Source organism: Lissotriton helveticus, chromosome 7 (assembly GCF_964261635.1).
Source record: "Lissotriton helveticus chromosome 7, aLisHel1.1, whole genome shotgun sequence".
In the NCBI taxonomy this organism is placed as follows: Eukaryota; Metazoa; Chordata; class Amphibia; order Caudata; family Salamandridae; genus Lissotriton; species Lissotriton helveticus.
Window position 1 is genome coordinate 883,646,931 of NC_136068.1, and position 144,179 is coordinate 883,791,109.

Consider the following 144,179-nt stretch of genomic DNA (forward strand, 5'->3'; position numbering starts at 1 on the left):
GAACAGTGGGATATATCCTCTGTGGTTCGTAAGGAGGCGGGGGTACAGTATCCAACAACTCCTCTACAAAAGCATCAATTTCCTCTTTGGCCAGATAAGACTTGTCAACATGCAACCGAAATCTTCTATCTTCACATTCAAACCCTAACCCTGACTCCTGATTTTTTCTATCATACACTACAGCCTTCTGTGTCAATGTTTGTATTTTTCCTTTCGGTGTGTCTCTTTTCTTTTTCAATCGTCTCTGTCTGGCCTCCTTCTGCCAAGTCCGAAGGGAATCAAACATTGACTGTCTACTTTGTCTTTTAAATAACTGTTCCTGTAAAAACCCAATTATTTGTTCATCAAACCTGCCTGTCAAAGGCCGCTGCAACTTGCCATTGTCCCTCGTATATTTGTGCCATAATGTACTAAAACAATAGGGTCAAGACCATGTTTTGCATACATATCAAAATTAGGACTGCCTTCAGGAGGCGCAGGTTGAGCCACTTCCAATCAAGCATCTGCAGAACAACAACAACAACACAAATTCCAAAACTTGGTGAGACCAGGCATTTAGAAAGAAAAACGAAATCGTTAACTTTTACCTTGCAACGTATTTGCAAATACTTTTTATCAAGACAGTCCTTCAACTGTACCACACTCAAACAGTCCCATATCCACAAAGAACCAAAAGAAACTCACCTGATATCAGTAATACAACAAACCAGTTCTCCACTGCAACTCTTCAGACCAAACAGTCAGATCCAAGGGTTTCGCCATTCAGGACTCCAGTTGTGATGACCACTGGGCGAGGCACCGTCCATAGGGACAGAAGGAGCAGCTAGGAGCAACAAATACTCTTCTTGCAGTCCAACCCGATGATGTCCTCGTCCTCCCCCCTGTCTGCGGAAAGGAGATGGATCAATCACCCAAAGAAGTCCCTGTTGGGGCGCCAAGTGAAGGAAGTGACCCGTTTAGGGCCACCCGTGTCACTAATGACAGACTCTCAGCCTTCCGTGCCAAATGAAGAATCAGTCAGACAGTAGGGAATACAAACCAATACCTATTTATTATTATACACTCTGCCCAGTTGCTAGGAGTGCTGCAGAGAGGACTGGAATCGACAAGCATAAAGATACTTTATGTACATTCCGTAACAGGGCTAGGTGCAACTAAAGAGTGCAATACAGAAAAAATGGTTTCAGCACTTCTATCATACACAAAGTATCGCAGTCCAAGGTCGTTCCATGCAGAGCCTGCCACCAGACAAGGGGTCGAAGGCCTCTATCTAGTGCGAAAGCTATGTGCTAATATGAACGGTATGCTTATCACTAAAAACAGGACACAGAGGAGAAATCGAAACTTGCAGAATTGCATTTGTCAGAATTGAACTGGATCAGTTTTAAAAACAACCTAAAATAGTGCCCACATAGAAAATGTTGCAGCAAATGCTAACTTACATAGAGCACTGAGTAACAAAAACGGTTTCTATTCTATCAATATTCCAATCAGGTCCCATTTATCCTACCCTTTTTGTGTACCTAGTTTGCCTAATTGAGTAGGGTCCCACAAGGATGTGGCCTTCATTATCCTACCCTTCCAGCTCAGTGCACTCAGGGTTTTATGCCAGAGGCCAAGTGTAACCACCGTAGGTATTGGGAAGATTTGCAACGCTCCTTTCCATAGATAGCTCGGAGATAGCTGATATGGTTGCATGTTCAATTTATCTAGTTGATTGGCGGGTTCCCCATCCAGTGAGGTTTTCCCACTGGGTGATGGTAATAAGCGGTGTTGTCCAATAATCAAGGTTGGGCAGAGCTTGCGGAGTTGCACCAAGCGGAATTCCACAGAGTTGCATAACAACTCAGTGGAATTCTGCAGAGTTCCGCTCCGCCACAGATATATACACTACAGTCCACTGTGCTGCCTGATCTTGCAACAACAAAAGAGTATTTTCTTACACCGGGCTAATTCTTGATAGAATACGAAATACGGCCTCTGACTCACTTGATCATCCTTTAATTCTGTGTAGGTGTATGCTATGACTGGAGTTGTGCAGCAATAATTCCGCCAGATTAAATCAAATGTGGCGACTGGAGAGTGTTGAGAGTAAGACACATAGCACTCGTGCCGGCCCATTTCCTGGTCTTCTTGGTTTGGCTGTGTAAGTGACATGATCAGTGAGTGACAAAGAAGGAGTTGCGAGGGACCGAGGAGACAGAATGGACTGTCTGACCCCTTTCTGATGTAGAAAAGGCAGGCAGATCTTGCGACTGGGTTTTGGGTTAGGAATATGAACGAATACACAAGGCCTGTGAAACCCTTCGCCTGTTTGAATCGATCACAGAGATGAGCTATCACTGTAGAAGAGTGAGGCATGCGGCTGGAAACAAGACGGGATGGGCAAAAGAGTAGTGGTGATCACATGGTTAAGTCATAGAAGTCGCGCACAATGGAGTCAGGAAGGAGGCAGGGCCTCAGAGGAGGTGTTGGCTTGCGTTGCAGGTCCCAGGAGACGTGTCTTTGATCTGCGTAAAATGCAAAGAGTAAGAGTTGTAATTATGCAACCATAAACGTGCAACATAACCAAGGCCCTCACTAACTACTGGTGGAAATTATTGCAGCATTTCTGAGTATTTAACCCTAAAGGTACATTTACCATGCACATACTACTATATAGATTGTAGGAAATAGCAATTTCCTCTGCTTCAGCGCTCAGCAGTTTACATCAGTCACTGGCTAGTTGTCGCCACATGGTAACTGTTGTTAAGCCCTATGCCTCACAGAACGCCCAGTTTAGAAAAGTGGCATGTTAAACATGACATGACGGCTCAGGCAGAATCCCTCATAGCTGTGTAGGGGAATGGGCGATGGCAGCCTGTGCATCTCCTGCGTGCATGTTTATGAGAGGGAGTTATTGTCCAGAGGTGGGTACAAAGATATCAAGAACCTAAATGGGCAATGTACATGGGAAATGACAGGAAAGAAACTGAGATTGAGATAGAAATTGATACAACAGATAAAATAGTTAAAGTATACAGAGAGAGCAAGCCATAGTGACACAAAGCATCAGAGCGGGTCATCATGACACTCAGAGGCAGAGGGTTTAATAGCCATGAAAACTCACACGGTAAGAGACAAGGGCTGAAACTGGCTGGAGAGACGAGGCACTCAGAGAGAGAGAGAGAGTTGCGGTCACATTAAGGGACAGTGAATGCAGAGAGACAGGTAACTGTAAGAAAGGTGGCACAGAAAGAGACAGGACAACACAGAGAAATGGAAAGGCTCGGAGTGATGGTTAGGCAATGTTACATTTACCGACATGCATGCTACGAGACACGCAGGTTCTCAAAAAATATACAGCAACATTGAAAGAAAGAGGCAGAGTTGGTCATTGTGATGCTGTAAGGAAGAAACACAGCAGTATGATATCTAGAGGTGGGTGTTGTATATAATATCTATGGTCAATATCTCTATGATCCCTGTTTCTCTATGTACTCTCTACATTCCAGAACATGTATCACTCTGACTCTACACTCCATGTTCTATTAGAGTCCGTTGGAGTTTGGTCATCAGGCGTTGGGTCACTCTCTGCTGTTCTCCTGAATAAACCAGCTTCACAAGTCAAGATGTGTCTGGAGCTTATTTATGACATTGTGGTGACGATTGACTGCTGACCAGACAAAGTGGAGGTCGGAACAGGACCCATCGCAGAGGAACCCATCTGAAAGTGTGTATTTTGCATAAGTCTACTCGAGAGTATCAAGAAGTAGCGAAGAAACGTGAAGTAATACAAAGATTTAAAGAGAATTCGTACCTATAAGTTGTTTCAACCGTGAGTAGAGTGTGCGGCTCTAAAACGCATCCTAGCAATGCAGCGAGATTCTATGTAGAGGGCAAAGACATCATCTTAGGTAGCCTCTCTCTGAATCTAGAAACGAGTTGCTCGGAAGTGACGCATCACGTGATACGCGCGGCGTCTACGTGCGTTGCAAACCTCGTTTTCGCAAGTGGCCATTAAGGAAATCTTTTCTGCAGTGATTCACGGACAACGAGTGCTACCATCGCCTTGGAAACAGACAACGATTCTGTTTGCGATTAGCATTTTTTGAAAATGTGTAAGACAAAAAACAGACAGAAAGTTGCAGTGGTTGAAGAATACACTGATATCTGTAAAAATGAAAGAGACAAACTATTAGTGGTTGACGATGTTGACATAGTTAACAAGGAGGATAGAAGACAAAACAGACCACAGGCCATCTTTGGAATTGATGGACGAGAAGTGTCACTCATGGTCGATACAGGATCAAGTACACTATCATTCCCCAGTCCATGTTCAACATGTTTTGGAATGATAATGTTTTCATGAAAAGTGACATTTCGCCTAGGGGTTTCCAAGGAGAAACTATTGATATTGTGGGCTGTTTTGTTTTAGAAATTGTGTTAAAAAATAGGTCTACTTCTGGTAAAATATACTTATCAATTAATGGCCCTCCCATTTTGGGTTGGGTGCACCAATATGATTTATATATTGTTATTAACCCAAGGGCACCTGATCAGATTATGGTTGTTGAGGATGATTCAGTTGACACCATGTTAAGTGAGTTCAATTCTGTGTTAAAAAATTAATTGGGGGCACTGAAGGGCTATTCTCACGTCATCAAACTAAAAAAAAAATGTTTACCAGTTTAAAACATAAATTGAGAAGATTTCCACTCTCCATTAGAAATGAGGTAAACTCTTTGTTAGATGAGATGCTTCAGAGTGGAGTCATCGAACAAGGAGAGGCGTCCTCATGGGTGTCTCCGGTCGTGATTTCGAAGAAATCGGACGGAAAGTTGAGATTCTGTGTCGATTTAAGATCTTTGAAAAAGTGTGTCATTGCAGACATATTTCTGTTCCCTAACATTGGTGAATTGATGTCCACTGTTAAGGGTGCAAAATTCTTCTCGAAGTTGGATCTCAAGAGTGCGTACCACCAAATTAGGTTACTTGATAGTTGTAAGCATCTCACGGCATTCCTCACTACAGAAGGAATTTTTCAGTTCACACGCCTTCCGTTTGGATTAATTTCAGCAGCCATTGTATTACAGCATATGGTTACTGAGATTTTTGGTTTTTGGTGATTCTGTAGCTGATCATAACCGCGTACTCAGAGTTCTGCACAGAATTTGGGATACTGGCCTCACCTTACGTAAGGAGAAGTGCTAATTTCTAGTGCAGCATATCGAGTATCTTGGCCATGAGATCTCAATTTCTGGGGTCAAACCAAAAAAAGATCTATTAGAGGCAATATGCTCTGCCCCATGTCCGATTGACAAGGACCAGCTTACGTCATTCATGGGATTAATAGCGTATTACTCTAAATTTTTAAAAAAAATTCTCTGAGAAGACAATGCATTTAAGAGCCCTACTTAAAAAAGGTTCAAAGTTTGTGTGGGGTTTACATCAAGATTCAAGTTTTATGCAGATAAAAAGAGACATATGCGAAGCTAATGTGCTTGCACGTTTTGATACTAAACGTATTTCAGTTTTGATGGTAGATGCGAGCGCAACCGGATTAGGTGCAGTACTTCGACAGAAACACAGCGAGGGAGAACGTCCTACTGCTTTTGCCTCACGAACCTTATCTTTGTATGAACAGAATTATTCTGTAATCAAGAAGGAGACATTAGCGGCTGCCTGGGGTACACACTACTTTCGAACATATCTTTGGGGAACTAAGTTCATCCTTAAAACAGATCACAAACCTTTAATTCGCATTCTCTCTCCTGGTGGTGCAATTAAGGGTTCACTGAGATTAGCGAGGTTGGCAGCAAAATTTCAGTATTACCATTTCGAGGTTTTACATGTGCAGGGTTGGCGGAATTTTCAGGCCGACTGCCTATCTAGACTCTCGATTGCTGATGATAAGCTCACTGAAGATTCTTTTCATTTGAATGTTAAAGATGAGAGTGTTGCATGGATACATGATGTTTTGTTGGTTAGCAAGGGATCTTTTTCACAAGATGAATGGGTCAAAGCGATGCAAAATGATTATACTTTACAGGAAGTCATACGTATGGTCAAACAAGGTCCAAGAAGGGAAAGTTGTTTGCTGTTCATTCTTTTCTCAAGGTTCTAGATGAGTTATCTACTTGCAGCGATAACATTCTTATGCGTAATGATAAGATTGTTCCACCATCAGAGCTTAAACTAAGCTAATTAGCATTGCACATGAAGGACATCTTGGGCAAACCCTAACTTAACAGAGGTTAAAAGCAAATTTTTGGTGGCCTGGGATAGATTCTCAGGTTTCATTGTGGATTGAGAATTGTAAAACTTGCAAAGAGGGGAAAAAGAGATTGAAAGTTGCTATGGGATCATCAATGGGTGAATTAGACTCTCCAGAGGTTCCTTGGCAAACTATTTGCTCAGATTTTATTGGGCCTATGGAAGAACTGGCTTTGCATCAACGCTTTGCCATTGTTTGTATTGGTGTTTTAAGTAAATGGTTGTGTGTTGAATTTGTAAGAGACATTACCACTGAGAGCACAAATACATTTTTAAAATCTCTTTTTCAGGAGGAAGGCTATCCTAACGTTGTCATTACAGATAATGGAACGCAATTGGTTTCACAAAGTATGAGTTCATTCCTTTCTGATTGTGGTGTGTCACATCATCGCACCTCTTTATATAATCCCAGGGAAATGGTCTCTGTGAGAGGGTCAATAGACTTACCGCACTACTATTCATGGTTGTAGGGAGCTCATGCGGGGTAGAGTTCCAAGTACAAAACGTATTCCTTCTTGGTTGAAAGATTTGATAATCAAAGGTGTTCCATTGAATTCCCAAAACGTAGGAAGAGACAAAATCTCTAAAATGTCTAAAGGTGACTATTTAAAGGTGAAACCAGGTAGGATTGCAAAAGGGCTATCCACATTTAGGGGACCTTATTGTGTCAGAGAAGTTTTTCCACATTATGTTGTTCTTACCAATGGTGAGAAATGGAATATTAAAAGAGTCGCTTTGTATCAAAAGAAGGGGTCACCTTGTTCTGACAGTGTTTTGTTGTATCCTTCTGATGTGTTTTGTAACAGTAGGAATAGTGGTTATATGTTCTCTTCTACAGAAGATTCTATTTCATTTTCGTCTCCTGTTAACAGAAGTTGTGATGGTGGAGGTGATGCTACTGATTCTTGCTGTTCTAATGTTCCGAGTGCCATCTCTCATTCTTCTGTTTCTCAAAAGTCTTCTTTTGATGTTAATGCCAGAATTGCAAGGGATCGTAAACCACCAGCTTCTCCTAATGATTATTGCTGCAATTAATTTGTTATGCATTTCTTTCTTAGTTGTTTACCTGAATAATATGTATTTTTTCCTAAATTTGTAAAGGAGGAAGATGCGTTGTAAATATTATATATGGTCAGTATCTCTATGATCCCCGTTTCTCTATGATACTCCCTACATTCCAGAACATGTATCACTCTGACTCCACACTCCATGTTCTATTAGAGTCAGTTGGAGTTTGGTCAGCAGACGTTGGGTCACTCTCTGCTGTTCTCCTGAATAAACCAGCTTCACAAGTCAAGATGTGTCTGGAGCGTATTTACGACAGTGGGCCGGCTGCGAGCGTCAGTTAACTCTGCTACACAGGAGGCAGGGTTTTTGTTCCCAAACTCCACATTCCAAGCGGACCCCGGGGTAAAAAACACTTTGCACACTCCACCATCGGAACGGAATACTCTGTCCACCCCTACCAATAATACTTTTATATATCAGGTAAACCAATCTCGCAATCATACCAGCTCCTCATCAGTTTTTGTAATGCTATTCTGGCAGGGCCGCAATCCCACAGCGGGGCATGAATTTCACTTTCAATCATCTGAAAGTAGTTAGGCAAGATGGGGTATTCCGTATTCTGGAGTGCATAGAGAAAACTAGGGAATACCATCATTCTGAATAAGGCCGCCTTCCACAGTAATGACAGTGGTCCTCCAATGCGGAACATCACTATGGAGTAGGGAAAATGGTGGATTCAAATTGTGAGGGTGGAAGGCATTTGGTTTACTATTAATATAGGTCCTCAGATAGTGGAATCAATCGGTGGCAATACAAACTGAACAGTCAGTGGGCAGTTAGTGCGGGACCGTTAGGACCAATTTAGTCCCCAGATCTGGTGTCACACGTAACCCAGTGGTACAAAAGGGGGTGGTGATGGACGGAGCATCTGAACCAATCAAACACTCACACCCAGTCAAAAGATCTGGGTTTAATCCATCACCGTTCTTTAGCCCACTCTGCCCCCCCAGTTCAGACATGGCCATATGCAAATCAGTCTGACCCTGTGCCTCATGGGAACAGTCCAGCCCGAACTGCCAAGCCATGCATTCCCTGGACCGGACACAAGCTTCCTAGGACCGGTTTCTGGCATTTCAGCCATCTTCAGCCAGGCTTGCTTGAATCCAGTGGCAAAGAGAGCAAGGGACTCACGTCTGAGCATACCCTGCTAACTTATGGCGAACAAAGCGGTACAAAACGGGGTGGTGATGGACGGAGCATCTGAACCAATCAAACACTCACACCCAGTCAAAAGATCTGGGTTTAATCCATCACCGTTCTTTAGCCCACTCTGCCCCCCCAGTTCAGACATGGCCATATGCAAATCAGTCTGACCCTGTGCCTCATGGGAACAGTCCAGCCCGAACTGCCAAGCCATGCCTTCCCTGGACCGGACACAAGCTTCCTAGGACCGGTTTCTGGCATTTCAGCCGTCTTCCCCCCATAGTTTGAGTACCCATCGGCTAGCTCTCTCCCTTCTATATAGTCAGGCTAGGAGACTCCTAGCCCTATCTCCCGCCTAATAAAGCCAGTGTTGTGTTGCATGATGGTGAGCCCTAACTGGCTCTGTTACAGTGTCTTTTTTATTCCATTTGTTTCATGTCTAGGGCGTGACTCACATCCCTTTCTGCAGCGCTAATGAGTTTTCAACTGTAGTATCTCCAGCTTTAGTGTCTCTAGATGAACTAATGTATTCTTAGTATGCCCGGCTATTTAGGACGAGAAAGCAAAAGACACACAATTCATATGGCTGGGTCTAAACTGGAATGGCATGGTGAGCAAAAAAAACGATGGATTTAGGCCCAGATCTCTGTACTGGGATGAATGTATGACATTGTTCTGCATTCTGTCCATCAACTATTGTTTTTGCATTTGTCACCCTGAGTGGGACGGGTATACTCAGATGTGAGTCCCGTGCTCTCATGCCACTGGAATCAACCTATCCTGGCTGAAGAGGGGTGAAACCCCGAAACCGGTCCTAGGATGCTTCTTTGCAGTCCAGGGAGCACCTGGCTTGGCAGTTCGGGCTGGACTGTTCCCATGAGGCACAGGGTCAAGACTGATTTGCATATGGCTGGGTCCAAACTGGAATGGCATGGTGAGCAAATAAAATGTGGATTTAGGCCCAGATCTCTGTACTGGGGTAAATGTATGACATTGTTCTCCATTCTGTTCATCAACTGTTGATTTGCTGCTATTAGGGACAGCCCATATCTCCGTCCAACTACTTTATAGGCATCCTATCGGGATTGCGCCGAGTCAACAGACTCTATATTTTTATCAAAATAGTGCTTGATGGCATCCAGCAGCCCCTTACGAATATTTTGAAGTTTCTGGTACCAGGGATTGAGTAGAAGTCACTGAGGTCAATCTCGAGTAGGCAAGCCATAGACCACCCATACTGGAGAATGGTCAGAGATGCCCTTAGCAAGGTGTCAAAGTTCCCTGAATCGGAGCGTTTCAAAGGCCTGTCACAGATAAGAAACGCTATCAAAACGAAATCCTACAAAACAATAAACTACTGGCCGGCAGCAATTCATACCGGACAACGTCGGGACAGGCTGCTAGTATATATATATATATATATTTTTTTTTTTTTTAACAAATCTTTTTTATCTGATTTTAATTATCTATGTATTTCTTAGCTTGAATAGAGTGTTATTTTTCATATTGTGACTGCATGGCGGGTCATGGAGCTTAGTTTTATCGCGACATAGACTACTGTTGACACAGCTCTTAATAGTTTTACAACCCATTTTTAACTATTACATCACTGTTTAGGAATATTAATTAATTTGAATCTTGATGATTTGTAGCTACTGATCATTGGTACGCTTATTATCCTGCTTCCTTTTACTGTATGTATTTGCACTTTTATGGTCATCAAGACCAAAATAAAGTTTAAATGATGATGCTAAGAAGTTTCATCATATAATAGAAATATTCCTGAAACAAGAAACTCATCAACAAAAACTCAATTCAAACCCCCTCTCTGCCTATCTGCATGATGGACCTAAAACTGCCCCCCAAGATTGCAGAGCACCTTTGGTTCTAACTAAACACAACTTTAAGAGGTTGTAGCAGTCATCAATTGAGCACCCATCTGCTCCACACTCCTTGAAATGAAAAAAGGAAAAAAAAAGTGTTACCAAAGTTGTACGCCAACCATTTATTGTTCTCCCATCTCCTGTCATACCAATTGCGTGGGTGCAGACCCAATTGTGAATATTCATGAAGACAGGGCTTTGATGTACAGTACCAGTGACCGTTACTGACCTCGGTCTTTGAACTTTAGGTTGAAAAGAAGATATTAAGGGGCAGATTTACTACTTCTGGCGCATCTCTGCTAATCAGCAGGGATGTGCCAGAAGAGTTGCGATGCATCTGCCTAACCGTGTGTCACCACTGATGCACCACATTTACAATGCGGCGCACTGTGGCACATGGATGGGTAGATGCGTGTTGCATCCCCCGTCGGAAAGGTGGCGCATTGCTGGAGTTGCGACGCAGCTCGAGCAAGGCTCGGGGGTACCCTATCTCTAACATGCTGTGTCAATCCTTACGCCTGCTTCAAGCAGGCGCAGGCTTTTGACGCAGCATGGCCTTAAAAGTGACTGAGTGAAATCTTGTAGATTTCACTCAGCCACTTTTAGGAGGCGTTCCTGCACCGGAACGCCCCCCCCCGCGCCGGAACGCCTTCTTGTGGCGCAGGGCTTTACAATGTGACGCATCTCCCAGATGCGTCATGTTGTAAATACCCCGCAGCATGGCGCTGGCTTTGCGCCGTCGTGGCCTCACAAAAGTGACACAACTGCGGCGTAAAAGAGGCGCAAGGGGTTTGAAAATCTGCCCCTGAATGTTTTCAAGGGAAGCTAATAGACTTCAAGAAGAGGTCTGCCATTATCATTGTTCTCCTGACTTTTGTGCATTATCTGTGATCCTGAAATTTTATCATTAGTTCCCTGGTTTTGATCATTGTTCAGCTCAGTCAACTACTCTCCATCCATCAAACCTATCCCAGACCACATTGAATGTGGTACAATTCCAGGGGGCATATTATCAAAGGCAGTATCACCGCTTTAGCGGCACTTTTTGCCGCTGAAGCGGCGATATTCGTATTGCCCTATTAACAAGGTGCCGCTAACATGCATCTGCGCATGTTAGCAGCCGATTTTGTGATGCATCTTAGGACAGTGATAGATATCGCTAATGAGATGCAAAGTAGGCGTTCCTTCTTAAGACAACATGTGAAATGCTCGCAAAACCAACATTGCTGTATCAACAAGGTTGCCCCAAGGTTGCTGTATCAACAAGGTTGAAGCAATAACAAAACGCGTGCTAAGCTCCCATTATTGCATGATTCCAATGCCTGAAAAAAATCTGACTTGGCAGTATTGCCTATGGGAGGTGGTTTGTGTGGTTAGGTACACAGTCCCCTATTAACAAGCATTTCATTAGAGCTGTGAAATCATCGCAGGATTTCACAAGCTAATGATGATTATCGCAGTCTATCGCTGGATTGCACTTCGCCTGTAGACAAAGCGTTGCTAATACTCCACAAACAAGGCGATGTAATTCAGCAATAGAGGGCGATAATGAAAAACACGCTAAACGCATTTTGTGAAATTTATCACAGTTAGTAGATAATATGCCCCCAGGTCTTTACGTCTGCTACCACTCACAGCTTCACAGGGAAGATCATTGAATATGTTATGTCACGATATTGAAGGGCCCTCTTGATCTCAAGGAAAGTGCAGCTCAGCTTCTGGACTGGCAGTATTAAGCCCAGGAAAAAGGTAATCGTGAAGTATTCATGCTAGATTGAAGGATCAGTGTGCACAGTCTGCAGTATGACCTCTCAGTCTCGATAATTGAAGATGAGTGCATTTATTGGGCGCCGAGGTGCCCCTGGTTTCGGGTGGCACACCAGGACATGGTGAGCTCGCTCAATTGAGAAGTAGTTCGAAAGGTCCCTAGGTTGTAGTTGTTTAGGATAGAATCTTCAACAAAGAGGTAAACAGCAGGCCACTCCGAGCTTTCCGGGACCCCTATTATATGGATATTGTTTCTTTACTAGTCACCTTTGCTGTACTCTAATGTAGCTTCCAAAGCAGACGTGTTCGCTTGCAGGTCTTTGACTTGGCCCTTCAGTGCCTTTGTTTCTGCCGTGAGAGTGGCTAGGGAGTCCTCTACTTCTTTTACTCTAGTGCCCACATTTCGAATGACTGCTTGTATCAGTGCTATTTTGCTGGATGCCGTATCTATTTTGTTCTCTAGGGTGCTTTGCACACAAGGAGTGCTGTCATTATGTTTGTCAGAGGCTTGAGCGGCCGGTGCTTGTGAGATACCAGTGCCTGGCATTGTTGCAGCATACCTTGGTAGTTTTATACTTAACCAGTTTGGTCTGATGGGCATAGCGGGCACCCCTCCCGCCCGTCATGTCAACTAGGTTTCTTTTGTGGTAGGTGGCCACTATACAAGGACCTTAATAGGAAAGTAGAGCTGAGGAAAACAATGGGGGGAAGGGCCTCAGTACTCAAAGCCACCTGCCAGGGACAAAAGATTAACCCCTGTGACCACTCGGGTTTCCGTCAGCCAATCTGCACGTCCTTACTGGGCACCAAAGCTGTGGCCTCTCAGTAGCAGCAAGACAATCTCTCCCTAGGCGCGATATGGCTTTATTTCCTTAACTAGAAGGCCTGGTAGGCTGTGTTGGTTGGAACAGGAGAGATTGAGAGGAGAGGAGTTAGGCTTCTGGAGGCCCCAGGTTGCTTCACTGAATGATGGTTGCGCACCTAGGATGGCAACAATTAGTAGCAGGTCGTTAGCCCTCTGGTGTCAGCTCACTCTGTCAAGAGGGCTCAAATTTGGTATGCTGGCTTCAGAAGCAAAGAGCACACAGCTGCTTCCAGTGATTAGAGTCAACTAGCAGTAGGACGATACAGCGGGGGCCCCATGCTGTGATAGACTAACTATGTTCATTATTCTTCACAGATGTGAGAGATGTGCAGGCAGCCAAAACATCCAGACAAAAGGACAACAATTTATTTTGCCATTTTTGGGGCTCCTGAAGCAGCATATTGCAGCCACTGACTTTTATTTTAATGTTTTACTGATATAAATTAATGTATTTCAAATATATTTAGCTATTGGTTTCCTGTGAACAGCTTAGTTTGTTTTAGGGATATTCTTATGGACATACTTTTGTCCAAGGACTCACCTTTAAATGTTTGACACACTTAACTTCACCCTTTTTCTAAGGTGGTAAAGATGTTTTCTATTATGGTGAAGGTAATGGCAAATGCCTGTATAAAGACCTCCTTCACGCTATTTATCTGGTCACTGGTCTAATAAAACATAATGTCAATTACTTAATCAGCAGGCTGATAATCGTGAAATCTTCAGCTACTTATTTAGCTGAGACAAAATAAAGGAGATTATGTAATATTGGTTGTCAAACTGATAACTAGTAAAGATTTAATACTATTTGAGTATTGGTCAGATAATAGGCACTTCTTTGAAAATATGTTCACCTGAGGATGGCGCCCGTTTAAATTCCTGCATTTTCTGTCACAAATATATAGGGTGAACCAGTTTGGTAACATAAAGTTTGAAATAAAAGGTATCTTGAAGAGTTAATGTGCTCTAGTCATAATTAGCTACAATGGATCATATTTACAAGGGGATTGCACCACCGGAACATCACTTTTACAGATGTTCCAGTGGCGCAGTGCCCAGCACCATATTTACAAAGTGGCATTAAGCCACTGTTTGTGGGTTAATGCCGCTTGGTAAATATGGTACACTTTCAGTCAGGTATCTGCGTGGAGAGGGCTTGCATTGTGTTTTGATTTGAACTCTCCACCGCAACACCCATTGCTTTTTGACGCTGCTGCAGGTTTACAAGGAAGTGTAAATCTGAGCCAGCATCAAAAACTAACGCCATGCAATAGCAGGCATTAGAATGGTGCAACGAGGAAGAATACTTTTCATTTCTCCACGTTTTTGCTTTTTCCATGTGTGCAGTCCGCTGCCTTCATGTCACTTTCTTGCGCGTTATTACCCCTTGTCACAAATTCACGCGCTCGTTAAGTAATTGTTTCTGCATGCGTACCCGCATTTGTTTCATTATTTCTGCCTCGATATTTGAAGTTTGTTTATTTAAGGGGTTCACAGACACGTATAAGCCCATTGATTATACCGGTTTCTTCGAATTTTATCCACTGGCACCATCACACGTTGGCATCTCTGGATATACACTTGCACAGCCTCCAGTTGAATTTCACTCTGTACTCACGTCACACCTGACTATTATCTGGCACTTACCCAACACTATACTGCATGACCATTTTCTTTTATGCAACTCACCACTATATGCCGGACGCAGCACTTATCTTATGATCTTATAGATTACTATTGACCTTTTGCTTATTATTCTCTCAATTCTTTTTTAATTTGGACTGCTGCTATAAGTCCATTTTCATATTTAATATGTCTTACAGCCCTGATGAGTCACAGGTTTTGCCCTGTTGATGAAACACGTGTCGGCTGGCATTTGTAGAATAAGAAAAAGAAATAAAAACCAATATTTAACATCAAAGACTATTTTCACTTCATCAATGACGTCCATGTTCCTCTTTGTCTAAAAACACTCTATTACTAATACTGTTTTTATCAAACGTGTGCACAGTACCTGCTGTTGTTAACATCAGAACCTGGGCTGCTATGGGAATTCACAAGGACCTATTATCAAGCCCATTATTGCCGCTTTAGCTGCAATTTCCTGCCGATAAAGCGGCGATAATTTTGTCGCCTGTTCTTGATAATATGGCCCGTTGTGTCACGTTTTCATCATGCGAAGTGGTACATACGTGACACAAGGCTCTGAGTCAGATTTATAAAGCCACTTAAAGCCACATTGCGTGGCTTTAATTGGCCTCATAAATCTTGAGTAGGGCAACACAGTGCAAATCGCTGTGTCGCCTTAATCTGCACAAGGGAGGCGTCCCATGGATGTTGCGGTGGGTGTTTCCATGCAACATCCATGGGTTTTAATGCATACCCAGATTTACAAGGACTTTTAAATTTGGGAATGCGACAAAACCGTGCGCTTCCTAAGGACAGGCGTAACAAGAAGAAATATCCTTATGTCTCTCCATTTTTCCTCTTTCTCTGTGTGCTACACTCTGCAGCACACATAGAACGAGGAAAATGTCTCCATGGGCTGTTCTTGTGTCCTTGTGGAGGAAGGAACCCCTCTCTGCACAAAAACAATCTTTCCTACAACACAGGTACCCTTGCACCACCATTCAAAGGTGTCTGCATTGGTGCTAGGCTGCCGAAATGGGGTTAGTGCAGAGGGAAAGGACAGGAATGCACCATATTGGATAAATACAGTGAAATCCTGCCCTTTGTCTTTGATGTAGGGCAGAGCAGCAAGATGTCTTGCTGAGCTGCCCTATGCCAAACACCCATAAATGAGGCCCTTCATTTCTATGAAAGACAATCAGCACATTTAGGGGCATATTTATGAGAGCTTGGCATCATGCTTGCCCTACGCAAGATTGTACATGCATGACACAAAACTCAAATTCATATTTATTAAGCCACGCAAAGCCACTTTGCGTGACTTTGAATGCACCAGCGGCGGGCGCAGGAAAGCGAGGTAGGGTGGAGGGATGTCGATAGACGACAGAATCGGACTTATTAATTTATTTATTTTTGCCTATTCTGTCATTTGTCTACATTCCCCCAGCCAACCCCCCCCCACAACTCCCCTCCACCACCCCTCCCCGTGCTTACCTGCACCGGCTGCTGCTGTTTGAATGGCTTCAACAATTATGAAGCAATGCAACACATCGCAAATCGCTGTATTGCATTAGTCTGCATTGCATTACTCTGGGCAAGTATAGCTTGAAAGGGAGCCTTATTTACGGGGCAGTATTAATCCACGTTAAGTGGCTTTACGCTGCCTTGTAAGCAAAGCCCGTGGATCACTGACATAACCTCGACAGACCGAATATCGACTGGACAAAATATCGATGACAAATTATCGACTACAAAATTATCGATTGCCTATACTTAAACAACAAACCACAAAAATATCGAAACCACAATATCGACTAAAAAAAATAACGACTACAACAATATCGACTAACAACATTATCGATTTCTAAAACATCGATTATCACATATATAAATGAAAAACAGTCAAAATATCGAATACAAAAATATAGATACCAAATTGATCGATTTTTTACAATTCGGAATTACTACATCCTTGAATAAATCACTTTATTATCTTAAAATTTAGTCATACGATTCATAATTATTCAGAAATTGTTTATATAAATCTATAAAATATACAATATATTTTCCTAACATTTATAACCCAAAATAAATACAAACATACATTTTATAATACATAAACAATGTTCCGAACAACTAAACATTTCTTACTGCAAATTATATATATTCCTCCACTTTACAAATATAAAGATAACATTACCTATACTAAATAAGGCCTTACACATTCAATAAACGTTAATTGGCGTCACCCATATAAGGAAAGTAATTAGCATGACAGGTAAAAAAATTCAAATCCACAAATAAAAACAGACTATCAATTTAAACAACCAATCCTATTTCTGAAACAATTAGACTAATACTGTATAAACAAGATTACAGCAAACTAAAAATGCAGCCTAAATCTCCTAACTAAAGGAAGACGAAACTCTGCAGGATATCTGAAAGAAAACTTATTGACTTCAACATAAAGACAGCTACACCTATCTAAAGTAAGTACAACTACATTATTAGCCATCGAAAATGTAACTCTCAAACTTCACACCTATATTTAAAAGCCAAATACCTAAAATATATGTGTTTTTATTTACTATTTATCCTACAGACAAAAAGAAAATACAGAAGACCTACACAACACCTGGACATCAAAAGTTAAATATAAATAAGTAAGTATATAATTAAAATGTAAATTCGACATTTAATAGATAGGTAACTAAATAGAAACTAGCTAAAAACCTCTAGCTAAATATCATAAATAGTAATAAAATATTTGTACACATTTTCTCAACTTCCACAGGCACAAAAATATATACACAGAAAATAACAGTTTGAAGAACATCAACACCTGAAAAGAACTACTTGAAATCATCAAAAGAATTACAGGTAAATCAAAAATGTATTAAACTGTATTATTAGAATACAACATTATTTTATCAAAAAATGTAATGACATTCTCTTTTAATTACCTCCTAGCACTACAATACAATCATGACTGAAGGAGCTAAATTCATTTATTCACAAAAAGGGAAAATGCTTCTTTGTTACATGGGATATGTCTACACTCAAGAGAAACAAAAAGATTTGAAAGTGTTTTGGAAGTGTACGAAATATTATGCCAACAAATGTTATGGTAGAGCTATAACTCAGGAAACTACTGTTACTTATACTAAGGAACATAATCACCCACCCAATGTAACAGAAATAGATATTAAACAAATGCTAGATTCCCTTAAAGAAGCTAGTACTAGAACTGATCAACCAACAACTGCTATTCTGAAACACCATTTAAGTGTACTTCCCCAACATGCTTCTAGCCAATTACCATCTATTGAATCTCTTAAAAGAACTGTAGCTAGACAAAAAAGAGCAACATGCACTACTCCTCCCACACCAAAAACTTTTGAAGAAGTGCAAATTCCCCCTGAACTCTCTGTAACTCACAATAAAGATAATTTTCTACTCTATGACAACAAATCTAAAGATAAAAGAATTTTACTGTTTGCCACAGCAAACAACATAACTAAACTTACCCAATGCCAAACTTGGATGATGGACGGTACTTTTTCTGTATGCCCCAAACCTTTTTATCAATTATACACTATCCATGGTCATTTCCAAAATGCAAATATTCCATTCCTTTATGCCCTTCTACCAAACAAACAGCAAGCTACCTATCAAGAAATACTAACTGAAGTCAATCAACATACTCACAACTATTTTCCACAAAAAATTATCATTGACTTTGAAAAAGCAATGATAAACAGCATCCTTAAAACATACCCACACACAGCAATACAAGGTTGCTATTATCATTTTAATCAATGTATCTGGCGACATCTACAAAAATCTACCTTGAGTATCCAATACGCCACTGATAGCACATTTGCTTATCAAATAAAAAAACTCATCGCCCTAGCCTATGTTCCACTGACAGATGTAACTGAGCACTATAACTTATTAATAGACAGCCCCTACTATAAAAGAAACGAAGAAAGACTAAGCCCTATGCTTGACTACTTCGAAGACACATGGGTAGGAAGGCTACACAGATCAGGCCATAGAAGACAACCCAAATACCAAATAGCTTGGTGGAATGTCTACCTTAGCACACTAAATAAGGAAGCAAAAACAAACAATGCAGTTGAAGGATGGCACAATGCCTTCCAAGCAACTACAGGCCGAGGAACGCCTACCCTTCACAAATTAATACAATCCTTACAAAAAGAACAGAGTTACCAGGAGCTCCGAATGGAGCAATCAGTAACTTTGATCGGACCCAAACTCACCAAAGAAACTAAAAAAATGTATAACACACTCCAAAGTCAAGTTACCCTCTATCCAACTAGCAAAGGACTAGAATATCTATCAATGATTGCAAAAACTATTCTTTAAAACATAACATAACTATACACATTACATTAAGCATTTTTTTTCTAAATTCCTTGATTTTTACATGTAACAATTTGCAATTAAATTATCAAATACATAATTTTAACATATATAAAATGTATTTAGATAATGTATTTACAAAATGTTACATACAACGTAAGTAAAGCAAAAATTAAAACAGTTTCCCCACCCATAAAAATTATTGTAAATACTTACATTTCTGTTGCAGCTTCAAACGTAATCCAATTCCAAGCAATCCATACGACACCATTGCAAAAACCCATACAATCCATGTAAGCCCCAAAAAAAAAGCACAAATACAAGAAAATCCATAGCGACTCCTCTCCAATGTAATAGACACGATATACGATAGAAAACCCGAAAATAGTAATGTTGAAAAAAAAACGCTCCTGGAAAACTTGAAAACCAAAATATTTGTGTGCAAAAATAAGAGTATATAATACTCGTCACACAACTCTGATCGACAAAGAAGGAACTCCTCAAAAACAGTAAAACGCGACGATAACCTGGAAAAAATAAAATACATACCCACCCACACAAAAACACCCATACATATATAAAAACACATATTTATACACCAAACATATTATCTTAGTAACATTTAAACATATTACCTCACGTCACACACCTACAACTAAAACGCGGTAAAAATCAAATATCGTACACTCTACCTAACACCGAACACACAATCTTCTCTTAATAACCCTATCTACATAAACCTAAACACACCACACATACACTAACAATAACTTCATTAACTTCTAAAATACAATTTAAACAAACTTACCCTCTCTAACGCGAAGCAGCATCCAACCGCGATCTGTTGAAGCACCAAATAAGCCTAAGTAACATTACGCGGTTAAAAAGTAGTCCCTGTATACAGCAAAATCCTCTTTAATTTCTATATTCCAACACTTTAAAAAAATACACTGAGTATTATATTAAGTGTAAATAATTATTTAAATTGTAGAAAATTATTTCTTAAATATTCATTACTTTCAAATAATTATTCAACTGGTATGTGATACTTTAAATAATATTTTATGATTTATATATACATTTTGAAAATAATCTATATGTTAAACAAATTTGCATCTATAACTTTGTTACAAATAATTTTTTTATAAAAATAGCAAATATTAGTTTAAACATTATGGGGTCGATTCCGATCCGGTAAAATCCCCGTCCGTACGATTCGTATCCGGAGGCGTTTCTGTACGACTCGTACGGACGCCGTACGACCGGACGATTCCGATCCCGATCGGCCGACCTGGACGCGATTCGTACGGTACACGTCGATTCGTACGGAAAAGCGCACGATCACCAACACACCGTATGGCGCGTACCCCCCATGATCGCAGGGGTACGTGCCGTACCCCTGGGATCATGTGGGGTACGTGCCGTACACCCAGCGTACATGGGGGGTACGTGCCGTACCCGGGGGGGGCGTTCTGTACCTGTTTCGGCGCGAACTCTGCGTTTACGACTGTTTTCGGCTCCCGTAGGAAAAGGGTCGTACGGCGCGTACCCGACACGAATCGTACTTGCTGGGTCGTAAAAACCAGCCGCGAACCGTAGTGATGTCGCGTACAGCCGGTTCCGAGTGAAACTCGTGCGGAGATTTGAGCCGTACGGAGTCCTGTACGACTCGTACGGAGTTTGGCACCTGGTACGGATCGTACTTCGTCGTACGTACGGGACGTCTACGGGTACGATTCGTATGGGGAAAAAACTCTCCGTACGACAATTCGGAGAGCATTTTACCGGATCGGAATCGACCCCTATGTATGTATATAAAAATGTATTTGTGTGTTTATCTATGTAAAAATTAATATTATAAATATGTTCAATATTCATAATATTAATTTAAAAAAAATATATGATTACTTTGTAAGAAACAAAAATGTTATTGTTACAAAAGAAATGTACATATTTATGAATGACAATATATTCAATGTCTATAAGAATAAAATAATTGTTATTAAATGAAAAGTACATATTACCAATTTGTTTCTTTAACTATATAAATTACAATATATGTGAATAAACATAAAATTATGTTAATATCATTTATGTGTTAAAAACATATATATGCACTTCATATATTTTTTGGGATAATAAAAACTGTTTAGTTACAATTTTCAATTGAAATAAAAAATACATCTCTACTTACAATTTATTTTTTATATGTTAATAACTGTTTTTCATTTATTGCATTTAACCCTGTGTATGTTTCCTTCTTTATTATTCTATATAAATATTAATTACAAATGAAATATTCTATATAAAAATGCATTTTAAAATTTAATAATTTTAAAAATGTATTAATCTTTTAAGTACTACAATAACAATAATTATAATTAATACAAAATATTTCTATGTAATGTGAAAACTTTATTATAGTATCCTACCAATAATAATGATTTCTATAAAAAATGTCTTCTTATTTCCACTGCACCAATTATAAACTCACAAAACAATACTACACATTAAAACCATACAAATTACAATTCCCATTTCACCAATTGTAAACTCATGGAAGGTGCTGGACACTGAACCCATACTAATTACTATTCCCACTCCAGTGGGTGCAACAGTAGGGAAAGTAAATACTTCATATATTAATAAATAAATCCAAAAATAATATAAATATAAATTATTTTACAAATAATTAACTATATAATTTAACATAATAATTAATATATTAAAATTACTAATTAACTATCATTATTTCTATTACTTACCTATTAATACTAATTTACAACTAATTACCAAATATTTTTTGGATAATTATAAATTAATTTACAAATATTTTCTATTAAATACAATTAAATAAAAGATGTATGACGTTTGACCGCATACTTTTACAACGCATACCTTTACAACGAAACGTTAACAACGCAAATACCATTACACCGCATTTATTTACAACAAATGTTTTTACAAAGCAAATACCTTTACAACGCATAGCATTACAACGTAAGTATTCATAATTATATAATATTTGATTTAATGTAAATTAATAGAAAATAATTTAATTAAATGTATTTAAATTTAATTAATTTAATGTAAATCAAAATTTGCCTTATTTTTACCCTGTACACCTCTACCCAAAAACCCCAAACTGACCATGAACCCTAAAAATACCCCTTTACCCACAAACTGAAAACTGACCCTGAACCCTAAAAATACCCCTTTACCCACAAACTGAAAACTGACCCTGAACCCTAAAAATACCCCTTTACCCACAAACTGAAAACTGACCCTGAACCCTAAAAATACCCCTTTACCCTCAAACTGAAAACTGACCCTGTACACTAAAAATACCCCTTTACCCAAAAACTGAAAACTGACCCTGAACCCTAAAAATGCCCCTTTACCCAAACACTGAAAACTAACCCTGAACACTAAATATACCCCTTAATCCACAAACTGAAAACTGAGCCTGAACCCTAAAACTACCCCTTTACCCAAATACTGAAAACTTATCCAGAACACTAAAAATACCCCTTTACCCAAAATACTGAAAACTGACCGTGAACCCTAAAAATACCCCTTTACCCACAAACTGAAAACTGACCCAGAATCCTAAAAATACCCCTTAACCCAAAAACAGAAAACTGACCCTGAACACTAAGAATACCCCTTTACCCACAAACTGAAAACTGACCCAGAATCCTAAAAATACCCCTTAACCCAAAAACAGAAAACTGACCCTGAACACTAAGAATACCCCTTTACCCACAAACTGAAAACTGACCCTGAACCCTAAAAATAACCCTTTACCCAAACACTGAAAACTGACCCAGAACCCTAAAAATACCCCTTTAACCAACAATCCAAACCTATAACATTTTAAATATAATTATATACTTACCAACACTTAAGTTGTAATGGTATGCGTTGTAAAAATACCTGCGTAGTAAAAACATTTGATCTAAATACATGCATTGCTATGGTATTTGCGTTGTAAAAGTTTCATTGTAAAGGTAGTGCATTGTAAACGTTGTGTTCTAAACGTTGTATACCTTAAATAAATATTATTATTTCATGATTTATTATTAAATTACTTCCCAGTCTATTCCCCTATAAACAGACAACCCACTACAAAAAAGAAAAAAATTTAAAGTAACATAATTAGCAATTAATAAATTACATTAAATTATTTACCAATTATATTTTAAATAATCCACATTAATTTTTTAATTAACAATTAATGAAATATTACTACCAAATAATAATTTTACATATTTAATTGATTATAATTAAATTACTTCCAAACCTATTACCCTATAAACCCACAACCCCCTACATGACATCAATTATTTAAATTAACATAATTAGCAATTAAACAATTAAAATAAATTAATTACCAATTAATTTTTATATAATGTAAATACATTATTTAATTAACAATTAATAAAATATTACTACCAATTAATAAATTTACCTTTTTAATTAATTATAATTAAATTACTTTCCACCCTATTCCCCTATAAACCCACAACCCGCTACATGTCAAAAATTTTATAAATTTACATAATTAGCAATTATTCAATTAAATTAAATTAATTACCAATTAAATTCTATATAATACAAATATATGATTTATTTAAATATTATATAAATATTACTACCAATTAATAAATGTACATATTTAATTATTTATAATTAAATTACTTCCCACCCTATTCCCCTATAAACCCACAACCCGCTACATGACATAAATTATTTAAATTTACATTATTAGCAATTATTCAATGAAATTAAAATAATTACCAATTAAATTTTATATAATTAAAATATTTGATATAATTAACAATTAATTAAATATTAATACCAATTAATAAATTTACATATTTAATTATTTATAATTAAATTACTTCCCACCCTATTCCCCTATAAACCCACAACCCGCTACATGACATAAATTATTTAAATGAGCATAATTAGCAATTAATGTATTAAATTAAATGAATTACCAATTAAATATCTTATATTAAATAATAAATTTTTAATTAACAATTAATAAATAATTAATACCAATTAATACATTTACATATTTAATTAATTATATTTCAATTACTTCCCACCCTATTCCCCTAAAAAACCCACTACCCGCTCCTAGAAATTATTATAGTATTTGAATAATTTTTTAACATTATTATTTTTATTTAAAATTATTTCAATATAAATAAATACAAAATTAACATATATTTTAACAATAAATGTAGTAATAAAACATTAAAACAGTGTACATTTAACTATTAGATATTATTTATATCGATATTAATAGTCGCTATCATGACAGTCGATATCATGACTGTCGATAACACAAATTTTGATATTTTTAAACTACTAGAAAAATCGATATTTTTTTCTAACGATATTACTTACTCGATATTTTTTCAATTGATATTTTTGAACATACATAAAAATCGATAAAAAAAACATCGATATTACTTACCTCGATATTAATGCCATCTCGATATTCTGGAGTCGATATTATGTCCATTCGAAATAAATGACTCGATATTTAGACTGCACACCAAAGCCCGTATCACCACCACAACATCCAAAAAAGTGACCTTATGGTGGCGATAGGGGCTTCTAAATATGTCCCTATTTCTTTTCTTTAAAGAGGCTGTATTTGTATGCAAGGCGAATGACTTCATGAACAAGGATATTTCTGAAACTAGAAGAGAAAACTTCACCCTCATGTATTCCACATGTGAAGTTCAGTGAGATTTCATCAGGGATAGATATCATCTTTCAGAGCTTAAACTGAATGACACTGCTAAGAATAGGAGAATGACACAAAGAGGAGGAATTGATAGGGAATGATTTAAGGGTATCTACCAACGATGTGTAAGGTTATAATCCTTAAAATTATTGACATAGACCCTGTGATTAGTCTTATAAGAGTGAAGTAAAGAGCTTCCTGGCTGTTACTCTAAAGGTAATACTTAGAGGTTTCTCAATCAAGAGTTTGCTCAGGGTTTGTGAAAGACATGCTCCTTAAAAGGACTCCCAGTGGCATTAGAGTTTCTTTCATGCATGAACAGGGTGCATTCTTCTGTGGAGTCACCCTTCTAAGCGAATAGGACTCTTTACAACGAAGGGCTTTTCACGCATTCCATTAAAACACAGTTGTTACACCGACCGCGTTGTTTCAACCAGAACCATTACATTGCAAGTCGTTTCAATGACTTGCTGTAGGGGGAGCGCTGGACTTAGAAATAGTATTATTTACTTTTCCTATTCCAGTTTGTGCAACAGCAGGGAAGGTGTTGGATTGTAAATCCAGCACGCCCCCTACAGCAAATCGTTGAAACGACTTGTGATGTAATGGTATGTGTGGTAAACGCTGTTTCCCTTCTAAGCATTCACAAATTGAATGCAAGAGCTCAGGATCAGTGGATGCATGGTTACCATTTTGAAAATGTCCAATTAACTTATGAGTTACTCAGAGGACTCTGCACAAATAGCCAAATTAATTGCATCGACAAGAGCCTGCAAATTTGGGAAAAATTGGAGAGTAACCATGTACACTGATAGTCAGTATGATCATGGGGTTGTGCATGACTTTTGCCAACTCTGGTTGCAAAGGGAGTTTCTGACTTCTTCTGGTATTCCTATTCAAAAAGGACATTAAGTAAAAGATTTGTTGGAAGCAATTCAATTGCCAAAATAAGTGGCTGTGGTCAAGTGTGCTGCTCACAAATCTGGAAATGACAAAGTGACAGCCGGTAACCGATATGCTGACCAACTAGCCCAGCATTGTGCCAAACATAAGATGGCAATAAATAAAAAGATCGATGCATGTGGAAACAGCTGCCAACTTATGTTGCTTGAAAAAGTGAAAACATGGGAGGAAGTGAGAGATTTTCAAAATGAGGCAGAAATGAAGGAAAAGGAAGAGTGGAAGAAAATAGGATGTCGGAGAAGGGTTGAGGATGGTGTTATTCTTTACCTTGATGGGAGGCCTGTATTACCAGAGTGTATGCTTGCTCCTATGGCTAGGATGTATCATTGAGATTCCCACATCGGTAGGATGCAATGATTTGATTGTTTAGACCAAGTTGGTTCAATACGAGATTCAGGAATGTAGCAGAGAGTCTCTGCCAGAGGTGCATAACCTGCCAACGAATGAATCCTGGTAAGAGAACTGTAGTGTTGACAGGAAAGATTGGAAAGACAGAAGGTCCCTTCATACGACTCCAGATTTATTTCATCCAGCTACCCCATTGCGGAGGACTAAAGTAAGTCCTTGTCATTGTCTGCCTGTTTTCAAAATGGGTAGAAGCCTACCCTACCCGCAGGAATGATAGCATCACTGTAGCTAAACTACTACTGAGGGAACTCATACCACGTTTTGGTTTTCCAGTAACAATTGAATCAGACCGAGGGTCTCATTTTAATAATGAAATAATTTGTCTGATCTGTGAAGCATTCCAAATTGAGCAAAGGCTGCACTGTGCATGCCGCTTAGAGGCTTCTGGAGTAGTAGAACAACTGAATGGCACAATCAAGTCACGATTGGGAAAGATGTATGAATCTACCCGATTGGAGTAGCCTGATGCTTTACCTCTTGTTCTGATGGGACTCAGAGGGATCCCAGACAGAAATACAGGCTTGAGTCTCCTTGAAATACTCATGGGAAGAGCAATGAGGCAAGCATGGGTACCAGGACACTAGCTGATAAATATATCTGATGATATTTTACTTGAGTACTGCAAAGAACTGGTTGACCAAGTGCATTCTATTTCTCACCAGGTTGGGGAAGACGCTGTCGTCAGACAAACAACTCCAGCACATGACCTGAATCCAGGAGACTGGGTAGTAATAAAAGAACATACTCAAGAATCTTGCCTAGCAACAAGTTGGGGAGAGCCACATCAAGTGATATTGGTTACCACCACAGCTGTGAAGTGCAGAGGAATTCCGAATTGGATGCATGCCAGTCACACCAAGAGGGTGACAAAACCTGATGAAGTAGAAGCTGAAGGTTGTGCAGCTGAGGGGTTTCGAGAAGTTGATCCCGAAGTAGTTGATGAAGAGCAACCGAGCACCAGTAAGGATGAATGGATTCCAGTAGTCGACATACCTGCAGAATTTGTGAGAACCAGAAGTCAAACCTATCTAGATAGACAGAGTGATAGTGAGGATGAGTCAGGAATAGAAGAATGTAGTCAGATTACAGAAATCCAAGCCAAAAGTAATTCTGCGGAGGACCAGATAAGGAAAGATCGATGTACTCAGACTTTTGAAACTCCAGCAAGAACTCTTGAGTCTGAGAAAGAACAGATAGGTATTAGGGCAAAAGCTCAGGCAGAAGACAATCAAGAATTCCAAAGACCTGAGCAGGACCAGATAGGTGTAGGAAAACGTGTTCAGGAAGAAGAAGGCGATCAAAGTCAAACTCAAAGTCAAATACATCAAACTCCTGAACAAGTATCCAGGCAGAAGAAACAAAATTAAGCCCAGGACCAAGTCAGATAGATAGGAATTCAGAAGTAGTGCCACAATTGAACGAAAATAAAAGAGCATCTGAAGAAAGTCAAAGCCAGCTAAAAGACTCAGAAAGGGAGATATGTGGCCTGGTTTTGTCAAAAGACTGAAATTTCACCTTAAAACAATAAATGAAGAACCAGAGCAAGTAAATGAAATATTAAGTCAAGCTTGACTGTCCACAGAACAACCAAGAAGAAGAAGTCCACGTTTGAAAAGACTGAATAACAAGTTCAAAGGACCTGGGTGGACCTAAGTCATACTTGAAGATTTCGAAAATCTAGAACTGAGTGATGACGAACTGTTGATCAGACTGACGAAGAAGTGAGAGCAACTTGAGAAAAGAATCAAAGGTTAAAGTCTGTGGAAAAGTTACAAAGAGGGGATAAAGTCTCCTTAGACAAAAATGGCTGATTATAATGTTAATGGAAGACCGAAAAGAAATTGTCTAAAGACATGTTGTAGAATATGTACATGTAGTATATTAATAGTAGTTATAGTATGCTTTGGATTGATATTAGCGATACCTTACTTAATGAGCAAAGAAATGCAGAATAACACTAATATACCCGAGCAAGTAGATTCACCTAAGAAAATAGATACACATACACATGAGAAAGCAGTTAGTCTTAAGCAACCTGGAGTAGGTTTAGAAGCACTAGATAAGGGAGATTTATACTATAAAAGAGCTAGAAATAGAACTCATTTAAATGTATTTGCTAATTTGTTAGTACATTATGTAGAAGCTATGGAGATCAGTGATTGCTATGTGTGCATGAAGTTGCCCACATCAGTAGCTGAAGGGGTCACCTATCATCACTTACCCCTTACATGTGGTATTTCAAGTAGCATTTTAACTAGTTTGTTTTATAGAACTGGAAAATTACAGTATTATTATTCCAATGTTGATGTAATCTTTTCCGAAATTCCTTTACATAGAACTTTAAATCGTATTTCTAGTATAAGAGATTCTACACACTTTATGGGTGATTATTTTCTACCAGTAAGGTCAATAGATATAGCTAAGGCTCATAAAGATAATCTAACATGCATATTACATGAGAAAGAAAAGATGTTTTTAGATTTAGTCGAGAAAAGGAGACAGGATTTCCAGAAGAAAGCATCTGATCATAAACGAAAGATTACTAAATGGGCTGAAAATAAAGAATTTAACCCTAATGGCAAGACTCAAGCTGCTATGTTGCTGGATTTTGAAAAGAAAGGGAAAATCTGTCTCTATAGAGAGAAAACAGATTATTATAACAATATATTCATTGGCTCCAGTGAATGTGAACATAATTGCAAAGTTCTTGGGGGTTGGGGTTTCAAGGATGGACCTGAACCAGAATTCCCTAGAATTTATTACATTTGTGGGAACAAGGCCTTTTTTAAATTGCCTGATCATTGGTATGGGAGTTGCTATTTTGGACTAGTATTCCCAAAGGTGTACCATGTAGAGAAAATCACTGGAAGCAATGAAGAGACTAATGGATTAACTGGTAGTAAAAGAGCATCATTTGCTGAAATTGTAGGTGACACATTTAGTGCGATAAAACCTTCAGTGGGAGTGGTTCTGAACACTAAAAGAATTTGCAAATTGTCAACAGTGGTGGACCGCTTATCGACTGAGACTGCTAGTGGGTTTCTAATGATCAATACCAAGCTAGTTGCAGTAAGATCAATGGTTTTACAAAATCGACTTGCTCTTGATATGCTATTGCCAAAAGAGGGCGGAGTCTGTAGAATGCTGAAGACGCAACATTGTTGCACTTACATTCCAGATGAAAATGTTGAAATTGGAAAATATGCAAGAAACATTACACATTTAAGAGAAGAATTGAAATCACTGGAGGTTGACAGTGCATGGAAGAGACTAATTAGTGGTCTCTCTACAATAGGTAGGTGGTTCTCTAACGTAGGAAAAAGTTTTGTAGGTAAAATACTGATGCCAATGGTGGTAGTGTCCCTACTGAGTTAAGGAATAATAATTTGTTGCAAATGTCGTAAGCATAAAAAGACATATACAGTAAATAAGAAAGGGAAGAAAAGAAACTTCAATGGAATTGAGCTTGAAGAATTAAATGGGGATTTCTATAAGAAAATGAAAAACTTCCACATGAATAATGGGGAAAAACATAAAGGAGTGTTTGAAGAACTAGAAATGAGTAAATGTTGAAAAGTTGCCATCTGTTTCGGTAATTTGTGAAGATATAAAATATCATCAAAGAGGGGATTGATGGAGCAAGGTTTCGCTCGAAAAGAGACTTGCTCGGATTAAAACCTCTCGAAATAAAACTTAATGCATTAATACACATGTTTTGTCTTACTAACAATGCACCACACGAAATTTCTAGTATCTAGGCGAAGCTTTACTATGTGCATTTACTAACCGTGACTTTTCTGCCCACGCGTATGTCACACTCATGTGACATGACGTATTCTCTGCTTTGGTGGGAAATGTTTGCTTCTGCGCACTAGAACTAAAGATGGCTGCTCTATGTTTTCATATGCAAATGCTTGCATTGCTGCTTTTACTAAATTGTTCCTTCTGCTTAATTCCTAATGCTGTAGTTAAAATAAAGTAATGGGAACAGAGTAGAGATAAGTGGTATACAGTGCATTCATTTATTCTTTGTTCTAAAACTGTTTTTTTTACTTTGCTATTAGCTCGTTTTTGGACCAATCAAATACAATGTTGCTCCATCTTGGGTCATGCGACTGCGCATGTGCTGAATTAACCCGTGTCCACAAGCCATGGCATTGAACGTGTGCCAGTGACAGTCCTGCCTGCGATGCGCCTGGGAACCCGACCTTATGAACCTCCAAGAGGAAGACAATTTGATAAATTGTTTAACATTGTATTTACTATTAAAATATTCATTGTTGGGTGGAATAAAATGCATGGGAAAATAAAGTTATGGGTGGGAAAGATAATTTGCATTATTGAATCAAGTGACCTCATAACGGGTATGGTGTGATGACCTCTCCTCGTCTTTTGACCAATCAAATTGAGGGAATACAAAAACTTGCAACATTGGGGGTGGTACACTGCCCTGGAAAATGGTACATCTAAGGTAGGCTTAGCAAGCTGGTTTGTCCGACTTGTCCGAATAGGTGACCTGTCACTTTACCCAACGCACTCAATAGGCGATCGAGAGCAGAGGTGCTGGCAGAGCATTCTGTCAGAAGAATTGATAACCCAATCAGGGTTCTGGGAAGGAGTTCACTAACCCAATCGGGTCCGACTGTTAGCTGCAGAGAGGGTTGCAATGCTTCCGTTGCACTTTAGCTGTGGGTGCCGGTCCTGACCTGCGGTGGTCCTGTCCTGATCAAATTTAGTCCATACCTCTCCTGATTCTGGTCGACACCTGTCCTGTCCTGTTGGCACCTGAACTATCAGGGTCCTGTTCTTGGAGAAGTGTGGCTCAATGGTTAGAGCAGGCAGACCTTGATGCAGAGCTGTGGCCAGGAACCACGGTTCGATTCCCACCCCGGCGGGTCTCCGGCTCATTAATTCCCCTGACTGGATATTCTCGCCTCAGTGCCTGTTCTGATCATGGGTCCCACGCTGCAACTCTGGGCAATAGCTTGCTTAGTCTCCACAACGGCCCCAAAAGCGCTGGGATGCCTGGCTGCACCTGGGGGGTGCCCAGGAGTGGACATTTCCAGGAAAGCCAGGAAGGGTTCCTAAGCGGTATACGGTCAGCGCCGGAACACCTCCGGTGGAGGTAGCTGTGCGCTTTACAAATTCCGACATTTACATTTACATTTACATTTATCCCAGCCCGCAGGTAAATATAAATTAGTGTGAATATGTCATTGTGCTGTTTCCCCTTTTCTTACCCTTCCTATGTTTCAATGCTTAAAGAAAGTCTCGTAATATTCTCACATCATCTTGCTTTGATTATTTTTTTCCTAATTGAACAAGCTTTAATTGAATTGGTATGGATGCTGACATTTAAGAATTTATATACATAAAGTGTTTAAACCATTCCTGAGTTTGTGGTTATTTTATGAATGCAAATACTTATTTTCTACCTATTATGCTAACACCCTTGATCCCTTAGGACATTAGGTAACGGTGACTAGGATTGGTAAGTCAATGGTAGAGGTCCTAAAAGGTTAAATTAAATCTGATTAGCGTAGGTTTACCTGTTCAAAGTGTGGATGTTTTTATGGGCCCAGGTGGGTATGGTAAACGAGCAGGTGAGCCCACGCTCTATCATTGTCGAGGTGAGAGCTTAACCTCGCCGAGCAAAGTCCATAGAGAAACAGACATTAGCTGGATTGATTTGGGCATGTCTGACAGCAAGACTAAAAAGTGAGATACATTTTGCAGTGAATGGCATGCACGCGCTAAGAAGCATGCGTTCCCTTGGCCAGAGAGGGGGAAACCTTCGACACCAACATAATAGAACACACAAGGACACACATACAGGCCAAGTATGTAGGGCAGACGAAGGCTAGAAAAGAGGTACTGTTAGAACTATGGGCCATCTTGGAGGTGGCCCCACCTGAGACTCTGCCCCAGAAACCGTGAGCCACTTCCAACCTCCCCTACCATACACAGACACAGAGGATGTCTCTCTAATGCCCACAATCCCTATTGTTCTTGCACTGGGTTGCAGCAACCCAATGGTTGAGGGGGCCAAAGGGACCCCCACCAGCCATCAAACCACAAGATCTAGGGCAGGGAGGTTGCCAGATTGGCAATCTCAGACAATTCTGGCCTCATCTTAGTTTGGTGCCAGAATTCCCTAAAGATCGAGCCCCATCAATCGCATGCAACCCAGTGGCACAGGTAGCCTGCACCTCATTCGACCCAGTAGAGTGCTCTTAGGTAACTGGGAGGTTCATAGCCATACAGGACAGTGCTACCACCAGTGGGGGGAGGAAAGAGGTCCCAGCCCATCCAGGCTCGACATTGAGGGGGTGCTGCATGGTGCACTCCCCCAGGGTATGCCCAGGCAGTGGAGGAAACAACAGGAAGTGAGCTGGAGAACAAGTTCCTACCATTGAGAACCCTGAACAGCACCAAGCAAAGTAGGCAGCCTAGGTGGGAGTTCAAGGAGTGGAAAGGGTTGGGAATGGAGAGAAAAAGAGCTCATTGCAGGGAAGCACAGAGGGAAACGCACCCTCCCCCAGAGGAGACCCGAGCTAGGCCCTGGGTTCCAGTTGAAGAGGAGCCCGGTATTGAACTAGATGGAAGGTCCCTATTGGGAACACAAACACCACCAGATTATCATCGTAGGAGAGAGACTGTACCTTAGAGAGATAAGGTCAAGAGAAGAAGGCGAGGTCTTTGCGCGACAATTCTGTCACCCGCTATCCCACGGACAGAAAGGGAGGTACTACCAGTACTATAGACCCTAGCCGGAGGAGGGATCCTTCGAACCAAAGACATGGCAATCACGGAAGATTGTATCCGGCACACAGGGGGAGATCCCAGGTGGAATTTTCCCTACTTGCTGGAATGCATGTGAAGGTGGGAGCACTACATGAGAGAAAAGCCAGTGGAGTGGCTCCAAGCCAAAATATGTCTTCTGTTACAGAATGGCATGGCAGGGATATCCATGTACATCAGTGGTTGACCTGAAGCACACCCTTTCTTGTACATTAAATTCATTTTATTCCTTTTTAAATTGTTTTGCGTGCATTCACTCGAGATGTGCTCCGTTCCAGTGCACGTTTATTAAATACCAAAGATTTGTGACACGCAGTTTGCGAGTCACCAATGAGTTGCACAGCCTTATGCACAATGTAATCCAATTGATTCACGTACTTAATAGTGTTCCCAAAGTTCAATCCATTTTTTTTCAATCATTTAACAGTACTTGTGAGTCACGTCAAAGGTACAATTTCCAACATTTCTGCTTGTTGCTTGCTCAAGAATTGCCCATCCGGGTCTATTCACAGGCATGTTAAGAAACTCGATTCATCCAAATCATCATATTTAAATTCACCCAATGCATTTCGGTCATCTAATGACCTTCATTAGGGGTATCTGCAATGTTTAAAAATATGCGTGAGCTAAATAAAATTCACGTTGTTCACAGGTGGGGAGGGAAGCATTTGGTGAAAAGGCGTTGTGCTGGCTGACTCGGGTTCAATTCAGATCAGTCAAGGAGGTTAAGCTTTTCGACATAAGGCAGAAACACTGCAGGTATGAACCGTGGTTAAAACAAGTTTAAATAGCAGAATCGTCAGTCAGTAAACGGGGGCAGGATGAGAATTTACGGAGAGGTTGTTTTTTGGTGGATTGGTGTAAGAACGGTAGATATCATAGGGGAGCAGCATAGTTTTATTTTCATTTTTGAGGTTTTATAAGTTGCATAGAAGTGGGCATTGAGAGGGGGAACGCATTGATAATTATTTAGACAAGGGTGGGATTGCAGGGGAGTGTTTACGTAGGGGACTGGAATAGTATTTATTTCAGACCACAAATCATTTTTAAGGGGAAGGTGCAAAAGAATGCTTTATTGCACATTATTGTTGTTTAACAAGGATTAATGCAGTAACTTGATGTTTGCCATGGTATAACAAATGCTTGGATGAAAACAGGCTATAGTGCAACACAGTGGTGATGTTCTTTTTTATTAAAACACTCAGTTAAGCATCACTTTTTGGAGTCTGTGGTATGACAAGTTACCCTGTGCCTTATATAAGAAATTCAATTATCGTTCCTTGTTGGAACAAACATTTCGATTGAAAAATGTACTAGAACAATTTACTACACCAAGTGAGTGACACTTAACTTCTCCTCGTATGTCTCGACATGAATTGGAAGCTGGAATTTCGCGTATATTTGCCTCATGCGTTGGGTAACAACAGTAATAACTACTTTCATTTATATAGTCCTTCTTATTACACGTCTGCCATTTCTAACTTCTGCAAACACGTTTTACTTTGTGTATCAGCCCCAGAAGGCTGAGAGGCTGAGATGGAAATGCAGGCCTTTGAACTAGTGACCTACATATCAGTTGAACGTTAATTCAGTGAGTCATCTTACTGGCACTCCTGTGGGTTGTATTATCAGACAAACGTCTTTACTTTTCATCAATGTGGAAATGCAACCGATAGAGAGAGGAAATCACTTGATTCATTATTGTTGGGGTAAGGAAAGAATCCAGATTTGATAAATATTTATGTGGCAATGATCTGTCGGTAGTGAATAATTACTTAAAGCCTGCATTATTCTAATACGAGCCTCCGCTGTGGTGGAAAAGAACACCATAAGAGCAGATGGAGACAATGAATTGATTCAAACATCCGCTGCAGACAGTACGGTTGTGGAAATTGCATGATCAATGTGCATCACATCAACAGGATTCGGCCATTTTATCAAAAAGTGTTCTCCTGAGATTGTGTTCATTAAAATGTTTTTGTAGACTAATTCTACTGAATTAATTTGACTTGCATTAGCATAATAGTAGAGTTCTTAGGTGCAGAATTATCTTATTATCTTCAACGAAAATGCATATATTTGTAAAAACAGATCTACAGAGTGGCATACTTTTGTCGGCAAAACTCAATGTCTACAAATGTGTAGTTTGGAGGAAAATTAATAATTTTTTTCAAGATCGTAATTCCCTGCAAAATGGTAATGACTAGATTTGTTTTGTCTGTTTTCATGGTATTTATAATAACCAATAGTTAGGAAAAATCTATAAAGGCCCATACCAATATATTACTTTCGAATCCTAGTCAGATCTCAATTATTTGTTAGAAAATAAAAAGCTTTCCACCCCCATGGAACATATTTTATCGAAGAGAATGCTAATAAAAATGACATTTTAGAATTTGCTTTAGATCCCTTTTTTACTCAATAGGAACAGATTCTTGATTACTGTTTTAAAAAACAATGAAGAATATTTTCACACCTATGAGCAAGCTTCTATTGGACTTAAGCATGTAGTCTCCTTCCATATTTTTGATCATGGTCAGTGGCAGTACACTATGCCCCTTTCCTATGCTCTTCCCCTCCCTCCTAAAAATAATGTCACCCCAATATAGGTTTTTTAGCCCAGAATTCTGAGTGCATGGCACATAGAACTTGAATGTTAACCTGTCCTTACAGGGACTAGCAACCAAAATCAATTTTTCACTGAGGCAGGCCTAACAGCTTTATGTAGCAAACTAGAACACAAATACCAATCTTAATGTTATATCTGTGGAATAAGGATAGCTAGGAACAAAATAAACAGCTATCCTTAATAGTTATTGAAAATTCCTCTCATTGGAAAAGTCGTATAACAGTTTTAAATCCGGCTTGAGTGTCAAGTCCTGCTCGACGGGTCTGCTGGTTTTGTGTATAGCACTTTGAGACTCACTTGAAAGTGCAAGAATAGAATGGCTGGGCAATTCTTTTATATCCACTGTCTGGTTACTGATGAATCCTACTTTGTCCAACCAGACTTCTGTCTTTGGGTTTATTGGGACTACAGTAGTTGCTTTAAACTGGATTTTGGTGTTAGATATGAGAGGACACTATGATTACCATAGTAAAATCCCATCACACACCTTCAGCCCTCAGAGCCTGTGTTTACTGTGGCCAAAGACTTTCACCATCTTGAAAATGCCTCAGAGCCCAAGTTTACACTTTTTTCCCATTTGAAAAGGTGAGCCCAAGAGTCATTCCCACCCACTATCTTGTGCCAAGCATAAACGTGCCCTCTCCAGACACCCTCTTCAGAACACTTTCTGGACCTGAGGAAGAACAGAAGTAGACATAGCCGTTCAGTGTATTACTGTTGCCCACTTTTCTTCTGTGCCCCTTCCTGGTATTGTAAAACTATTTTTTTCCTTACTGCCTTACTGAATTGTTTGTTTCCCTTGCTGCCATTTGTTACTGTTGTCCGACCCCACTTTCGCTCCTAGCACTCCGCTCTGCCCTCGTTCCTGCTGCTGCTTCCCTGCGGCCCACCCCCTCGCTCGCCCATAGGCCGCCTCGCTCCCGCCTCCCAGCTGCTCCTCCCTCCCACCTACCCTTATATAGAGGCCGCCCAGCGCCAGAACCCCCGGCCCCCGCAAACACCACAACGCCCAACAGTGCAACGATGCCAGCACCCTCAAAGCACTCAACCCCGGATGAGAAAACACCAGCTACCAGGCCACCCCGAAGCGCACCCAAGGACCCTTCACCTGCCGGAACTGCAGCTTTACCAGCACTTGGCCCGCAAATCCACCAGCGGAAGGACCCAACTACCTCAGATGCATACTCCTCAACACCCGCTCCACCCGCAAACATGCCGTCAAACTATGGGACCTCCTCGACTCTACCTCCCCAGATGTCGCCTTCATGACGGAGACCTGGCTAAACCCCACCTCAGCTTCCGACATCACCATAGCCATCCCGAAGGCTACAAGGTCACCCACAGGGACCCCACCAATGGTGTAGGAGGAGGAATAGCCATCGTCCACAGGAACACCATCAGAGTCTCGACCAATACCGACGACACGCTCAGCACTGCAAACACATGCACTTCCAGATTCACCCCAACCCCAGCACCACCCACAAAGGAACCCTCGTCTACAGACCTCCCGGACCCCAACAGCAGTTCAGCGACTCCATCGCTGACTTCATCAGCACACACGCCCTTGCCTCCACGGACTACATCCTCCTCGGGGACCTGAACTTCCACCTCGAGAACAACAACAACACCAACTCTACTACTCTGATCGACAACCTCGCGAACCTCGGACTCGGACAGCTTGTGACAACACCAACCCACGCCGCCGGCCACTCATTGGACCCCAACTTCACTGCAAACCCCCACGTCTCCTTCAACCACACCACCGAACCCCACTAGACTGACCACCACTGCATCCACTTCAACTTCAGGAAGCCCACCACGCACCAAAGCACCCAACAGATGCCTCAACGCTGCTGGAGCAAGGTCACTGAAAACCAGTTAACCACCACCCTTGCCCAGAGCCCACCCATCGACTCCTTCGACCCCGACATCGCTGCCCGCAACCTCAGAGAATGGATCAACAACTGCACCAACACCCTGAGCCCGCTCAAGAAACACTCCAACAGCCACACCAACAAGAAAGCCACCTGGTTCACCAAAGTCCTCCAGGCCCTCAAGGGAACATGCCAAAAACTTGAGAAGCACTGGCTCCACAAACGAACACCGGACAGCTATGCAGCCCACAAGAAAGCCACCCGCAGACACCATCAACTCATCAGAATCACCAAGAGGGCCTCATTCAAAGACCGCCTGGATAACAACGCACACAACAGCAAAGAGCTCTTCAACATCGTGAAGAAACTCTCCAACCCCAGCTCCAACACAAACGACATTCCGCCGTCGCAAGACCTGTGCAACGCGCTGGCCACCTTCTTCCACCGAAAGATCGCCAACATCCACGACAGCTTCAACTCCACGATCGCCCGAACAACCCTTTCCCCCAATGACCACCACCTGCACCAACCACCTGCTCTCATGGACCAGCCTCAACGACGAAGTCACCAGAGAGATCATGAACACCATCCACTCCGGATCACCGCTAGACCCATGCCCCCACCACATCTTCAACAAAGACAGCACAGCCATTGCACCCCATCTCCGGAATGTAATCAACATCTCCTTCGAGACAGCAACCTTCCCAGAAAGCTGGAAGCACGCTGAGATCAACGCCTTACTCAAGGAACCCAAGGCGGACCCCAAGGACTTCAAGAACTTCTGACCCATCTATCTGCTCCTGTTCCCGGCGAAGGTCACTGAGAAAATCATCAACAAACAGCTGACCCGCTTCCTCGAGGAGAACAGCATCCTGAACCCGTCCCAGTCCGGGTTCCGCAGCAACCACAGCACGAAACCGCCCTTCTCACCGCCACTGATGACATCAGGACCCTGCTCGACAACGGAGAATCAGCAGCCCTCATCCTTCTGGACCTGTCAGCCGCCTTCGACACGGTCTGCCACCGCACACTACGAACATGCCTGCCCGACGCCGGGATCCGAGAGAAGGCCATGGACTGGACCACATCCTTCCTCTCTGGCAGAACTCAGAGCGTCCGGCTCCCCCCTTCCACTCCACTGCCACCGAAATCATCTGCGGCAAACCGGCCCAGCATACCTCAACAGACGACTCAACTTCTACTCCCCCACCCGCCAGCTCCGCTCCGCCAGCCTCGCCCTCGCCAAAGTTCCCCGCATCCGAAGAACGACCGCCGGCGGCAGATCCTTCTCCCACCTTGCCTCCAAGACCTGGAACACCCTCCCCACCAACCTACGGCAGACCCAAGACCTACCGGCCTTCAGAAGACTCCTCAAGACCTGGCTCTTCGATCACTAGCAGCAGCCCCCCCAGCACCTTGAGACCCTCACGGGTATGTAGTGCGCTTTATAAATGTCATGATTGATTGATTGATTGATAGACTGGCCCTGCTGCCTGGAACTTGAGAGGAGCCCTGAAAGACTGGACATACCCAGGACAAAGAAATGGACTCCAAGCATCGTAAGACCGACCTCGTAATCAAGCTACAGCGATATAACAAGTTACAAGAGCTCTTTCTTCAGAGTGTCCAGCTTACCAGTGGCAATTGGACTGGGCTCAGCTGTTGACCTTAGTTTTCCACCCTTTGAGCCTACGTAGCTCCCCAAGGTCCTGAGAGGATTTAGAAATGCACTTTTGTCGTGGATTGGGAGTTAAAGGACTATGTCAGAAGGTAGCATTTTGACCAGGAATGCCTGCTTGGTGTTTCTGACCTGCACTTCCTTGCAGTCGACCTCAAATTGCACCTAGGTCCTGGCCTACCATGACCATTGAATATCATTGGCACTTGGTAGTTTTATTCTATTCTATTCTATGTTATTCTATTCTCTTTTATTATATGACGCACTTGTAAAGCACACAGCTACCCTATATTGAATAATACAATATTAAAGGAGATGCTCTGGAATAGCCATATTTTAAGCATTTTCTGGAAGGGGAGTAGCTGCTTTTCTAAGGGCTATTTCTACTTAAAATGTATTTCTCAGGTTCCCCTCATTGTTTTTTTTTGCTATTTTGGTGTACGTTTGTTAATTAATTGTTACTCTATTTTTTTAATTTCTTTTGGGGATTTTTATTGTTTTTAATTTTGAATTTATTACTGTTTAGGGGCAGCATAAATACTTTATACATTGCCCTAAGTTAAGCTTGTCTACTCAGTGCCAAAGCCACCATGAGGTTGAACTTTGGTTAATTCAGTGACTTTGAAGATTTACCCTAACAAAGATAGTGATTGTTCCTTGATCTGTGCAGTCAAATAATTCAAATCATTATAACCGGTTAACATATTTTGTGAAAAGAATTCAACTGGAAGCTCTGTGAAGAAAAGTGAATTGTCTGGGATGTGTCATGACTGTGTGTTCAGGGTTTAATTTCACCAAAATTCCCTAACATGTTGATGGTCATTTGCACTCTAAAACTCAGTGCTCCTCAATCAGTGGTGGATTTCTCATGCTTCTCATATTCCCAAAGTTACAAAAGTTTAATTGCATGCGCCTTGTCCCTTTTTTCTGGCACTTGTAATAGATAATTGGCCATATTATCAAGACAGATGATAAAATTCTCGCCGTTTTTGCGGCAGAAAACTGCAGCTAAAATGGCGAGAATGGGCCTAATATTAGGCTCTATGGAATTCCAATTGAAGCCCATGGTAAATGTGAAGGACATCTAACATGGGCTTCAATTGGAATTCCATAGAGCATATTATCAAGCCCATTATCGCTGTTTTAGCGGCAGTTTTCTGCCGCTAAAACAGCGATAATTGTATCACCTGTCTTGATAATATGCCCCAATGTGTTTATGGTACACTGAAAAAAGAATGATTATTACATGCATTAAGAACAAGCATGCCATATCTCACCTTCAAAGCTACAATCTTCAATTCAACTATTTCTATTTAATTTTGGTGTTATGCACTAGGACAGCACCTTGATAGACCGGAAGAGGGAGGTTGGATCATAAGCAGGTATGGTTCTGTACTGATACATTTGCATAGCATCCTGGACCTGGCATGCACATGAACGTTATACACATGAAAAGGTACATAATAAGCAATTGGTAGACATTCAAAACTATTGAGATTCCATAAAGACTACACCCAAATACTAAATCAAGGAAAGAAAGGCTTCCCATGACAAGAGAACAAACAAAACACAAAGCAATGTAACTTTGCATTTCATACACCAGTGAGGGAACTCCATGCCTAATCTTTGCACATCCAGGTTGTCTATTTATTTATTTATACGATTTATATAGCGCGCAAATTCCCTGGGGTGTCTCGGCGCTGAAGAAGGTCTAGACCTTCTTAAAAGTTTGTCATCACCCCAGGAATGACCCTTGAATGCACCACTTGATAATCTCCTTTTTTAACTGTTCAGATCCTCATTCTGTATCATTCCCACTAATCACTGGTTCCATTCACCTTCATCTGACCGCTACTCAAAGCATATCCCAAATAATTATCACCATACAATATCAACAAATACAAGTGCATCTGCCAAAATTAGCACACACCAATTCAGGCCATCTACAAATCTCACAGCAAGCTAATTGGATGCAAAGATGGGAGTGGGGCAATTATCAGTTGTGCATCCAGGTATTGAAAGTATGCAGGCGAGGGTGAACTTAAATAAGCTGGTGCATTTCCTACTCTGCAGGCCGTGGCTCTACCCCACAGCTAATATTGCTGATTTATATCTCCATTCTCTGCAATCCTCACCGCTCTCTTTTCTACTGCATTCCACATTCCTCTTGTCACATCTCTGAATTTGTTTACTAAGCTATTTATTCCTTGTTCACTTGTCCATCTTGTTAATTTCTTGTCTTCGCCTCTCTTTCTTGTCTCTGTCTCCCTCTTTTTTTCATTTTACCCCACTCCTGTCCCTTCTCACTCAGTCTCCTTTATTTAGTCTCTTTTTCTTTTTCTCTTATTCTCCCCTGCCCCTTTGCTCTCCAACTCTCCCTTTATTTTGCCCCCTTCTTTCTCTTCTCCTGCTTCATTTTTCTTTCCCTCCTTACCTGTCATCTATATAAGTTTTCTTCTTCATATCCTTCCTTCTTCACCATTTACTTCCCTTGGATTTTATCTTGCTCTCTTATCCTTGTCTCTTTCTTGAATATACCCATGTTCTTCTTCTCTGGGTTTCATTCTCTTTTTCAATGTAATTTGGGTGGATGGTAGACCACCACAAGTGAAATGTTACTATTCTGGTTTAGTAAATGCTTCAGTACTTCAAACCAGAGTTCAACCCTGGTAGCTTTGGCACAGAGCACGAAAGGCTCAACTTAAAAAAAAATGTAATAGTGTAGAAGTAACAAAACAGTTAAAATTTCTAAGACACAACACTCTAAAAATCCCACCCCAATATATAAATCTAGAAAATATTTTAAATAACAAAATGACACAAAAAAATTCAAGTAAGAGGTTCCAGAAATATACATTTTTAAAGTTTTAAATAGAAATAGCGCCATACAACTCAAAGTTTCACCCGTGTGTAACTTGTCGCTCTAGAGTTCGACAAAGGTAAGTTTTAAGGCTGCCCGCAATGGAGTGCCGGTCAAATACAAAGATTAGGTTTGCCTCCTTACCTCCTGTTTTGCTGACTTCATTTTTCTTGGCTTTATGACTCTGGGCACACTACCACCAGTGCTAACGTGCTTGTAGTCTGTATTTAAAACATGGTAACATTGGCTTATCCACAATAGGCATATTTACTTTACTTATATGTCCCTAGTAAAGCACACTACATATTCCCAGGGCCTATACATTAAATGCTACTAGTGGGCCTGCAGCACAGATTGTGCCAGTAACTTTAGTAGCCCTTTAAACTTGTCTCAGGCCTGCCACTGCAGAACCTGTATGTGCAGTTTTAAACTGCAATGGTCACCTGGTACGTTACCCCTCTTGCCAGACCCAAACCTTCCTCTTTAATACAGATAAGTCACCCACAATGTTGTCTGTGGACAGCCTCAAGGGCAGGATGCAGTGTATTTAAAAAGTTGGAAATGTATATTTAAGTTTTACATGTTCAGGTTGTTTAAAACTCTTAAATTAGTTTTTCGCTACTGCAAGGCTGATCTCTCCCATACGTTAACTTTGGTATTAATTTAGTACATCTTTAACCAGTAATTTCCAATTGAGAAGAGATGGGACCCCTACATTTGGTATTTCTGGAATCACAATTTAAAATCCAAACAAATGGTGAAGTTAGATTTTAAATTGTAATTCTGAAAATGTCATTTTTAGAAAGTTGGCATTTTCTTACTTTAACAATCAGGCACTTTCTGTCTGTCTCTGAAAACACGTCTGCGATAGGTGACAGCTGGATTTTGTGCATTCCCTCCAGACAGCCAAAAACAAAGGGAGCTTAGGTGTGACTGATGTGCCATCTACATCCTGATGGGCCATCCTGGGCAGGATGGGAGAGAGGAGGCCTTTGTGTAGGGTCTGTCCCCACACAAAGGCCTGCGTACCACCTATAGTGAGTATGGAGCTAGGGTAGGAAGGTCAGGTGTCATGGGGTTGAGCCCTGCATTTACAATGTGTTAAGTTAGCATGAGCTTATTAGAAGTTTAAGCACCCTTTTTTCCTTTCTGCTGCCTTTGCACACGGCACACATTATTACAAATGTTTAGAGTCTAGAGGACTGTTTTGCTTCACACGAGAATAATATGTTTTTCTATACTAGCAGCTTGGCTTGGTAAGCTTTGTCTGAACAGTAAGTGCCGAGGCCTTCAAGGTTATTTCAACACAGTGGTTGTTGTTCGGTCGGATCAGCGCACGTTCTAAACATAACATATATGCAGCTGTGGCCACCTCTGATTTTGGCGCGATTAAAAATGCACTGCACGGGCATGCTCACACACACTTTGGAGAACATTCGCTTGCAGAGAGCTTGTGTTGAAAATGATGTGATCCATTTCTACTAGGACCAGAGGTATGGGGCCGCCCTTGTCAACCCAAGAGACCTTCTGTAGATATAAAATAACATAATAGCAAGGGAGCGTGAAATCTAGTTGTCATCTAGTCTATTTCCATTTAGCATTTAATCATGCTTTCTCCTTTTGTATTTTATGGAATAGTAACTATGCTGATAATCTTGTTGCTTATAATATGTCTGCTTGCATTAGCTAAGATACTGAGCCTGAGAACACGGCATTAGAAATAAATATTTCAAACTTGCACATGTCTTCATTTACTCCCCGTTTTGGACTAGCATGAGTGTATAATGAAAGAGTGTTCATGTGTTCCACATTGCCTGAGGTATTCTAAGTTCCATGTTCTGGGTTGTCTAATCATTGGGGGTAGGGAAGAACCAATGAGACACTGATTGCTAGTCTGGTGGGGGATTTTGATTACTAACGTGAGTTTTGGCACACCCTAATTCACTGAGGTTCCAAGTCTCTATGCACAGTTCTGTGTAGGAGCAGAATCCCTGCTACACAGGGACTCTGTGCAGTTCAAAGGCCTCTCTTTGAAGTCTTCCCCACTTTAAAGGCATAACTGGGTATAATTACTGAACCACTGGCACCACCAACACGTTACATTTCCAGACATGGAGATACTCTGTCAGGAAGAAACACTGCTGTGCTGGTGAAAGGGCTGTCACTCTGCTGGACTCCAGCTCTGCAGAGCTGACCGGCTGCCTACTGCCCTCTTGCCTGAGAGTGAGACGTACTGGGCCTGCATTTCTCTTCCATTTGAACCAAGTGTTGCTCCAAGTGCTTGTCTGCTTGCCTCCTGTTGAAAGTCTCAGGGTAATCAAATACTTCACTACACTCATCAACCGCACCTGCACTCTGCCGTCTGAGAATCCTGCCCTACCAAGTGTGTGAATCCAGTCCTGGGCCCTTGGAAGTGAGTTTCAAGTGGCACAACTACAAAAACCCACGCATTGCTGTAGCTGCAGAGCTCGGAACCGATTCATGCGGCACTGAACCAACACACGACTTTTTTCTTCAGGATCAACACCAATGCATCGCCGCTCTTGCTTCTCGCATCGCGTCCTCAATGTTGATGCACCCCCAGACAAAGTTACTGTTTCAGCAGACCGAGGCTGGTTCCTGTATCCAACCTGCACTCCATCACAGTCATCCTGACACTTTGGATTTGTCCAGGTCAAGCATGACCAGATAGCCCGGATTGGCACTTTAAGCTTTTAGGCACTATATTTCAAGATATTCTTTAAAAATGCATAACTCCGGTTCTACTTACTAGATTTTTGTCATTTTGTTTCTGCTTTGTTCAATACATTATGCTCTATTTATCTAACCAGGTATGGTATATTTATGTGTGGTATTATTACTGTTTTACTGTATTCAGTGTTGCGCACATTTTTTACACATTGCATCTTAAGTTCCACCTGACTGCTTTCTGCCAATTTACCAGAGGGCAAGCACAGATTAAGTTAGAATGTGCAACTCACTCCCTTGACAAAGATCGTGGTTCATGCTTGGACAGGGTTCACATTTCTGCCAAACAGAAACCCAATTCCTGACAGTTACCTTCGGACTTTCCGAAAAGGTAGAGTCTTCAGGGGTACAAGAAATCAGGCTGGATCCAAAGAAAGGGTCATTGACCACAGATGGGGTGCCGAAAGACAAGCTATCAGTGAAGCCGTTGACAAAGGCAAGAAAAGACAGGGCAAAAAAAGTCCAGCGTTTGAGACCAGGAGGCTGTTGATGTCAATCAGATGCTGTTTGGTATTGGGTCTAGTGAAGATCTCCACCTTCAGTAATAGGCTATTTTCTTGAAGTCAGATTCCTTCAGTCAGACAAGACTGCAGGTTTAGGACTCTAGGTGAAAAGGGTTTGATGTCATCAAATGACAGTCATTGTCAAGCCTGCTGATCTGATCTGCTGTTGTGTATAAGAATGTAGCGGGAGCTGAAGATCAGACAGGCTCACTGGCAATGCACACTCAGCATATCGGTTTGATTGGTAGCTTGGTCCCAGTCTTGTGTTAGGTCTCCAAGAAAAAATATCTAAGTCCCAGGTTTTAAGGTTAGGCTGGAGAAGTCACCTATGCCACTAGCCAAGATTTCTAGGACCTCAGGAAGTACTCTTGGAGGTCAGGACTCACTCCATAAAAGCCACAAGCAGTGATATTAGCCATCTGGGCTCCTTCAGGAAAGTTGTCATCTTGCACCTTTTGTGTCTCTGTATCTTGACAAGAGGCCAGTCAACTGAAATTGGAGCCCTAAGGAAAAGTGGGATAAGGTCCAGCCGTTTGGGTTCTCCTCACAGGTCACAACATCATGTGCAGCCCATCTTCTGTCTTACACAAGTCCAGTAGTGTTCTGAAAATGTGTCCAGGGTGGCCATATTTATGCCTGGTTCTGGGGGTGAGGGTGATTCCTGGCCCTTGCATGACCAGTAAGGAAAATATCCCAGGAGTAACCTTACCAACTTTTGCTGCAGTTTCAGTATGCCTTACGGCAAACTGTCACATAGTACCCCTGTCCTCCTAAAACCAAGATGACAGAACCTTTCTGAGCTCCTGTGACCATGCAAGAGGTGTGGACAAGGAAATGTGCAAACCCACCATGGTAGTCACTCTAAACCAGTTCTGGGGGCAGTTCCTCTCTCATTGGGATTGGTGCCTCGCTGACTAGGAAGGGGAGACAATAGAGGGTGCATGGCCAGGTGTGAGCTACATCTGCTGGTGATAGGGTAGGCTTCACTTGAAGATATGCATGTGGTTAGGCAAAGCCCTCATGCCATGCTATGAGAGGAAGGTCAAATTCTACCCACACTTAAGCCCTTTGTCGCAGCTCTGAGACCCAGCTCCTCATAATCAAGGAGCTATTCAGCTCCTAGGTCAGTGTTGGAAGCTTCAGCAAATGGCTTCAGTTGTGCTCTGGGCAGGATGAAAGTAACATATTTAAAGAATGTTTCATAACTTTTGTTGCATATCTGACTTTACTAATGAATTGGATTTGTAGCAAATATTTTTAAAAACCAAGAATGAGCTTTTTTATTGTATCCCTAGGGAGAGATAACTGTATTAACTCAAATAAAGTACCCCATTGCTTTCCTGTGGAACAGCTAACCCTGCTACAGTGAAACTAGCTTTTAAGGTATTGTCACTGTAAGGACATGTTTAACACTAACTTTCAAATGTCATTCTTTAAAAGATTATGCACCCTGCCTAATTGCCAAATTAAGGCGCAATTAGGGTTGACTTAATATTATTTAAAAGGATGGTTTAGGCCTGTCAAATTTGGTTATTTTGGCAGGTTGAATTTAAAATTAAACCTGATCAAAAAAATGTCACTGATCAGACCTGCAGCCATGTTTTGCATTTTCACTTTAGTGGTGGCACAATATGGGTGCAAACATTTAACTTACAGGCACTAGGCACATTTTGAACCATATACTAGGAACTAGGAATATGTTATATATGCCAATTTGGTGTATAACAATGAAACATGTTTTAAGGGGTCAGGGCACCCACACTAGACAGCAGTGCCCCATTGAGCATAGTCAAAAAATCTACAGATAAATCGAGCAAAAATGGGAGTGGCCATGCAAACAAGCATCAGTAAATATAATAAGTTTCACTATGTGATCAATAATCAGCCTTTTTGTTGTTGTAAGTCGTAGCTTGGTGAGAAGATGTGCAATATAATTCACTGAAAGTCTGTTGAAGTGTTATGACTTGTATATTGATAAAGGAAATATATTGGGCTGTTACTGGTGGAATTATGAAGCAGGGAGATTAGGTAAATGGGGGGAGGGAGACAAAGAAAAAAAAATATGTGCCCAATGAGTATAGTATGTATGAAGATGAGGTTGGGGACCAAGACATCTTGGAGCGATAAATGCTGAGTCATGCCATGGGAGTCCCTTGTGTGCCTCTGCACAGAGGACTTAATATTCATCCCTGTAGTGTGAAGGGAAACGATTTGAAAGACCCACAGATAAGTTTATTGGATGAAGGAGAAGAATGTCAAAAATTGGGACCTGTATCTATGGAAACAGAAATAAATACAATGAGAAAGGAAACAATGTGGTGTGACCTAGGAGAGGGATGCAAGACACCGGGAGGAGAGAGACAGCCTGCAGATGCACTTGCAAGGCATGCTTGTTAGGAAATGCAAACTATCAACACAAGTGGACAGGCTAAGCGAGCTTCACGGAGCGAAGTCTGTGCTCTTGGCTCGGTTCCAGAAAACACACTGAAAAGATGAGAAGGAGATGTGGTGTAGTAGTCAGAGCTGCCAACTTCAGAACCGGGGACCGGGATTCAAGTCTCAGTGTCGGTTCAACATCCTGTGATTCTAAGCAAATCATTTAATCTTCCTGCGACTAGCAACTACATAAAATGTATGTGTAATGTAACTGGTGCTCATGTAAAGCACAAAGTACATTTGTGGAAGAGGTGTGGCGCATTGGCCAGGGTGCCTGACTCTGTACTACGGGGTTCACAGTTCGATCCCCGGCGCCGGTGGCAGGTTAGCCCAGCACCATGTGACTCTGGGCAATAGCTTGCTTAATCTTCCTGAGGGCCCCCAGCGCCGGGACACCTTTTCAGAGGTAGCTGTGCGCTTTACAAATACTGGTATTTCATTATTTCATTTCATTTTACTAAACTTCAAGCATGAGAACTTAACTCATTATACACGCATAACAATTTCTCCTCCCTCACACTGCAAACCACAAGAAACTTGCTGAAATAAAACTACATGCCCGAGGCTGAAATTAATGTTTTTTTTAAATCGATTGTTTGTTGAGTTTTGCAGCGGTATCTCCTTTTAGCACTGTGTAACAGTTTGGGTGGACTGGATAAACGTGAACAGTTTGAAAGAGGTGTGATTTGGTTTGTTGGAGCGCTGCATAATAAACGTGTAAAACAGCCTTCCTTGACACTTGCATAAAGATCCTGCAGTTGTTGAAAGCAGATCTGCCAAAAGGGTTGAGTTCCATCTTGGAAGGAGGGGAAGCAGAGGCCATAAATGGATCAGGGTGAGAGGAGTGCAAGCACCAACACTGAGAAAGCAAATACGACGAGGGAAGCAAGCTGAAAAAGCCTTTGCTGATAGATGCTACTCATGCAAAATGCATTTTGAAAGGGGACAAAGCTGGAAACTAATTTTCCCAAATTCACTTGATGCCAAAACTCCAAGTTGTTTTCAAGTTCTCAAAGTCACCAGCTATAGCCATTGTAGAAGTCTTGTCTTGGGGATAGATGTTATACACACCTTAGAGTAATTGAAATTAATAATAAATAAAAAAATACAAATAAACTTACCTTCCTTTCTGCCAGGTCGTGCATCTTCTCGGCCCTTATTCCTGCTCTCCTGCCTCCAACAGGAACAGAAAGCAGGCAGCCAGGCTCCCTCCAGACTCTTCCCCTAAGCCAATCACAATGCAGCAAGCAGTGTTGTGATTGGTTGGGACCCTGCCCAGCCAGCGGCTAATGGGGTGGCCATGTTCTCCATATGGGCAGCTATACAGCCTGCATGGAGAAAGGGCAGTGTGCCTATTACTGGTTTGTACATTGGAACAATGGTCCCGGTGAACAATTGAATATACATAAAGAGAAACATTAAATTTTGAATTGAACAAGAGATGAAAGAAACGTGTTATGCTTAGTGTACAGTGTTGTTTTTTCACACCATCGTTAGTCCAGTGTAAATAAACAACACTGTACACTAAGCATAACACGTTTCTTTCACCTCTGGTTGAATTCAAAATGTACTGTTTCTCTTTATGTATATTCAATTGTTCACCGGGACCACTGTTCCAATGTACTGTTTAATACCCAGGTCTCAGTGACTTTATTTGGGTTTACCCTTCTAGGTAACCATTGCTGGTTTGGGCAGACCAAGAGGGCCGCTCAGGAATGTGCAAACCACTCCTCCCCTGCCCTGCTCAAAGAGCAGAGCAGTCCCGCACAATCGCAATGCACAAAGAAAACATAAAATGGTAATAACTTTAGTTATTACCATTTTATGTTTTGGCTTTCTCACACTGCGAGAAAGCAGTGGGGCAACGCTCCTCTACCCTAGTGGAGGAGTCGCTCCTAGGGAATGGTACGCCACAACCAATAGAAACAGAGGAAAAGTAAGTGGCAAGCATGAACAAATGAAAAGGAAGGGCGGGATGTAAGTCCCTTTTAAGATTTATATTAAATACAATATATCTCACGAGTACAGCGCAAATGATGTGCTGGCGAAACCTAAAAAGGGCATTTACCTTGACCACTCATGAACTTAACATAGCCCGTGATGTTCAAGACATTTTTGTAGCACAATATTTTGCATTTGACATTGTAGTAGTGCACGGTTTATGCATTTTACTCAATAATGATTAGAGTGTGAGAATGGTTTAATGCAGATAGTGAAGTATAATTACCTTACTGTGTATTTAAACATTATTGAGTTACCTTAATAATGAATCGTGCCTTCATTTAAATTCCGCAGTGTGAAACAATATAAAGCTATTTTGGCTCTACCGATAAGATGTTTTTTCAAAACTAGCACTATGACACCGGCCAATGTAAACATTTCTAGGATCACAGCATAGTACTGACAGTTGAATAAGGCATGACATTGATATTGCATCAGAGTGGACTGAATGAGACTCGTAGCTGGTGTAATGCTTGAACTGAATTGAGGTTTAGTTAATTTCAGGTCCTGTTCATTTTCATTGAGTTTAATGGATGCACAAATCTAGAGCCATTAACCTCAGCGTTTATAAACGTTAATTAAACAGATTCAATATGGTATTACTGTATTACCATTCTGGAGCTAGACCAATACGACATATGAAGATAGAATTTGAAATATTTTTTGAATCATGCACAGTGACATAGAAAACTAAGACATAACATAAAACACATTAGACCAGATGTACAACCTTTAATTGTGGTTGCAAACAGGCAATCAGCCTGTTTGCGACCACAATTTAGGGCATGGCCATGTACAAACCTCATTTTGCGAATCGGTAATTGTTTACTGATTTGCAAAATGAGGTTTGCAACTCACTATTAGGAAGGGGGTGCCAAGGGAGTCCCTTCCTAATAGCGACACGCATTTGTATGTATGAATGTTTTGCAACTGCAATTGCAGTCTCAAAACACTCGCAATTTACCACGTACTTCACTAGGTGGTAAACCATTCGCAAACAAAAAGGGGTCCCCAGATGACCCCCATCTCTTTGTGAATGGGCCAAAAAATATTTTTTAAGGGCAGGCAAATGAAACTGAAAAGTTTAATTTTTCTTTTTTTTTAATAGCATCCCATTTCCTTTAAGGAAAACGGGCTGCATAAAAATAACTGCTTTATTTAAAAGCACCCACAGACATGGTGGTCTGCTGACCCCAGAGACCACCATCCCTGTGAGTGTAGCCATACTTAATGGGGTCGCAAATTGCGCCTGCCTCAATAATATTAATGAGGCATGCAATTTGCGACCCCATTAGGAATCACAAGCTGTGTCTGAGACACTGTTGTACATCCCAATTTGCGAGTCAAAAATGCGACGTAATTTGCGAGTCGCAAATTGGTGGGTTGTACATCTGGCCCATAAGTACTTACTTACAAGCCCCTTGCACTGCCAGTGCAAACATTTTAATATGGGAAAAGTGATGTACTGGCAGTGCAAGGGGCTTGTAAATAAGTCCCATAGAGTGGGTACTTTTAAGGCTCTTCTTTGAAAATAGGTTGACAGTCACATTACTGAGGATTCAGTGCCACAGCAACTGCATTAAGGTCAGTCATCTGGAGGTTGGTTTGCTTTACCTATTTTTGCTGCTAGCACCCAATGCTGCCATTTTTTGCAATCACCATTAGATCGCCAATCTTACCACATATCTTTTAAAAGCCAACATGCCTTTATTGTTTGTTTATTTTTCAACTTCATAAAGTATTTATCTTCACATGGTGTAATCTGGGCCATCGGCTGTGCTATAACCTGCACGGTAAACAATACTTCATCTTGAAAATATGCCAATTTCTCTACCTATTCTTCCCCCGTCAGTAAAGCCCGCCTGTGTTTATGTGGCTTTGCATTTAGTATTTCCTTCAGAGTTCAATTGAAAGTACAGGAAATGTGACGTGTTGCATGAGCGAGGAGCCACGGTGAACTGAGAAAGCGGGCAGGCAGACTTTCCAATCTCCACACTCACTGCTTCATATTCTGAAATAATTTACATCTGTGCCCTGTGTTATCAGAGCCACTGCTGCGTATCTGACCACGACCACCACACCCTGGTCTTCATGACCCCAGGTATAGAGGCTACAGGAGGAGGCAGGAGGGGGCCATAGGAGGCTGTGAGAGAGCAGCGTGATAGAGTGGGAGAATGACAGTCCTGCAAGGCGCCGCTCATCAGAAGTCCTGCCAAGCGTCACTCATCAGGGGTTAGACTAACGCCAATTTAGGAATTTTTCTGCATCCTTACACTTCACAAAATGTCACGCACATTAAAGTCTTTCTTACAAGGACTGGCTGTTTGATAAATACACTTAAAAGTGGATGCAGGCCTGCACTTGCTCCTCAGGGGTTAACTTATTCTTGTTTGTGCCATGGACATTTGGACACTCTAAATTGATTAGGTCCTTGCTGCCAGCTATGTCTGTGCTGCTACGTAGTCCAATCACACACCCTAACAATCATCGTCAGTGCTGGTAGGCTCCACTGCATCTGCTTAAGTAACTAGCTGTGCCATTTCAGTGCTGGTCGGTGACAGCCTTGGGTGAAACGGGGATGAAAGCCCTTTGTGTTCCTGAATGTCCTTCATGTGTCAGGAAATATCAGCTGGGGCCTGAATGGGCTGATAGAAAAGCAGGTGGAGTCTGCTTCCAGCTGCTGCAGTGTCACGCTGAAGATGGGAGATTTTCACCAAGCTCTGGAGTCTGATCCTCGGCTACTCATTTGGGGGAAGGCCATTGAGAAGGCAAATGTTCGAAGCTTCTGCCCACCACAGCTTTACTGATGTAGGACAGTTTTTGTACAAGCAACCAGTGTGGACAGAAGGAATGGGGGCCATAGATGGTCACTCTTGTTCACTGCTCCGAGAGTGTCATATGTCATAAAACCTTATCGATCTACAGCCCCCCACTATTCACGTTGCTAGTTTGAAAGATTAATTTACAAGACTAGCTAAACTGACTTAAAGGTACAATGCATAGTGCCTATGGGAAGAATAGGCATCACTACAACTTACTCCTTTTTATCCTGGACATGTGTGCTGATACTTAATCACCCCTTATAAGTCATTGTGCTACGAACCTCAATAAAGAACCAATAGACCAGCCCTACACAAATACTTGAATAAGTGGACAAGGTTGAGATTGCATCATTCAAACTGATTGGCTTGAAGACAATCTTGAGTAGATGGGCAAAGAAAATCAGGTGATACAGAGACACTCCCAGAAACTGTGCAATAAGTTAATCATAACTCTCACAAGGGAAAAGGATCCCCAGAGGAACATAGTGGCTCTACCAGTGGACCCAAGGCCTATAGCTGAATCCTCAGTAGTGCCCAATGCTACTTCTAAGCTTATACCTAGCTTCTTCGAGACAATCAGTATGTAAGCAGCACCTGCCCTCAATACCAATGTGGTTGATCCAAACTTGGGCAGAGGCTTACGTTATAAAGCGAGGGTGCTACAAACTAAAGGCATTCCCACCAATAATGATGTAAATGGAGATGAGGAAAAGAATGTTATCGACAAAGGTAAAGAAAATTATAAAAAGGAATCAAGGGGCCAAGAAGGTCTGTCTGGATTCCTTCAACCGCTCACCGCCCAAGAGGCTGAACGAGCAAAGCTAGCAAACTGTTCTGTTCATGCTCCAGAGAAGACTTGCATTAGAGATGAGCTTTTGAACATTGGTCCTGCCAAGTGCACCAGTCAGAGTGTGGCACTCAAGAGACCATCGAGTCCCATGCAGCTCATGGTCACCAAGAAGGTAAATCCCTGAGTGCCAGCTCCCTAATCTTCTTTGCCAGTATTCTCCCAGGTCTACTTATAAACATGACCAGTCCTAGAGAATTGACCAATGGTTAGGCCAGTAATACCGAAGGAAACCCAATGCCTGATGCGATTCATGGGCCTGGTGAGCTAAATAGGTTTCTCGCAATTCCATCAAGGGAGCAAAATCAGACAATTGAATTTTTCTGAATATTCCGGGCAACAACTATGTGGAGAGCATCACTTTTAAGTCCAGAAATCGTCAAGATTTTGATCTGGTCTCTAGATCTTGTCTCTGGGACTGTATTAGGTCTATGGGAGCACCTCTCACCCAGGTAGGGATTTTAGTGAGGCTCCACATAGATAACTATGCCCAACGATGGTGTGCCAAGGATGTGGCATTAATTGAAAGGATAAGCATCTCCCGAGTGGAACGCTTTTACTTATATATAAATTATTAATTTAACCATCTAAATGATTGCACCCACGATGCCGCGAAACTTGGCGGAGTCTCTATCCCCAGGCTGCTGTTTGCAGACAATACTCTGCTTATCTCAAGTAAATCCATTAGAATCCACAATCTAATAAACAAATTTAAATATTTCCGTATTATAAGGGGGCTTGAGATTGACGCCCATAAAACTAAATCCATGACCTGCAACCACATAGATCATTCCATAAAAATTTGTCACTTTGGGGTACATTACTTGAAGAAGTAAACATCATGAATAATTTGGAGTTAGACTTAGTAAGTCCCTAATGTGGCCTCTCATATTGAGAAGAGCAAGGCGACTATTGCCCATTGAATAGCTGTTATTGGACGGATGTACAAGGCCACCTCCAAGAAAACAGTTTCCCCTGCTACCGAACAGAAATAGGGCCTTAGCTCATTCAGCTGCAATATATGGGGCAAAGGTTTGGGGCATGGGTCCTTTAGATTCTCTTATTGTCAAGAAAAATCATTTTATAAGCTCTTTATTTGCTTTACCCTTGTCCACCCCACTCATCCCTCTATTCTTTAATCTGGCTTTAAACCAGATTGGTGATCTGGCAGCACTGAGACCCCTGATTTATTTAATCAAGAATTGGTGCAGTTGGGTAGTAATTTGACTACCCAGTCGTTGTTGCACGTTAACAAATGGCTTCATATTTTGGTGTTTGAAGCCATGTGGTCCAACCCTTCTTACTTCAGCTTTTCATCTAAAGCACTTTTGAAGAAACTTACTCTGGGAGGATATCAAAGCTGAATATCATTGGGTTTCGGATAGCAATAGCTTTGCTGTCTGATTATTGTTTAAAAAAAACATATCCGCGATTTGCGCAAGCGCGCGAAACAAGATGGGCGCTCCTGAGTGAGCTCTGGCTTTTTCTCACCTGTTTTGCCACCAAGATGCCAATTTTTGGTCACAAATGCGGCGTAAATAAGGTTGCTATACTGCTTGAGCCTGTACCTGTGGTTTGGTGTCTTTCTGGGTGAATTTCATCGAGGAAAACAGCGTTTTGAGCCTTGCAGTCTCTGCTCCCGCTCTGCCTTCAGGTACAGCCAACCGTGTTAGTCAGGGGGGCGGAGCAATACTTTAGGAAAGGGCCTGGCTTGGGCCTAGCCACTCCCATTGCCCATTTTAGCTTCTGCACCAGCTCTACTAAGGATTTTTCACTGCTACCTCTAGTTTTTCTCACCTTTTCTATTTTTTACATTTTATTGACTCTCATATATATTAAAATGGATAGTAAAAATACTCTTCACTCTAAAAGGAGGCAGCAAGTTTCACCTCCACCTATTAAATCAAAAGCAGTGGAATCACCAGAACCTTCCCTAGCCTTAACTTTGGAAGAAAATCAAGCACTCTTCAAGTCTTAATACTGATTCCATTGCCTCTTAGATTAAAAATGTGCGAAAGGAAATGGCAAGTTTATCAATGAAAATTTCTGATAATGTCATTAAAATACAGGATAGTAAGACAAAGCTTGAATCCTTTACCCCGCTTGTTGCAAAAATATCACCAAGTCTACGCAGCTTTTAGAGATGGAAAATCGCAACAGGCAATACAATTTATGCATTTTTAATTTGCCGGAGGATGTTGAGAGTGGCAATTGCAGATTATATTTGTAAAATCTTATCACTGGCCTTCTGCAAATTAAATTTCCAGAAAAATTTGAGATTGATAAGGCACACAGGATTCCATCTCATCACAATCCTCAGCATACTAAACCCCGACAAATTATATTCAAAGTTCTCCGACATCATCACCTAATTCTGATTATAAAAGCTGTTCGAGAAATCCCTTCTTTGATGGTCAATGGGAATAAAATCTTTATTCATCAGGATTTTGCTAAGGGGACAGTCGCAATTCGCAAAGATTTCACTGCTCTTCGTCCCCAACTACGCAGTCTTGGATTCAAATATGGCCTTTTTGATCAATCAACAATGGGTATCTGGAAAGACAACCTTTCAAAATATTTTCACTGTCCGGATGATCTGCGACAGTTCTTGGATCGTCATTCACAGAATTCCATGGATATTTATGATTCTAATACATGAATACATCTGGCTGCATTTGTTCTGACCTACTCAACGTTGAATTTTTTTTTTTTTTTTCAGGACAAATATACTTTTTATTTTGTCACATATTAATGAAGAATACAGAGAACACCCCCAAAACAGAAATCCTGAATCACTTTCACAGTAGTCTCCATTTATAACAGTCACACATTCATCTAGCAGGTGAATTAGCAAAAGGTGCTCTTGTATTACCAGCTAACCTTTTCGGCTCCCTGATTATTACATTGTAATGGAGAACAAAGGTGTGTGCCTCTCAAAAGCTCCTACACGGATGCACAGTGGTGCTATGTAATAACGATCTCTCAAGTGGAAGATCACTGTGAAGTTCTCTTGGGTGGCAACTCATGGTCCAGAAGAAGTTTTGGCATTTTGCTACAAAAATCTAGAGATATCGGAATTAGTAGGAGAGTACTCCCTCTTCAGAACTTCAACCGGATTAGCATTTATTTCTGCACCATGGGGAAAATATACAGACTCCTTCATGAAAACTGCACTTATACAATGCCTGAAAATTACAAAGGCAGCTTATAAACTTGCAAAGACAATGACAGCCTGAAAGAGATATCAAGGACCCTTCTCCCAGCCCTATTCCTACTTACCAACCCAAACCTCCCATCAGTATAACAGAGAGCAGCAAAATCTCTCCCAATCTTGGCCTCAGAAAGATCCAAAGCTCCCTGCAAAGCCACATCCTTTGCTGTGATCATAGGCAAAGAAAGAAACACTCGGAAGTCAAAGTCACTTTGTGCAAAATAAAATACAGCTGCAAAAGCAATAGCCACCAAAAATAAATAATTGATTGTTTCTGTTCTGAAGAAGAAACAGCAGCACCATCAGAATCTTGCAAATGAGAAGTTTAAATAAGATATCTTATGAGGTTGGAGCAGAGGGGGGAGGGTATGGGCAAACCTTAGAAGCAAAAGAAACAACAAAAAGTAGAGTATATTTAAAAATATTCCTTGGAAGCTTTCCGCTAGGAATGTCATGGGATGGAGTTCTAAAAACTCTTCAGTGGATAGATCAGTGAAAAGTTGCAGAGGGAGCAGACCAACAATCTGTTCCAATGGCTTTGCTGTCAAATTGGGTAAAACCCAAAAGGGAATTTGTCCACTGTGTTAATTTGGTCATGAGACGCACAAGAAAATCCAAAACTGAACATTGACATAGGAAGCAAAATATTTGGAAAAAGAAGCAAAACCACCAATGAATACAAACATTGCCATTTAAATTAAAAAAAGGATATTACCATTTATAAAACAAAAGCAGGGAAAAAGAGAATTGCAGCTATAAAATGTTTGCATACATGTTGAGCACATTGTGGCTTCTGCAAACAGGATTTATTTTTTATTTTTACAATATGGCCCAAAAACTGATGCGGACCACTGATCCATAAAAAGAGTTCGTTTTTTTTCACAATAGAGTTTTTTTCTTGTATTTTTTTGTATTTCATAAATATTTTTTTAAAAAGGTGCTTGAGTGTGTAGTCAAACTGTTGAACTCTACAGTAATTGTCGAAGTAGGCAACAGCAACCTCGGATGAGGGCCAGTGAAGGAGAGCAATGAACACGATATAAAACACACGCATCCACAAATATTAAAGCTGGTATCTGGCACAGATGTTCTGGATAGGGTGATAATTCCATTTGAAAATAAAAAAAAAAAACTGGTCAAGATAAAAAAAAGTCCTACACATATGGCGGCTATACCTAACTTTCCATCTCCTGGATCTCATTTGAAAGAAAAAGTACATGACCATCAGGAATAAAGAGGAGGCAAAATACAGAACCACGCACAGGCTCATGTCAATGTTCGAAAAGCCGATCCCCAAGAAGGAGATCGATTTTTTATCCTCTTCCTGCACAGCCAGCTTTTCTATTCCCCATTTACTGTTGTCTTTAGGGCTGAGATGGTTATGTTTTACTAATTTATCTGGGATCTCAGGCTTCAGTTGGGAAGCATCTTTGGAAACCTGGACTGCATTGTTGTCCTTCCCACTTTTGTGCTTTTTCAAGGTTTTGTCTTTTTTTTCATCCTCCACCATGTTTTCCGACTACTTCTCGTCGGTCTCCATCACTGTGAACAGGTCGGACGCATTGTCGTTGCTGTAGAAGTGCTTCAGGAAGACCAGCACCTCTGCTTCATTCCAGCTGTGTGGTTCCTCCTCTCCACGGCACAATGGACAGAGATCGTGGGATAGCCACTGAACTTTGGGAAACTTGGGATCCTCGCTGGGGGCACCTGCAATCCTTTTGTTCACCACGTTGTGTTTCTGCCAGAGCCGGAGTACGGCACTGTCCGAGCTTTTCACAGAGTCCATGGATTCCTTCACCATCTTTCAAAGTGTTCAGAGCACTCCCGGCACCCGAAGAACTGCTGGATGTACCTTCTCATGAACATCAACACGTAGAGGTGGCTCTGGCCTTCTTTAGAGAATTCTTCTGACCGGTTAGCTGCTTGCACAGCCAAGCTATGGAATACCGTCCAAAGAGAACATGTGTAATCTCTCAGCTCTGGTCTGCCTCCTTGACAACCAACCCACTTGACTTTGCAAGGGAGATATATTCAGGCATTCCTCATCTTGTTGTTTACCAGATCAAGGATGGCATTGTAAGGGATTTTGTCTAAGGGCAGGTTCACCAACCACTCATGCAGGGTTTCCAACAACTTCTTCACAGGTTGATGACCAGGATAAAGCTGGGAAACGACTGCAATGAAGTCCTTGAATGTCTTCAGCATCTCCCCTTCCAAGGTCTTGTGAGTGGCCGGCTCCCCTCTAAGCAGATAATGCAATCCAGACTCAAGGTCAGCCATATACAGCTTGAATGGATCATGCGGGACCAAGCCTCGGACTTCATTATTTTCTTCTATGTTCTGCTTCACTGGCAGCTCTGGGTGTGATGGCTGCTTCTTCTTAAGGCCTGGCAGGGACTGTAAATGGGAGGAAAATGCCGTCCGGAGGGGGTTCACGATGTTAAATAATCCGTGGGATCCATTTGGATAGATCAGGTAACATGAAGGAGGCGCAGTAATTCCAAGCTTCTCTAGCAATGCCTTATCGGAGTTCAGCACTCGCCTTACCAGAATGCTTTCATATTGAATTAGGTCTAATATCACCTCTCGTTCAACATAAGAGTCTTTGCTTTCAAACACAATGGCAATGTAGCTGGAGCTCTTTTTGTCAATGAGAGACAGAACCTCTTCGGAACTGTTTGGTACTAAAGAAGGCCAGGCTGGAGGTTGGTGCTGTGAAGGTGAACTCTGAAGAAAGTCAATCATTATCTGTCGGACAACTGCTATTTCCTGCTCTGTTCCAGCTTTGCGGGTTCTCCTGTTGTAAACTCTTTTGCACATGCCTGGAAGAACCTGAGGCTTGGATAGGAATTGATGCCATAATCTTTGCACGTTCCATAGTTCCTTTCTTCGGCACAATCCACAACCCCAATTTTAATGGCGGGATCCTACCCTATGACGTCGGCAGCCAGCTCCCGCCAGGTGGGCGTAGTTGATGCAGTGGCCACACCAGGAGGAGTAGAACTCGATGAGCCAGCGCTTGAGCTGTTGAAGAGTGCGTGGCGCACGCTGCTTTCATCCAGCAGGCAGAGCGGGTCAGAGGGTGAGTAGAGCTGGTCGGCCAGGGCTGCCCCGGGGAGCAGCAGGGCGGAGCGGAACAGCAGGGCCCAGCACACCCTCCGTTTATTATTATATAGGGCTCCATAGGTTCAGGTCATGCTTGTAAAGCGTGTGTGCATTTCTTTCTTGATATTTGTGTACTTTGTTTATCGTTCTTTCCTTGTTTTACCTTTTCCTGTCCCTTTACGTATTCTGGAGTTACTATTTTCTCTTATTGACTTCTTATTATATGTACTTTTTCTGACTATCCTCTTCTTTCCTTTTTTTTCTTCTTTTTTCATTATGGCTGATATCAAAATATTTTCCTTAAAAGTTAAAGGTTTGCGCCATCCAGTTAAGCGTTCAAAAATGTAAGATTGTTTAGGCAGTTCCAAAGCTGATTTTAGTTTTTTGCAAGAAACTCATGTTGATGATAAAATCTTAGATTATCTGAATAGAAAATGGGTTGACCGTATTGTTTCTTCTCCTGCTAATGGCAAGAAAAATGGTGTAGCTATACTTTTTTCAAAGAAATCTCAGTGCCAAATTTTGAGTAACATTACAGATACAGATGTGAGACATTTAATTATTAAAGTTCACGACTCTATTATATTTTTATTAAATGTTTATGGCCCACTGCGGATAAACCTGGTTTTTGGAATACTCTTGCAACGGAGGTGTTAAAAATTTGGAACGCCCCATTAATTGTTGCTGGTGATTTTAATGTTAGTTCTGATCCTTTATTAGATAGACTATCTCGTACGAGATTCCATCCCCCTAAGGTTCATTTTGCTTTTACAACGTTTCTTCAAACTACTAAATTGGTTGAAATCTGGCGTCTCCATTTTCCAACAGAATTGTTTTTTACTTTCTTTTCAAATCCACACAATTCCCATTCTAGAATTGATTATATCTTAGTCACAAGACAACTTATTGTTTCTATCAAAACCCCTAAGATTGGTAATATTGATGTCTCTGATCATGCTATGATGTCTTGTATTTTAAATCTTAATCCATCCTTTACCAAACAATCTAGATGGAGAATGAATTCTCGCAAAACTCTCAATGACCGTAATAAGCCAAAACTTTTATCTGCCATTAATGAATATTTTCAATTGAATCCTGAAGGTTCTACTTCTATGGTTAATGGATGGGATTGCTTTTAAACTTATGTTAGAGGAGCTACTATTTCTATTATGGCTCACGAAATAAGGACCTTCAATGTTAATATTAAATATTTAGAAAAACAAATTGCAAAATATGAACATCTCTTTATTACGTCTAATGATCCACAATATAGGGATGAGTTCAAAAGCTCCGCTATGAGTTCAATACAATTCTTAGCAAAATAGCTGGTATTCAGATTTCTAAGGCCATAGCTAAATTTAGTTTGAATGCAAACAATTCGGGAAAACTTTTAGCAAACTATCTCTGTATTAAAAAAGATAAAACTCAAATTACTTCTATTCATGGCCCTAATTGTAAAATTGCTTTATCTCATGAAGATATTGTTAATGAATTTTTGGACTTTTATATAATAAACCTGATTTGAATGATGATTCTTTGGTTGATTCTTTCCTTTCCTCATGTGATCTACCTAAGATTTTACAATCAGATAAACTCCTACTGGAATTACCCATTACTAAGGATGACATTTTATCTGCTATAAAATCTCTCAAACTCAATAAATATCCTGGTCCTGAAGGTATACCTGCAGCATTTCATAAAGAATTTCAATCCCAACTCTCACCTTTATTACTTCAACTCTTCACGTCGTTTGGTTCATCAGGAAGTACATCTGTTTCTTATACTGAGGCTTTAACATTGTTCTTCCTAAACCAGATAAAGACCCCACTCTTGTTTCTAATTACCGCCCAATTTCTTTAATTAATCAAGATTGTAATTTATATGCTAAAATATTGGCCACACCTTTATCCCCTATATTAGATTCTATCATACATTCAGATCAATCTGGGCTTATGAAAAATAGATATTCAGGTAATAATACAAGAACTTTGTTACATGTCATTGAACAAGGTCATTTGTTGGCTAGTCCTTCAGAAGTCATGGCTTTGGATGCTGAAAAAGCCTTTGATAAAATTCATTGGCAATTTTTATTTCATGTTTAATCATCTTTTTAATTTTGTTGACACTTTTATCCACATGGTTTCAGCTTTATATTTTGCACCTACTGCACATTTATTTATTAATGGCCAAATTTCTAATCAATTTTCCCTTTTAAGAGGTACTCGTCAGGGGTGTCCCCTTTCCCCACAATTGTTTTTAATCAGTATTGAACCCTTGCTTGCAACTATAAGAAAATGTGAAACTATTAAAGGAATCCATGTTAAAGAGGTTATTATTAAAACTTTAGCATATGCTGATGATGTTCTTTTATTTATCAGTGATCCAATGTCCTCATTTCCTTCCTTAATAGAATAACAAAATATTCTATGGTGTCTGGATATATATTAAATACTAACAAAACAGCATTTTTTCCTTTAAATGTTTGCTGTACTCCTGATACGATTTCCATGAATGAAATTATTTGGCAGAAGAATAAATTAAAATATCTGGGTATTTTTTTCTCTTCTTCTATAAAATCAACATTAACTTTAAACAGTAACTTTTTTTAGATTATGTTAAAGATAAAGGGCCCGATGTAGGTAATCTCGATTTACCTACTCTTAAATACCGAATCATACCAATTCGGTATTTAAGAGTAGGTAAATGGGATGTAGGTAATTTCTATTTTTAAATTACCGAATCGGTAAAATTCGGTAATTACCGAATCTGTATTTACCGATTCGGTAATTGCAATTGAATCCTATGGGCAAGAGGGACAGGGTGTCACTTTGACACCCTGTTGCACCCCTCAATTGTGCATGGGTGCACATGTTGCTGACATACATGCCCTTAGGGCATGTATGTCTGCAACATGGCACATTTTTAAAGCAAAAAAAATGCTTTTTGAGGGGTTTTCATTATTTATCACCAACTTCTAGTTGGTGGTAAATAACAAATTCTTAAACCCTTGTAGCACTGATTACAGTGCTACCTACATGTTAAATTACAGAATCAGTAATTTTACCGATTCGGTATTTTACAGAATCGGTAAAATTACCGATTCTGTAATTTGACATGCCCCTACACCTCAATGTACAAATACCAGTCGGAAACGTCTGAAAATCGGTATTTTCAGCTGTTTCCGACCGGTATTTGCCTACCTACATCGGCCCCAAAATGTCTAAATGGTCTTCATTGCATCTGACTTGGTGGGGTAGAATGGAATCTATTAAAATGAATATTTCTCCTAAAATCTTTTACACCCTTGCTATGATCCCCATTCAATTTCCATTCAAATTTTATAAAGATGTTGATAAACTTCTTTAAAAATTTCTCTGGAATAACAAAGCACACCGTGTTAGCTATAAAAAATTAAAAATGTCTAAAGGTAATGCAGGATTTGGTATCCCAGATTTTCTGCTTTATCATAAAGCGTATATTTTAAAACAAAGTGCCATATGGTTTAATTAATCCTTTTTATTTAATCCGCCTGCTTGGTTCCACATTGAAAGATCCATTGGGAAACCCTTTCCACTTCCCACTCTATTAACAATGTCAAACAAATCTTCACTTTTTCATAAATCTATTATCCTCAAATCCACTAAAATGATTTTCAATGATTTGGATTCAATTTTTCAATATCCCATGTGTAATACTGATGAACTATCTTTATGGTATAGCAATGGTATTAAATTAAATAGAAATATTAGTTTTTGGTTTTCTTGGATGAAGGTTGGAATTTTTTATCTGAAAGATGTTTATTCTAACAACACTTTTATACCATTTGAGAATTTGCAAATTAAGTTTGGTTTAGCTAATTCTGAACTTATGAAATATGACTATTTAAGTAATTCAATGTTAGATTTTTTTGAGCAAACTATTCCATCTAATACTCAAGCTGATTAATCCAGTTACATCCAAACTATATAAACGAATCGTCATGATGTCTCTATTCTATATAAGAAATTGTCTAATAATCTAAGAAGTAATATAAATATGATTGCTACGTTCTGGAATAATGAACTATAGCTTTCCTTACCTGATGAAACATGGGAAAATATTTGGCTTAGTAATATATCTTGAGGGTTACCTGTTTCGATTTTCCAAACTAATTCTTATATTATATTTAATTGTTAATGGACTCCATTACGTTTATTTTAGGCTAAACGTCTTCATTCTGATACTTGTTGGCATTGTAATTTACATTCTGTCTCGTTACAACATATGCTTTTTACTTGTCCTTTAATCTCCAAATTCTGGACAGAAGTGTGGGATATTATTAAAAAGATTCTAAATATTCAGGAAGATATTTCATATAAAATGTTAATATGCAAAGCTGTTATTTTATCGCAGAATTTAAGTGATCTTGAATGTAAACTTTTTAATTTCCTAATCTCAGCTGCATTAAAATCTATTACATTTTGTTGGAAAGATGTTTCAAAGTTATCAGTTCATGCTTGGTGGTCATGGGTTATTTTTACAAGAAGAGGTGCTCAGTTAACTATGTCTGGGGTTTGTCATAACTCTATTGCTTATCACTCATTCTGGACTCCTGTTGATATTTATTTATCAAATGAATAGGGTATTTATTCCTTGATCCCCATTTTCTATTCTTTTATTAAATTAATTGATATTGCTCAGTAACTCTATTTATATAGAAATTCTAATTTGCTATTTAATGTTTCCCTCTCCCTCCTCAACTTTTTAGTTTTTCTATGACTACTTTAACATTATATGTGTTGAAATGATTAAGCAAATATTGTATTCTGTGTATTGTAATAGAATGTTTCACATTATTATTCCTTTTTTTGTATGTCTCGCTTTTTGTTTATTATGAAATAATTCACAATAAAATATTTTGAACTTAAAAAAAACATATCCGCTATTTGAAAAATAGAACGGTGTTCATTAAGTTTTACCTTGGTACCCTGGCATTGAACAGCTGTACATGCAATTGAAATAAGGAGAGCCCGGGCCAAAGGTTTTGTACCGTCTGTTTCGATAGGTGGAAACTATTGAGCATGTATTGCTTAGTTGTCCACTGTATAAACTTGCTAGAAGAAAGTGGCTGAAACCCTATTGCCTGAATCTAGGGTTCTGGCATTATTCCCATGCCCTCCACATAGTATGCTCTGATAAGAATAGCCTAACAGTTTTCTCCATGAGCATATTTTTTCTAGCAGTGTAGTGTAGTTCCTATATTCCCAATAGGCTCTGCGCATTGGAATAATATATCCTATAGATTTGACGTAGGACTGAGGTCTACTAGGTCTCTATCAAGGATGTATGATGTTACAACGCATACTTTTACATCGCATGCCTTTACAACGCGGTATTTACAACGAATACCATTACAACGCATAGTGCTTTTAGGCGCTGGAGAGTGATTTATTTAATTTACTATTCCAACTCCAGTCCCCGTGGATAGTAGGGAAGGTGTTGGATAGTATATTACATACATTCCCTATCCTAGAGCGCCCCCCAGTGCAATGCGTTGTAATGGTTTGCGTTGTAAAAGTTGCGTCGTAAAGGCACTGCGTGGTAAAAGTTGCATTGTAAGTGATGTTTCCCCTCTATCGAATATACTAGACTTAATTGTGAGTGCCAGCTAGCTCAGAGATCACTAGAAACTTTCTCGAATACACAAGAAGGGATTCGTTTCTGATAACCGCATAAACATGACAACTTTGAACAAGAAGTGTATCTCTAGAGTCCCGGAAACAATAGATAGTTAATTCACTCAGTCAATCGTGCATGCTTCATTTCACCAGAGGTGCAGAGAAATAGAGAGACAGGCGTTTTCAATAAAAGGATTTCTTGAACAGTCTTCTTTCTCATACAGAGGAAATGAACTGCTAAAATCGTAATACTGGTTGCAAAGTACAATGCGTACAGTACGAAGAGTATTATGAAATAATACTGTGAACGCATGATATGGTTTCTAAGTCATAAAATACATAGAACACATACATTAATAAATAAAGACTAAAAGTACTCAACTGGTGCTTCTAAAATACGCCTACCCCGGTGTACCTAACCTAGGTCTAGTACAAGGGAAGAAGTAAGTGAGGTGTAGCTTAGTTTCAGTATTCTTTTGCCAAGAATCTATCCAAGAATTCTCTAAGGGTCTAATCAGCTCCGTACCTTGGTTTAGAATGAAGGAGATCTTGTATCTCTCTCTCAGGACTCGATTTCCCAACAACCCGCAAGGATAGGTTGGAAACACTGGAGCTGGATTTCTCGGCAAGAGAAAAGACAGCGTCTCACTCAGTGGGTCTGCTGGAGGGTCGGCTTCCTTCGGCACTTGCTGTAGCAGGGAGTCGGACAAGTAGATAGTCAAACTGCTCCAAACCACAGTGTCTTTGCTTGGGCAAATGTGGGTATATTTATACCTTGAAGGTGCCAAGTTTGACGTAAGGTGGGACATAATAACGTCATCAAAGACTCAGTTCTGTGAAAACTCCATGAGTTCTTGGATAAATCAATATTCAAGCAAGGGGGAGTCCCTGACTGCTGAAGGTGGGTTTTTCCAAGAAATCGTTGTGGATTTTTCGGAACTAGTGAAAGTAGCCATGCCGTATTTGGACTGCATAGGCTAAGTCTAAATATGGTTATGATTTCTATGCCTATATAAGGATAGGGTGATTTATACCTATATATGGGCATGAATCGGGAAAATTACGCTAGGGCCCTAAATTCATAAAGAAACACCCTCTCCACTTTATTATGTTTTACATTACTAAATTATAAGTGCTAAAACATATCTAAAGCATGTGTTTACAACCCCACCCAAAATACACAAAATGCATTTGAAAGGGTTTGCACACGAACAATGAGCATTTGTACAGTACGCATCTAAAAGCAATAGACGTTATTCAAAACATTAAGTATGATGATGGCAAAGCTAACTGAACGAATCATGTAATGACATTCATGAAATGGCTCTTAAGTTACAGAATAAACGGTCGAGACCATTCCATAGCAGAAATAATATTCTGTTATTGTTTTTAAGGACAAGGTCAAATATAATCTCTTTTAGGAAGTATTTAAAGAATTTCTAGTCCTCTAAGAATAGGTCTTCTTTAAGCAGATTACTTTGTGCCAAAAAAAAATAAATCTTTTAAGTTCTTTGGGAAAAAGTAAAAATGAGCCAAAGAAAAATAGAGTTCCAAAGGCTTTTGGAAGTATTATTATGAAAAGTGAAGGCCAAATTCAGAGTTCATGGAACGCTGTGTGCAGATTTCAAAAGTTATTCTCGCTGTCAGGAGAAAACATCAGATCGTCTAAGCTGGCAAATAAATTGTCTACCACCGTAGGTGAAAGTGGAACTACTTCATTAAGTAGATAAATTGTGCACAGATGAGAAGCATCGCGGTCAGCGTCAGTTGTCACGTTAGCAATGTTCACAGCAGATGGTGCCTGTGTGCATGTTGATCCACGTATCTCACCTCCTGTTGGATTCACTGGTGAGATCTCAATGAATGCCGTCATCAGGATTGGTAGCCGTTGGGGGCAACACAACACGTGAGCCGTTACCGGACCCAGTAATGCGTCTGCATCCATTGGCGCAACCGATGGTAGTGTTAGACAAACATCTAACACGCATTCCTCTCCACAAAGCAGGCATCGTAGAACAGGTAAGATGCAATCATGCCAGGTTAGTCTGAATGAAACGAACCATGTGGTATTCAGATCTCTCAAACGAGCCAAGCCAAGGACCTGTGTTATTCTGTCACGGTACCTCATCGCCCTTATGGCATGTTCCATGCCGGCTTGGGTATTGTTTGTGGCCGGATTTGCCATAACGGAGCAGTAGGAATAAAAATAAGATCCCTACTATGAGTCCCAAAATGAGAGGCAGTCCGCCGAACACAGAGTGGCCGAAATTTGGAAAAATTCAGAGGACTGCTTCAAATGGTGCTAACAGCCCCGAAAAAATGGTCTTAAATACATGTGCAATACCGCTGTTATCAGAAATGTTTAATATTTGACCTAACATTTCTGCTAAATGTACTGGGCAGTTGGTTGATAATAATGCCTGTATCTCTGCAGAAGTCCTTGCAACTTGCAGATCATACGTTTCTCTAGACGAGGTCAGTGGCACAGTTTTTTTTACAAAAGAATGGCTTTCATTATGCTTAAAGTATCAATTTGTATAGAAGAGATATTCAGTGAAAGCCATAACGGTGACTCCCTGTCTGTCTTACTTTTTGGATACAATACTTGCATACAACTAGTGACCCTGGCTGACACACTAACAAGATACGCTTTTCCTGGCAACATGCCACAACAGCTGTGATCATTGAGCATAATGTAGCTACCATTTGAAAGCTGCCTGAAAACTGGTTCTATCACCGCTGCTGGTGAACCATGCAGGCGGGCAAGAGAGGTTATTTGAAGAACCCTCATAGGCTCCGTGTAAATTAAAACCTTCGCATAAAAGTGTACAATTTAGTGAGTTTATATAATTTGTTCTACTAAGAAACACTTCCGTTCCCCACTCCAACATTTGTGTGTGTATGGTAAATTCCAGGTTGACTTTACGTATCCTTTACCCAACCTTTCATACAGGCCTGCTGGTATATATTGTAAGCAATACTGAAATTGGAAAATCGTCACTGGTATCGTGATGGTGCCATGTATTATCCATTCCAAGACAGGTTTCTCGGAACGGTTAATGGTAATCTTTCCAGTTTTTCAATGCTCAGCACCGTATAGTCTGCTCCTCTTTGTGCCAAAGAGATTTGTTCATCTGTAAGGTTAAAGACAGTAAACAATGACGTGGCATTGATTAGACGCCATGGCACGTAGCCTGAACGCAGATTTTGTAACGTCCAGCCTAGCAGCATTATAGAACATAGTTGAGACTGGCCATGTTGTAACATTAGCAAGTCTTGCTCTATTATGTCAATGGCAGATGATACATTGCTGTCCAAAGAATAAATCCTGGAAGACAGAATCGTTAACCCATTGTCCACTACAGAGAGAGCTTTCTCTAAATTAATATGATCAATTTATCGTATTTTTTCTGCAGTTTCCATTTGCGTGACTTTCGTGCTTTCCATGCTTCTTTGTAAGCAGAATATATACCGGTGTATATGAAACGTTTTTGACGTGGTTTACGAGGTCCAAGTAAGAAGTCTTGTAAATCAACGCCTTCTTTAAGTAAAGTTAAGTGTTGTTTAATTTCTGGAAGTGTGGATTTCTGTATCCACTCAAGGCATTCTTTTCCTACACTGTATGTTGTAACTATCCCTGGATGTTGTCTCTGGGAATATCTTGGATCTGGCCTATTCATTTTGAACCCTTGTGTTTTTTTCAGGAATCTATTTTGACAGTTATTTGTGTCTGTGGGCCAGATTAACCATTTTTTCCAATCAGGATTAGTTCTGTTCTGTTGTAAAATCTGTTTTACGTCTACCTCCTCATCTTTAGTTCCATTACTGTCAGGTGTGGTTTCAGGTATGGACGGTTGGTTTAAATCTTGTATCTTAGCTAAGCCAAGACAAGATGTCTGTTGTACAGTGTCATTTAAAAACATTATTTGTTCTGGGATAATGCAGGCTCTGAATAAGGCTTCTAAACCTTGTACCTGCCAGTCTTGTGTGCCTCAAACTGTTTTTGTCTCAATGTTGTCTTTCCAAAAGTTAAAACCTAATGTAGACAACTGTGCATAAAAGTTTGCAGAATAAATTTGTTTAGTATCGGTCAGAATGTTTTTCATTCCTGTCTTATTCACATTTTTTTAAATAAAACGTTTCTGGATTTGGGACATTAAAACCTGAGAAGTACGGAAATTTTTCATAAAATGTTTTTGAACTGCTTTTTAGCGGTGTTGGACAATGTTCCCATTGATTATAAGTAAAAACATTTCTAGGGTTTGCAGATTTGTGCAAATAATGGTGACCATAATGATTAAAACAATACATTTGTTCATAATCTGATGAACCTTCTAAGTATTCATGTTTAGTGAATTTAGCTGACATTTCCAAATCTGTCATCATATTATTAACAGTTTCAAAGTCCCAATCATCACAAAATGTGCTGGGTGAGACAAAGCCACTCAACGAAACCATAAACTGGTGTGGAATCTTCAACAGTTCCACCGGGCCATAAATGTCATAATCAGTTGCGTCCCATGCTATACCACCAGGTATAGGAACGGCTGTGATGTTCAGTGATGACAGGTCTCTTTGTTCGCGATGAGATGATTTGTGAGGTTTCAGGAGCAAGTTGATGTTCTTACTTGCTGTGTCCATTGTACTGTATTTTCCATCTATCTCTTTCCCAAACTTAAAACAAGAATGAGCCAGAGCAGGAGAAAAAGTACACCTAACACAATCCAAAATTCAACCATGGTGAAACCAGATACGTATTTTTTCAAGTTGATGAAAGAGTTCGGTTATTTATTCTTGGAAAGTTGTATTAGCAGGAGTAGTTTCGGGCTCACTGGAATCCTCAGAAAATGTATCAAAGATGACGAAATAGCCAGAGGCAGTTCTGTCAATTGTTGGAATGGCATCCGGAGTTTTGGGAATCGCTGGAGCTGTTTCTTCCTTTTTCATACCAGTATAGTCAGAGACTATATCATTGCAGACAGGTGTTTCTTGACAAACTGTTATTTGGGTTTCAAGAGGTACAAGTTCCATGGCTTTGTTGCAAAGTCCTTCTTTTCTCACTGCAGGTTTATCAAAGGTGATAAGTCTTTCAGTTTGAACCTCTTGGATTGTAGCAAGATTTAGACGTCTACTACATCTTGGGAGCCCACTGGGCCTACTACTTATTATCGGCCAGATGATGTGGTTTGACCAGGTCGATGGACACGATTCTGGTCTCACTTTTCCCAGCAAGGGGCAGTAGTAACACTGATCTTGTTCCATTGATTGCTAAGACAGGTACTGCCTTTATGTAAGAAGGCCCAAATTCCTTCTTCACCACAATCATTTCCCTGAATAGATCCCCAATCTTTGGAATCTAGACAGGTCTTGCTGGGACAGGTGGTTTTTCTTCAGTTGTCGTTTGCTTTTTTGTTGTGTTACTCAGACTTATTCTTGTTTCATTTAAGTCCTGTAAAACAGCCAAACGGTCTGTGATATCAAAGGGTTTTTGTTCCACCACTGAAGTTTGACAATCAAGATCCTGGATGAGCATTCTAGTACCAAATAGTAATTCATATGGAGTGATTCCCCCAGAGAATTTCTAGGCAGATTATTAAGACTACGTTGGACATTTATTAGATGTTTGACCCCCCCGTCACCCGAACCTATAACCCTAGCTGTTATAGATTGCTTTATGTCACGGTTTTCTCTTTCCACTACCGCATTTCCCTCAGGATGGAATGGACTTGAGTACCACAATGCAATGTTCAAGCTGGCCATGGCCTCCTTGTAAGCTCAAGAGCTAAACGCAGGACCCTGGTCAGAATGTAGCGTGCCGATTGCGTATGTGCCGATAAAGACTAGCAAATCTTTTATAACAGAACGGGCGTCAGCCGAGCGCTGAGGCCACATCCAAATGAATCTTGTCCTAATATTTGTTGGACCGCATCCGTCCATGGTGACGTCTGCGTGTAGAAAGTCTAATGCTGTCTAACAGTTGTGTCTGTACTGGGCTGACTACACTGTAGTCAGGTACCTGGTTACTTTCAAAGCTATGATCTCTGTAATAGGTATCACAGTTAATTCCGAATTTGTAAACTTCGACGCTCATTCCCGGCCACCAGTACGTCTCTTCTAATTCTATTAGAGATTTTAAGATCCCTTGGTGCGTCAGACCCTCTCGCATATGTGCTTCGTAAACCAAAGCACCTCTCTGGTTCCTGTTTGGAATTACTCTATCCCCGACTCCAGGGATTCGAGCAAAAGGAACGGAATTTGCATCAATTATGTGTGCATATCCGAATGGATAATTTAGAGGTAACGCTGCATTGCTGCCTTTCATTGAGGCATTTACTGCTAGCATTGTTTCCCCATCTATCTCTGTTTTTGAACGAGTGATTGCACAGCTGCCTTTGCGGCCTCATCAGCCAATGAATTCCCTGCAACGTGAACGACATCACGCTGATGACTCAGTGTATGAATCACATGAGTCTTTTGTAGTCCTTTTTGTAAAAGAGCTACCATTTGCATCTTTGAAATCGTTTTGAACCCAGTTCTGCGGATATTCATTGTAAGACTGGATGCAGTAAGACGAATCGCACACTATGAGTGTGGGGAATTTGTGATCGGTATTTTCAAGCACCATCTTGAAAGCCTGTAGTTCAGCTCGCTGAGCTGTACAGTCTCCGAGTGATTGAGTTTTAGTGACCATTGGGCTAAATTTACCTTTGAGCTAGCGACCTTTAACAATCGCGCACGCAGCACTATAGGCTTGTTTACCCCCAATTGCGGGCTGTGCTGAGCCGTCTGTATAGATTATACATCCGTAATGTTCTAGAGGCAGAATTTCGGTCGGCAGAGGACATTCGTGTTAATATTGTAGAAATTCTTGTGTCTTCAAGTATGGGTCAAAAATGTATTCAACGTCTATTGCAGCAAGAGAGTTAACCCATTGTATCCATCTTGGATGTAAAGCCTTAGCATTTGGAATGCTCGCTTTTGTCACTGCCTCTAAAGCAGGTACAGGTGTAACAATCATTATGCGTTTACCCTGCGCGAGAGCTCTCTCCAATGCTACTGCAGTTTGAACCGCTGTCAGAATCTTTTCTGTAGAAGTGAATTTCATTTCAACTTGTGTGTACAAGTGTGATTTGTAAGCTATTGGTACCTTTTCACCTTCATTAAAGGTTAGGTATGAGAATCCGCATCTCCCTGGGATGATTCTGATTACAAGATTGCGCACGTTGTCGCATGTCTATATTTGTGTTTTTGCTAACATGTCTGTTTGCACTGAACGCAAAATTTCTCTCTGTTCTTGAGCCCAATTAGTTGATTTGAAATCAGGTTTTATTAGTTCGTAGAGAGGTCTAACCTTTTCTGTGTAATTTAGAACATAAGTTCTTCCAAAATTCAGGAAACCTAGAATTGACTGTATGTTTTTCAGCGTTTTTGGAGGTTGAAGCAGCTCACATTTCTCTAGAAAGTTGGCTGCCAGGCTTTTGCCTTATCTTGATAACTCGTATCCTATGAATAGGACTTTGAGGTTGGCAATTCGTGATTTCTTAAAATTTAATTTGTACCCTTCAGAAGCGAACCCAAGTATTATCGTGTTCACTCTTTTCAAGTGCACGTCCAAATCATCATCTTTAAGATAAATGTCGTCAACATAAGATAATGCCTCATCATCATATGTTTGTAGTAACTCTGTTACTCTTGCTGAAAATAAACCTGGACTATTCTTGCATCCTTAGGGGAGACGGCAAAATTGTCGCTGGGTCCCCATTATTGAGAAAGCGGTCAAGTACCTACTTTCTGGCGCAATGTTTTGACAGAAGAAACCGTTAGAAATATCTAATGTGGTTTTATAATTTTTCCGCACAGTGTTATTCATCAGTGCTGCACTGTGTGCATTTTGTACTGCAAAAGTTTTGCAAAAAGAGTTTAAGTGTCTGTAGTCCAAAACTAGACGATATGTATTGTCTGGTGTGGAGAAAGGAAACAAAGAATTGTTCATAGACGAGGTGCATGTTTCAATCACCCCTTGGTATTCAAGTTGATCTAAGATCTCCCTGACTTGCTTTTTAGCTTCTTGCTTAACTGGATACTGCCTTTGTGCAGTAGGTTGATTTTTTAACTGTATTTTATGATGAGGAGAGTCCTCATCCCATCCTACATGATTTTTGTATAATGCTGGAGCCTGGGCCACTGCCCGTTTTCTGGCATAGGTGTATTTTTTATTAATTGGAATGTGATTAGAGAAGGCTGGCATAATTATCTCTTCGCCATGTGGGCACTCCCTGTCAAATTCTGGTGGCCAGTCTTGTTCAGCTAGAAGAATGTCATAACCCTTAGATAGCTTCTCCCAAAAGAGTGATTCTATTTTCCTAGTTATGTCCTCCTCCATCCGGAGTATTACTTCATATAAATTATGGGGTACACTAACCCTGGTATCTGCAGTTTCAACCTGAATGCATTCATTCAAGTCCACTGTCTCCAGATGATCCTTCAGGATCTTGCGAGCTATGGTGACCTCTGCTGCATTGTCTGGGCCCACTCCCAGTTCTTGACTTGTGTCCTCAAGATCCTCGGCATGTCTGATCTTTAGACTTGCTACCTTCTTCTTGGTGAATTGAGTTTTCTTATTTTTTGGAACGTGCTGTTCGTCTTTGGACTTCATGCGTTCTTTTTTTTGTTCTGATCGTCCTCTTCTTTCGGATTTCTGCGAGGAAGACTGAAAGGTACGAGAGGAACGTGTATCAATATCTTGATATCTATCAGGTTTTTTCAAATTATCCCTATTTCTAAGGTTATATCTCTTTTCAGAGGGTTCCTGTTGAGGAGACCTTCCTCTGGACTGAGAACGCTTCTCTTTAGGAAGTGTCTGTTTGGTGTTTTCCCACTTCTTCTTAGGAGTAGTGAGATTATTTTTAATAAAAACTTTTTCAGGATTTTCAGTTAGTTGGGGTTTTACTGGTTTCCCACCCAAACTATCTCTACCTTGTTCTTCATAGGATTTTTCAATAATTCTGGCAAGCTCATACGTTTGCTCAGTAATATCTGTTTCTTTTAGTTTTTGGCGGATCGCCACGGATGCTACGTCACCTTTAATGTTGGCTAATAGTATAGCCGAGACCTGTTTGAAATCTTTTAGTAACTTCATACCAAGAATTAAGGCAGGTTCTGGACCGTATTCATTTTTAATCTGTCTTAGAACATCTGGGATTACTGCCATAGACGGAACACCATGTGTTTTTGTTTAGATTGAAGCAAAGACTGTATTATTATTAATATTATGGAATTTGTTAAGCGCGCGGCTACCCCTGCCGGTGTTGTCCCGGCGCTGTGGACAGTAACGGTAGTGAACCAAGGAGGCTAATAGCTGGAGAACAGGTATGTTTTCAGTTAGGACCTAAATTGGGGTTCCGATTCCATCAGTTTCAGGTTAAGTGGCAAGGCGTTCCATAACTTAGCAGTGACCAACGCAAAAGCTCTGCCACCTCTTCTGGAGCGTTGGAAACGGGGAGGAAGCAAGAGACGAAGGTGGTTAGATCTGAGGGTACGAACTGACTGAACCTGCTTCAGTCTATTCCTGAGGTTGCCTGGTCCATTCCCATTTAGTGCTCTAAAAGCCAGGACCAGGGCCTTAAAATGGATGTGATGAGATATCTGAAGCCAATGCAGGTTCTTTAAGTATGGGGAAATGGAGTGGCGGTAGGGGACGTGGCAAATCAGTCTTGCCGCCGCGTTCTGGACAATCTGCAGATGATGACGTAGATATGCAGGTGCCCCTACATAGAGACTATTAGAATAGTCCAGGTGCGAAGTGAGGAGGGCGTGCACAATGGTCCTCATCGAGTCCCTAGAGAGATATGGGGACATTTTTTAAATCATTTTTAATTTGCCAAAACAGGCAGAGGTAACCTTTTGTATTTGTGTTTTACATGACAATTCATTGTCAATATAAAACCCAAGGTTCCGGGCAGAGTTGGCAGGGATGGGGGGTGGGTTCAACTCAGGCGGCCCCTTGTGGAAGACAGCAGAGGGGATTTCAGATTGAAAAATAGCACCTCGGTGTTATCGGTGTTCAATTTTAATATATTAGATGTCGTCCATGAAACAATGTTAGTGAGGCAGGATTTAAAATTTGCAAGCCCATTGTCAGAGTGGTCTCTAAATGAAAAAATCAGCTGAGTATCATCAGCATAAGAGACCACTCTGACTCCGCAGGCCTCTACAACTCTCGCCAACGGTGACATGTAAACATTAAAAAAGAGTGGGCTGAGGGACTCCACAACCAAGGGGCTTCTCATCTTTCGACAAGTAGGGTCGACACCACACCTGTTGCGTTCTTCCAGACAGGAATGAATTTATCCATGCCAGTGGTGTGCCCTGTATCCCCATGTCATGGAGTCTGTCCAGTAGTATGGAGTGAGATACGGTGTCGAAAGCCGCGGACAGATCGAGGAGCACCAACATCGCCACCTCGTCTCTGTCCACGCTCTCTCTTATAGTCTCAGTTCCTTCCAGGAGGGCCGTCTCTGTGCTATATCCAGATCGAAATCCGGATTTAGTATCATGCAAGAGAGTGTTAGCTTCCAGGTAGTCGGCCAGCTGTTCCTGTACTACTTTTTCCAAAATGTTGGCAGGTTTGGGGAGGAGTGAAATAGACTGGTAATTGCTAAATACCGCCGGATCCGCATCCACTTTTTTTATTATAGGGATCAACATTGCCTGTTTCCATTCCGACGGGAATTGGCCAGAGGAGAGGGAGGTGTTCCATATAGAGCTGAGGGGGGCAGTGATGAGTGGTGCTAGCGTCGTGAATACTTGGGCCGGAACGGGGTCTAGGGGAGAGCCAGATTTACATTTTTGCATTTTATGTAGGACAGAGTCCCATACGATGGGATTGAACGCCTTGAAAGTGGTTGCACTAGCCTGTAGGGGGGGTTGGACTGATATGACCTCACCATGCCCCCTCGTCGGTGTGAAGGAGGAGAAAATATCAACAATTTTATGATGAAAAAAGTGCGAGAGACCATCACAGAGATCGTGACTCGGTTTGGAGAGACTGGTAAGGGCTGATGGTTTTGTGAAGTCCTTCACAATTTGTAAAAAGGGTTTTGGCCGAATTATCTGCAGAGTTAATTTTATTGGCAAAATATTCTTTCATTGAGGCCAATTTTAATTTATGAAACTTTTTTAACGCAGTTCTATATGTATTTTTTGCGAGAGGATCATAGGTGCGTCGCCAGAGGCGCTCAAGTTTTTTACATTTACTTCTTTCTGTACGTAGGTCAGGGGAGAACCATGGGGCAGAGGGTTTTAATCGGGCAGAAGAGAGGGGCAATAAGGGGGCGATTGCATCTATCGCTGAAGTGAGAGTGGTATTGAATTTTTCCATATCAGCGTCTAGATCCTCTGACGGCTGCCAATCCTTATTCGAAAGTGCTGGTTCAAACGCATCACAAGTGACTTTGTACCATTTTCTTCCCAAATTTGGTATTACCCAATTTGTGGTTGGTAGGGGGGGATAATCAGACTGAAAGGAATGAGCGAATGGTCAGACCACGCCAGGGGACTTGGTGGCCTGGTAGAAAGCGCTGGTAGGTTCGAAAAATTCAGATCTAAGGTGTGGCCTGCCGTGTGGGTAGGCCTTGAACTCTCTGGTCCAGGTTTATGCCAGCTAGCGTTTCTACTAGGGACCTCGCTTTAGGACAAGAAGAGTCAAACACATGTAGGGTGAAATCACCTAAGATGGTAAAATGTGGGTGATTTAGGGATAGGTCGGCAAGGGTGGCCAATAACTCAGTGAGATGAGAAGGCTGTGTGCCAGGGGGGTTGTAGATAAGGGCACCAGCAAGGATCAGGTGAGTAGGATCCGTGATACTAAAGTACATCGCCTCAATAGGGCCAGAGTTGGTTAATTTCCTGGAGGTTATTTTCCATTGGGACCGTGAAATAATGGCGATCCCACCTCCCACTTTTGTCCCTGGCCGCCTAATCCCAACAAAGTGGTAATCTGGGGGGATTGCAAGCGAAATATCTGGGTTAGAGGACTCTTTGACCGAAGTTTCAGTGAGAAACATCAGGTCCCATGAATGGGTAGTAAGTGATTGCCAAATGTCGCCTGCGTGTCACGGGAGAGAGCGACAATTGAGGAGGCACGCCTTAACCTCTCTGGGTGACTCATGGACTGGTGCTTTGTAGCATTTTTTACTCAGGCAGATAATGAGTGTACCTAGAAGGAAACAGCAGTCTTTACACACACGTCCTAAAGTGCATCTCCTTAAGTAGCTGGTGCGCTGACCCCAGACTCCACCCTCCCAGAGTCCACAGATTGTGATTGGCCACCCCACCTACCCTCCACAGCAATCGGGCAAGCCCGTGGTGGACCGGGGTAGGGGGCGGAAGTAGCTGGCGTTACGAGCGAGTACCGGGACAGTCAGTCACAAACACAAGGTAATATTAAAACAAATAATTTGAAATTAACAGGGGAGAGGTTAAAAACACTGCGTAACCTGAAGCAGCTAGCGCATCCAAAGAACTAGCGCGCGTCCACAGCGTTCAGGATGATAGCTTGGCCTTAAGTGGCTGGTGCGCTGACCCCAGACTCCACCCTCCCAGCGTCCACAGATTGTGATTGGCCGCCCCACCTACCCTCCACAGCAATCGGGCAAGCCCGTGGTGGACCGGGGTAGGGGGCGGAAGTAGCTGGCGTTACGAGCGAGTACCGGGACAGTCAGTCACAAACACAAGGTAATATTAAAACAAATAATTTGAAATTAACAGGGGAGAGGTTAAAAACACTGCGTAACCTGAAGCAGCTAGCGCGTCCAAAGAACTAGCACGCGGCACAGCGTTCAGGATGATAGCTTGGCCTTAAGTGGCTGGTGCGCTGACCCCAGATTCCACCCTCCCAGCGTCCACAGATTGTGATTGGCCGCCCCGCCTACCCTACACAGCAATCGAGCCAGCCCTTGGTGGACCAGGGTAGGGGGCGGAAGTAGCTGGCATTAAGAGCGAGTACTGGGACAGTCAGTCACACACACAAGGTAATATTAAAACAAATTCTTTGAAATTAACAGGGGAGAGGTTAAAAACACTGCGTAACCTGAAGCAGCTAGCGCATCCAAAGAACTAGCGCGCGTCCACAGCGTCGTTCAGGATGATAGCTTGGCCTTAAGTGGCTGGTGCGCTGACCCCAGACTCCACCCTCCCAGCGCCACAGATTGTGATTGGCCGCCCCGTCTACCCTACACAGCAATCGAGCAAGCCCGTGGTGGACCGGGGTAGGGGGCGGAAGTAGCTGGCGTTAAGAGCGAGTACTGGGACAGTCAGGCACACACACAAGGTAATATTCAAACAAATTCTTTGAAATTAACAGGGGAGAGGTTAAAAACACAGCGTAACCTGAGGCAGCTAGCGCATCCAAAGAACTAGCCCGCGTCCACAGCGTTCAGGATGATAGCTTGGCCTTAAGTGGCTGGTGCGCTGACCCCAGACTCCACCCTCCCAGCGCCACAGATTGTGATTGGCCGCCCCGTCTACCCTACACAGCAATCGAGCAAGCCCGTGGTGGACCGGGGTAGGGGGCGGAAGTAGCTGGCGTTAAGAGCGAGTACTGGGACAGTCAGGCACACACACAAGGTAATATTAAAACAAATTCTTTGAAATTAACAGGGGAGAGGTTAAAAACACAGCGTAACCTGAAGCAGCTAGCGCGTCCAAAGAACTAGCGCGGGTCCAACCCAAATGTCGCAGTCCTCTACGTGTGGTGCAATCCCCATTGGTAAACAGTTTGTCAGAATTCTGTGTTTCTCATGAGGTGTACTATCAGGGAATACTGCCTCTATTTGAGTAATTTTTTGGGCTAACCAAAATGGAATTTGTTCCCGTTTTGCGGGTAATTTACAGATTACTGAATGTATAGTCTGTGGTGTCATTTTGTTTGTGTTCCCCTGATGAGGGGTGTGCTGTGGAATCCTTATAGTATATATGTAAAAGTCTGCATGACATATTGAACCAATTGTCTATGTATTTTTATTAACTGTTTTAGCTGAGCTAATAGTTCTGGACCTTTCATTCTTTCAATGTCAGGATGTGGTGTATAGCTGGCTAGTACCGGCCATTTTGTGGGTAATGTGATTTTGATGTTGCAGGTCGCCATTAAACCAGAGCTGATGCTCTTGGTAAGTTAGTGGAATTTCAAAATTCTCGAAGGGAACGTATCCGCTGGAGGTTCCTCTACTTTGTAGTAGTGGAACTTGTGTGTAACTGGATTTGCTGCAGGAAACAGAATCCATGAATAGAATACCTCTGTCTGCCGATATTCATGTGCCTCTATAACAAATATTACTTTACCACCTTTCGATGATACTCCATTTTCTATAAGCTTTATAGTGATTGTTTTCCTTATATTTACTGGGATGAGTATAGCATCCAGGTTATTTTGTTGGAGATTTGTGTCCTCTAAAACTGCCTGAGCTGCTGCTGCAGCTCTCTCCCTTTCATCGTCACTCTCCGTCATTTTGTTGACCGGAAGTTTTCAGAGCAAGTTTCAAAGAAACAAAGATTAGGTGTACAATATTTTGGAGCACTGTATCCTTCAACGTTGAACAAACCAAAAACGAATACATAGGATTTTCATCCTACTCAGTTATGGCGGATATTATATCCTTTAACCCAATCCAGACGTCTTTTGGAATATTTTACAGGAAAAAAGGGTCTGTGTGAAAAGCACGACTGAGTTACTCTAGTATCTAGCGTGAAATTATCGCCTTACCAAACGTTGGCCGCAATGTAGTGTAGTTCCTGTATTCCCAATAGGCTCTGCGCATTGGAATAATATATCCTATAGATTTGACGTAGGACTGAGGTCTACTAGGTCTCTATTGAATATACTAGACTTAATTGTGTGTGCCAGCTAGCTCAGAGATCACTAAAAACTTTCTAGAATACACAAGAAGGGATTAGTTTCTGATAACCGCATAAACATGACAACTTTGTTTCCCAAGAATAAGAAATGTATCTCTAGAGTCGCGGAAACAATAGATAGTTATTTCACTCAGTCAATCGTGCATGCTTCGTTTCACCAGAGGTGCAGAGAAATAAAGAGATCAACATTTTCAATAAAAGGATTTATTGAACAGTCTTCTTTCTCATGCAGAGGAAATGAACTGCTAACATCGTAATACTGGTTGCAAAGTACAATGCGTACAGTCCGAAGAGTATTATAAAATAATACTGTAAAAGCATGATATGGTTTCTAAGCCATAAAATACATAGAATACATACATTAATAAATAAAGACTAAAAGTACTCAACTGGTGCTTCTAAAATACCCCTACCCTGGTGTACCTAACCTAGGTCTAGTACAAGGGAAGAAGTAAGTGAGGTATAGCTTAGTTTCAGTATTCTTTTGCCAAGAATCTATCCAAGAATCCTCTAGGGGTCTAATCAGCTCCGTACCTTTGTTTAGAATGAAGGAGGTCTTGTATCTCTCTCTCTCAGGGCTCGATTTCCCAACAACCCGCAAGGGTAGGTTGGAAACACTGGAGCTGAAATTCTCGGCAAGAGGAAAGACAGCGTCTCTCTCAGTGCGTCTGCTGGAGAGTTGGCTTCCTTCGGCACTTGCTGTAGCAGGGCGTCGGGCAAGTAGATAGTCGAACTGCTCCAAACCAACGTGTCTTTGCTTGGGCAAATGTGGGTATATTTATACCTTGAAGGTGCCTAGTTTGACGTAAGGTTGGACATAATAACATCATCAAAGACTCAGTTCTTTGAAAACTCCATGAGTTTTTGGATAAATCAATATTCAAGCAAGGGGAAGTCCCCGACTGCTGAAGGCGGGTTTTTCCAAGTAATTGTTGTGGATTTTCTGAACAAGTGGAAGTAGCCATGCCGTATTTCGACTGCATAGGCTAAGTCTAATTATAGTAATGATTTCTATGCCTATATAAGTATAGGGTGACTTATACCTATATATGGGCATGAATCGGGAAAATTACACTAGGGTCCTCAATTCATATTCAACACCAGGACAAGAAAATATCAGGGTCTCCTGCTTTACCATAAGTGGGTTCTGATCACATGGCATTAAGTGAACCTGCAGCCCTTTACCACCCTGGGTTGTAAGGTTCAGTTTAGGCCAGGATAATGGGAACTATCATGCTTGTATGATTTCTGATTTGTTATAAAGTGATGTGATTATATTTTTTCCGGAACCATGTCTTCTATCTTGTTTTAATGTGGATTTGTTATTGCACTTGCACTTCACTAACATGGCTGGCTGGTGATACTCTGCTGGATATGCGCTTTATACTGTAAGGGGAGGCCTGTGACTGGTTCTCTGTATACTGCCTTGGGGAGTGTCATGGCGTGGATTTTATATTCTTTCTATCTTGTTGATTTAACCAGGCAATTTTGTACATACAATTGATTTATAATGATGTATTTTATGTATGTGCTTTATGGGTCCTTGTAATTGAAATAAAGTGTTTAACTGACTTGATTAGTACTAAATCATCTTGATGGTTTCAGAATTGCTGTTTTGACTTGCCCCCAGTCTATACAGGAAAAGCTACATCAGAGCAAAACTAGCCCCTGAAAGTACTTCCGGTGATATCAAGCCCCAGTACTCACTGCCCCTAGGGAACTCCAGAAAAGTCAACCAGCTGGGAACCAATGCGGTTATCTCGGGAAACTTTTGCATCACTATACATGACTACTCAAGGATGATCGAAACTCTCAAGATCCAACTCTCATGTTCCAGAGTAGTTGAACCAAAACAGACTGCCAAGATTGGTCATGGATAGCACAGCACTAGCGACCAATGCCAGAAGTATGATAACAGGGGAGACTAATTGATTACCTGGGGGTCAATTATCACCAGCTACTGTTAAAGACTTATTCCACGAGCCACTTGTTCTCTCTAAGGTAACAAGGTTTGCACACCACAATTTTGTTATGTGCTCTCTAATATCGTTATTCTGAGCTGGCATTTAAAACTGTTTTATTTTGTCTTTGAACATGTTTTTCAGAATAATCAAGATTATGTGTTGAACATTCTTGTCACCTTACTGCAATCTGTGATGAACATCAAGCCAGTAGCGGCTGCTACAGATCGGGAGTGGTGAGGCGGTAGGAGCAAGGAGTGGAGGGGGCTGGGTGTTGAAGGGTGATAAGGAAATGAAGAAGAAAAAAAAAAGAACTCTTACCTCGGCTGGCAGGCACCTCTCCTCTGTCCTCTTCCTGTCTCCACTGCAGCAGGAAGCAACAGGAAGCACCCGGCTGCCAAGCTCCCTATAAACTAACCACGTTGTGATTGGTCTGAGCGCTGAACCACGCCCCTCAGATGGCGCTTTGCATGTTCCTCACCAAGATCAGTGAAGCAAGCCTGGTGAGGAAGATGCAAAGTGTACAGGACTGTTTCGCTGGCCCAAGCTGGCCGGCCAAGGAGTGCTTTTAAGGAGTGCAAACCACTCCTCTCCCTGTGCTGCCCAGCCGAGCCCCGCCCCACCCCACCCCACCCCACCCCACGAGCCTCTGACTCAATAGGAAAAATACAATGATACCTTCTTATCATTGTATTTTTACTTTTGAGTCAGTGGGGTGATGCTCCTCCACCTTAGCGGAGGAGCCGCCACTGCATGAAGGTAAAATGCCATCCACATAGGATGAGTTGCTTTTAACAGTATCCACAATTTTCCAAGGCATTGGTTCAGTTTTTTGCACTTTTTTTTCTGTTACGTTTTGCACCATTTCAGCCATTGAAGTCATGGTACGCAGGTAACTTCCTGCGTAATTTGTTCACAATCACGATTGGGGCACCTAAACAGTTTGTGGAACGTTCATACCGTTTTATGGCAGCATTATTGGGGCACGCATGCTTTTTTTCTATATACTTTTTACTTTTCTCTTTTAAGAAAGACACATTAAGTGCTCTATGGTCAAGACAGACACAATTCTTTCTTTGTCCTCCATGTTTAATTGAAACTCCAGCTAGACAGGTTGCACATTCAGTTGCATGTTCACCACCTGGTGACATAGTAATTTGTTACATTTTCAAATTGCTACCGGATACTCTCAATTAAACTTTCTTGTAGTCTTCATATATTCTGTTTCAGTTACCCCGATGAGTGTATTTTACCGGTAATGCATTGGGTCCTTAATCAAGCAGGATGTTATTGTTTCTCTTGAATTTGTACGACTTTCTTATATTTCTTCTTTCTTCAGTTACCCATGATGATGGATTTTTACCCGAAATACATTGGGTCCATGATGAAACAGGGTGTTACTGTTTCTCGTGAATTTATACCAGTAACGTCTAAGGATATATATTTACTGCGCTTCAATTTTGAAGACATACATATTCAAGCAATCATTAAAGAAATGGAACTGAAGTATATGGGCGTAATTGTTTTGCTTGTGTAGAAGCAGTTTATTGTGTCATTGTTCTAAAGCTTGCTGGCCTACTATGCAAGTGCACCTTGGGATTGGTTAACCAGTTGGTCACCAGCAATTAGATTTCAACACACAACTACCTGACACTATTGTCAAGAGGGAGGTACTGACCAAATACCACTGTTTAAGTATTCCTGAGCCAGATATAAGTTCCTTCAAGCCTAACAGCAAGGACAAAGCCTTTTCATAATTCCTAGTAAAACTCCACCTACGTTTTATCAATGGTCGTAACCCCTCTATTTGCAGCTGTAGTCTCTCCATGAGGGCGGGAGAGCATCACCCCCGCACTCTGCACGTAAACAGATACAATGACAATTAAATTATTTAATTGCCATTTTATTTTTTACAGATGTGCATGCGACAGTGCCCCACGGGGCATGTCCTCTGCTGCCGATTGACAGCATGCAGGTGAACTGGATCAGTGGCTGACTGAACTCTCTAAAGTGCGTATTTCAGTTTGGCTGGCTGTCTTGCGACGGCCAGCCTGACATGCTCACTTTAAAGCTCTCCAATCTGAGCTGTCTTAGACCGCTGCATGGTGAGCATGCATAGGCCTCACAGGCCTGAAGAAGCATCCAGCAACCTGCTCCATCCAATCCTTGCACTTCTCTCATGCTGGTTGATAGCATGAGTTAAGTTAACAACAACAAGGGACCCCAAACTGGTCAGCCGGGACCTCGGGGAACATACTTTGTACATGCAACAGTGGTCCCATGCATTCAAAAGATAAGAAGAAAATCAATATAGACAGAGTCATTCTATATTATGAGTGACATGTCCAGCCGGACAGTGGTCTTCAAAGTTTACTCGATATACATTTAATTGAAACACAAAAAGTACCTTCCACAATTCAACCAGTGTGGAACACAAGCCTGTGCCCAGCACTAACAGAACGGGTACAGAAGGTGGGTATAGAGAGCAAAGAAGGGCTTTTTAAGGCAAAAAAGACGTTTTCTGTCATCAATACAGTTGTACAGAATTTTCAAACAAAGCACCATTACATTACATAGTAATCACGTTTTTAGTATTAGGTGCTAAATAGGTCGACGGCGTTTCGGACCCCTTAGTAAATCACAGGGACCATCATCAGGACATTTCAATGAAAGCCTTAGTAATAATTAGCCTCTAATTGCCTAGAAGGAGAAAGAAGGAAATATACACATTGAGATACATAAATTGCAGAAGTTTTCAAAAAAAGGGGGTGACTTGTAGTGACAAGTGAGGCACTAGACTCCATTTCTGGTGAGATTCAAAACGAGTGCATTAAAAATGCGAATCTAGGCGCGAGATAGCATGCTAATGTGTAATGCCCAGATACTAGAATACATGCACATTTCGGTAAACATAGTGGGTGAACGAAGGGCATAGTTTGGGGTGATCGGCACGGAGTAATTTGTTGTTGAACGTGACGCATGCACGGTTGTTAGCTTAATGATAGATGACGGTACGGGGTGGTGGGGTATGCACTAAACGTGAAACTAATCGCGTAGGCTGGTCGGCGCTTGGGATAATGCACAAGTGAACCAATGAACTATTGAGGGTAGAACTGGTCCTGCTTACCGGTGTAACCCAATCGGAATCGGCAGTTGAAGGGGGGATGTGACCGCTCTATACGGGGAAAAGAGCGTGTTTAGAGCGTGCATATGGAGAAATTAAACTGAAATATAGAGCGGGGGCATGGGTTCTTACCGCAATCAAGCGTGAAGGTCCGCGGAGCGAATGGTGTCCGTCGGAGCATCGGGAGACCTGAAAGGAGACCCGTAACGTTAGGGACTTGTAGCGGGGAGCCGTTAAGGGAATCGTGACAGTGACAGGGGTTGTAAAACTTACCGGGTGAGTCAGCGTGCGGGTATGCTCCCTGGCGTGCTCACGGAGGAGAGTGATTGCTGGATATACTGAGAGCGGATAGGGCGAAGAACATGTGATGTTCAAGGGCATAGAAATGAAAGAAGGACCAAGTACGGCGGCCATCTTAGGAGAGTGATTATAGTGAAGTGCCCGAGTGACGTGCATGTGACAGATTGACACATAAATCCACATTATACAGCGCAGTATTTACAATAAGCAACAAAGCTGACTCAGGGCCCACATTAGATTAAGGCAGTCCATTCATCCTGCAGGTTCAGTCCCGAATTCAGACTATCAGTCTTTAAAATCCATCTGAGCTCTTCCCTGTTCAATAAGCGATTCAGATCACCACCCCTTGGTGGAACGATGACCTGAGAGATCACTATCCAGCGGATGTCATTTTCCGTGTGGCCCTTTTCCAGAAAATGTTCAACCAACGGAGCATTGGGCGTTTTACAGCGGACACGGCTTCGATGTTGGGATATCCTCAGCTTGATTTTTTGCTTCGTTTGGCCCACATATATCAAGTTGCACGGGCAAAAGATGGCATAAATGATGTTGCAACTATTGCAATTGGTAAACGTTTTCAATACATTTCCCACATTTTTATATACAAATTCCTTACCATCCAGTGAATAATCGCATACAACACAGGTCCCGCATTTAGAGTGGCCACAGAGGGGTGGTAGTTGCCAATGGTCATGGAGTGTGGTGTTTCTCACCGATGGCAATGCAGCCCTTACTAGCTGATCCTTTAGATTTTTATTCTTCTTGAATGCAAAGAGTGGAGTATCCCAGTTTAGTGGGGCTGAGTTCAGTATGTGCCAGTTCTTTTTTATACACTGCTTGACACGATTTGAAATAGGTGAGTAGGTAGTTACACATACCAATTTGTCAGATGGTTCTTTGGGTTTTGGCTCGAGGAGTGTTTCACGGGGACAGTACCAGGCTCTTTTCATAGAGTTTTTGATCAGACGCCTGGGATATCCTCTCGTTCTAAGTTTCTCAAAAAGAGTGTTAGCCTCACTGAAGTAGTCCTCCTTTTTAAAGCAATTTCTCCTGAGTCTGAGGAATTGTGAATATGGTAAGCTGCCCCTCAGGGCCCTGGGGTGACAGCTGTCATAACTCAGCAGGGTATTTCTTTCCGTGGGTTTACGGAATAGGGAGGTGTATAAAGTGCCATCTTGGTGTTGCACATTTAGGTCTAGAAAAGCGATATTGTGCTTATTGTGGGACAGGGTATATGTAAGGCCGTTACAAATATTATTGAGCCAATGCAGTAGTCCATGGAGCTCATCTATCGAACCACCCCAGATAAGAAAAATATCGTCTATATATCGCTTCCAGATATGCAACCCTTGATGGAATGGGTTGCTGGGGGACAAGATGGTATTAGTCTCTAGCCAGTCCATATAGAGGATCGCCAGGGTTGGGGCAAAAATAGCGCCCATAGATGTGCCTCGCACCTGTTGGTAGTATTGTGAGTCATACAAGAAGAAATTCTGGGTGAGGCAGATCTCTAAGTGTTGTATAATGAACAGAGTGGGGACCCTGTGAGGGCTAGGCCGGGTGTTGAGTATGCTTTCCATAACTAACAAGGAGTCTCTCTGGGGTATGTTAGTATAGAGAGACTCCACGTCAAGTGTGCATAGAGTCTCATTGTCAGGATTGTATGGGTGGTTTTCGATAAGGTTAATCATATGCATGCTGTCTCTGATGTAGCACTGAGTTACTGGCACAAAGTCCTTCAGAAAGTAATTGACATAGTGACCCAATGGTTCCAAAACCGACCCACAACCGGACACAATCGGTCTACCTGGTGGGCTTTCAAGTCTTTTGTGGATTTTGGGCAAAGTATAGATGACCGGGGTTCTAGGGTTGGTGATATTGAGGAAGTTATATTCGTGTTTGCTAATGATGCCATTAGACAAGGCCTCGGTTGTGAGGAGTTTAATCAGATTTTTAATCTCTTTAGTTGGGTTACACGGCAATTTGCAATAATGATCCGTGTTAGAGACTTGACGTTGCAACTCCTGTTTATATTTACAGATGTCCTGTAGTACAATGCCGCCGCCCTTATCGGCTGGCTTGATAATTAGCTCATTATTGTTTTTGAGGGTGGTAATGGCCGTTTTCTCTTCTAGAGAAATATTGAATGGTATGAAGAGATGTGTCTTTTCAAGGGCAGTGATTTCTTTAAGAATAACCTTTTCAAAGGTAACAATCTCCCTCGGTATTATGTTGGCGGTGGGGGCAAAGGTGGAGGGTGGTCTGAAGGGTGTTACTGTAGTTTTGGGCTCCGAAGGATTAAGTTCGAAGTAGGAACATAATCTTAGTTTGCGAAAAAAGGCCATTAGCTCGGACTGAAGGTCCAGGAAATTAGGGTAGGTAGCCGGGACAAAGGATAATCCTCTTCGTAGAAGGGATGTCTCCTGAGATGAGAGAGTGTGCCCTGAGATATTGAAGATAGGGATGAGGTCAGAGGCAGAGTTGCTGGGTACCATTGATAGAATTTGTGTCTGGTCTGACGTCTCCCAGAGGGTTGTGCCATCTCTATTGTTGTTTTACCTTTCCTCTCTTTTGGGGTTCGGAGTTGCCTCTGGCTAAAAAATGAGTTTGATTACGTGCCTGCCCACTACCACCCTCCCCAGGATCAGAGCTATCGGATGATTCGGTTGAGGAATCAGTGAAGCCCACCACTGTGTTTCTTCTATTGAAACGGCCCCAAGGTCTGGGGGTTTGTTGGTGAGGGTTAAAATTGCGGTTTGCGTAGAAATCTTTCTGTAGATAGGGGTATGCGCGTTCAAGCGAGAAGAATTTAATATCCTTCTTCACTTTATTGGATTTTTTATTCTGCTCAATACGGTGGAATTCCACCACAGTTTTATCAATCTTTTCTAATAAGGACTTTGCGTCAGTAATCGTTTTGTCATCAGCGATCTGTTTTTCAAGATCTTTGATAATATCATCCAACTTTTTGAGTTCCTCAACAGCAGTTTCTATACCAAGCACTAGCCAGTGCCTGGAACAAGTAGTGCCAATACTGCTGAAGCCAGTTATATATTTGGGATTGTCTGTGAACACCCCAGGGATATTTCTCACTTGTAGGCCTAGGGGAATGGTGTTCAATTTCAAATATTGGGTCAACATAAGTGTCATAAGTTCTAATATTGCATGCTTTTTCTTTTGTTTTTCTAAATCCTCTGAGAGACTGCTCTTGCCAGCTACAGAAGGTTCATCTTGAGCATCAAATAAAGAGGGGCCTGCACATATTTTGTTGATATATTCAATGGAGTATAGAGGGGCTGAGTCAGACATTACAAGAAGACAGACAGTGACGGAAACCAAAGTGTACACAGCTGCCAGTACCGGGTGATGGGGCAAGATACCACTTAGGAGAAGTGGAAGAAAGGCAAGGCCCTTGCAATCAACCGATTGCGCAAAGTTAAGTTAACAACAACAAGGGACCCCAAATTGGTCAGCCGGAACCTCGGGGAACATACTTTGTACATGCAACAGTGGTCCCAAGCATTCAAAAGATAAGAAGAAAATCAATATAGACAGAGTCAATCTATATTATGAGTGACATGTCCAGCCGGACAGTGGTCTTCAAAGTTTACTCGATATACATTTAATTGAAACACAAAAAGTACCTTCCACAATTCAAACAGTGTGGAACACAAGCCTGTGCCCAGCACTAACAGAACGGGTACAGAAGGTGGGTATAGAGAGCAAAGAAGGGCTTTTTAAGGCAAAAAAGACGTTTTCTGTCATCAATACAGTTGTACAGAATTTTCAAACAAAGCACCATTACATTACATAGTAATCACGTTTTTAGTATTAGGTGCTAAATAGGTCGACGGCGTTTCGGACCCCTTAGTAAATCACAGGGACCATCATCAGGACATTTCAATGAAAGCCTTAGTAATAATTAGCCTCTAATTGCCTAGAAGGAGAAAGAAGGAAATATACACATTGAGATACATTCCTGGACCTTCAGTCCGAGCTAATGGCCTTTTTTCGCAAACTAAGATTACGTTCCTACTTCGAACTTAATCCTTCGGAGCCCAAAACTACAGTAACACCCTTCAGACCACCCTCCACCTTTGCCCCCACCGCCAACATGATACCGAGGGAGATTGTTACCTTTGAAAAGGTTATTCTTAAAGAAATCACTGCCCTTGAAAAGACACATCTCTTCATACCATTCAATATTTCTCTAGAAGAGAAAACGGCCATTACCACCCTCAAAAACAATAATGAGCTAATTATCAAGCCAGCCGATAAGGGCGGCGGCATTGTACTACAGGACATCTGTAAATATAAACAGGAGTTGCAACGTCAAGTCTCTAACACGGATCATTATTGCAAATTGCCGTGTAACCCAACTAAAGAGATTCAAAATCTGATTAAACTCCTCACAACCGAGGCCTTGTCTAATGGCATTGTTGGACTTGACCTTTTCCCCCCAAATTTTTCGCTTTTGACCCCCTTATCTAGATTGTCTCCCCCATGGGATTAAACCTGTATAGGCCATGAGTGGTGTGAGACCCCTTGTGAAAAATGTAATTACATGAAATAATGTGAGCACTTGTAAAATCCCCCATTTTAAAACTGCACCTGACTGAAATGTAGTGTTTTTAAAATGGATGCCATGGCCCTGGGTTTTGCCACTGGACTGATATAGGTCAGCGGACTAAATAGTATTACCCAGCTACCCCTAGCTTTTGGAGGGAAAGCCTGGCACCCAGGGTGCTCACCCCCTCCCCTAGAACCAGGGTAGGCTAGATGTGCCAACATTCTAGAAGGTCCTGGCACTGCCTGGGAGGAGGGTATAAATAGGGAGAAGTGTCACCAGAGAGTCAGTCAGCGCTGGGACAAAGAAGAGAGGGGATCTGCTGTGAGGTGCTACCGCCACATGGGCCTGTGAGCTGGGCCCTGCACCCCTATAAACCCCCCCTCTGTTGTCCCCATGGGCCCCTGACAAGGGAGGGCCCCTATCCAGGTCACTGACGCTATTTGACCGGGTACCACGTCAGCGCTGAGGGAAAGAGGTGCCCAGAAGAGGAGGAATGCTGTGGGCTTGAACCCCCCAGGAGGTGAGGAGTGTGCCCCTGGGGCTGGCTGTGGAACTGTTCGCCCCCCCCTCCGTGAGGTGCGCCTGTCAGATGCTGTCTGGGGAGGTTGGTGCCCCCAGGAGGCTGTGGCCCCTTTGGAGGTGCTGCTGCTGCATTGCCCTTGAGCGTTGGACTGGGAGGAGCTGCGTGTCCTTAGAAGCCCTGGACTGCCTACTCAGCGCTGTGGGAAGAGAAGCGCTGTATTAGTGTCTCTAAGCGCTATCTTGTGTGCCCCTGCGAAGCGCTGTGAAGTTGTGAGGCGCTGTGTTAGAGCGCGCTTCTGTGCCCAGGATTACTGCCACTGGTATCAGCGCTAGAGACTGTGTGCCCTGAAAAGCGCCGTATCCTGTGCCCCTGCGGAGCGCTATGAAGTAATTGACCCTTTGGAAGCGCTACTGGTGATTGCTGCCTGGAAGCGCTATGCCCCTGAGAAGCGCTATGATCGCCTGCTGAAGCGCTATGCTGCCCGGGAACTGCTGGGCTGACCGAGCGCTGCATGCCCCCTAAGATGCGCTGGCATCGTGTGCCATTCAAGCGCTGTGAAGCTTCTCCGCGCTGAAAGTGCTGCTGCCCCACTCACCGCCGCAGCCGAGGCTGCCCTGAGGAGAACTGGAGTTTGCCCCGGCGGCCCTCGGTGCCAGGAGAGGGCCGCCGCCATCCTGCAGTGGACTGCGCAGGACCCAAGTGTGGGAAGTCCGAAAGGCGGCCCCCGGAGCCTTGGAGAGGCCGCCGTTAAAATTCCTGTCAGGCCGCCGGAGTCCGTGAGGGCCGCGTTAGGCCCTGAGGCAAGAATCCTGGATCACGTGACGGGGGCGCATCAAGCCACGCCCCCGCCGCGCACTAGTTGGCCGCGTGGTCGAGCCCCTCCTGTGCCACATCGCGATTGGTTCCCGGGCCGGTGAGGCTGTAGAAGGCCCGGGACCAGCTTGTCGACGACGGGGAGGGCTCCGAGAGTGTCAGAGCCCCCTCCGATTTGCCCCACAACGACTGGAACTGCCTAGCGACCGGCGCTGATGCTCTGTAGTTGCTCCCTGCACTGCGCCCGATCGCGTGAGGCTCCAGAACCTGCGCAAGGGCCGTAAATAGGCCGAAGAGAGAAGGTAAACATAAGGAAGGAGGGCGGGAACCACAAGGAGGTCCCGGTGCCGCCCCTCCTCGTGGGAAAATCTTTTGCTGAGCCCTCCTGGCCCCCCCCCACAAGTACTGGAACTGGGCCAGGATTCATTAACACTATGAAAGCCCATTAGGGACAGTTGGGCACTAGGTTAACCCCTGGCTAGGGGTCCATTAATGAAATAACCTACCCAGGCTGGGGCCAATGTGTAATTTTACCATGATGCCTGGGATATTTGTTGTTGATGAAATATTCTCCCTAATTAGCAGAAATGCTTTATTAGCCTAATGTGAGGCCTATGCTTGCCTAATGAGATGTTCTTCTCTGAGCCGGATGCATGGTTTTAGGCCTGCTTAGTGAAATGTTATCTGACCTCTAAAAAGTGTTACATTTGAGCACACGTTTTACATCTGCTGGAATGTTGCCTGGCCAATTACCTGAATGGGTCTACTGCTCCTCTAGGGAAGCGTTAATTGCACGAGGAGATGTTTGCGTTTACCCTGATGAAATGTGTATGCCCCATGTTAAGGAGCCAGCTGCGCTGATCCATTACAGGTGTTCCTGTCTGGTATTATATGATGTTTTTCCCTTACAGGGGTTGGGTTGGTGTTGTCACGCATGAGGTGTACTTACGCTAATGTTGCAACTTACACTTTCAGCAACCCCCTAAGGATGAGAGCCTGAGTTGGCCCCGCCAGATTGGCCCCAGGTCTACTGATAACTTAATTACAATTTTCTTTATTTCAGCATGGACTTTGGACTCAACCTTTTTGTCCCTTGTAAATAATTCCTCATGATGTACTTGGCTCTGGCGCCAGTTGGCGCCTTGTTGTGATTACCAGTGTATTTTTCCTTTTTACCTTGCAGGTTGGAGATATCACTAAATTTATTCTTTTTCCAACCAAAGGTGGTGTCGTGACTCTTTTGTAGTGTGATGGGTGGGTCGTCTGTGGGTACTGCGTGAATGCTTCACATGTCCTCGAAGTTTGGCCTGCCCGCTTGATGCCATGCTACCCCCTTGGAGACTTGGGCAACCCCCATTTCCAACATTTGGTGGCAAGCGGTGGGATAGGACTTGTGTTTGCGCAGTACCACAGCGGCCACGGGTTACACTGCAAATAGAGCTTTGGATGTAATCCGAGCCTTGTTGTGGGGATTATTGTTGTTTGCTAAATTGCTTCCTCCTGAAGAGTGTTCTGAACTGTCCCCTTGTTCCACTGGGAGGGTGTGTCCCGGGTGTACCTCGCCACGATGGGGTTGATTTACCAGGAAGTGGAACTGATGGAGTACACCGAACAGGAGGTGATAGACTTCCTCCTGGAGAGAGGGATACCCCCAGTAGGGAACATTAGGAGGAATTTGTTCCTCTATGAGGCCCTCAAGAGGGGAGAGCCCTTAGAGATTGGTGGGGACTTGTCTGACTACCCCCCCGAAGTTTTGAAGGGTCAGTGGGTTAGAGACCAGAGAGAGGGCTCCCCATCCAGAACCCTGGGAGGTAATTGCTCCGATGAGGAGGAGGAAGAGTCTAGCAGGGCAGAGACGCCAGTAGCTGTGGAGGACACCGAAGATAGGGAGTCTCGCACTGGGTCCAGTCCCGGGGGCACTGCCCCATCCCTTTCCCTGTCCCCAGAAGAATGGGTAGATAGGAGAGAAGTAAGGGAGTATCAGCTGGCGCTGGCAAAGCTCAGGCATGCCGAGGGCTTAGCGCAGCTGAGGGTAGAAGAGCAGCGACTAGAGACTGAAAAAGTCCTAGCCCAGGAGAGGATGGCGGAGGCGGAGAGGGCCTTCGCCAGAGAGAGATCAGCTCAGGTGGGTAGGTTGTCCCCTGAGAGTGGTTTTAGGAGTCTGGATTCACCGAAGAGGGTGGGATCCAGTGGTGGCAGCGAGTGTAGGTCCAGTGCAAGGAGTCCCACTCCCGAAACCCAAGAGACTGTGCCTGATTCCCCGGAAGAGGAGGACGGGTTAGTATTTAGGGGCAGGGGAAAGCTGTTCCATCAGTCCTGGGGAGAATTCGAGGAGGAGTGTTGGACTGTACTGGAGGATTGGGTGGTGAGGAGAGCAGTGGAGGATTGGGAAGGGCTGTGCCATGCCGTTATCCGGGAGCACATGCTGAGGAGTTGTTTCCCAAGACTGCGTCACCATCTGGTGCGGTGTGGGTTCTCAGACCCCAGGGAACTTGCACGGGAGGCAGACCTCTGGGTAAGTGCCAGGGCGTCTGGGAAGGCTGAGGGGAGTGATCCTGAAGGGAGTGAGACCGGGGGGGGTGTCCCGAGGTGCCCCAGCTGTGGTCACCGGGCCTGGAGTGTTCTTTAAGAGAACCCCAGGTTGGGAGACTAGGCTGTCCCGATGTGTCATCCAGAGGAAGGGATCCCCTCATGTCAGGAGGACCCGGAGCATCAATAATCGGAGCTCCAGTGGTTCGGGGGTCTGACCAGTCACAGGGTTTAGATCCTGGACTGGGGTTCCAGGTTAAGGGGTTGCCTGACCTGGAGGGTGGGGTACCTGTAATTCAGGTCCCTACCAATTTGACTCCCAGGGGTACTACTCCCAGTGGGAGGGTGCGGAACTCTGGGAGGGGGTGCAGAGGGAGGAAGGTCTCTTCTCTGTCACTAGCTCAGCCACAGGGCGCAGATCCTGGGTTGGGTGGCCAGTGACAGGGGTTGCCTGCCCTGGTGGGAGGGACCTCTGTAACCAGAGTCCCCCCGGAAGTGACTCCCAGGGGTACTTCTCTGGGTAGGAGGGTGCGGAACTCTGGGAGGGGGTGCAGGGAGAGGGAGGACTCGCCCCTGTCACCAGTTCAGCCTGTGGGTTTCGACTCCAGGTTGGGGAGAGAGTTGTGTGAGGGTGTCCCCAGGCGTAGGAGATGGAGGAACCCTAGGAGGAGAAGTAGGGGGAGGAGAGCCTCGCCCCTAAGGGCTGGTCAGTCTGAGGGTGTAGACCCCAGGTGGGTGGACCAGTGGCAATTTGGAGAGAGAAGAGTGGACCAAGAGAATTACAAGCCTGAGGCTAGAGCCTCCCACTCTAGGAAGGAGAAACATCCCACTAGGGAACACCAGTGGGGTGGTTTTGTTGGTGAAGGGAGGGTTGCGAAAGAGAACCATTGGGTTCCAGAGTGGAGGAGAGACTGCAGGTGCTCCTGTAGTTGCAGGCCTGCGTCCACCTTTTTCCGCCCCAAGCAGGGAAGCCCATCAAGGCATTGATCAGTCTACCCTGGCTTTTGGCTGGGGGGGAGTCGTGTTGGACTTGGCCTTTTCCCCCCAAATTTTTCGCTTTTGACCCCCTTATCTAGATTGTCTCCCCCATGGGATTAAACCTGTATAGGCCATGAGTGGTGTGAGACCCCTTGTGAAAAATGTAATTACATGAAATAATGTGAGCACTTGTAAAATCCCCCATTTTAAAACTGCACCTGACTGAAATGTAGTGTTTTTAAAATGGATGCCATGGCCCTGGGTTTTGCCACTGGACTGACATAGGTCAGTGGACTAGATAATATTACCCAGCTACCCCTAGCTTTTGGAGGGAAAGCCTGGCACCCAGGGTGCTCACCCCCTCCCCTAGAACCAGTTTAGGCTAGATGTGCCAACATTCTAGAAGTTCCTGGCACTGCCTGGGAGGAGGGTATAAATAGGGAGAAGTGTCACCAGAGAGTCAGTCAGCGCTGGGACAAAGAAGAGAGGGGATCTGCTGTGAGGTGCTACCGCCACATGGGCCTGTGAGCTGGGCCCTGCACCCCTATAAACCCCCCCCCTCTGTTGTCCCCATGGGCCCCTGACAAGGGAGGGCCCCTATCCAGGTCACTGACGCTATTTGACCGGGTACCACGCCAGCGCTGAGGGAAAGAGGTGCCCAGAAGAGGAGGAATGCTGTGGGCTTGAACCCCCCAGGAGGTGAGGAGTGTGCCCCTGGGGCTGGCCGTGGAACTGTTCGCCCCCCCCTCCATGAGGTGCGCCTGTCAGACGCTGTCTGGGGAGGTTGGTGCCCCCAGGAGGCTGTGGCCCCTTTGGAGGTGCTGCTGCTGCATTGCCCTTGAGCGTTGGACTGGGAGGAGCTGCGTGTCCTTAGAAGCCCTGGACTGCCTACTCAGCGCTGTGGGAAGAGAAGCGCTGTATTAGTGTCTCTAAGCGCTATCTTGTGTGCCCCTGCGAAGCGCTGTGAAGTTGTGAGGCGCTGTGTTAGAGCGCGCTTCTGTGCCCAGGATTACTGCCACTGGTATCAGCGCTAGAGACTGTGTGCCCTGAAAAGCGCCGTATCCTGTGCCCCTGCGGAGCGCTATGAAGTAATTGACCCTTTGGAAGCGCTACTGGTGATTGCTGCCTGGAAGCGCTATGCCCCTGAGAAGCGCTATGACCGCCTGCTGAAGCGCTATGCTGCCCGGGAACTGCTGGGCTGACCGAGCGCTGCATGCCCCCTAAGATGCGCTGGCATCGTGTGCCATTCAAGCGCTGTGAAGCTTCTCCGCGCTGAAAGCGCTGCTGCCCCACTCACCGCCGCAGCCGAGGCTGCCCTGAGGAGAACTGGAGTTTGCCCCGTCGGCCCTCGGTGCCAGGAGAGGGCCGCCGCCATCCTGCAGTGGACTGCGCAGGGCCCAAGTGTGGGAAGTCCGAAAGGCGGCCCCCGGAGCCTTGGAGAGGCCGCCGTTAAAATTCCTGTCAGGCCGCCGGAGTCCGTGAGGGCCGCGTTAAGCCCTGAGGCAAGAATCCCTGGATCACGTGACGGGGGCGCATCAAGCCACGCCCCCGCCGCGCACTAGTTGGCCGCGTGGTCGAGCCCCTCCTGTGCCACATCGCGATTGGTTCCCGGGCCGGTGAGGCTGTAGAAGGCCCGGGACCAGCTTGTCGACGACGGGGAGGGCTCCGAGAGTGTCAGAGCCCCCTCGGATTTGCCCCACAACGACTGGAACTGCCTAGCGACCGGCGCTGATGCTCTGTAGTTGCTCCCTGCACTGCGCCCGATCGCGTGAGGCTCCAGAACCTGCGCAAGGGCCGTAAATAGGCCGAAGAGAGAAGGTAAACATAAGGAAGGAGGGCGGGAACCACAAGGAGGTCCCGGTGCCGCCCCTCCTCGTGGGAAAATCTTTTGCTGAGCCCTCCTGGGCCCCCCCCCCCCCACAAGTACTGGAACTGGGCCAGGATTCATTAACACTATGAAAGCCCATTAGGGACAGTTGGGCACTAGGTTAACCCCTGGCTAGGGGTCCATTAATGAAATAACCTACCCAGGCTGGGGCCAATGTGTAATTTTACCATGATGCCTGGGATATTTGTTGTTGATGAAATATTCTCCCTAATTAGCAGAAATGCTTTATTAGCCTAATGTGAGGCCTATGCTTGCCTAATGAGATGTTCTTCTCTGAGCCTGATGCATGGTTTTAGGTCTGCTTATTGAAATGTTATCTGACCTCTAAAAAGTGTTACATTTGAGCACACGTTTTACATCTGCTGGAATGTTGCCTGGCCAATTACCTGAATGGGTCTACTGCTCCTCTAGGGAAGCGTTAATTGCACGAGGAGATGTTTGCGTTTACCCTGATGAAATGTGTATGCCCCATGTTAAGGAGCCAGCTGCGCTGATCCATTACAGGTGTTCCTGTCTGGTATTATATGATGTTTTTCCCTTACAGGGGTTGGGTTGGTGTTGTCACGCATGAGGTGTACTTACGCTAATGTTGCAACTTACACTTTCAGCAACCCCCTAAGGATGAGAGCCTGAGTTGGCCCCGCCAGATTGGCCCCAGGTCTACTGATAACTTAATTACAATTTTCTTTATTTCAGCATGGACTTTGGACTCAACCTTTTTGTCCCTTGTAAATAATTCCTCATGATGTACTTGGCTCTGGCGCCAGTTGGCGCCTTGTTGTGATTACCAGTGTATTTTTCCTTTTTACCTTGCAGGTTGGAGATATCACTAAATTTATTCTTTTTCCAACCAAAGGTGGTGTCGTGACTCTTTTGTAGTGTGATGGGTGGGTCGTCTGTGGGTACTGCGTGAATGCTTCACATGTCCTCGAAGTTTGGCCTGCCCGCTTGATGCCATGCTACCCCCTTGGAGACTTGGGCAACCCCCATTTCCAACAGGCATCATTAGCAAACACGAATATAACTTCCTCAATATCACCAACCCTAGAACCCCGGTCATCTATACTTTGCCCAAAATCCACAAAAGACTTGAAAGCCCACCAGGTAGACCGATTGTGTCCGGTTGTGGGTCGGTTTTGGAACCATTGGGTCACTATGTCAATTACTTTCTGAAAGACTTTGTGCCAGTAACTCAGTGCTACATCAGAGACAGCATGCATATGATTAACCTTATCGAAAACCACCCATACAATCCTGACAATGAGACTCTATGCACACTTGACGTGGAGTCTCTCTATACTAACATACCCCAGAGAGACTCCTTGTTAGTTATGGAAAGCATACTCAACACCCGGCCTAGCCCTCACAGGGTCCCCACTCTGTTCATTATACAACTCCTAGAGATCTGCCTCACCCAGAATTTCTTCTTGTATGACTCACAATACTACCAACAGGTGCGAGGCACGTCTATGGGCGCTATTTTTGCCCCAACCCTGGCGATCCTCTATATGGACTGGCTAGAGACTAATACCATCTTGTCCCCCAGCAACCCATTCCATCAAGGGTTGCATATCTGGAAGCGATATATAGACGATATTTTTCTTATCTGGGGTGGTTCGATAGATGAGCTCCATGGACTACTGCATTGGCTCAATAATAATTGTAACGGCCTTACATATACCCTGTCCCACAATAAGCACAATATCGCTTTTCTAGACCTAAATGTGCAACACCAAGATGGCACTTTATACACCTCCCTATTCCGTAAACCCACGGAAAGAAATATCCTGCTGAGTTATGACAGCTGTCCCCCCAGGGCCTTGAGGGACAGCTTACCATATTCACAATTCCTCAGACTCAGGAGAAATTGCTTTAAAAAGGAGGACTACTTCAGTGAGGCTAACACTCTTTTTGAGAAACTTAGAATGAGAGGATATCCCAGGCGTCTGATCAAAAACTCTATGAAAAGAGCCTGGTACTGTCCCCGTGAAACACTCCTCGAGCCAAAACCCAAAGAACCATCTGACAAATTGGTATGTGTAACTACCTACTCACCTATTTCAAATCGTGTCAAGCAGTGTATAAAAAAGAACTGGCACATACTGAACTCAGGCCCACTAAACTGGGATACTCCACTCTTTGCATTCAAGAAGAATAAAAATCTAAAGGATCAGCTAGTAAGGGCTGCATTGCCATCGGTGAGAAACACCACACTCCATGACCATTGGCAACTACCACCCCTCTGTGGCCACTCTAAATGTGGGACCTGTGTTGTATGCGATTATTCACTGGATGGTAAGGAATTTGTATATAAAAATGTGAGAAATGTATTGAAAACGTTTACCAATTGCAATAGTTGCAACATCATTTATGCCATCTTTTGCCCGTGCAACTTGATATATGTGGGCCAAACGAAGCAAAAAATCAAGCTGAGGATATCCCAACATCGGAGCCGTGTCCGCTGTAAAACGCCCAATGCTCCGTTGGTTGAACATTTTCTGGAAAAGGGCCACACGGAAAATGACATCCGCTGGACCGTGATCTCTCAGGTCATCGTTCCACCAAGGGGTGGTGATCTGAATCGCTTATTGAACAGGGAAGAGCTCAAATGGATTTTAAAGACTGATAGTCTGAATTCGGGACTGAACCTGCAGGATGAATGGACTGCCTTAATCTAATGTGGGCCCTGAGTCAGCTTTGTTGCTCATTGTAAATACTGCGCTGTATAATGTGGATTTATGTGTCAATCTGTCACATGCACGTCACTCGGGCACTTCACTATAATCACTCTCCTAAGATGGCCGCCGTACTTGGTCCTTCTTTCATTTCTATGCCCTTGAACATCACATGTTCTTCGCCCTATCCGCTCTCAGTATTTCCAGCAATCACTCTCCTCCGTGAGCACACCAGGGAGCATACCCGCACGCCGACTCACCCGGTAAGTTTTGCAACCCCTGTCACTGTCACGATTCCCTTAACGGCTCCCCGCTACAAGTCCCTAACATTACGGGTCTCCTTTCAGGTCTCCCGAGGCTCCGACGGACACCATTCGCTCCGCGGACCTTCACGCTTGATTGCGGTAAGAACCCATGCCCTCGCTCTATATTTCAGTTTAATTTCTCCATATGCACGCTCTAAACACGCTCTTTTCCCCGTATAGAGCGGTCACATCCCCCCTTCAACTGCCGATTCCGATTGGGTAACACCGGTAAGCAGGACCAGTTCTACCCTCAATAGTTCATTGGTTCACTTGTGCATTATCCCAAGCGCCGACCAGCCTACGTGATTAGTTTCACGTTTAGTGCATACCCCACCACCCCGTACCGTCATCTATCATTAAGCCCACGACCGTGCATGCGTCACGTTCAACAACAAATTACTCCTTGCCGATCACCCCAAACTATGCCTTTCTTTCACCCACTATGTTTACCGAAATGTGCATGTATTCTAGTATCTGGGCATTACACTTTAGCATGCTATCTCGCGCCAAGATTCGCATTTTTAATGCACTCGTTTTGAATCTCACCAGAAATGGAGTCTAGTGCCTCCCTTGTCACTACAAGTCACCCACTTTTTTTGAAAACTTCTGCAATTTATGTATCTCAATGTGTATATTTCCTTCTTTCTCCTTCTAGGCAATTAGAGGCTAATTATTACTAAGGCTTTCATTGAAATGTCCTGATGATGGTCCCTGTGATTTACTAAGGGGTCCGAAACGCCATCGACCTATTTAGCACCTAATACTAAAAACGTGATTACTATGTAATGTAATGGTGCTTTGTTTGAAAATTCTGTACAACTGTATTGATGACGGAAAACGTCTTTTTTGCCTTAAAAAGCCCTTCTTTGCTCTCTATACCCACCTTCTGTACCCGTTCTGTTAGTGCTGGGCACAGGCTTGTGTTCCACACTGGTTGAATTGTGGAAGGTACTTTTTGTGTTTCAATTAAATGTATATCGAGTAAACTTTGAAGACCACTGTCCGGCTGGACATGTCACTCATAATATAGATTGATTCTGTCTATATTGATTTTCTTCTTATCTTTTGAATGCATGGGACCACTGATGCATGTACAAAGGTTGATAGCATGAGAGCAGTGTCTTGATTAGTCGTGGAAGATCCACAGCAAACTGCAGATTCACAACACCCAGGAGGATGTGCAGCAGTGGGTAGGTGCCATTTATTTTTGTTTTATTTATTTCAAATGTTGGTGTAGTTCCAATTAGGTCTTTTGGAGTGAGGGGTTGTTTTATAATGGGCTTTTGGAGGGAGGGAGTTTTTATTTTGGGCTTTTGGACAGAGAGGGTGTTTTATTTAGTTTTTGCACACCTTACCACTTTCAAAGGTTACAAGCCGCCAATGTCAGATTTGCCTGCAAAACGCCCTATGATAACAGCAGAATGGCCTCGTCCTTATGTTATAATATAATCCATAATGAACGCTGGGAGAGCGACCTTGACACAGTTGTCACTAAAAGAGTTGAAAGCGACCATGGCCCTGTGGTATTAAGTATAAAATTGAGCTCTGTGAGCCACTCTAATAATGGCTCATAGAGCACAGGGAATAATGGCCTTAAGATCATTCCAACTAACATCAGGACGTGTGTAAGGTGGAATATAAAGAAATACCAAAATGAAACACTAATTATGGAAGCTATAATATAAAAATATGCAAAAAACACAGTTGATGGACAGAATGTAGAACAAGCTATAATATAAAAATATGGCAGCACAATTTTGAATTGTAGTGACAATATACTGATAGCATATGATCCCATGATCAAAGAGCTGAATCTGCTTTGGTCAAGGCCGATTAAGGTTAAGGCAGCCTGTCTGATTAGTAGAAAGTGCAGCAGCAAATATAACTGCTTACGTTGTTGAGTGTTTTTCATGAAGATAGTTGTCTTGTAAGCTCTGATGCTCTGCCGCCATAATCTAAGGAGTGATGCATATTTCCAGTCGTGCAGGTGAGAATACAAACATCTTCCAAAATCAAAGAAACTGGCACTACAAGATACACTATGGGCTGAGATTAGAGAGTGCTCTCTGTTGAAGAAATTGCATGCTCCTATTTATTGTTTCCCTGGCGGTGTCTATATTACTATGGGTCCGGATATGAGCACTAAGCTGTGTTTGTCTAAGCATGTGCCCCTTCCACCTGAATTTGCTCAGATACCACCTACGCTGTGGGCCACAGGTGATAGAGACGTGGGTTTTTTACACATAGGAAACAACCTTTACAACGCAACCATTACATCGCACTACACTTACAACGCAGTCATTATATCGCAACATCCTTTACAACGCATACCATTACAACGCATAGTACCCCTACACTATCCAACACTTACCCTACTTTTGCACCCCCTGGAGTTAGAATAGTAATTTTTACCCCTACACTATCCAACACTTACCCTACTGTGGCACCCCCTGGAGTTAGAATAGTAACTTTTACCCCTACACTATCCAACACTTACCCTACTGTTGCACCCCCTTGAGTTAGAATAGTAATTTTTACCCCTATACTATCCAATACTTACCTTAAATGCAATGTAATGGTATGCGCTGTAATGGTATGCGTTGTATTGGTATAATGCGTTGTAATGGAATGCGTTGTAAAGGTAGTTTCTAAAAATGTGATGTAGTGTCATGCAATGTATTGGAATGTGTTGTAAAGGATGTTGCGATGTCAAAACTGTGTTGTAAAAGCATGCGTTGTAAATGTATGCGTTGTAACATCATACATTTGTTACACATACCACTAGTTTCTATGTAAGTTAAGGATAATGCTACTCTATCCCACATTCCTCAATATAAAATACCGCAGGCAGACAAGCAGGCTCTTCTTCAGATTATTCAGGATTTGATACAGAAAGGAGTGGTTGAGGAAACGTCTGCCAGCGTTTGTAATAGCGCTATTCTTCCGGTTCTTAAGATGACACCTTCGGGTTCTCCTGATGTTCTTGATAATGTTTAACACCTTTTGATTGATTTGCAAGAGGTTAATACAATTGTAATTCCACTGTTTCTGGTGGTTCCTGATATTACTATGCTCTTCACTATGATTCCATCCACTGCTAAATTATTTTCTGTTATTGATTTTTAAAAGGCATTTTTGAGTATTCCTATTCACCCAGACAGTAGGTATTTATTTGGATTTACACTGGCAGGCAGAAGCTTTAGATTCTGTTGTGCTCCTCACATAAGACTGAAATTGCACTAAGTATCCTGGCTCATAATTTGGACTGTCTTTTTGTCACTGAGACATGGGCCAATGACAACTCGGCCCTGACTTGGTGGACGCTGTCCACCCTTGATATACTATCCTCAGATGTTACTGCACTGAGCGAATGGGGGGTGGGCTTGCTTTGGTGGCCCGTGACTTTCTTAAATGCACCCTGACCATGGTGGAAAGGGACTCAACAGAGGTAGCTGTTTCTTTTAGGATTATGTTATCCAATAGTCACAGTTTCTCTGGCTTGCTAGTGTGCCGTCCATTGGGCCCTGGACCCGGGTTTATGGAATCATGGTGCAAAATGTCTGAACCATTGGTCACTACTTCTCATACCACCATTCTTGGGGATTTTAACTACCATCTTGAGAAGGAACAGGACAATGAATCACAGCACCTCCTTAAACTTATGTCGTCCCTGGGTTTTGAGCAACTTGTTAAATCCCCCACCCACATCACCAGCCATACCTTAGACAGTATATTCACCAATCACTGTAACTTAATGATTGAAGATGTACAACCTCTTAGCTGGGTAGATCATGTGTTGATTAGGTTCAAGGTCTGTCATAATCTCCCCATTATCCCAAGGCATATCCGATACAGGCAACTGAACAAGTTTTCAGTCCCCAAATAGGAGACTCCTCTGGCCTCAGCTGAGGTTGGGAGGCATAACTCATTACCTCCTACGCCAGAGGGTTTTCACAACTGGATCACTGAAGCCCTAGATATTGCTGCCCCTTTTAAAGACTGCTTTCTTAAAAGAGCCAAACCAGCATCAACTTGGTTTTCTGATGAACTCAGATCATTTAGAAGGGAGTCTCGCAGACCGGAGCCTAGATGGCAGTATGACCCTTGTACCAGGGAGAAAGCCAAGCAGAAAGTTCTGCCCCAAAAGTATAAACTCGCCATCTTTCAAGCTAAATCTCACTTCCTTACTAATAAGATCCTTACTGCAGAGAATTCTTCTAGCATGCTTTTCAAGGTGATCAAGGAGATCTCTAGACCTTCGGGGACATAATTGCTGTCCCCCTCTCAAGACCTCTCCAACAAAATATCTGCCTATTTCAAGGACAAGGTCCTTAAAATCTTTAGGGAGCTTGACCATATGGAAATTGAAGAACCCGAGGTCGAGGAGGTCCCTCAGAACCAAGTGATAGGGAGTGCCCCTTTTTTTCATGCGACTTTTCACCAGATTACTGTTCAACAAACTCTCGCTCTCCTCAGGGGCCTTAAGTCTGGCTCTCCCTCAGACCCCTGCACGCCCTTCACTCTCAAGTTGGTTCCCAGCCCAATTGCAGACTTCCTGTGTAAGGTGTTTAACAACATCCTCCGATCAGGTATATCCGGACACTTGGAAGCAGGCTATTGTTACGCCTCTACTCAAGAAACACAATGCTGATCCCTCTAAATTGAAGAATTGTCGCCCCATCTCAATTCTCCCTGCAAAAATCCTAGAGAAATCCATCAACACTAAGGTTATTGAACTATCTGGATTCTCATGAGTTCCTAGATCAGTTTCAAAATGGTTTCCATGCCGACCATAGCACCGAGTCTGCCCTTATTGCTGTCACTGATAGTAGTGGTAGAGGAGGTAGTGGGGGAGCTCAAAAAGGTCAGAGGGTGAGCTACACAACTGGATATTCAGCTGTTGGGGCTTATTTCAATGCCTAAGGGGAAGAAACATAGTTGCAAAACAACTTTTGGGTCCCTAGCCTCTGAACTATTAGAATGGGCTACAATGCAGTGCTAATAGCAAAAGCTGCCAGGGGCTTACAACACTTTATAAATGCCTTTTTAGGCTTCATGGAGGAGTTAGACTTGAGCAAAAATATTGGTAAATCCCATGTGATGTGAGATCCAGCACCACAAAGACACACACTTTTAAGGCAGGAACACAGACTCTATCAAGGGTCAAAGTCTTCCCGTACTTGGGTGTTTGATGCCGAGTTGCGTTGTTGTACCCTGCTGAATGGGAAAATGTCTGACCTCATCAGGACCAATGCTGCACTCTGGAGGTATGTCTCCAGATTGGGCAGGAAGCTGATAAGTGCTCTAATGCAAGTCTACCTGGTAGAAAGTGTCTCAAAAGCCACATACGGGAGCGCAACATCTGGGGTTATATTAAGCACGACACCCTCCAAGTGGTTGAAAATAACAATTTTGGGCTCCTTCCCTGTGTCCCTCACTGTCCCCTGTTTATATAGTCCATGAAGAACTAGGAGTTAATTATCTTACAGACACAATACCTCTTTGCCCCCTTTTATGCAGGGTTGATAGTTGGACTATAGGTGTCCATTTAAATAAAGTGGTCTTGCTCCATTACCTTTCTCTTGATCACACACAATGTATCCCTGGCTCAAATACATTAATATAACACTACAGAGCTTAGGTAGAGACAAGCTGTTCACTAACCCAAGGGGATTGTTAAAGCACTTCATAACTTGGTTATGGAACATTTTTGAAAACAAAGATCAGTAGATAAAGAGCATATGCTCTTCAAAAGGTGTCGGGACGGGGCTATGTGTTGTTGAAAACTACCCACCTTACCTTACCATCGTAACCTCTGGCTATGATCAGTATCTGCTGACCAGGTTTACATAAAATCTTTTGCCTCAGCTGCTAGCATCCCCTCTTACCGTCAGGATGTACACCTATTAGCACTCTGAGGCTCCGCACTAGTGTCTCCGCAGGACATAATGCTTTTGTTTTGTTCTGCAGATAATTTGAAATCTCCAGGAAAGCCTAGATTGTCCCAGTTTTAAAGTCCACCAATTTCAAGAAGCTCGAGCCGCCTTTCTGTTTTTACATTTGCTTACTGATATTATTTTTATTGTTGCCATTTTTTAAAAAGTCGCTCTGAGATCAAGAAACTTTATGAGAGACCAATACCAGTTTTGCACATTTGAATGTCTTAGCGGTTACTTTTCTTACATTTGATGTTTCTAACTATTGTACATTTTTATGTATATTTTATATTTCTGTACATTATGGTTTCTAAGATAACTGAATGAAGCTATTGTTGATTTCTTGATTGAACTTGCTTACATTTGCCATGTGTAACTTTGTTAAGCCATTGCACATGCAGGTAGAGACTTTGTAAAAATGTAAATGTAAATGTAAATGTCGGAATTTGTAAAGCGCACAGCTACCTCCACCGGAGGTGTCCCGGCGCTGTCCGTATTCCGCTGAGGAACCCTTCCTGGCTTTCCTGGGAAATGTCCACTCCTGGGCACCCCCCAGGTGCAGCCAGGCATCCCAGCACTTTTGGGGCCGTTGTGGAGACTAAGCAAGCTATTGCCCAGAGTTGCAGCGTGGGACCCATGATCAGAACAGGCACTGAGGCGAGAATATCCAGTCAGGGAAATTAATGAGGCGGAGACCCGCCGAGGCGGGAATCGAACCCTGGTCCCTGGCCAAAGCTCTGCATCAAGGTCTGCCTGCTCTAACCATTGAGCCACACTTCTCCACTTCTCTCTTCTTTGAGGAGGCTAGTCCTCTGGTTGAAAGGGCTACCTGTTTAGTCTATCTTACTTAGATTGTGACCCAGTAAAATGACATTTGGGTCTGTACAAACATGGGAAAAGTTCAAGTAGCAGACAGAATATCCATCTCTACCTTCCAGTAAATTGAGAGGCTAGCTTAACTAGCTCTGGTACGCAAGTTCAGTACAAGAAAGACAAATGTGTACATGATAGTCTCTGCTTGGCTCTTGTAAAGGGTGTTATTGGTCTTTCCTTACCCTTCAATTACAAGCCAGTTTGCAGTTACATTTTGGAACTTTTATAAAGCAAATTCCCTCTGTAAATATTGTGTCATTTAGGACTATGGGACTGCAATTAAACTTCTAACAAAAGAAGTAAGGGGTCTTAGAGCTGAAAAAGTAGCAGTGCCCGTGCTCCCACGTAAAGTATAAATCAAGGTGAAATGTCATTGTTCCTGAAGGAAAAGAGTCAGTCTAGGAAATAGATAGAAGAGTCTGCGGTACTCTTACTTGTTGCCCTCACACATCCCAAGGGATGTCAAGCTTCATCATAGGGAAGTTTCTCCACGTCGGGCTGACGCAGCAATGCCCTACGGGTCTCCCGAAGGGTCACTTTTGCAGAGAGCTTTTTAATTCTTGCTGTATGATGCATGTAATGTAATGCTCATGGGGTAGTGAGGGTAAAATTGACTAGAGAATATCGATGCTGAGCCAATTTAATAGGAGGATTCCTCTGTCAAAAGTAAATAATCAGAAGGTTGGGGCTGTTAAAGGGTTATAATTGCCCTAAGTAGCTGGTGGTCATTTTTTTATTTATTGGGTCAACATGTTTCCCGCCCCTAGTGGTATCAGGAAGAGATTCTTTGTGCTTCTTCAGGACCAGATAAAGAATATAGCTGAGTGAAAAAATGGGGGATCCTTCCTCTAGTAGAGTGGTGCCACCTGTTAGATCCCAACTTTTGTAATCCAACCGAGAATGACAAAAAGTTCAACAGAAAAACGGGAGGGTCGCAACTTTCATTCTCTCCTTCTCTTCCCCTCTTACCTTATTTCCAGGACATCACACAATAACCTATGGATGGCAATTTGTAATTAAGTTTTGGGGAAGGTGTCATCTCTAAACACTAAAATTTTTAGGGGCCAGTGGGGACACACCAACCAGTATCCACCAAGGAGACTGAAACTTCATCTCTTCACTTAAAAAACAACAAGTGAGTATAGCAATGCATGGAGCTGTCATGACGGAGTATCTCAGAGCCAATATAGCTCCGAATGGACTCATTCTCACCACAGTACCCCTTCTCTTTTTGGAGGACCTCATATTTAGACGCGAATGTAGCCAAATTGCATGGAAAAGCACACACAACTGGCTACTTATAATCATCAATACTGCCAAGCGCCTTTTGGAATCAACTTCACAGAGAATGCTTTAAAGACAGGAATCAATATTTCTTGCTTCAAATCATGACTAATAGACATCAACACAAAAATGAATGAACACAAAGACTCTATCTGCAACAAAATAAACAAAAATTACAGAAGGACATCAAAAGATTTGATAAGGAGAAAATCTACTGTTACACAATGGAGGCATATCAACCCTCGGGAAGTGATGTATCCTCAGAGGAAGAATCCACATCATCGGTTAATCCAACCGGTACACTAATAGCGATTTTAGCACTGACAGTTTGGGAAGCAACAGAAGAGGCCGTGGTCTGCTACCGCTACCACAGATGTATGGTTATCACTCACCAGGATACACAGGAACAGCACCAATGGGGTACCCAGGCATCACAGGTCCACAACCTCCATTCAAGCCTGTTTTCGAACACCAAGCCCCACAACATTTTTGGAGCAGAGGAAAGCCATGGATAACCAATGAAAGACAAGGAGCCAGATCACAAAGAGAAACTGATTGTGAATGTTTCAGAAAGAGATCTCACAGACGAGGAGATATCAGTACTCAAGAGAGGCCTAGGCTTTGTTCCCCCTTGTTGAGTAAATACCAACAAATTGAAGGTGGAGAATTAAGTTTATTCCTGGAAATGAAGCACTCCCTGCATACAGCTCCGGTAGCAGACAGAAAAGCCAGTAACTCCACACAATACAGTTAGGCATGTATTATCATAGTAACCAACTGGAGATGGTCTCGAGTGATGCACAATCAAACAATAATATCACTCGAGGCCAAACTGAATAAAAACAAAGGCACGAGTTGGCGCGAGTCCATGCTATGAACAAACGAGGGAGACCTCGCATCAAGCATGCTCTCGCGCTGACTCGCGCACAACACAACACACCTTTCCCCCTTAAAGAGAAAAAAAAAAAAAAAAAAAACAGTGAATTACATTTTTCCGGTAATGAAAGTGACAAAATCAGACAACCACTTTGGTTGCTTAGTGACTCTTTTAGGCAAGGAAACATTATTCTGAACAGTAACATCTTGGTTGATGACACTCATATCTGAACAGGCAGCTACATTTGGAACAGTATCCTGGTTGGAAAGGCTACTATCAGAACAACAAGGTGAAACGTCTGCAGTATAAGAATCCTCATCCAAAAAGGAGAGATCAGGATGTTCAGAAATAACTTCCTTACGGTAGACATCTTTGTCGGCCTTGAGGACAGCAATTCTATTCAGATTCCAAACTTTATTATTGGATAATCTCACAGAGTTTTTCAAAACTTCTGAAACTTTAAAAGGCCCCATAAATGAACTTTCACCTTTTTTAACCTTCCATGGCTTTTTGACCTTTACCATCATGCCCACTTCTATCTTGGGATCTTTTCTTGACCCGCATTTCTCATCAAAGTATACTTTGTTTGAACAATGGGTGCGAATGAGATTTTCCTTGACCACACCCAAATCCACATTGGAAGGAGTGGACTTCACCAACCACGAGGGATTTACCTTTGTCCTAGGTACTCTACCTCTCATGATCTCAAAAGGAGAATATCCAGTCATTGAGTTTGTGGTTGTTCTGTACATCCACACTTTCTTAAAAATCTCTACTTCCCATGTCTTGTCCTCATTACTAGTGATCTGTATGGCCCCTTTAAGAACCCTATTGAATCTCTCTATAACCCCATTCCCACTGGGATTGTATAAGGAAGTAGTGGAGTGAACAATGCCAAGTCTTGAAAAATAGTCATTAGCTTTCTTGGAGATAAATTGTACACCATTGTCCGATATTATCTTTACAGGTAGTCCTTCTTCAATAAAAACTTTATCTAGGAAACACAGGACAGAATCCGTATCTATTTTCTGGACAATTTTGATAATGGGCCATTTAGAAAAAATGTCAATAGCTGCTATGACATACTTGGATTCACAGCCAATGGGACCCATAATGTCTATGGCAATGGTTTCCCAGGGATTATTTGGGATGCTATGTGTACCCATATTGGGTCTCAAAGTAACTAAAGATTTATCAGAATTGGCACATATCACACAATTTCTGACCAGTCTTTCGATAAACATGTCTATCCCTGGCCACCAGAATAAATGTTTAACTTGTTGCTTGGTTCTAACCATGCCACTATGACCCTCATGACTCTGTAACGCTATAATTTTCCTTACACCTACTGGTGGTACGATGCGCTCACCTCTTTTAATGATGTCCCCACAACATGAAAGTTCCGACCTTACTTCCCAGAAGCTTCTCAACTCTGGACTCAAACACTTCTTTTCAGGCCACGTACTAACTATATATCTGGCAACATTTTTTAAGATATCATCACTCTCAAATTTCTCTTTCCACAAAGTCTGATCAATTGAAATGGGACCCTCATCATGTATCATGGCAATCTGGAAATTGTCCCATTCATTATACAAATCTTCTTGAATAGGTAAAGGCATCCTGGACAAAAAATCCGCAGAAACATTCTCTCTTCCTGGTAAGTATTGTATGTTATAAATAAAATCCTGCAAACGCATGGACATGCGTGCAATTCGTGCTGAAGCTCTTAACATACCTTCTGTAGTAAGTAACCGTACTAACGGTTTATGATCACTCCTAAGAGTGCATTCCTTACCCCAGACAAACACTCTGAAATGTTCTAACGCCCAGATGCACGCTAAAGTCTCTCTCTCTATTGTGGAATACTTTTCCTCTGCAGGAGTAAGTGCCCTTGAAGCATGTGCAATGATAACTTCCTTTCCTTCTTTATTTTTTTGCGAAAACACAGCTCCTAGACCCTTAGCGCTGGCATCGGTAGTAATAATGTTATCCAGAGAAGGATCAAAACAAGATAACGCACTTGCAGAACAGATTGCATTCTTCACATCACTGAACTCTTTCTCACATTCACTAGTCCATTCGAAAGCAACTCTATTTTTAATTAACTGTCTGATATTATATGTTCTGCACGAGAAGTCAGGTACATACCTAGCGTAGAACTCAACTAACCCTAAAAAGGATCTGACGTCATCTTTAGATAACGGGTGAGGAGCCGATTTAATAGCTTCTAAAAGTGAGGGTTTAGGTTTGATGCCCTCTGCGCACAATTCATGGCCTAGATAATTTACAGAATGAACACCAAACTTGCATTTCTCGTGCTTAATGGTAAGTCCATGTACATTAAGTGCATTCAAAACTTCCTCTAAAGCTATGATATGTTTGTCTTTATCATCATTGAACACCAAAATGTCGTCTTGAAAACAGATGGCATTTTTACAATCTTTCAAAATATCTTGCATGACCCTCTGGAAAATTGCTGCAGCGGATGCTAATCCAAAAGGCATCCTATTGAATCTGAAGCATCCAAATGGTGTAATGAATGCCGTCAAATCCTTACTCTTCTCATTAAGCTCAATCTGGTGATAAGCAGCAGATAGGTCAATTGTTGAAAAAATATTAGACCCCCCAACTACAGATAACATTTCAGAAATGCGAGGAAGGGGAAATTGATCTACAAGAATATTATTATTAAGATGGCGAAGGTCAATACATAATCTCACCTTGCCATTGGCTCGCCTGGCAACCACGATGGGCGAAACCCACTCAGAGGACTCAATTCTCTCTATTATTCCTCCTTCTACTAGAACATTCAATTCATTCTTAACTTCCTCTCTGACAGCAAAGGGAATATTACGAGCCTTATGTATTTTAGAACAAGCATCGTCCTTTAGACGGATCTCATGTTTAAAGCTGGTTAATCTTCCAATGTCTTTAGAAAAAACATTTGGAAATTTACTTAACATCAAAGAAGAAATACCATTTTGTTCATCAATCAACATCACTGGAGTAGGGCTATTTGGATCCAAAACAATGTCAAGCTTTCCACAATCAAACCAGCTAAGAACTGAAGGACCCTTCTTTGATACATATAATTTTGCAATGCATTTTCTGTTCTTAAATCTAAAAACTAAGGTTCTGTAACCTAATATATCTATTCTTCCCCCGGAATATCCTTCAGGATTTATGTCACTCTCTTCCAAATGACTACTAAGTCTAGGTACAAATAATTTTTCCCAGACAGATTCACACACTATGGAATAGGGTGATCCAGAATCTGCATACATGTTAATTTTTACACCTCCAATAACCATGTCGCACAATGGCTTTTTCTTTATGGAATGGTCATTTACATTCAGAACAGCAGTATCTTTTATGTTCAAAACAAACAAACAATCATTGGATTCATCTGTAAAATCATCCTCTTCACTATTCTCATTCAACTCAATACACTTGACTTTTTGATTTACATTACCTCTTCTGCAAGCAGAAGTGAAATGTCCCTTTAACCCACATTTTGAACATTTTTGCTTCAAACCAGGACAAGTTTTATCATTTGCTAAATGTGACTTGCTGTTACATCTAAAACACCTCAGATTACTTCTTGAAATTTCAGCATTAGGTTTGGAAGAAAATGTTTGCTTCTTTTTGAAAGCATCCCTATTATTACTGTCATACTTTTGGTTGATTTTGGCAACAATATTTTTACTCATGGAAATTTCCTTCCCTTTAACCTGCAGTGCACTTCTACAGGAAAGTTCAGCTTTTCTGACAATAGACAAAACAAAATCTAAATTCTCATCCCCATTAATCCAAAGTCTCTCCTGTATAGTTTCATTTTTTGAGTGCATGACTACTTGGTCCCTAATAAAATCTTCTTGTAGGTTACCAAATTTACAATCTAAAGCTAATGTTTTTAGAGATGAAACAAAATTATCCACAGTCTCTTCACTCAATTGTTTTCTCTGAAAAAACTTAAACCTCGAAATACCTATGCACACTTTAGGAGAACAGTACTTGTCAAAATCATATACTGCCTTGTCAAATACATTCATGTCACCACTTTCTTGTGAGATAGGAAGTTGATTGAAGGCTTTTAATCCTTCTGGTCCTAAACTGTGTAAGAAAATGCCTTTCTTTTCTGGAGCTTTCATTTTGCCATTTGCATCTAAAGTCTCAATGTAGTTTAAAAAATAGGATTTCCATTCAATCCATGGCATACAAGGAGAACTACCAGCTGACCAATAACTTTGTGGAGGTGAAAGTGTATATCCCTGAGCACACATTGTAACAGAAATAAGTAAATAAATAGAATACTTTGCTCTGAATATTAATGGCAAAAGCAATACTAAAATAGTCTTATTTAAAAATTAAAATTTAGAATTGCAGAGAAGAACAGTCACATAGGAGAACAGAAAATAAAAAAAATTCTGTGTTCATATATCACCATCCATCTGCCTCTCTGTTTTTCAAATTTTATCACCATCCATCTGTTGTTGTGTCCTTGAGGTTTTTTCCTTCGTTATTTGAATAGATCTCTTCGTTTTTTTTTTTGTAAGGCGATGAAAACAAAGTCACCTTGTTAGTTTCAATAAAGATTGTAAGCCAATAGAGAGCGGCGTCTTTAATTTCCGCAAGAATTGCAATAACAGGCTCCGTTTATCCAATCAGCCACAGCGCATTCCGTTTGATGAACAGCCAATACGCGTACAGGAGGGATTTAGCCAACGTGATCAAAGAAAAGAAACGCGCACCTCCTCACGCGAGTGAAATAAAATCGGCTTTTTTTTAATGGAAAATTCGTTCATCAAGCTTTTCGAGAATTCAGCTCTTCAGGAGACTGTGCACTGCTTCCCATGTAAGTTGAAGTGTGAATGAAAGCGTTTAAATGTTTTTTTTTAATTTTTTTTTTTTCAGAAATTAGAAAGTAAAAAAAATTTAAAAGTATCAAAATGGACAGGAAGTGCTTCCTTCAAAAACAGGTTCAATGTTCCTCGCTCGTCGCCAAGTTTGTTGAGTAAATACCAACAAATTGAAGGTGGAGAATTAAGTTTATTCCTGGAAATGAAGCACTCCCTGCATACAGCTCCGGTAGCAGACAGAAAAGCCAGTAACTCCACACAATACAGTTAGGCATGTATTATCATAGTAACCAACTGGAGATGGTCTCGAGTGATGCACAATCAAACAATAATATCACTCGAGGCCAAACTGAATAAAAACAAAGGCACGAGTTGGCGCGAGTCCATGCTATGAACAAACGAGGGAGACCTCGCATCAAGCATGCTCTCGCGCTGACTCGCGCACAACACAACACCCCTCCCAGGGAAGAACATTTCAAACTTATAGGAGAACTCCATAATTTCTTCAGAAAGGTTACACTATGATCCTTCTTCGAAGATATTGAAACGACCACTCAACAAGACAAGAAAATTCTAACTTTTGAGAAAGCTGTCCTAAAAGACTTCAAACTATTTAAACCCACCAGACCTTTTGTCAACTACCCTTAAGATTGAGGAAGGCACTGTCAGTACTGACAGCTGAACCTAACATTGTCATAAAACCAGCTGATAAGGGGAGTGCAATAGTGATCATGAATTCTAATGACTGTGATACAGAGTGCCAACGACAATTAGCAAACACTCAACATTACAAGAAACTGGAGGTGGACCCCACAGATGCCCTCACAACTCGGATCAAGGTCATAGTGAACAAAGCAGAAAGTAATGGCTAGACCTTCAAAAATGAAGCTGATTTCCTCATATAAACTTCTTCCAGAACCCCATACTTCTACGTCTGTCCTAATATCGACAAGGGCATTCTTCCTCTACCCGGCAGACCAATTGTGTCCAGCATCGGTTCACTACTCGAGCCCTTAAGTCAATTCTGTAAAGACTATCTACAGCAGATGGTGCAAGAAAACCCCTCCATCCTCAAGGCTACCAAGGATGTGCTTCACCATATCAACAATGTGCCTAACCCAGAGGATATCACATTTCTAGTTACCCTAGATGTGGAGGCACTTTAAACAAACATCCCACAGGACGCCACGATCGAGGTCATAGACACCCTGTGGACTTCATTGTGGACTGCGCTACAGCTGCCTTGTAAAACAATATTTTTCAACATAAGTACCAACTATATCATCAAATACAAGGCGGTTCCATAGGAAGCACTTCGCTCCATGCCTAGCATATCCATAAATGGCCCATTTTGAGTCTTCTCATGTATTCTCGAATGCCAAACCCTACCAAGCAGAAATGATCAAAAGTAAACACTACTTCGATGACATCCTCATCTTCTGGATAAACTCAGTGGATCCATACCTGCACTTCACTATATTCTGGTCTAAGGAGGAAATCCCCTTCCTCAACCTCCTTACCTCCCTGTATCAAGTTGAACTCAAAACCATGATCTCAAGAAAAAACTGACTGTAACAGCTTACTTACCCTATGGCCAATTCTTACGACTATGAAGGAATTGCAGTCACCTCACTGACTATGACAGACAAGCAGATGTCCTTAGTAGAAACCATACGGAAAGAAAGTGTCCAAAGAAGGTGATCGAAGATGCCCACAAAAGAGCATGAAATAACCACTGTGCACCCATATTAGACACCAGTTCAAAACCAGAAGAAGATACAATGACGTGTGAAACCACTTTCATCCCTATTTCCAACAGGATCAAGAACATTGTTTTGAAACACTGGAAGATTGTCTATACGGGCAATCTAAATCTGGTACGACCACGGTTTGCCTTTAAAAGAACAAAACACAGAACTCAAGAATTCTCCTAGTCCATTCCAGGCCACGGACTACGACAATACAAGCTACATTATGGAATGACCCAGCAGTGAGAGGTGATTATCCATGTGGTGGATGCACCACTTGTGCCTCCACCTGCAATACCACAACCCTGGATGCAGACAGCTTTGAGTGGACTCAAAAACAACATACTAACTGCAACACAAGGAATTGTGTATACCTCATCACATACTCATGTAACTTGCATTATGTGTGGATGATCACCAGACCTATTAAAGTCAGAATCAGTGAACACAAAAGCACTATACACTGAGGATGCAGCGCCACTAACCTGTGCAACCGATATATCGATTTCAAACACACAGCACAAAACCTAACCTATACTGTTTTGGAAGCAAACCCTACGTGGAACACATCCACTTTAATCAGAAGAGAACAACTACGGGTTTTCGGCCTCTGCACACATATCCATGGTTTTAATGATGATATCGTGGATAGAACTACAATGAAACCCACACCACGCAGTGTCAATGAATCACAGGAGACACTATAATATTCCCTCCAATTCAGTGCATCAGCAGTTGGCTAGTAACTGTCGGGATAATTTATCAAAGATTCTCATGTTCGTACAATACCCTACGTTTTCACTCTCTCTTTACAAGCTATACTCTCTAAGGTTACCAATTCTCCGTACTTTTTGTAACTATAGTGGATACACTTTTGTATGACTTTGATACTTTTATTTAATCATTTTACACACCTCTGGATAAGCCCCCGCAATTCTGGCACACAGAGACGGCCCCACCGAATACATCCACAATGTCCTTTGAGGACTATCACCAATACACGCCACCATACATTGGTATTATACTTTCAACTATAGGGACACTATCCTTTCTATTTACATTCTCTCTGCTTTTAAAGCTAGAACACTAACACAAGTGCTTTCTAACATAAGCCTCTATCGTGGCACCTTCACCATTACAAGATAGCAGCTCCTAACACTTTCATGACCACAACCGTGAATATGGTCATGAAACACTTCCGGTCTTGTCCCGGAAGTGTTGAAGCTTGCAGCGGGATACAATATATATCGGAAGCATCTCGAGTCCGGACACATACGGGCAGACGAGAGGACGGGTAGGTGCGTCTCGTCTGAGCAACCACCAGAACCGTGAGTACTCCCTCCAAAGAAACACACACTACAGCTGTGCACATACATACTGGGATGGACCTATTTTTTATTCCTTTGTTTGTTTGCTGTCCCAGTTTGATTAGCATACCTTGAACGCAAGGTTTGCCATTTATGGGATATGAGTTAATAGTGACTCCCTTTTCCATTATTGCATGCCGCTATATTATCGGAGAATTTTGTACTTAGACATTATTGTCACAACTGTTATGTAAAAAGCTGAACAAATATGATATAACCATGCTAACAATATGACTACTTTGTTCTATGATGTTCTAGCATTTTAACCTATTATGTCATTCTGTGGTGAGACACTTTCATACTGAAATCACAGTGTCTGACCGCCTTTAGTAACTTGAAAATGTTTAACCCACATTGAGCAACAGTGATACATCTCCCATCAAATTTTTACTGCTATACCTGGTGTCCAATCCAGCACTGGACACACTAAGCGATCCACTTTTAGGTGACCTTCTGGTTGGTAAGGCCATCCTACACCACAAACATTATAATGTTGTTTTATATTTTGTCACTCTCCCTCTCTCCCCTTTTTCAGTTACATTTTGTGTTGCTCTAGGTTGGATTACTAAAGTTAGGATCTAACAGGTGGCACCACTCTACCCCATATTTTCAAGTCCTGAAGAAGCGCCAAGAAACTTGGTCTGAGACCACCAGGGGTGCAAAAGAAGTTGACCAAATAAATAAAAAACTGTCACCACACATTCTTACACCTCTCTACTTAGGGCCATTATAACCCATTAGCAGCCCCAACCTTCAGGTTTTTTACTTTGAACAGAGGAATCCTCCTATTATAATGCATCGATATCCTCTAGTCAATTTTACACTCACTCACTACCCCACTAGCATTACCTCACACGGATCATATGGTGAGATTTAAAAAGATCCCCTCAAAAGTGACCCTTCCATTGCTGCCAAGGTTTCAGATTGCCATGTGTGACATGAAATTATGAGTGACATTTCAACAACTATGAGGGACACTTTCTCGGAAGCTAAAATCATCCAATAAAGATGAGGGAAACTTCTAAATGAAATTAAATGAATGAAGTCTTATAACTCGCAACTTAGCCCAGGGGCATCAAGGCGCCTGAAGGATAATACAGCTTGTAATTTATTCAAATGCAAGACTACGGGTAGGCCTCTACAAAGAGCCACATTTTTAATTCTTTACGGAAGAGCAAGATGGAGGATTGTCCTGTCAGTTCAGGGGGAAGAGTGTTCCACAGCCTAGGGGCCAGGAAGAAGAAGGCCCTCCCTCCCCACCTGACTTTGAGGAACCGAGAGACAGACAGAAGATTTTTATTAGAAGAGCGGAGGGCATTACTAGGAGAGTAGGGGTGTAGGAGGGACCTGATGCCTTCTGAGCCTGATCCATACAGGGCCCCATGGGCAAGACAAAGGATCTTAAATGAGATCCTGGACTGGATGGGTAGCCAAGGCTGAAGAGAGTCTGGGAAGGTTAAGAACCAGCCTGGCCGCCGCATTTTGCACTATCTGTAGGCGCTGAATGAGATTTTTATTGATGCCTGAGTAGAGCGCATTACAGTAATCCAGTCTGGAAGAAACAAGAGCCAAAGTGACCTGCTTCCGGGCTTCCGGAGAGAGGTAGTGTGCGATCTTTCACAGGATCCTGATGACCCCACAGCAGGTGGAAACAGTCCTACTGACCTGACGGTCGGAGGAGAGCGTAGTATCTATTAGCACACCCAGATTCCTGGCAGATTGGGAGGGCAGGGGACACACTGCGAGGGACGGAGACCACCAGTCACTCGACCAGATGTCCTGCTTACCCGCGAAGATCAGGACCTCAGTTTTCTCTCCGTTTAACCACAGAGAGTTCTGAATCATCCACTGAGAAACTGCGTCCATGCAGTTCCTGAAGCTAAGAGCGGAGATACTCACCGATTGAGAGAGGGAGACAATGATTTGGGTGTCGTCAGCATATGACAAAAGATCTTATTAACCTGGAAAGTGGGGCCACATAGATGTTGAAAAGTGTGGGACTTAGGGACGATCCCTGGGGACCCCGCACTGCACAGGTTTGGGGGGGAGAGGAATTCGCCCAACTTCACTCTCTGTTCTCTCTGATTAAGAAGAGAGGTCAGGAGGCTTAGAGCTGGGCCCTCAACTCCCATCTCCCTGAGGCACGTGACCAAGACAGAGGGAGACAGGGTATCGAAGGCTGCTCTCAGGTCGAGCAGGACAAGAAGGGTGGTCTGGCCCATGTCGACCTTCGAGCGGATGTTGTTGATAACCACCGTGAGGGCAGACTCGGTACTGTGCCCTCTTCGAAAGCCGTGTTGAGATGCGTCCAGCACACTAGAGTCATCCAAGAAGGCACTTAAGTGATGGTTAAGATGTGCCTCAAGTATTTTTGCTGGTGCAGGTAACAGAGATATTGGGCGAAAGTTCTTCAAGACCCCAGGGTCCAATGTGGCCTTTTTCAAAAGAGGTATGACAACCGCCATTTTCCAAGAAAGAGGAAAAATTCCTTCAGTAATTGCTAGGTTCATCACCTCTAGAAGGGGAGGCAACACCACCTCCCTACAATCCTTGAGTATCTTGAGAGGGCAGGGATCCAGAGGGGATCCTGATTTAGTTTTAGCAAGTAGCAGGTTGAGCCGTTCAAAGGTGAGAAGAGGAAAGTTAAGGAACCTGGGGCGGAGTTCATTCATCTGGCCTTCAGGAGTGGGAGAGGCAGAAAAAGGCGGTGCACCCAAATCACGGTTAAATGATTCAAGAGCATTATAGATATCTACTATTTTAGTGTGGAAGAAAGTAGAGCTCTTATCACACAGCTCCTGAGATCCCACTATAGGGTCCGGCATCTGAAGGATGGAAAAGGAATCTACGGTCTTAAACAGGTCCCTAGGAGAGTTGAGGGAGGCTGTCAGGTTAACAAAATGGGCCTTCTTTTCCTCAATTACTGCCAGTTTATACTATTTAAGGAGACTTTTATGTATTTCTTTCTCCTTGGGATCGAGATGGGTCTGCCAGAGCCTCTCCTGTTTCCTACAGCCCTGCCTTAGCAGCCTGAGCGAGTCGGAAAACCAGGGTGCCGAGGGTCTCTTTCTGGCAGAGTAGTGCTGTTTGGCTGGGGTCAGAGTATCCACTGCTCCTGTAATGGTATTAAAGAGTTCAAGGGCAGCGGAGTTAGTGTCCCTCAAAGTGAGGGGCCTCAGACTAGTCATGAATGGAGCAAGTGTCTCAATATTGATCTTCCTAATGTTCCTTCTTAATTCCCACTTCCTAGAGTCAAAGGGAGGGGGGAAAGAATAATGGAATTTAAGTTCCACCGGGACGGCCATATGGTCTGACCACGTGAGAGGGATAGGAGAGCCTGTCTTTAGTCTAGGGTCATTGGAAAAAACTCCGTCCAGCGCATGGCCGGCTAAATGGGTGGGACTGTCCACAAGTTGCAGCAGGCCACAGGAGGCTAAGGCAGAGGTCTTCAAACTTTTGTAGGTTGACCCCCCCCAGCTCACTTTTTTCAGCTGTTGGGCCCCCCCCCAAAACTTGACAGAAATTTCTGGAATCTGGTACACTACATAATTTACCGCCGCGCCAAATCCGGGGCCATATCCAGCATATAATGTCCAACATAATAAGAGTGTTTAGTTAAGTGCAGGTTTGTGAGTGGGTATGCTGAAATGACAGATTATTACATAGCTCAAACCACCATTTTCCTAGATAAAATGTGTGCAAATTGTTTTTACTATGATGCTTTGTTTTACACATGACATTGATTGATAACACCACCAACATAAATGTGACGGGTGTGCAAGTTTTTCGTCACAGACGCTCAATCTGTGGATGGATTTTTGAGAATGAGAAGCGAGTTGTCTGAATGCAAGGTGCATTCCAAGACACTTGAAGTAACTCAGAATGTTATTGAGGGCAGAGTAGGGTTTCAAATGTGTTAAACCATGGGTAGTCACAAACTTTCTCTCGGGGGCCAAATTTACAGTGTGGTTTGTGTCCGAGGGCCGCACCGGTGGGGGCAGGGTAAGTGGGGGAGGGGGCAGGGCTAGAGCAAACAAAAAAAACTGAGGTTGAACAGAGATCCCTGCAGCAGACACCTTTGTCCACTGAGCCACCAGACCAGGCATACCCACATCTCTCTCTCTCTCTCTCTCTCTCTCTCTCTCTCTCTCTCTCTCTCCATCTCTCTCCCTCTCCCCCTCCCTCTCTCCCTCTGTCTCACTCAGACTGTCTCACTCCCTCTCACTCCCTCTCTCTCCCTCCCTGTCTCACTCACTCTGACTGTCTCACTCCCTCTCTCTCTCTGTGTCTCCCTCTCTCTCTGTCTCCCTCTCTCTCTCTGTCTCCCTCTCTCTCTGTCTCCCTCTCTCTGTCTCCCTCTCTCTCTATCTCCCTCTCTCTCTGTCTCCCTCTCTCTCCGTCTCCCTCTCTCTCTGTCTCCCTCTCTCCTTCCCTATCACTATCCCTCTCTGTCTCCCTCTCTCTCCTACCCTCCTCACTCTGTCGCCCTCCTCACTCTATCGCCCTCCCTCTGTCTGTCACCCTCTGTCTCCCTCTCTCTCCCTTTCTCTGTCTCCCTCTCCCTTTCTCTGTCTCCCTCCCTCTCCTTGTCTCCCTCTGTCTGTCTCCCTTCCTCTGTCTCCCTCTTTTTGTCTCCCTCAGTCTGTTTCCCTGTTTCCCTCCCTCTCCCTCTGTTTCCCTCCCTCTCCCTCTCTTTGTCTCCCTCTGTCTCCCTCCCTCTCCCTCTCTTTGTCTCCCTCTGTCTGTTTCCCTGTTTCCCTCCCTCTCCCTCTGTTTCCCTCCCTCTCCCTCTCTTTGTCTCCCTCTGTCTCCCTCCCTCTCCCTCTCTTCGTCTCCCTCTTTCTGTTTCACTTTCTCTGTCTCCCTCTCTCTGTCTCCCTTTCCCTCCCTCCCTCGCTCTCCCTCTGTCTGCCTCCCTCTCCCTCCCCCCTTTCCCGCCCTCCCTCGCTCTCACTCTGTCTGCCTCCCATTCCCTCTCTCCTTTCCTTCCCTCCCTCGCTCTCCCTCTGTCTGCCTTCCTTTCCCTCCTTCCTTTCCCTCCCTCGCTCTCCCTCCCTTTCCCTCCCTCCCTCGCTCTCCCTCTGTTGCCTCCATTTCCCTCCATCCCTCTCACTCCCTTTCCCTCCCTCCCTCGGTCTCTCTCTGTCTGCCTCCCTTTCCCGCTCCTCAATATTATAATTTAAGAACGCATTCTTGTTAGCTTCCTTAACGTTTTTAAAAATATATTTGTATATTTATCAAAAGTACACTAAAAAGTACATCTATCATTGAGATGTGGGAATTGTTACAGTACTTAGCTGCAACCCTCCAAATAGAGGTGTCCTCAAGGCAGTTAAATACAGCTTTGTTATTGTGCCCATTCAAATGGTGGCCTCTCAGCTGATGCTCCTATTCTGCGGGAGTCAAGCAGCACGGAATGTGTAAATTCGCCCCTAATGCATCTGGACTAGCTTGCCTCAACAGTCAGATGTACACCTTGTAGCACTATCATGGACCCTTGACTTGCTTTAGCATTTCTCACTCTTTTAAGATGGGACTTTGCCTGAAAGCGCCTCAAGGTCATTGTGATTCGTGTGCACTATAGCCCAGCTGACCCCTCGTAACTTCTGCCAGAGTGAATGACGGTGGTAGGAGGTAACTGAGCGGGTTCACACATCTGCTGGAGAAACGTTCTCGCAGGCTGCAGAGTGTTAGTTTGAACCCTAGCAGGGCCGGCTGCGCACTGTCCTCCCACTGTCAGGAAAATTACTATCATGGAGATGTGGGAATTGTTACAGTACTTAGCCGCAACCCTCCAAATAGAGGTGTCCTCAAGGCAGTTAAATACAGCTTTGTTATTGTGCCCATTCAAATGGTGGCCTCTCAGCTGATGCTCCTATTCTGCGGGAGTCAAGCAGCACGGAATGTGTAAATTCGCCCCTAATGCATCTGGACTAGCTTGCCTCAACAGTCAGATGTACACCTTGTAGCACTATCATGGACCCTTGACTTGCTTTAGCATTTCTCACTCTTTTAAGATAGGACTTTGCCTGAAAGCGCCTCAAGGTCATTATGATTCGTGTGCGCTATAGCCCAGCTGACCCCTCGTAACTTCTGCCAGAGTGCATGATGGTGGTAGGAGGTAACTGAGCGGGTTCACACATCTGCTGGAGAAACGTCCTTGCAGGCTGCAGAGTGTTAGTTTGAACCCTAGCAGGGCCGGCTGCGCACCGTCCTCCCACTGTCAGGAAAATGACTATCATGGAGATGCGTGAATTGTTACAGTACTTAGCCGCAACCCTCCTTGCTGAAGCTGAATGAATTAACCCCCTCCTGGGAGGGTAAACAGAATAAAAGCATGGGCACTTCGTGCCTCGTCGATTTCCCCTCCCTCCTCCCTCGACTTGCCACAGGGAACAAAGGTGAAAATAGAGAGTAAGTGTGAAATTAGAGGGGAGAGCGCGCCCCCCCAAGGATGGTGTCGCGCCCCCCTAGGGGGGCCCGCCCCACAGTTTGAAGAACTCTGGGCTAAGGAATCCACCAAGGAAGAAGTATCACTGGAGTTCGTATTCTCCAGATGGAAATTGAAATCACCCAACAGGGTGATGTTGGGTCTGTCGATAAAAGATTCTAAGATCTTCAACAGATCGTGGCAGAAAGCAGACCTGGGGCCATGGGGCCTATAGAACAAAAGGCCGGAGAAGGAGACTGTGAGGGGTGGAGTTAAGGGAAAAATACATGGCCTGGAAAGAGTCTGATGAGGTGGAAAGGAATTTGGTACGACAGATGGAGGAGCTCTTATGTAATATACCCAGTCCTCCTCCCCTTCGTCCAATTCTATCCATCCGAGCTAGGACATAGTCCTCAGGAATAGCGTCAACGAGCTCGGGACCTGCGGAATCCGATGCCCAAGTTTCCGTGATGAAAACCCAGGAGGGCTTCCTGGCGGAAACAATGTCCTTAAAAGCGATGTTATTTTTAATTAAGGATCTCGCATTGATAAGGAAACCCTCTTCAATGATCAGCGAGGGAGACTTTTGCATCCCTGGGGTAGGCTGCGTCTTTAAGGTGCCAGGAGTTTTAGGGCGGCTGCATCTATCCATGCAGCTGCAGCTAAACACACCAAGGAGCGCCTCTGGGGAAAAGGAATGGTGACAGGGCAGTCTGGAGGGCTTAAGTGCCAATAGGTCATGGAGGGGATAGAGAGGACTTACTTGGGGGCAATTAAAGGTAGGACCAGTCTCCCTGGCCGCTGGCGCGCACTCAGCGCGGACGGGCGCAGACGAGCTAGACTTAGGCGCATGGAGCCTAAATAACATGGAGGGAACAGGGAACATGGAGCCTAAATAAGGCGGCGCCTGTGTGCAATGCAGCGCGTGACCCTCGATTAGCCAATGAGGGCAGGGACTGCGAATGTATGCCGGCGCCCTCCACAACAAACGGGAAAACCCGTGGTGGACCGGGGCGCTGGCAAGCTACCAACAAGCGGAAGCGGCGAACCTCTAGCAGGTAGGGGTCGTCTAACACATGTGCAAAATGTGAGCAAAGATAAAATCCGGTGAATTTTTAAAAATCAGCCGCAGTACACTAGCAGCACGACATAGTAATCATGTGACAGTTTAAAAATGAGAGTAACAACAGTATCAGTGATGAGGCATCGTAGTCATGCACTCACCAACTACAAGCTAACCGGCTCAATTCGCAGCATGGAGCCTAAATAAGGCGGCGCCTATGTGCAATGCAGCGCGTGACCCTCGATTAGCCAATGAGGGCAGGGACTGCGAATGTATGCCGGCTCCCTCCACAACAAACGGGAAAACTCTTGGTGGACCGGGGCGCTGGCAAGCTACCAACAAGCGGAAGCGGCGAACCTCTAGCAGGTAGGGGTCGTCTAACACATGTCCAAAATGAGAGCAAAGATAAAATCCGGTGAATTAAAAAAAATTAGCAGCAGTACACTAGCAGCACGACATAGTGATCATGTGACAGTTTAAAAATGAGAGTAACAACAGTATCAGTGATGAGGCATCGTAGTCATGCACTCACCAACTACAAGCTAAATATCAGAAATTACAGCCATTTCAGCAACCAGAAACTCCAAGAAGTTCTTGAAACTGCTGCAGAGCACCAGAAATGGAAGGGCACTAACTCTATTCCTCCTTCCTGTAACATGACTGTACTGTAAAGGAATGTGTAAGACCTCTGGCTCCCCCTTCCTAATGATTCTGCAGTTGGAGCATGGTCATGCATCATCACTTCAGGGCCTCTCTCTCTCGTGTGGTGGGAGTCGACCCACAAGCTTAAATAGGATGTGAGAGAGGCCAGGCAGGCTGAACCAAAAGCAAACCTTCCTGGCTGGCCATCTGTGTTGTGCTGATGGGGGCAAGTAGGGCCTCTCCTCCTCCCTTTAAATGATCTATGCGGCCGAGCTATTGCTTAGAAACTTGACCCCAAGGCCTCTCTCGTGTGGTGTCTGAAACCGTCCATGCCCCAGGATGTGTGAGCAGAGGAGCCTGAATAAAGTCAAAACAGGTGTCAGTCAGTGGGATGTATGACATTACAACGCATACCATTACAACGCATAGTGCTTTTAGGCGCTGGATAGTGAATTGTTTAATTTACTATTCCAACTCCAGTCCCCGTGGATAGTAGGGAAGGTGTTGGATAGTACATTAAACACATTTCCTATCCTAGAGCGCCCCCCAGCGCAATGCGTTGTAATGGTTTGCGTTATAAAAGTTGCGTTGTAAAGGCACTGCGTGGTAAAAGTTGCGTTGTAAAGGTTGTTTACCAGTCAGTGTGTTGCTGGGTGAGCCGGCGGAAAAACAACACTGACTAGTACACAAGTTTGCCGGCTAGTAGCAGGGCCCGGCCAGCTTGCTTCTGCCTGCAAAATATGCAGAGAGCATGATGAGAGGACTGAGGTCCTCTGATAATGACGCGTGAGTATTGACGAACCCCGCCCCCACAGGTTGAGAGAGAGCAGAGAGCCCTGGCCTAGCAAAACATGCTTCACCACCCGTAAGTCAGTGAAGAGCTGATCGTAAACCCTCTCATTTTATATACATGATTACTTGCACTATTTTATAAATGAAGTATGATGTAAAATATTGTTGTGACCACGTAACGACGAACTCTCAAGTAAACATTCAATTAGTTAGTTTTATCTGATAGTGATTTAGCTACAGACTCACTGACACTCTCTCATTGAGTTATAATTTTGTCCATGACACCTTAAGTAAGACTAGTGGCTCATCGTCATTGCATCTAATTGAGACGGTGCCCAATGAAAACCTCAGAGAAGCCAGATGACAAGACAGAAGAGCCCTGCCTGCAGATTACTGTCTGAAATGAAAGATTTTGCAGAAACCTCAGAAGGATGACGAGTAAGAGCCTGCAGATTTTACTGTAAAATAAAATAATGAAGCATCGGATGATCTTGCAGTGCGGGTGAGTGCTGTATGACTGTCACACGGTAAGAACACTACTAAAGTCAGTGGCAGGCTGCCTGACTAGAAAGTAGTACCCACTGTGAATCTCTGTAGTCTCCTTCCAGTCTGGCAGGCACTGTACCTCAGAGCGCTGGGTCCGACGGATGCAGCTGTGACTGGGCCGTGTGGTGGGTCAGGTCAGGGCCTGACACGTGGTATGGGGGAACCAAACAATGGACACAGACTACAGTTGAGGGATAGCCGGAAAGACCCCGAGCGGTCTTCCGCTTTCTTTATTTATACCCCGGCGCAGGCCCGCCCCGGGGTATGCGTGAATGCGTGAGTGAGTATTGATACAAAGTATAGGAGAGCCCGAGTGGCTCTCTACATCCCTCCTTCAATTTAGATCTGTCCTTGCAGAAAACTCAGGAGCTTCTCTGCTCAAGGGGAAGTCCAGACAAAGACTCTCAGCTTCTGGCTGGGCCTCGGGTTCAAACGCAGGTTGTATCGTTGGCTGCGGGCACACGGGGATGTTGCAACCCCAGCCGGGGTTGTCGCTGCACTCTCCCCGCAGAGGGTCTCACCCGGGCGATTGTCATCAGCCGTGATGTTTTGGGGAGTTGCTCTGGGTGGTAGACCTTCTCTAGTCTGCCTGGCCACCGGTGACCCTGGCACTGTACCTCCGAGGTCCCAAGCACCATCATTTCGTGTCTCTGGACACTCCACGGCGTTATGTCCTCCAGCTGGTTCTTGTGCTTTCTTAAAGCAAGACACATTGCGGGTTACCGCTGCCCATTTCTCCTGGCAGTGACCATAGTCCCTTGGACCTTGTCTATTACCCACGTCTCGGGCTCGTAGGGTGTTCGCAACTTCCATCCCGGGTGTCGATCTCGCACCACTACGGTGTCCCCTTCCTTTAATGTAGGCTCCTTAGCATGGCGATACTCGCTCGCCTTTTGATTGGTGGTTTGCCTCCGGGCTTGAATGGCTTCACCATTCCTATTCTCAGGCATCCAGGTGCTGTCTGTCGGGATGCTGTCGCGGGGCGCCCTCTTGATCAGCACGTGGGCAGGAGCACACTTCATGGTGCTGTGGGGTGTCTGTTGATAGGCTCCTAGGAACTGATCAAGAGCTAGTTCTGGATCTTCACCATTGTCTACCGCAATCCTCAGGGCTCTGTTGAGGGTCCTCATCAGCCTCTCGACCTCCCCGTTGGCCTGGGGCCACAGGGGGGTGATTTTCCTGTGTTTGATCCGGAGGCTCTCCAGATAGCTCTGAAAGTCCCTTCCTTGAAAAGGGGGGCCGTTGTCTGATTTGATTTCGTCTGCGAGCCCCATCGTGGCAAAAATGCGATTCAGCGCCTTTTTAACTTGGGGAAACGCTGTCGAGGGGATGATCTCAACCACCGGGAATTTTGAGAACGAGTCAACCAGGACCAAGGTATGTCGACCGTCTGGGAAACTCCCAAAGTCTATGCTGAGATGTGTCCAGGGCGTCAGTGGAGCATCTTCGGTGATCACAGGCGCGGGAGCCGGATCGAGGCCCGTGATTGTGCAGGCATGGCAGGATCGCACCATTGCGTCGACTTGGCTGTCCATTGCGGGGAACCACACTTTGCTCCTTAGACGGGCCTTCGTCTTGGCCATTCCCTGGTGTCCTACGTGTGCCAGCGCCAGCGCCCTCTGTTGTAGGCTTTCAGGTATTACGAGGAGATGCCCTCTGAGGATGACCCCTTCGTCGCCCACGATTAGTTCGCTCCGAATTTGCCACAGCTGCTGGCGCGCATGACTGACTTCTAGTCGAAGGCTCGGCGCTCCATCTAGGAAGTGGGCCCACCGATTTCCTTCCAGCGCATGTCGGACTCTCGTTAGCGTCTCATCTTGGGCGGTCGCTTTACCGATTTCTTTCAGTGTCATGTGTTCGGGGCACGCTGCGTGCGAGATCATGTGGACAAAAGCATCCGCTTCCAGGCCTTCATCTCGCGGTGGGTGTTGACCAACGGCATCAGGGTGGCGGGAGAGATAATCAGCTGGGTTGTGAGCCCCCGGCCGGAACACAATCTTGAAATTGTATCCTTGCAGTTGAACAGCCCATCGCTCGATCCGTGGTGGTGCCAGCCGGGAAGATCCTGCAAACAGTGGTAGCAGTGGTTTATGATCCGTCACTACAGTGAACTCTTGCCCACACAGATATAAGTGGAAGTGCTGACACGCCCATTTGATCGCTAGGGCCTCTCTTTCGATCTGGGCATACCTGGTCTCGGTATCTGACACTGCTTTGCTGGCATACGCGACTGGCTTCCAGACTTTGGGTCCATGTTCCTGCAGGAGCACCACCCCCAAGCCCACTGGGCTGGCATCGACGATAAGTTCTGTTTTGCGTCGGGGCTGGAAATAGGCCATCACAGTCGTGTCCAGGAGATTAGACTTGATGTTCTGAAAGGCGTTGTGTGCTGCCACTGTCCATTCCCACTGGCGGTCTGCCCGGGTGAGGGCTCTGAGGGGTTCTGCAAGAGCGTCCAGATTGGGTATGAATCGGCCACAATAAGTGGCCATGCCCAAGAAACTACGCACTTCGGTGGGGTTCCTGGGAGTGCTTGCTGCCTTGATCGCCTCCGCCTTTTTAGGATCAACTTTCAGTCCTTCCCTAGTGAACGTGTAGCCAAAGAAGTCTATTGATTCCTGGTAGAAGGAACACTTCGACCGGTGGAGGGTCAACCCACTGTCCACGAGCCTTTGGAAAGTTGCCCTCAGATGTTCATGGTGTTCTTCCAAGGTTGCCGAGTACACCAGGATGTCGTCGCTGAGGTTGATCACCCCGCTCAGCCCAGAAAGTACTTCCCGAATGGCATTTTGAAACACCTCCGCGGCGGAAGAGACACCGAAGCTCAGTCGTTTATAGCGACGAAGTCCCACGTGGGTGAAAAACGTGGTTATGTATCTGCTGGCTGGTTCTAGCTCGAGCTGGTGGTATCCCGAGTTGAGGTCCAGCTTCGAAAACCACTTTGCCCCATTGAGGTCAGCCACTATATCATCCATTGTGGGGGTGATGTGCCTCTCCCGTTTGACGGCCACATTGAGTAGCCTCATGTCCACGCACAATCTGATCGCCCCAGGTTGTTTTGGTTTGGGTGCAACTACCAATGGGGAAACCCAGGGTGTCGGGCCCGACACCTTCTCTATTACGCCGAGGTCTTCCAGTTTCTGGAGTTCTTCTTCGAGCTGCGGTCTCAAGTTGAACGGCACCCACCGGTGTCGGAGGGCTACCGGTCGCACAGATGTGTCGATGTGCAGCTTGAACTTGCATCCTTTCAGTTTCCTAAGGCCTTGGAACAACGCAGGGAAGTGTTTCAACAGGAAGTCCACATGTGCCTGGTGCACCTGGTTGGCAAAGAACACGAGACCAAGGTCTTCCGCGGTGTGGCAGCTTAGGAGGGTGCCTTTCTTCCCTTCCGTGATGTGGAAGCGTGTTTCAGTGGAGTAGTCGCCATTCACGACGGTCGTTTGAATTACTCCTCTTAGCGGTAGCGGCTCAGTGCCACCGTAGGTGTAAATCCTCGCGGTGGAAGGTGCAAGCGGAGGCTTGGGAGACACCTTTCGCATATTGCTCTGAATCCATGACGTTCACTGAGGCCCCCATGTCTATGAGGGCCGTCATCTCAGTGCCCTCTACGGCTATCGAGCACATGGGTGGAGGTCTTTGTTTGGTGGAGGCCCTACTGACGTAGGAGATGACATATATCTCATCGTCTTCATCGTCCTCATACCGCGGTCTTCTTTCTTGAGCTTGGTGATCCGGCGGGGGTAGTTCCTGGTCGAGCAACAGCTGCCGGACTCGTTGCGTCACTGTTCTGGGTCTCCGGCCGGCTGGCCTGTATTTTCCTCCTAGGCATACAGTGGCGAAGTGATTTAGCCGCCCGCACTTTAGACATTTCTTTCCTTTCGCACTACACGTTGCGGTCACAGGATGATCTTCACCGCAGTATCCACATGTATTTCCTCGGGGTGTGGTGGTTCTTGGGCGGACGGTCGTGGACCGTCTCTGGATCGCATCGACCCTCTCCTCTTTGATTGGTGTTGTCCTGGCGGCCGTCGGAGTAATAATCGGTGTGCGTAGCACAGCCTCCATTTCTTCCGTCCTCGCGTCGGACAGCTCGTGCGACCTGGCCAGGACTAGTATCTCATCCAGCGATATCCCGGGTTGGCGGAGTATGAGCTTCCTCAGCAGCTTCCACCTGCAGCCCACTATGATTTGGTCTCGTATCTCCTCCCGTGGGTTGGTGAACGGACAGGTGCTGGCGAGCCGGCGAAGTCGGGCATAATACATGTCGACCGACTCAGACTCCGTCTGCCACGCTCTTTTGAATTTAAACTTCTCAAAGTCGTTATTGAGTTGTGGATCAAAGTGTGTGTTGAGAGCAGCGACCGCGGCGTCATAGTCGTTGTCTGGTCCGGTATTGGGGAGCGTCTCGAATAGATCGTAGATTTCTGGTCCGCCATACAGGATGAGGAGTGACCTTTTCACTGTTCCGTCCATCTCCCTGGTGCCCTTGAAGTAGAGGTTTAATCTTCCGACCCACGCCTTCATCTCGGCGCAGGGTCTGCCGCCTCGCTGAATGGGGGAATTGGTGCTGCGCCCGAATGTAGATAGGTGGGTGGCATCGGCGCAGTGGCACCGGCTTGGTTGGGGCCTGGTGGAGGTAGAGCGACTATCGCAGGAGGTTGTACAGCCGCTGCGGGTGGGTTTTGACCTGCCCCATCTTGACCAGCTCCAGGCGCCACTACTGACATGGCTCAACGTTGGTGGCCTCCTCGGGTCTGCTTGTCCAGTGCTTGCACAGCAGTGGCGTCGGTCCGGGTCTGCACTCTGGCCAATGCTTATTGACACTGTGAGGATGCTCTCTCCAAACCCCTTGATTCCCTCTAGGTGAGTGTTGTGGGAAGAGAGAGGGAGGCCACGTGGACAGAAAAAGACCGCAGTGGGTCGCAGGAGAGAGAGAGACAGGAGTTGTCCCTGAGGTGGATTGACTTTGCCTCTGCTTGTTTATTTTCACTGTGTCACCGGGCCTCTGGCACTGGGGTGACTGGGATCCAGTGCACTCAATTCCCCCCCTGCGTTTTGCTGGCTGAGGTCGGGGCAGAGGGGAAGGCATGCAGCTGTGGAGCACCGGTCGTGAGCGCGGCTTCAGTGGCGCTGCGGGGGCGTGGCGTTGGACCTCACCGGGGCAACGTGGTGTTGAAGCGCGAGAGGCGCGCTGCCTGCTTCCTCTGGCGATTCAGGGACCCAGACGCAGCTGATGGGTCTGCACTGGGAAGACGGCAGGAGCATGCAGGGTTGCCGCGCACGCGGGAGGGGGATAGACTCACCCGCACCTCCGGGGTCAGACAGGCACAGCCCCAGTCCGCCGTCGAGTTCCGCCAGCTGAAGGCGCTCCCGGCCGGGAGACGCGTGGGCGGGCCTCGGAGCCAGGGACAGCACGGCAACAGACGCGGGTGGGCACCGCAGCAGGATACCGGCACACCGCGGAGCCACAGATCGAGGCAGCCTGGCACTCGAGCAGGTAGGCCGGCCTCATCGCCAATGTGGTGGGTCAGGTCAGGGCCTGACACGTGGTATGGGGGCACCAAACAATGGACACAGACTACAGTTGAGGGATAGCCAGAAAGACCCCGAGCGGTCTTCCGCTTTCTTTATTTATACCCCGGCGCGAGCCAGCCCCAGGGTATGCGTGACTGCGTGAGTGAGTATTGATACAAAGTATAGGAGAGCCCGAGTGGCTCTCTACAGGCCGCACGGGGTCGTGGCCGCACTGCATACAGTCTACCCGCAGGCAGCGCCTGACGCCTCTCATGCCGCGCGGCCGGGCCATGATCTTTGATGCTGAGAGTGTGAGTCAAGTCATTAGATCCATGCTGTGCCATCCGGCCGTGGTCTGGGTAATGCACAGGTAGCTGAGCACATTCTCTCAGTTTAGAGGGACCGCGGAAGACACAGCAACACCAGTTGAATCCTCTGCCATGCAGCAGTCTCCTTGCAGCGCCCGATGCCTCTGATGCCCAGCGGCTATGTTGTTGAGACAGTCAGACAGTGCTGCAGGTCGATGCTGCAGTTCCCACTGCCGCCATGGTGGTCTGGCAATGCCGGCCGGGTCATATACTGTGCACTCTGCTCAGCGTGGAATCTCACAAGTTAACTCCAGTCCACGAGGAGTCCCCGGCTGCTGCTTCTGACAGACCTTCCTTCCGTCAAGGACGTGAGGTCATTGATTCCCCTTCACTTTGCTGGCACCACAGTGAACGTAACGACTGAGAGGATGCCCCGCTCGGGAATATTGTTTCAATTATGCAGGCGACCTGGCAGATAGAGTGAAACATTGTAGCACTATCCGTGTCTTTTAAGTGTCTCCTGCTGGCAAGTCTGCGGAGAGCTGAGCAGCAGGCACAGAGGTGTCAGAGGCGCCAGCGTGCCCACTAGCACCCTGGCATTATGTTGCCAGTTTCAGCCGGCACTGTCAGCAGAGGACAGTCAGTGGAAATGCGTGACAATGCCGCCCTGAAATGCGTTAGTGTCACGTCAGTTGCGTGATACTTGGCAGAACTGCCCTTCGGGGGACCCATAGGGCATCGCTGCGCAGGCCAGATAAGGAGCAACTGCGCTATGATGAAGCATGACATCCCTTGGGATGCATGGGGGCAACAATTAACAGTCCTGCTGACTCTTCTATCTAATCCCGAGACTGATTTTTTTTCTTCAGGAACAGTAACCCCCCTAGCATTGATTTGGACTACAATTAAAGACATCACCCAAGCAGGACTGTGTCCTTTTCTACTTGTGTGGTCTTCACAAAATCCAGACCATTTCTGATGGTGTTGCTAATTTCAGATGCGACACTTGATGAGAAACCTAAAACGGTTCTTGACTTTACTTTCTAGGCAAGATCATTCATTTTCTGTTTGTCTAGGTAAAAGACATTGTAAAATGTCGCAAATGTAGGCAGGTGTACAACCAACTGTACTTGGAAATAGTGGTCTTTGTTGGTTCCCTTGAATGCAATAACCTCTTCCATCTGCATTTAACACCATTCTGTGCCATACCTGCTCCCAAACCAAGGACGTCCCAATGACCAGAACTAAAGTTTGGATAAGTCATTTAAGAAACTTTCATAGTCTGAGGAATATTAATCCTTTAAACCTGGATAAGTAAAAAAAGTTAGGAGAAATGCTTATTTGATTTGAGATGTTTTATACAAACATGTTTTCACTTTCTGAACAAAGAAAACTGGAGAAAAAAAAGCAGCAAAGGCATCTTATTAAAGTCCCTGATTTACTTAGCAAGCCCAGAAAAATTATTCTATGCAGATGAAGGTAGCAGTGGACATGTTTCATATGGCCCTCCAAAAATTGGCCTATGGGTCAGCACGTTCTTTTGGCTAAATACACAGGTGTCATATGTTGATGTGCATTTTACAAACTAATTGAGTACCTGGTTACATATTCCTAAATGCATTTGTGAGACGGCCCATTAGTGTTTTATATCAACACTTATGCACTGTGGTTTGTGTGCAATTTCATGTGGTCATAAATGTCTCTTTGGAGTGGTCTCCATTTTGACTCCGGGAGCACATCTCAGGCTATGAGTCTCCTACCACTAATAGGCAGAGTTCTCTGCCATGTATGTTCCCAATTCCCCTCGCATTGATATACATTTTTGGTGCACGCATGGGAGAGGCATGTAGGGGTAAGGGGGTGTGGCAGTAAAATGACTTACATGTACTACATAGTAGAAGGAGGAAAGGGAAAGGTCCACAGGGAGTGGCATTCAAATGCCCCTCCCAAAAAGTTCAACCATGCTCGAATCTACTTCACCCTAGTCTTGAAACAAGTCACCTACACTGCACATGGCTATTGCTACAAACTTGTGAAGCCAAGACACATAGCCAATTTCTTTTTTACTGCGACTTGTACAACTGCAACTGTGTAGAAAACTCAGCCTACAGAGATCTCTGCTACACATACGTGTGTTTTATAAACCACAGGAGTATGGACCCTTCAACCACGTTGGGATTGGGGTAGATATTTAGCAAAACACATATAGTATCCCAACTGGTAAAAATATTAGAATAATTAGAGAGGATCTGTAAAAAACATTATCAGCACAGAAATAAGGAGACTCAATGCATATGTAGAAAGTGCCAGGGGCATTATGTTTATCTAAAAAAACAAAGTATTTCACAGTTGTAGCAGCACTGTAGGTAAACAAGTAATACAACCCCAATTGTACTTGGTGCATGAAAGGTGCATATGGTGAGCCAGGTGGCAACGCAAGTGACAAAGTGATCAGTGTAAACGGTGCAATGGTGATTTGGTGTCGAATATATACAGTGGTTCATACAAAGCAATGAGGCTACAATTGGTTTCACAAAAGTTTGTTTTGGATTTAACTAGTGCCACATTGTGGGTAGCGCCTATTAGGCTGAATGGTCAACGGCGTTTCGATCCGCGTTAATTGGGATCATCTTCAGGACTGGGTTGGATGAAGAACAGTGCTGTGGAGAGCTGGAAAACTCTTCTGTGGGTGCCGCTGGGCGATCGGTGAATTGGAAACAGCCTGGGAGCCTGGATAGTCAGGAGTGGGAAGGCGGAGATGTACAGATGACGTCTAGCCTTGGTCACGACGTCGGCAATTGAATCTGTGGCCCGGTTGGATCTGGGCGTGGAAAGCTGTAGGATGCGTCTGATCCGGGCGGTGATCAGGGAAAGGGAGACTGAATCTCAGGAATGATTGTGGTGGCATGACTGGATCCGTCGTCCGTCCGGCACTTTCTACATTTGTATTGAGTCTCCTTATTTCTGTGCTTATAATGTTTTTTACATATGCTCTCTAATTGTTCTAATACTTATACCAGTTGGGATACTATGTATTTTGCTAAACACGTAGGTGTGTGACATCTAGTTGGCACCACAGACTGGACAGATGCGAGACCCTGTTAAATATACCTTAGAATGACTTTACTAAATGTTCATTCTCCTAAAAAGGATCTACAGTATGTGGTGTGTCATTATTGTCACTCATCTCCATATGCTCATGTATGGCTCATAACAGTATACAACTTCATAACACGTTGGCTAATGAAAGAATGACTCAAAATGTATAGTAAGTGAGTACAGTACATACCCAATTGCTTATATTGTCCCTTATGAAGATGAGTAGCCACAACTGGGATAGAAGTCCACTACATGAATACTCGCAAAGAAAATCCTAGGGCCAAAAATGTATGGTAATTGATGTGGATGAGGGCTACTCTGATGTCAGCAGGGTTGCGGTTGGGAAGGGGGGTTTGGGGCTGGTAAGGTGGGTGTTGAGGAAGTGAAGCATATACATCTGGTGGCTAGACTGCACAATGTGAATCCAATGAGGGTGGTGATCCTCCCAGCTACTCCACTTGACCAGATTGTGTGATCTTGGCCAAATGATGATTTTCACTTTGCCTCCTCTTCCTCTATAATCCCACATAAGCAATGCTTCGGGATGTGTGCTGTGTAAAACCTTATCCAATGTCAGGTAAAATAGACACATTTTACTCTCCAACACACTGACATGATCTGAAGTACCAAAGTGACACAAGTCTGCATGTTGAAGCACACCCCTTTAGATTTTTAAAAAGAGACCACATCATACTTATGAAGCATAATGCTCCTAAAAATGAAGGTGTATCCAAAGGTAGGTGGTGCAGGTCACCCTAGCTACTTCCTTCTTTTAACTAACAGTCACCTTTAATCACGTTTGCCTGTTAATGTGATATCTTCTTGATGTGGGCGCCATGTTGAATTAACAGCTACATAGTGCTGCTGTTAATGAGGGGGCCACATGTAAAGGTCAGGAGGGCCACATGCAGCACCTACCCATAAATTACATATCACTAGTCTATACCTATGACATATATACATGTAAAATAATTTGCACTTAATTATGGACATGTATATCACATTACAGCTGCTGACGCAACATCCTCAGTGATCCAGATAACAGCATCCAGGGGATTGGAAGACATTCTGGTTGCAGCAGTCAAACCCACTACCATCCCTTCATCAGGTAAGCATGTCATATAGTGTTTAAAACTCTTGAATTCCAAAATATACACAATAACCCAATACTTGTGGAGGGACATTAGCAGATATAGCCACTTTTGCATAGCATCTGATGTTGGTGTGTAAAAAGTACCCAACATAATCAGTGATGTGTGTGCCAGGGGTGCATGTTCACATATAATTCATGCACACCATTAAGTATGGAGTCACGTTCTTCTCAAGCTGCGGCATTGAGGACCACATCTTCTGCTATACACTTGAGGAGCCAGGTGCAGCAGCTGGCATCACGGGAGGATCTCAATACCAAACAGACCTGTGGTTGTAGCTAGTGAGTTTGCTTTTGCATTTCACAACTACCTTGAACAGCTCAATGCTATGGTATGAGCTGCCATGTCTACGTGTGCGCAAAACAGGTCACATGTGGAACAGATGGTCATGGTGGCCAGACACCAAATCGTAGTATTCTTGATGTACAGTGTTGTTTAATCACACTGAACAGCCAGTAGATCATACCATTAGTTAAGATAATTTTGAAGCAGTGCCCCAGGAGGGAAGGGTGAGGGAATAGTGAATGAAATGAAGATAATGAAGTGAGTAAAACAGTGTACGATTCACAAAATCAGTTATTTTACAGAGAGGGGCTCATACAAGAGCCAGGTTATTCACATTAGATCCAGATGTTAGATAGCCATAGTTTCAAACAAAATCACAGTGTTCAATTGCTGTTGGTCAAACTGGCTAGTGTGGTAGATGTCGACGTTTTGACCCCTGGAGAGTAGTAGGTAGGTGTGTCCCTTACGTTGGGGTCTTCCTCAGGAGTGTAGGGAGGGGAGTGGGGGCGAGTTATCATCAGTGGCCGGAGCAATGGGCATGAGGTGAAGCAGGGCGCGTAGGCTCCAAACTTGTGTGAGCGAGCAATGATTCATGAACTAAGAGCAAGAGAAAGGAGGTACAGTCAGGGTTAATCTGCTGGGCCTTGGAATTGATTAATTCTGATGAAGTCACACCATTGGGCAAAGGTGCTTAGTGTTCAATTGTTTTGTGACTATGGGAAACGTCTCGGTCTGTGTTGGGGATTCTTGGAAGCACAGCAGGACTTTCATCTCCTGTCTAATTTCTATGTACAAAGTTCATTCCCGACGTCATCCAGGGCCTGAAAAAGTAATACAACAAGGTAGAACCACGTGGGGGACCTATGGGTATATATACATCACATCTTGCTAATACAGACAGAGAAGACCAGAACTTACCAGCCAACACTCTGACCAAAGACGCTGAGGTTCCTGCATGCAGATACTCCAGCTTGCAGTGGTCTAACATCCCTTGCTGGTTGTCCAACTCAAGGCCAGGACTGGGTCCAACTGTCTCTCAATCCAGGTAATGGGGTTGACTTTATCCTAGAGGGATTCTTGGCTTAACACCTGCACACATGCTAGGTACACTTAGGTACATCTAGTTAGGAAGGCATCGTACAAGTACGCACTTTTATTATCATGTAGTATATATTCTCGTATGTATTGATGATTATTGCAAGATGGTAGAACTCTATCATCCTTTTACTTTCATAGTGCTTCTATTCATGTATATCTGTTACTGTCTTGTGGTTGTTGCAGCTCATCTATTTTACACTAGAATATAAATGCTTATTGAAAAACGTCCGAACATTTATTCTGTGTATCTCTCTGAGACTTAGTGAGCACAAGTGACTGAGCGAAAAGTAGTACTCTGTTTTCACGGTCCTGAGGGATCAGGGTTATCATGTTTGAAGGTTGCCAAGAACTATTCTCTCCTTGGTAAGAGGAGATTCTAGTGGCACTGTGAGCTAGCTGATACAAAAAGGTCAACAAATCCGGTGGGGTGTTTAGAATCAGACTGACACCAATCCTCCAGTGTATGTCATCTGAACGCGTAGTTCCTGTATAGGTTTTATAGGAGCTACACAACAACAGGACATGTGCCAATTCCCACAGGTGGTCAACAGACTGACCTATCTCTTGACCAGGGTGGATACAACTTGGCAAGACCTGTCTCAGAAGATACATTACATCATAGCCATCCAAAGGGAAGAGAGAGTGCCTTGTACATGACATTGATGGAGAGAATGCTGAAATTGATCCAAAGTATTCCTTCATGGTCCACACAAGGTAGGGGTCCCAACATATCTACCTGCCCCACATTACATCCACCCACCTGTACCACAACCTTCACAGGCACCTCCCCAAACTTCACAGGCACCACTCGCTTTCACATGCCCCTTACTGCACAGTCATGTCCCCCTCCTGCCCTGTCACATTCCCCACCTGTGCAGCCACCATCATCCCCTGTCTAGGCACGCCCACCTGTACAAGCAGCCACACTCCCTGTCTAAGCACCTCTCCTACTTGTACAGGAACCCTCATCCCCTGTACAGGCACCTCCCCACTGGTACTAGCAGATGTACTACACACACACACACCACAGCACCAACACAGTTAGTGCACTTACTCACCAGGATTCTCACCACCACAATTGATTAGTCACAAGTGAAATCCCCCATGATCATTGTAAAATATGTTACACATAATATATGTCAATTTAAAGATATTCCTCGCAAGTCAAAACTGAGTTATGTAGAATGTGATCATGGTCAATTGGTAACGCTGGTGGTAGGCCATAGGTGTGAAGATATTTGTGTGTAAGTGAGACATGTAGATTTGTTTGACCATCTGTATATCATATGGGAAGCATACCTAAAATACTCCCGATATATACTTCAATACTTTGAATCCTAGCAGGAGGTGTCCTGATCAGTGCTCTCCCACAGTGTCCTCAATCTCCACCCAGTCTGTTGCAGTAATGTTATGATCTGTGCGGGTGAGTGCATTGCTCCTGCCTGCTGATGTTTCAGGTTCCTCCTCCTTGTCCTCTTCACTGGAGGAAAGAGAATGTGGATGCAAGCACCCTGAGGATGTTTCACTCTGCCCCCGGTCCTGGTCGCATTTGTTAGGGAGGGTTTTTCCCCCCTTACCGTGACCCCCAGACTGGCTCCAACTCTCACCGGCTTACCTCTCAGCCAGTCTAGGTGCAACCCTTCTGCGCCGGGCACGGTGCTGCCACCCCTCCTGCCACGTGGTGGTGATCTGTGATGTTTCTTCCGTAACGAATGAAACTGCACATGCCGTTATTTTCTTTTACAAACTAACCAATGCATTTTTGTGTGCATACCTGCACCTGGATGCGGAATTGGCTTTCAGATTTAGACTTTTCCTGTTTTCCAGAACTGTGTTGAAATTATGTGAAAAGTGTAGTGTCTTGTTAGTTAGAGATGGTGGGGCCCTTTTTGGTTACTGATATTCATATTCTTTTTTCTGGTCGAACCATTCTCAGTAGGTTGCACATTCTGTACACTGTTTCTAGGCTTTGTACGTTTTTTTAATGAATTCCTTTGTTGTCTTACCATCCAATACTTGTTGTTGAATTTTCTTCAAATAATTGTCCTTTAGCTGTCCTTTTCTCTTTCTTGATTTTTCAGGCATGATAACTTTATTTTAATGATGATAAACAATATCTGTAAAAAATAAATGTATTTTAATACATTTATAAATTATACTTTTCTATTACCATACAAACACATTCTACATAAAAATCATTTAACCACTTTCTTTTGTCATTACTAATTGAAATTGTTATTCAAGCTGTATACATAACTGTATAGGAATGCAATGGGAGTAGTAGGGTGTTTGTAGCAGTGTATGGATACTGACTGGGGAATTGTAGGCCTGAAACACAAGTCTGTAGATGGTTAGATGACTACATGTATGGTGCATAGGAGTTTGAAGCAGTCCATGTGCCAAGGCCTGGCTCGCTATATGAGTACTTGGATACTGACTGAATGATTAGAGTAGTATAAGGAGAGACACTGGGTAAATTAATGATTGTTTGTGTTTTACTGCAGTGAATGGATTAGTACATGGTACAGAATAGGTCACTATAGGATTGCAAGAGCAGTGACAGGGTATTTTCAGCAATGTATTGATACTGACTTCGGAATGGTAGGCCTGAAACACAAGTATGTAGGTGGTTAGAGGACTACATGCATAGTGCATAGGAGTTTCAAGCAGTCCATGTCCTAAGGCCTGGCTCTCTGCATGACTACTCGGATACTGACTGAATAATTAGAGTACTACAAGGAGAGACAGTGGGAGAATGTATAATTGGTTGTGTTTTACTGCAGTGAATAGATTTTTACATGGTGCTGAAAGGGGCATTAGAGGAGTGCAAGGGGAGTAACAGGGTGTTTGCAGGGGTGTATGGATACTGACTGGGGAATTGTAGGCCCGAAACACAAGTGTGTAGGTGGTTAGAGCACTACATGCATAGTGCATAGGAGTTTGAAGCAGTCCATGTGCTAATGCTCTGAATCGCTGCAAGAGTACCTGGATACTGACTGAATGATTAGAGTAGTACAAGGAGAGACACTGGGTGAAGTTACCAAATGCCTCTCTCACAATGGTTGCCCAAATGCACCCAGACTCACAGTGTAATTCTAGACAAGCAAGACTATCCCCTGGACTTTACCAAAACCCATTTACTAGTCTGGAAGAGATAAGGTGACGGCACACATTCCACATATTTTAGTATTGCACTTTAGTGTGGAAGCCTTACTCATTTTGCAAATACATATGCAATGACTTGTTTCTAATACTACCAAAACTTAAGAACAGGATAGGTTTTTAAGCAGTTATGTGTCTGCAAAGACATGAAGTACCCAAATGCTTCTGTCACAATGGTTCCCAAATGTACACAGACTCACAGTGTGATTCTCGACAAGCAAGACTACCCCTTGGACTTTACCAAAACACATTTACTATTCTGGAAGAGGTAAAGTGACTGCACACATTCCACATATTTTAGCACTGCACTTTAGTGTGGAAGCCTGACTCATTTTGCAAATACATAAGCAATGACTTGTTTCTAATACTACCAAAACTTGAGAACAGGATAGGTTTTTAAGCAGTTATGTGTCTGCAAAGACATGAAATACCCAAATGCTTCTGTCACGATGGTTCCCAAATGCACACAGACTCACAGTGTGATGCTAGACAAGCAAGACTACCCCTTGGACTTTACCAAAACACATTTACTAGTCTGGAAGAGGTAAAGTGACTGCACACATTCCACATATTTTAGTACAGCACTTTAGTGTGGAAGCCTGACTCATTTTGCAAATACATAAGCAATGACTGGTTTCTAATTATACCAAAACTTGAGAGCAGGATAACGTTTTAAGCAGTTATGTGTCTGCAAAGACATGAAATACCCAAATGCTTATGTCACAATGGTTCCCAAATGCACATGGACTCACTGTGTGATTCTAGACAAGCAACACTATCCCTTGGACTTTACCAAAACACATTTACTAGTCTAGAAGAGGTAAGCTGACTGCACACATTTCACATATTTTAGTACTGCACTTTAGTGTGGAAGTCTGACTCATTTTGCAAATACATAAGCAATGCCTAGTTTCTATTTCTACCAAAACTTGAGAACAGGATAGGTTTTTAAGCAGTTATGTGTCTGCAAAGACATGAAGTACCCAAATGCTTTTGTCACAATGATTCCCAAAAGCACACAGTCTCACAGTGTGATTCTAGACAAGCAAAGATATCCCTTGGACTTCACCAAAACACATTTACTAGTTTGGAAGAGGTAAGGTGACTGCACACATTCCACATATTTTAGTACAGCACTGTACTGTGGAAGCCGGACTCGTTTTGCAAATACATAAGCAATGACTGCTTTCTAATACAACCACAACTTGAGAACAGGATAGGGTTTTAAGCAGTTATGTGTCTGCAAACAAATGAAGTATCCAAATGCTCCTGTCACAATGGTTCCCAAATACACACAGACTCACAATGTGATTCTAGACAAGCAAGACTGTCCCTTGGACTTTACCAAAACACATTTACTAGTCTGGAAATGGTAAGGTGACTGCACACATTCCACATATTTCAGTACTGCACTTTAGTCTGAAAGCCTCACTAATTTTGCAAATGCATAAGCAATGACTGGCTTCTAATGCTACGAAAACTTGACAACATGACAGGTTTTAAAGCAGTTATCTGTCAGTAAACACATGAAGTTACTAAATGCTTCTCTCACAATGGTTGCCCAAATGCAGACAGAATCACAATGTTATTCTAGACAACAAGCAAGACTACTCCCTGCACTTTAGCAGGAGAAACACATTACTCTTATTAAAAACAAAGGCACCACAACCCCTCACAAATGAATAACTCACCTTTCAAATTGATTTGTAGATTAAGACGTATGTCAGTCACACACCAGATGTTCTTGTTCAGAATCTCTGTACTGCACTGCTCTTAGCAAAACCAAAAAATGGCAAACTTTCCCTCTCATTCTGCACATATATACATGTAAATATCAAATCACATTGCTTCCCACATCAATTCAAAAGCTAACACACAGTTCTATTGGTTACACATGTCAACCCTTTCCAATTAGCATAGGTGTAAACCCTACCCCAATCTGCTTACTGCCTGTTACCATAGTGTTAGACCTGGCATCTTTGGCGTGGTTTCCCCTATCTTTTTTGCCTCTACCACCTGTATTTTTGATGCTGTGCTGGATTTCGTTTTTGATGGTTTAGATGCTTTGGACACTCTGCCACTGCTCATCAGTGCCAGAGTGTAAGTGCTCCCTATGTAATTTGCTATTCTGATTGGATATCCATGTTTGGCATATTTGTATCACCATGAAGTCCCTAGTAAAGTGCACTGGGTGTGCCAGGGCTGGTGATGACAAATGCTACTAGTGGGCCTGCAGCACTGATGGTGCCACCCACAGGAGTAGCTCTTAAATGGTGTCTCAGCCTGCCACTGCAGTGCGTATGGGCAGTTTAGAACTGCCATGTCCTCCTGGTCAGTGTCCCCACTGACCAGGCCTAACCCTTCCCTTTTCGTGCACACGAGCCACTCCTATGGAAGGCCCAAGGTACCCCCCTGGGCAGGGTGCAGTAAATGTGAAAGGTAGAGCATGTACTGGTGCAGGTAACATGTTCTGGTAGTGAATTACAGCCATTTTCGTTTTTCACTATTGTAAGGCTATCTTGCTCCATAGATTAACATGGGGGATGCTGGCTACAGTGGTTAACAGCATTTCTTCTCATAGGAACAAGATAGGGCATAAGTATCTAGTATTCCTGAACTCAGAATTTAATAACACATCTTTTAGGAAAGGTTGTTTTTAAATCCTGTGTTTGAGAACAGCACTTTTAGAAAGTTGCTGTTCTCTTGTCTGACCCTTCTGTGTGCCTGGGCCTGTTTGTGTATTGACTGTCTGGTTTGAGAGTGACAGGGGCTGGGGAATTCCCCAGGAGCCTGGCTGAGTCAGCCCTAGGCTGAATGACTACATTTGCAACTGGAGTGGTGGGAGGAGTTAGCACCTGGGCATGAATAGGGCTGTGCCTGCCTTCCACAATGCTGGCTCCACCCCCCTGCTGGGCGGCTGAGGACCCTGCCCCTCACTCTGAAAGGAAAGATGCAGCCAGCAAAACAAAGTACTCAGGAAACACCAGAACTGGTTCAGACCGGGCTCAGGGCCCACATGCACAGAGAGAACAAAGACTTTGGGGGTATAAGTACTGGACCCCTGACAACAGAAAATTAGATCATCCTGGAATCAAGAAGGAACCTCTGCCAAGGAGAAAGCTGACTCTGAAGAAGGAAGACTGTCCTGCTGTTGCTCTGCTGGACTGACCTGCTGTTGCTTTGCTGCCAAGGAGAGGGGAAGGACTTTGCTTTGTGCTGTGTCCCCTTGCTCGAAGGAATCTCCAAGGGCCTGAGAAGAG

The 144,179-nt window shown here is 43.3% G+C and overlaps 1 pseudogene; it reads right to left on the minus strand.

Annotated features, from left to right (window-relative positions):
* Positions 1-27,214: 27,214 nt before the first annotated feature.
* Positions 27,215-88,910, minus strand: LOC144769319 (sulfhydryl oxidase 2-like; annotated as a pseudogene).
* Positions 88,911-144,179: the final 55,269 nt, after the last annotated feature.